The sequence below is a fragment of the Eschrichtius robustus genome, chromosome 15 (assembly GCF_028021215.1).
Source record: "Eschrichtius robustus isolate mEscRob2 chromosome 15, mEscRob2.pri, whole genome shotgun sequence".
Taxonomy (NCBI): Eukaryota; Metazoa; Chordata; class Mammalia; order Artiodactyla; family Eschrichtiidae; genus Eschrichtius; species Eschrichtius robustus.
In genome coordinates, this window is record NC_090838.1 from 93,319,722 (window position 1) to 93,462,177 (window position 142,456).

The 142,456-nt window shown below is 49.6% G+C and overlaps 3 protein-coding genes across 6 annotated transcripts; 1 reads left to right on the forward strand and 2 right to left on the reverse strand.

Annotated features, from left to right (window-relative positions):
- Window positions 1-5,552: 5,552 nt before the first annotated feature.
- On the reverse strand, window positions 5,553-53,610 carry TGFBRAP1 (transforming growth factor beta receptor associated protein 1). Its single transcript, XM_068565120.1, has 12 exons — window positions 53,538-53,610; window positions 38,352-39,052; window positions 30,424-30,618; window positions 28,258-28,412; window positions 20,396-20,478; window positions 18,647-18,988; window positions 16,901-16,958; window positions 14,310-14,453; window positions 12,282-12,425; window positions 11,561-11,720; window positions 9,905-10,338; window positions 5,553-8,059 (listed from the first exon to the last, which is right to left on the reverse strand). Exons 2-12 carry the CDS (start codon window positions 39,037-39,039, stop codon window positions 7,883-7,885), a joined length of 2,580 nt encoding a protein of 859 aa, XP_068421221.1. The 5' UTR covers window positions 39,040-39,052; window positions 53,538-53,610; the 3' UTR covers window positions 5,553-7,882.
- Window positions 53,611-58,143: 4,533 nt separating this feature from the next.
- Window positions 58,144-69,238, forward strand: C15H2orf49 (chromosome 15 C2orf49 homolog). Its single transcript, XM_068564943.1, has 4 exons — window positions 58,144-58,409; window positions 60,576-60,742; window positions 63,490-63,871; window positions 66,346-69,238. The coding sequence occupies exons 1-4, from the start codon at window positions 58,308-58,310 to the stop codon at window positions 66,400-66,402; spliced, it is 708 nt and encodes a 235-aa protein (XP_068421044.1). The 5' UTR covers window positions 58,144-58,307; the 3' UTR covers window positions 66,403-69,238.
- A 6,657-nt stretch (window positions 69,239-75,895) lies between these two features.
- On the reverse strand, window positions 75,896-100,507 carry FHL2 (four and a half LIM domains 2). Of its 4 annotated transcripts, none has more exons than XM_068565123.1 (6): window positions 100,426-100,507; window positions 90,133-90,309; window positions 82,391-82,565; window positions 79,064-79,233; window positions 78,136-78,322; window positions 75,896-76,140 (listed from the first exon to the last, which is right to left on the reverse strand). In XM_068565123.1, exons 2-6 carry the CDS (start codon window positions 90,286-90,288, stop codon window positions 75,989-75,991), a joined length of 840 nt encoding a protein of 279 aa, XP_068421224.1. In that variant the 5' UTR covers window positions 90,289-90,309; window positions 100,426-100,507; the 3' UTR covers window positions 75,896-75,988. The 4 variants fall into 4 exon arrangements, with proteins under 4 accessions (XP_068421224.1, XP_068421225.1, XP_068421226.1 ...); XM_068565124.1 differs by lacking the exon at window positions 100,426-100,507 and adding an exon at window positions 100,102-100,204; XM_068565125.1 differs by lacking the exon at window positions 100,426-100,507 and adding an exon at window positions 98,160-98,178.
- Window positions 100,508-142,456: the final 41,949 nt, after the last annotated feature.

Consider the following 142,456-nt stretch of genomic DNA (forward strand, 5'->3'; position numbering starts at 1 on the left):
GCCATGATAAAATTGTTTTTTCGGAAAGGTCATGGCAAGTTATTCTCTAGCCAGCTGTGCTTGAAAGTTACCAAAAACTTGGGAAACTCTTAAGGTAGGTTGTGAAGCTCTTCTCAGCAGTCACCAACGGGTCGTCCGCCAACAGGCTGGGCCAAGGTTGGATTATGAATTGGGACATGAAGGAGCCCGGGAGAGAAAGCACACAGCCGTTTGACGGAGGAGACAGTAATTATTCAAGAGCTTGACAGTGCTGCAAAGGCTTTGGCCAATTAATATATATTCACTGATTATATATATAAAAGCATGAAAAACTATATTTTAATGTTCTCCTCTTTTTAATTGAAGTATAGTTGATTTACAATATCATGTTAGTTTCAGGTGTACAGCACAGCGATTCAGTTATATTCAGAATATATATATATATTATACATTCTTCTTTGGATTCCCTTCCCTTATAGGTTATTACAAAATATTGAGTATTGTTCCCTGTGCTCTACACTAGCTATACAGAGAAATAACTATTAAAGGCATCTTACACCTCTCCTGAAACCAATCTGGGTTGAAAGTCTTATTCACGGCAAGTATAAGCCAACTTGAGTCACTCAGGCTCGAGAAACCCTTTGACCACAACACACGTCTGGCAGGCGGGGCCTGGGAAGGGTTTCCAGACCATCCTCTTTCCTGTTCTCACCCTGTGCTACTCTGAGCAGCCTTTCCTACCTTGCTGTTAGAAGTACGTTAAACTTGTCACGTTCAGTTCTCTGTCCTGGGAAGCAGAGTACAATGTGGCCACCCCAGTGGTTTAATCGAAAATCTGTATTAACCACGTTTTTGATTTTCTGTATTCTAATGCTTTGACATCTGGGCCCTGGCTGACCCTGGAGAGGTTGCCGCTCCCAGGACTGGCTAGCTCCTGGAGACAGTAAACAACTCGCCTGCGAGCGCCCCTTCAAATACAAACCAGCCCAACCAGCGCCCACACCCCACCGCCTCCCCTGTTGGCGCTCACACCCCGAGCTGCTATCCGCCTGCTCTCATCCCCCGGGGCCAGGGCCAGACAGCCAGGGACAGCCCCTGGGCCCAGAGCCCATGGAAATCATTCCAACTAGCCAGCCCCAAGCCTGCCCAGCCGCCTCAGCCCCTCCTTCCCTTGAAACCACAATAAAGGCTCCTGCCCACGTTCCCCGACCTGCCCGGTGACTCCTGCCTGGCCCTGGTGCTTCCCCATGTGGTTGGTGTGCCCCCTCCCCTGTGAGGAGGGTCTCCGGGATCCGTGAGCATAAAAACTATCTTTTCAGTGGCAATTGTCTCCTGATCTGTTGGCCTTACTATACCTGCAATTTTTTATCCATGTACTATATTTTATTTTATTTTTTAACATTTTTTAAAATTTTTATTTATTTAATTAATTTATTTTATTTTTGGCTGCACTGGATCTCCATTGCTGCGCACAGGCTTTCTCTAATGGCGAGCAGGGGCTACTCTTCGTTGCAGTGCGCGGGCTCCTCATTGCGGTGGCTTCTCTTGTTGCGGAGCACGGGCTCTAGGCGTGCGAGCTTCAGTAGTTGTGGCACGTGGGCTCAGTAGTTGTGGCTTGCGGGCTCTAGAGCGCAGGCTCGGTAGTTGTGGCGCACGGGCCCAGTTGCTCCGCGGCATGTGGGATCTTCCCGGACCAGGGCTCGAGTCCGTGTCCCCTGCATTGGCAGGCGGATTCTCAACCACTGCGCCACCAGGGAAGCCCTCCATGTACTATATTATTAATACAAAGGATTCTCCAAATAAACTGGCCACAACATTCTGTTTCTTTCTGGGGGGGCGGGAGTCCTTTCCCATATAATTAAAAACCATGTAAAGACCAAGATGTATGGACCCAATACCAGATGGACACGTTGGCTGAGGCTGCCCCTGGTGGGGGGGAACTGCTGGTCTCTCTACAGCACAGACACCCGTGTTTCTCTTCCGCCCAGAACTGGGATGAAGCCTCGGCCTCCAGCCTCATCTGTCACTGTCCCCTGCCGCCTTCCCGGGCTGCAGAGTCATTGGATCCTCTTTCTCTCCATCCCCACGGGGCTATAAGCCCGCTCACCCCCCACCCTGACTGCAGCACTCCCCCTCCAACTCCGTGCATCTGGTCCACCGGCACTGCGTCCTCCGGCATTTGTCCCCCGGGGCTGTCATTACCTCCAGCAGGGCTGAGACCAGATGTGTCTCTCACCAGTTTTTCTGCAGAGTGGAGCACGATGTCTGGCACGGAGTCTCTTCCAATATGTACTTGTGGAATGAATGAACGAACGAATATACGAATGAATGAATGCACGGATTGCAAAAGGAAAACCGCCCCCTTAGCACCTTGCGTACAGCTCTTGGTAAGGTGAGTCTTCTGGCCCCTCAGCTCCTGGCCCGGTGGGTGTGCACCCTGGCACGGCCGAGGCGGGTTGGGAATGGCTGAGCTTCTCTGTCAGCTGCTAAAAAGCAGCGTATTTTCTAGTATTTGTACAAACACCAGATACCTGGAAATTACACCAGTAAATTACACCGAGCACAAACAGGAGGGTGGCACAGCCCCTGCATGTTTCCAGCACGCGGTTGCATGAAATTACGGTCAGAGGAGGGGAGGTGATGCTGGGTGACGGGGGCTCACACGTGCCACGTGCCGGGACAGCCAGCTGCCCACCTGCAATTAGGGAACCCTTGCTGCAGGTGACCCGCCACACAGGTCTGAGTGCAGGTGTGGGAACAGCACCCGACTCCGCCCAGCAGCAGACAAAGAAGCCGGGCGGGAGGAAACAGGGGCTGGTCTAACTCCCTGCTTCCCTGATTAGCATGCTGGAAGAAGTGGTGGACGGCAGTCCTCACCATCCCAGACCCACACACACGTGCACATATGCACGCACACACACACACACACACACACACATCCACACGCTTGCACATACACGCAGGCACACACACACACACATCCACATGCTTGCACATACACGCAGGCACACACACACACACATCCACATGCTTGCACATACACGCAGGCACACACACGCCCACACATGCACGTACACACACACACACACGCACACGCTATGTGACCTACCTGAAGGCAGGAACTGAGCCATAATAGCAGGACCAATCACCTAAGCAGGGGCAGGACCAGGGCCCTGGGGACGGGCATATCTCCTTCCCTCCCTGAAAGATGTTAGAGGTTTGTGTAAAGAGAGGTTCAAAACCCACAGGGAACTCTGCTCGGTGCTCTGCGGTGACCTGAATGGGAAGGCAATCCAAAAGAGGGGATATATGTATACGTAGGGCTGATTCACTTTGCTGGACAGCAGAAACTAACACAGCAGTGTAGAGCAACTATACGCCGATAAAAATCAATTATAAAGCAAGAAGAGAAGAGAAAAGGGCAGCCGCAGACCAGCTCCTCCCACGGCTGCAGGCACAGCTCTGGAGGCAGGGGCGTGGGCCGCACAGAGGGACCTTCTTGCCGATTGCAGCAACGCAATGAGATTCTGGCAGCTGATACCCCGGGCGCTCAGACACACCCGTGGGGCCGCTGCAGAGGAGCTCCTGTGCGTCCCCGAGACCCGAGATCCCGGAGAGCGAGCGGCACTTGGTATCCGAGGCTGGACCATCCCACTGCCGTGTCCTGATTTCCTGGCTTGGGACTAAGGCCCAACACCCAGAGGGCCCTCGGCCACCACCCAGGTCCACCTCAGGCTATGGATGACACCACGGCCGAGGCGAGGTGGCCTGCCAGGGCCACAGCGGAGGGTGCCAGAGCCCAGTGACACCCTAGTGGTAGCGTTTTACTTCCCAAGTCACACATGGCCTGCGGAGTTGGGTGTGTTGCTTTCTAATTCCTTCTTACCACGTGTCTTGTTGCACTAATTTACGACTCTGGATTGCAGGCTGACTTGTAACTGTTTCCCTTCCCCAGCTGCAAGCTGCAGAGAGCGGGCGTCACCGACCCCAGTGCTTGTCTCTGAACGAGGTATTAACGTGCTTGTAGGCGGTGCTCTAGCCGGTTAGCTTTTTGGCGGCGAAAGGGCCTTCTGTCCGTATGGCCTAGTTTCCCGTACATCCTCGTTCACACGCTAAGGGTGACAGACCCACTCAGAGCAAACGGGGTGTGAGCTACTATCTAATCACTCCCAACACGCGTCACAGCCCGTTCATCGGAGTCGGGTGCGGGGCTTCACCTCCATCAGGACACCAAGCCACGCTCCTGTTCTCTCTCAGCCACTCGGCCCTGTCGTATTCTCACAGGCAGTGAATCCACAGCCTTTTCCCTTCCAGTCAGGTTTGCCTGCCTAAGCCCCCCTTTTAATTCCTAATATGCTAACGACCCTAAATAGCAATAGTGCAGGAAGGAGAAAAGGAGTGTAGTTGTTGCTTTGGGACTTCGCGCTTGAACAGTCACCGCAGGCTGGCTTCTGGTTTTCTCTTTTGTTCGTGGTCGGTGAAGCACAGGTGGGGACCACGGCTCTGAGTCGGTGCGACTCAAACTCCAAGAAAACCACCCCAACCATCTGCACCCCGGCTTCTTCAGCCTGGAATCCAGAAGACTCACGACAGCTCACGGCTCCCATCACCCACACACACGTGGAGCTGACCAGCCCGACCGACATGGAGCAGAGGCTAAGAATAGTCAGGGGTGCTCAGCTGTGCACACACCCCATCCTCGGGCTAGTGCAGGACCCACAAGGAAAGAAAGAACACGAAAGAGGGCTATGACATTCACCTGACAGGATTTCTCAAAGGCCTGCTGTGAACGGGGTTCTAAGGGATGAATTAACATTTAAAAGGTGAGATTTAAACAAAGTTCTATTCCCTGAATATATTCGGGGCTAGAAATCCAAGGGCAGCAGGCTTCCTTGGGAGCATGTGGCTAAAAGGTGAAATATCGGAGAAGTAACCGGAGATCTCCTTTGTTAAACTCCGCAGAGCAGGATTAATCTGAAGGCCACAAACATCCAGGAGCACCTTAAGATTATGCAGGAGGTAGTCAGAAGTGCATTGTTTAAAATGTAGTGAAGCAACACCAAAGGATTTGAGGAGCGACCAATGCAAGTCCTTGCAGGAGCGGGAAGGCACCACCAGGGCAGATGACTAAGTTCTATGGCCCCTTGGGCTAGGTGCCCTGCCAGCGGAAACCATCACGTCACCAAGATAACTTTTATTTAAAAAACAATTACAAGGGGCTTCCCCGGTGGCACAGTGGTTGAGAATCTGCCTGCCAATGCAGGGGACACGGGTTCGAGCCCTGGGCTGGGAAGATCCCACATGCCACGGAGCAACTAAGCCCGTGTGCCACAACTACTGAGCCTGCGCGTCTGGAGCCTGTGCTCCGCGACAAGAGAGGCCGCGATAGTGAGAGGCCCGCGCACCGCGATGAAGGGTGGCCCCCGCTTGCCGCAACTAGAGAGAGCCCTCGCACAGAAACGAAGGCCCAACACAGCCAAAAATAAATAAATAAATAAAGTGAAATTCCTAAAAAAAAAAAAACAATTACAGGAGGGACAAAGAATTAAAAGAACTTCAATAAAATCAACAAGTTTACATTTGTACATCTTGTGTATTTGGGATCCAACCAGGGGCAGAGGGTAAAGTTGAAAGGACCAGGTTTCCATAGGCGGGCGAGGGGGAAGCCCAGGTTACCCCGGCTGTGTGACAGGCAGTGACTCAAAGGTAGTACCCAGGGCCCCTGGAGCCCCACCACAAGCACATCCGGGGCTCAGGCCCAGGGCCTTCCAGCTCTGAGCGCGGGCTCAAGGCTCCATAGCCCACGTGCCACTCCCACATGGATACCTGATAAGCAACAGCAGAAAACCAGCTCATAAAATTGAAGAGTCTTGCCCAGAGAATACTAATGTCAGCGGAGTCCAGTTCATGCTATTTTAACTAGGATGGTGACACTGAACTGACCCAGGGGGACAAGGGCCAAGTGATGGTTCCAATTCCTCTAACCAATGGCACAATCCCGAGAGAGCAGGTCTTTAGAAAGAACCACTATTTCTTTTAAAAATATGATTTGAGAAAAGGGCCTTGTGGGAGTTAGAGAAAGGCAAGGTTTTTAACAATCCTGCACAGGGTCAGAGAATTCTGCTGCATTAGCGGATTCTAGAGTAGAGATAGAAAACTGCTCGACTTCAGTTCCCATTATTCTAAAGGCTAACAAACATTTCAAAATACTGATCAGTGTTCAGAGCAAAGAGAGACCAGTGCCCCCAAGTGAGAAAGGAACAATCCGAAGGCTTTTCCAGGATTGTACCCATCTCGTGGAGAGAAACAGTGCTTTTACAGGTGCAGTTTTCTGTGTCCTAGCCACTTGTTCTCTGAGGGATGACCCCAAACTCACGAGTCGTGATGGTAACGTCCCCAGGCACACGGCCGTTCCTTCACAGCCATCCGCAGGGTGAGGACTCGTGACTGGGCATTCATTCACACCAGCTTACACAGCACACGGCTGAGCTGCAAGAACTCCTTCATCATTTATTCTTTAGAAATCGAGACACCGTAGGGAAGAGTTTCTGGACCCCCTTGGAATCACAAGAGGAGAGAGAACAGTGACCGTGATAGTACAGAAAGCGTTTTCACAGCAGGGAGGACGAGCTCTCCACCCCGTCTGTTAAGGCCTGGGCTGAAGGAGAGGGGCCGGGTCCCGGGGTCCCCTCGTCACACGCACGAGCCGACGCACGTTTGCCAGGCGTCACGGCATCTTTCTTCTTAGTCCCTGATAGAGTCGATAATCACCGGGAAGAAATTCAGGAGAGGGCAGTGAAGTAACGACAGCGTCAACTCCTCCGCGATGCTGGGCAGAGACGCGGAATGGACGCGGGGTCTGTGATGCGGGAGGTGTCCGTCCCGTGTGTCCAGGAAGCCGCAGGGCAGGCGTGTAAAGTGCTAGAGGTAAGGCAGCCTGCCTGGACTTCCTCTGGGGGCGGCGCTCCCTCGGGAGGGGTGACACCCCCATCGCGCAGGGCAGCCGTCACCCACGGCCCGCCCTGGCCAGCGTGGAGGTGACCACCAGCCGCCCCGGAAAACACGCTTGGCTTGTGCTCACGACCTTTCCCTTTTCATTTCTCGAGGAATCAACGGGGGGGGGGGGGGGGGTAACAAAGAAAAACATCCCTAATGAACATGACGGAGGTGAATTTCCAAAAGAGAGAAAAATCACAGAGAGGATATAACACCAAATTAAAAGTCCTAATTGAACACGTTAATCATGGAGTTACAGACCGGCGGGCGATGCGCCGTATGCCCCTGCCCCCGCCGCCGGCTCCAGACCTGCGAGCGGCTCCTCCTGGCACGTCCACAGCTTCTCGGGGCCTTTACTTGCGAGGCAGCCAGAAGCGAATGCATTTACCCCGAAGGGAGGGCCTGGGTACCCAGGCAGATCTTTAGGGGTTGGAAGCCAGATAGGAAGTGGGAAGGAACAAAGATACCTCCCTGAGGTCAGCTGTCCCTCAGGGCAAAGGCAGAGCCCGCAGGGTGACCGGTGGCCAGGCGGGGAGGATGGAGAGCTCTGCGCCCTGGCCGCTCGCCCGCCAGGACACGGTCCCCACCGTGCCACCGGAGCAAATGTTCCCAGTGCAAATACGTGTCTACAGATCGGGGCTCGGGGTGCGGGGTCCGGTTTGTCCGGGTGGCACAGGAAGGCTTATTTCCTTTCAGAGCAGACATCTGTTTTGGGTGGCGATGTCCCTGGACGGGTGAATCTGGCATGTCTCTATATTGGGGATTATCCATTTCCATCCGATGCAGGGGGTTGGCCGCATCCCATTTCCCACGGACCGAAGCCCCCCCCAGCACCAGATGACGGCTGACGCGGCCTCCTGCTCTGTGCACCCGGCCGGCTTGGTAAGGAGCCCTCGGCCCAGCCTCTTCAAGTCCGAGCCCCGGGGCTGGGGGAGCTGGGGTTCGTGTGCCTGCTGGCCGCACAGTGGGTGTGGACGAGACCACCGTTCGGATACCTAACAAACACGGGCTCGCAAAAGGGGTTTTGGCACATCTGGCAAAGCTTTTTGTCTGAGAGCTGAACTGAGCTTCCTTTCAGCTTCATCTGCAAAAAGAAACAAAGGCAGGGACGCCTGTGACATAAGTGACACCGGTTTTCAGAGCTGACACGCATTACCCCATGGGTTGTTATTATCACTGGTGAGGACAGCTTTAATATCAATTTCTCGAAACAGAGTATCAGCGGTGAAAATAAACAAACACATCCTCGGAACTGGACAAGTCAAAAAAGCTACGAAACCGCCTTCTTATTTTACAAAAGTAATTGCTGCTTGTCTGGCGGAGGAATTTCTCACCAAGATCTTCTTTCAAACATTCTCTGAGCTCTGATCTATTCAAGCAAGGCCTATTACAGAATCATGGGCTGACAAGCCCATGAAAGCTATCTAATCCCCTGCTCCCCTCGTTTGCAAACAAGAAAAGTTAAGGCCCAAATAAGAGACTGGGTCAAAGCCATGGGGTCGATCCGTGGCACGTTCCTGACCGGCCCCAGGAAATGTCATTTCCTTTCTTTAAAGGTAACTAACAAAACTAACAAAACTTTATTCTTTCTTGTCTGATCAACAGGACTTGAGTTCTGCAAGCTAAAAGCCTTTCTGCACAATTCACGTGAATCAGCCCAGCAAGTCAGCCTAGTGGCAGGACGGAGTGACGGCTTAGTGAATTCGCCCTACTCATTAGTATCTTTAGTCATTCAACAAACATTCAATGCCTTCAAGATGCCAGGTTGGCTCAGGAGTACCGAGATAAGTAAAGGAAGTTCCTGCCCTCAGAGAACCCAAAGCCTCACAGGGGAGGGGACAGCTACGGATGCAGCACGTGAGTCGGCCCACGGGGCGCCCGTCTGCTTAGAGGGATGGGACGGTTTCACAAAGGAAAGACTTAGGCGGGGTTTCCAGTAGGCGTTCCCCAGGCACAAAAGGAAGAGGTGAGCCGTCTCAGGCAGAGGCAACGGTGGCTTCAAGGCCGTACGTACGAAACGGCAAGTCCACTGGGAGGTTCTGAGCACCCTGGGACGGGCAGGGACGGGCCAGAGGAGGGAGGCTGAATCTTCCCGGCCTCGGCTTCTCCACTGGGGAGTCAATGCAGGCTTCCCAGCGGGAGGAACACAGCGGATTCCCGCCCTGGAAGGACACCCTGCTGGCTGCGGGGCGTCTGGGCCTCACCAGAGAGAAGCCTCCTCCGGATGAGCTTGGGGGTGTTATGGACCGAATGCCCGTCTCTCTCAGCAAATGTCGAGGCCCTGACCCCCAGTGGGATGGTGTTTGGAGGCGGGGCCCCCCAGGACGGCCTCAGGGCCCTTATGGAGGAGGAAGAGACCAGCGCTGGCTCCCGGCCCCGCGAGCTCAGTCAGAAGGGGACCTCACGGGGCCCCGAATCTGTCGGCACCCGGATCTCGGGCTCCCAACCCCCAGACGGTGAGCACTGGATGCGTGTCGTCTGAGCCCCCGGCCTGTGGGATTTGTTATCATTAGGCACAGCAAGCCCAGGAGACAGAGATGGGGACCTGGAACGTGGAGCTCTGAACCGGCCTGCAGTCCACATCCGGGCTCCTCTGTGTCCTGCGTCACCTCCCGGTGCCCCTGCCCTCCTTCTGTGACGGGGAGGCAATTCTGCCCGGAAGCGCGGTGCGGATGCAGTGACACCGTGACGTGCAGCACGGACCAGGGCCCGGAGCGCGGCTCTCGGGACCGTCAGTGTCTAAAAGGGGCGGGAAGCTGCCCCAACCGTACACCTGCCGCCCCGGCTCCCGCCTGGGCTCACACACCTGTGTCTGTGTGAAGAAATCACGTGTGTTGAAGTTACGGAGAAAAAACGGCCAAGGGGTATTTTTCCGCAGGTAAAACCGACCTCAAATCACACGTCTCGCCCGAGAGGGCTGGGCTCTCACCTTGTCGTATTTGTAGATCAAGTTTTCGGACTTGGCCAGGCCCACAGCCACCTGAGTGGTCCTCCGGGCGTGGACGCTGTCCCTCACGGCCCCCGTCAGGAACGGGCAGAGCAGCTGCACCGACCACGTGCCCGGCAGCAGCTGCAGGACCCGGGCCGCGTCGAACTCGGCGGCATGGCGGTTCAGGAGGTCCACGGCGGCCACGGCCAGCTCGGGCGCAGAGGGGCCGGGGCCCAGGTACATGGCCAGCAGCAGGTGGAAGAGCCGCTGGCGGGCGGGCGGGTCGCGGCCCTCGGAGCGCCACAGGCAGTAGTCCTCCGCCGCCGGGAAGTCGGCCAGCTCGTGGACCAGGATGTGCAGGGCCTCCTCGTGCCGCTCCAGCTTCCCGTGCAGGATGGCGCTCTCCATGGGGAGCCCGGCGCCCTGGATCCTGTCTGTGAGGCGGGACCGCTGGTTAGAGACGGCAGGCCCGCGCCAGGCGGTGCCAATCCAACGCCGCAACTGCATGGGCCATGCGCTTAAGAATGGGCAGAGCAAGCCTGGCTGCCTGGACACCCCTGAACTCTGCCACCCAGGCTGCCTGGACGCCCCTGAACTCTGCCACCCAGGCTGCCTGGACGCCCCTGAACTCTGCCACCCAGGCTGCCTGGACGCCCCTGAACTCTGCCACCCAGGCTACCTGGACGCCCCTGAACTCTGCCACCCAGGCTGCCTGGACACCCTGGCCTGGGTGGCAGAGTTTAGGGGTGCCCACGTAGCCTCCCAGGAGGGCTGCCACGTGCCTTAGGACAAAGTACATGTGTCACACGAGCATCATTCAGGCCTGAGTCATGTGCTGCTGGCCACGAGCTCAGTGTCATCAAATCAACAACATACATTAAATAAGGTGTCTTTAAACAGAAACACACATAAACAAGGTTACATATTGATCGGTTGGTGAAAATGATGTGACCAGAGGTTCTCAGGAGCCTGACCCTGCATCCCTCCAGGTCTGATGGCTCAGTGTCTGTGAACTCAGGGGTGGAGACTCTACAGGACACAACTACCGCGAACAATGAGAATGGGTGTAGTTAATGGTCAGAGAGTGCTGTTAAAAGCTGCTAAAGAGAAATGTATTAACCCAGTAAGGACACCTGGAAATTCCACGGTGCCCGAAACGGCAAGGGACAAGTTCAGTGTGCCAGGTGCTGCTCTGAGGCTCGTACACAACAGGGACGCTGAGGTTTCTGCCCTGGAGGAAATGAAACCCAGACCCCCTCCAGGACCCCCGCCTTCCTCCAAGCCTGGGGCAGCCGAGTGGGCTGCTGGGGGCAGTGCCAGCCTCAAAGCCGTGACCAGAGCTGGAGCACCAGAAGGAACTGACCCGAGGGCGTCAAAGCCGAATAAGCAAGTTCAAAGCAGCTTGGCTCAGCAGACGTGCAGACCTCCCAACGCCCAGGGCAGCCTTCGCGTCATCAGCTAAGCGGCCCTGTCCGTTCCCAGACGGTGGAGGACGGACAAGGAGCCTCGCCTGCCCTCCAGGAGGCTGACTTTGTGCCACAGAGGCTCATGAACCCCCCCTCCCCCCGAATAGAGACGAAGAGATGCCAAGGCCTCCGTCCCTGCCCCCACCCCCCCACCCCCGCCGGTGACGTTTATCCAGCGAGATCCACTCACCCAGCAGGAAGTGGACTCGGTACAGATCGGATTTCTGGAGCAGGCGTCGCAGCTTCGCCTGCGTCTCGGTCACTTCTGCATCCTTGCCATTGGCGCCGGGCCTCTGCTGCAGCACCTCATCCAGGTAGAGGACGGCTAAGTGCGTGTGGTACTCCTCCTTCTGCAGGACAGGGGGACAGGCAGACAGACAGCATTTGCTAGGGGAGCCCAGAGAACGCCCCCCAACCAACCAGCCAGCAGGTGCCCGAGACGGGACGTGCAAGGTGAGCGGGGGCTACAGGACAGCCCCAGAACACGCGTACTGGGGCAAAAGCTTTCAGAAACGACGACACAGAGAAGCTGAATCTAAAACCTATGGGAAAATATCTCATTTTGAGAAGTGAGGGCCACGGGATTTAGGTGTTCTCCAAAAAAGGGACAGCTTTCCTCATTTCCTTTAAGAATAACAACAAGAAAAAAAAAAAGACTCTAAGAAAAAAAAGAATAACAAGGAAGGAAAAGAGAAGAAAATATAAGCGGAGGGGACAAGAGATGGAGGGTGAGAAAAAAGCTACTTAGGCCGCCGGTCTCTTTCACAAACATCCGGCTCCCTCCCTGACCTCCCACGCGTACAGACTGAGCGCCAGGAACACGAGACATTACGTTAGACCCGTGGGCCAAGTTCAGGTCCTGGTGATGCCACCGCAGCCCACGCAGCTCAGCCTGTGCTCTGGGGCCTCACCTGCAGTCTCCTGTCCGTGACCAGATGTTCTAGGTACTTAACCAGGGCTTGCGGGTATTTCTTAAGGCAACTGATGATATCATCTGGGTTAAATCTACTCTGCTGTTCGTCTACAGGTCTCTTGGTGAAAACTTGAACTCCGACCTGAAAGAAGAATAGCAATTTATTTATTTGCAAACACCTCATCTTATCTTCATTCTGAGCACTGTACGCTTTGGGTAAAATCATTGTTAAAAACGTGATGATTTGCGGGACTTCACTGGTGGTCCACTGGTTAAGACTTCGCCTTCCAATGCTGGGGGTGCAGGTTCGATCCCTGGTCGGGGAACTAAGATCCCATATGCCTCGTGGCCAAAAAACCAAAACATAAAACAGAAGCAATATTGTAACAAATTCAATAAAGACTCTGAAAATGGTCCACGTGAAAAAAAAAACAAACAAAAAAACATGATGATTCGGAAAAACAGTGCAGATGAAGCACTGACAGAGATAGGAAATGCCGCAGAGCTCCAGCTGAAATTCCTTCTAAAAGGGTCAGAAACTAAGGAACCAAACATTTATTGGTGGTAGGTTTTGACAATCCATGAAGCAACAACTCTGTAACATTTAGATCATCCGAAACAAGGACGGTCACTTGCTGGATCATAAGTGAAAGAAGATACAAGCGGCTGAAGATTCAGTGAACTCGATTCTCCAAACGCCCATACCCACCGTGTGCATTACCCACATGGGACCCAAGCCCACACACAGCAACGAAGACCCAACACAGCCAAAAATAAATAAATAAATGAATAAATAAATTTATCAAAAAAAATACTAGAAAAAACCCCTTTCATTTATTATTGCCAAGTAATATTGCATTTTGTGCATATACATTTTATTCATCTATTCATCAAGTGATGGACACGGTGTTCTCTTTCTTTTGGCTGTCGTGAACAGTACTGCCATAAATATTCATGTACAAGTTTTTATGTGAATAAAGGTTTTCATTTTTCTTGGATGCACACCTAGGAGTGAAATCGCTGGCTCATATGATAACTCTGTTTAACCATCTGTAGAACTGCCAGACTGTCTTTCAAAATGACTGTACTGTTTTACTTTCCCACCAACAATGAATGTGAGTTCTAATTTCTCTGCATCTTTGCCAACATGTACTATTGTTGTCTTTTAAGCTTTAGCCATCCTAATGGGTGTGAAATGGTTTTGATTTACATTTCCCTTAAGGATTAATAAAATGACTGATTAAAACAAACAAACAAAAAAAGGGCCCTTCTATGTCCCCAACCCACCCCCCCCAAAGGGGGTTGGGGACATAGAAGCAAGGGCGACGGTTTGCCTGGTGTGGCCCAGGCCCGGCTCCACGCCCTGCAGGGCAACAGCCTGGTCCTGCTCCAGCCCACAGAGAACGAGGGACCAGATGCTGTTAGGAGCGGGGGTCAACACACAGGTGTTTAAGAAGATGCTAAGACCTGACCTGTGGTGCTTTCTGCTTTCCTACACAGTGGCCTGCCCCCGACACAGGTGTGCAGAAGCACTGAAATGCAGAAATTCCTCGAGAGCTGGGATTCAGATGGCTCAAGCCATGTATTAAAAGGGGGGGAAGGGCTTCCCTGGTGGTGCAGTGGTTGAGAATCCACCTGCCAATACAGGGGACACGGGTTCGAGCCCTGGTCTGGGAAGATCCCACATGCCGCGGAGCAACTGGGCCCGTGAGTCACAACTACTGAGCCTGCGCGTCTGGAGCCTGTGCTCCGCAAGAAGAGAGGCCGCGACGGTGAGAGGCCCGCGCACCGCGATGAAGAGCGGCCCCCGCTTGCCGCAACTAGAGAGAGCCCTGGCACAGAAACGAAGACCCAGCGCAGCCAAAAATAAATTAATTAATTAATTAAAAAAAAAAAAAAAGGGGGGGGGGGAAGCGGAGAGAAGGGTTAAAGTGTAGCTTGTTTTCCCACCTAGAATCAAGTTTTCTGTCCATTTTCACCAGCCCCACTGCCGCCCTTGAACGAATAGCGTTTACGAAGCACAAACCTCCGGATTTTTCTGCAAGACCCAGTCAGCATAGTGCCACACGAGGTCCGGGTCGAGGCTGTAGGTGAGGAAATCCACGATGTACTCGTACAGGTCTGAGCGCGTGGAGTCGTGAATGTCCCCGTTCACGATGCTGACCCACAGCTGGAGAGGAACAAAAAAGAAGGCAGGGAAGGTTACACACCGCTTAGAATTAGCTCAGAAAGGGCAAGTGTTTGTTCGTTTGGCCTTTCAATATTTCAAAGTGGCAGGAGAAACTTCAGAGGCTTAAATCCATTTTAATTGTTTCACACACACGAAAAAAAAAAAGAGGGGACATGGTCCAGGAAATCAGGAACATAAAGCACCAAGTTCTTTTTCTTTCCTTTTTAATGAGATCGCAGTAATACAAATAGTAAATATAGTGTATGAGGAGACTTGGATGCATTAAAAAATGTCTCTTCCTGAAATAAAATCATCACTGACAATGTTTGGACACAGAAGAAATTCACTTACATCCATCAGCCGGGCTGTTTCAGCCTTCTCCGTCACAGGAATTTCTGATTTCGAAGACCTTTTGGGACTGTCTGAGTCTGATGTGCTTTCAAAACCTCTGGTGACCCTGTGCCCTGGTGTTCCTACTGCCTTTTGCATGGGGGCTCAGGGTAGATTTTAATAATAAAGTCCTTTGCTATTTCATCCAGACACTTCCCTGCCGTGTAAACTGAATCTTTTTTTTTTTTTTTTTAATGCTCCACTGTGCATATGTACTATTTTTATTTTTTTTAATTTTTATTTATTTTTGGCTGCGTTGGGTCTTCATTGCTACGCGCAGGCTTCCTCTAGTTGTGGCAAGCAGGGGCTACTCTTCATTGCGGTGTGCAGGCTTCTCATTGCGGTGGATTCTCTTGTTGCAGAGCACGGGCTCTAGGTGTGCGGGCTCAGTAGTTGTGGCCCGTGGGCTCTAGAGCCCAGGCTCAGTAGTTGTGGCGCACGGGCTTAAGCTGCTTCGTGGCATGTGGGATCTTCCTGGACCAGGGCTTGAACCTGTGTCCCCTGCATTGGCAGGCGGATTCTTAACCACTGCGCCACCGGGGAAGTCCCTGTAAACTGAATCTTACTTTCAGAGCCTCAGAATGAAGTGGCATCACAAGGTGTGGCAGAGATGGGGGCTGCCTGAGAGCCCCCTGCACCATCGTCTGTGCCGTGGACCTCACCCACGTGTCCACACTGACTTCTGAACCACACCACACCAGCAGGCAGCCCAGGAAACAGGCAGGCAGTGTAAACGCCGTAATTCTGGTAGCAGCGCACCAATGTTTTTTGTTACTAGTTTCTTCAGCGCTGAATTCCCCAAATCAAACAAACTATTCACACGGCCATTGAAATGTGTCATTAAAACAATTCTGCCATATATGGAGATTTATTCCGTATTATTTCAATTTTGTAAACTCCTGTCTATATAGCTTTGCTAATGTTATTAACACTTATATATAACAAACTGTAATTCTCAGAACATGGTGTTTTAAAAAAATAAAAATTTTAGCTTTGACACCCAAATCTGCTCTTAGCCATGGGGTGTATGTTGATGGGAACATTTTTTTTTTTTTTTTTTTTAACCTATTCCACAATCATGTTACCATGGTAATTTCTCAAAGCAACCAGATATGCTTGGTGAGTTTGGTGAGCACTGCTGATGACCTTGGCCGCTCACAGAAGATGCAAGACAAGAGACAAGATGAGAAATTTGGGCGCAAGAGCCCCTGCCAGGGCCCTGAGCACTGGCTCAGTCCCCAGCTCTCCTGCTGACCAGGGGTGCCACCCGGGCAAGTGACTGGCCTTGATCAGCTTTAGTTTTGTCACAGATGACATGACAACCCAGCTCTCTGGCAAGACTTATTGTCATTAACAGCAGAAATTACAACCTGTTACTCACAGCCTTAATTTTTGATAAGGCAGTGGAGTCACAGGCCTTGTGGCTCAGTAAGAAATCCTATTTTTCTTACATTTTAAACAACTCAGTCTTGACAATGTTCTTTAAAGAGATGGAAAGATGAAGAAAAGAAAACTCTTGGGGTTTCCCTGGTGGTGCAGTGGTTAAGAATCCACCTGCCAATGCAGGGAACACGGGTTCGAGCCCTGGTCTGGGAAGATCCCACATGCCGCGGAGCAACTAAGCCCGTGTGCCACAACTACTGAGCCTGCGCTCTAGAGCCCGCAAGCCACAACTACTGAAGCCCGCGTGCCTACAGCCCATGCTCTGCAACAAGAGAAGCCACCGCAATGAGAAGCCTGCGCACAGCAACTAGAGAAAGCCTGTGCACAGCAATGAAGACCCAATGCAGCCAAAAATAAATAAAGAAAGAAAAGAAAAGAAAAGAAAAAAAAGAAAATCCTTGGCCAACATTTCTCAAGGATTCGCTTTCTAAAACAGTACTATTTTTGTTTTGTAAAAAAGGCTGTAGATCAGGCAAGACTGGTCTCTATCAATTTGTGATTTTTTTTCAAACAGGCTCAGTAGTTGTGGCGCACGGGCTTAGTTGCTTAGCAACTTCGTTGCTAAGTTAAATGGTGGTGATTTTTAAAGAGTGCTGAGATGCCTTTGAACTCACCTGAACGGCAGCAGCGTCTTGGTGGTTGTAATGATAGAGCAGCCCCAGTGCAAAGTACCTGCAAGAAAACCCGGGGTAAGTGCACTCTCTCCCGACCAACCACTGCGGGCAGTACCCCCATAGCAACGCCCCCGGCCCTGGGCCCCCAGCCCCACATGTGCTATTCAACTCAGTTCAACAACAAATTTCAAGCACCAGAAAGATCCTCCTTTCTGTTTATTTACTTATGGTCTGAAAATGTATTCCCTATCAATTTCCAGAAAGGACCATACTCACATCTAAGATGAGCTGAAAAATAAAACTATAATGATACTATGGAAAATCACACTTGGAATTGCTTTACAACTTGCTTCAAATACTAGTATGATTTGCCATCTCTTCAGTTAATCATTATTAACTTATCACGAGGTATTAAAACTGCTTGGAAGGGATGCTGTCTGAGCCATTCTGGGGTAAGGATTTTGAACGGCAATAAATGCCAACAGTATGCAGGCATTGCAGAGGACAGAAGGTCAGGGAGAGTCGGGTTGGGGGGACCCAGAGTTCCAGGCCCTGACTTTCAATCCAGGCTTCGTTACTTAGGGACTGTGTGACCTTGAGCAAGTAGGTTACCTTCCTTGGCCCTTGCTTCCTCATTTATAAGCAGACAGGATCAGTGATGACACGGGCATCGCCCGGGCCGTGAGCTGTTGCCACCCTCCCACGGTCACAGGTATGTCCTCTCCTGGTCCTCTTCCCCAGCAGGTGACCGGACCAAGCTGCCCCAGGGGGCCATCGGATTTCTTCCCTCAAAGAGCAACCTCTCAAGATACTGAACTATTCCCTAAAACCCTTCTCTTCTCCCGAAAGCTTTTAGAAAGTTACACTGACTCCGCCAGACCCTGCCATCCCAAGTCACTGCCATGAGCTATCAGTGCATTTTCTGGTTCCTAAATAAACCACTCCATTCCACAGGGCCTTCGGGAGACGGCTGAACGAGCCACTTCCCGCGTGGAGGTCAGTCACCAGCCCATGACGTCCTGCATCTGAACAGGGTCTGGATCGTGAGCCTGGGTCTCCGTGGAATTTCACCAGCACCTCCGCCATGTCAAACGCATACCAAAAGTCACACACAAAGAATCTTACAGGGAGCACTCAACCCCCCCCAGGCCTAGAGGGGTTAGACCACCGCCTGCCCCCAGGATGAAGAAGCTGCCAGATCTAATCACGTCATCACTGCAGACGGGCCCCCATCGTACCCGGTGGCCGGTCGGCAAGGGGATGGGTGCCGACCAGCTCACGTCTGTAATGAAGGAGTTTGACCCCGTAACCTTTTATCCACGAGATCCAGAAGCCTCCCTTTCTATCTGTTTATCCAGATGCCCACCTGTCCATTCAGTCTGGCCATCAGTGGTTGAAGTGCACTATCATTTTACCGACACGCGTGTGGCATCTCGCACAGCTGAGTCCCACCCAGATGGAAACTGAACAAGCACACCATTGACTAACAAGGCCTGTGACTGTATGATCTGTCGTGAAGGAGCTGGCACGAGAGTTGGTGCCCTCTAAGACCCCTGTGGTGGATCTGCAGACCGTGATGAGGCTGATAGATCCCGAGGGTGCCGGGTGGTCCCTTGATGAACGCCTGGGGCTCAGAAGTCACGCTGGTGCCTCAGTGCACGACAGCTTCCCGTGGGTGGGGACGGGGAAGGGCCAGGCAGGGAGCCCTGGGTTTGGGGGGAGCGTCGGGGGGACAGAAACACTCACTTTTTGTGCTTCTCCAGCCAGGCGGCGCTGTCGGTGAGCAGACAGAAGTTCTCGGTGACCAGGAGGTCCAGCAGGCTGTCGTGGTCAGCCTCCGTGTACAGCTTGAGCAGGGCTGTGTCGATGTCCTCCTTGTAGCCGTTGGCCACCTCCGTGCTGCGGACTTCGTTCAGGTAGCTCATGAGGAAGCGCTTGCACTTGGCCACCTTCTCCTGGTCGCCCTGGGTCAGCTGGTTGAGGTCTGCAAACTCGTGCAGAGGAGGGTGGGACCGGGTGAACGAGGAGGACGTGGGCAGCAGGAAGGGGTACAGCGAGATCAGCTCCCGCACGTCGAGCTGGCCGCTTCTGCAATTACAGTGTCAAACTAAATGAAGCAAAAAGAGAGAGAGAGTGCACGTAGGCACACAAGACGACACTGGACGGGCGCGCTGCCTGCACGCTGTCCGCAGCTGCACGGGCTGCAAAGCACCACGAGCCAGGCACCGCCCACCCCCAGACCCCACGACAGAGCAGAGGGCTTGGCGGCCGCAGACGCGGCCCCTCCAGTGCTGCGGTGGTGGGACGTGGGTCCCCGCAAACCCAGGTGGGGGGGGGGTGCGGACAGCAGGAGGCACAGCAGCTCTGATCAAAGGCAGACTCGGAGGAGGCCCCGTGTACACCTCCTCCTTCACGGCTCTGAGTCGTGCAGAACCTGTTCTACGTGGACATTTGGAAAACTTCTCCTACAGGCGATGCCTTCGTGGGACACTGAAGGGCAATCACAGCGGGTTTAAGTTCATCTTCTGAGCGAGCGTGAAGAGCCACTGCTTCCCAGGGCGCACCTGACCCCCAGCCCAGAGGAAGGGCTGCTGGAGGGGGGAGGGGCTGAGACAGGCCTGGGCTGGGGAGGGAGAGGGGTGCGGTGGGTGCTGGTGAAGGGGGCGGCCCACGTGTGCAGGATCTATGTCACGCGGAAGGGACCTCAGCTTCCTAAGACGGTGGACCAGGAGCATGCCGTTTACAATGTCCTCAGAAGAAGGACAGTTTTTCAAGTCTTCCCAGAAGCACCTGCTCTTTCTCTAAACTCAGAGCTTTCGGTAAAATCTCTGGAGGAAAGGGAAAGTGAGCCATCGTGTTTTCCTAGGAATCCTTCACAGGGCATCGAACACGCTCTTTAGAACTGCCTTCTCGGGCTTCCCTGGTGGCGCAGTGGTTAAGAATCCGCCTGCCAACGCAGGGGACAGGGGTTCGAGCCCTGGTCCGGGAAGATCCCACATGCCGCGGAGCACCTAAGCCCGTGCGCCACAACTACTGAGCCTGCGCTCTAGAGCCCGCGAGCCACAACTACTGAAGCCTGTGTGCCTAGAGCCCGTGCTCTGCAACAAGAGAAGCCACCGCCATGAGAAGCCCGCTCGCCGCAACTAGAGAAAGCCCGCTCGCAGCAACAAAGACCCAACACAGCCAAAATCAATAAATCAATAAATAAAATAATAAATTAAAAATAAAAATTCCACATTCTTTATTAAAAAAAAAAAAGAATTGCCTTTTCCTCTTAGAGGACCACTCTGTATGCCCCTTATCTGCCCCACCTTCAAGACACAGGACAGTGACCCTCGGGCTAGGGGGGCAGGGGGCGCGAGGGGTGTACGCACGACGGCCTCGCTACTTCTCCCCGGAGCACAGCACCCACGGCGGCCTTTCCCATCACAGCCACAGCGGAGGTCTGACCGCGGAGGGACGCTTGCAAGGCTGGCTACCGACACCTCAGATTACCTGAAGAGTTCTTTAGCCTCCAGGAACTGAAGCTGCGCAAACTGTATGAAGCCCGCCTGCTGCAGAATCCGCCGGTACATGACCTGCAGGGAAAGACACGTTTCATCGCTCTGACCTGCCCTGGAACCGCGACAGGAGGAGGAACCAGGCTAACTGTTAACTGTTACATGGAAACCTGAAGTTACAAGGTAAGGAGAAAACGAGGCTTATACGAAATGATTTTCAACGTATACACGTCTACATGTCAATCAGCCCCTCATTCCTGAGACCAAGTGGTTCTCTGTCTAAGCATAGTTCTTTCTTCTCCGTGGATTTCCCATCCATCCCGACCCGTGTTCCTCCTCCCACACTCCCTGGCTTTCTCGATTGCTTCCACCTCTGGTGCTCGGACGGATGTGAACGTCGCCGGCGTCCCTGGGAGCCCGGAAGCTGCCCATCCTTCTTCACTCTCGTGGAACTGACTCTTCACACCAGCACTTCTGAGCACGCCCCCAGAGCACAAGGCCCATCCCATTTAACGATAAACAGATAAATACGCAGGCTTTCCTGCCGAAGCTTGGGAGACTGCGTTCTGTCCCCTCCCCGCACCGGTGACACACAGCCCCATCCACACCGCAGCCCGAGGATTCCTGCAATAAAAGTGCCGTTGATCCATGTCTAATCCAGTCCTACCCAAATTTCCCGGACCACAGAGCCCATTGTTCTGGTAACTTCCAGAAATAGCAACGCACTTAAGGAAGATGCCCTGGGGTGTCTGTATTTCCACCCCGTCCCCGTCGCTATCCAGCCGGTCAGCTCCAAGCTTTGTCCACCTTTGTCTGAAAGGCCTTGTGGACCCGTCTCTGCTCTGTCCTCACTGGCTCCATCACCTCAGCCCGGGCCCTCACCACCTCACAACTAAAGACTCTAACTGTGCTTAAGACCCCAGGACTTCAATTCCTCCCCTTTCCATCCATCCCGCCGTTTGATACGCCATAAATTCCTTGAAGGCATGTACATGATTCATCTCAGCATCCCCGCACCCTGGCAGAGTACCTGCCGTTTAAGTAATCACCTATTGACCTGATCAGTTTTTATGAAACTCCACTTTGTCACTCGCTGAGCCCATTTTACAGATAGGAACATCCTGTTCAGAGATGCTAAGTTTTTAGCCCAGAGTTACTAACGTGTAAGTGGTTGAGCCAGGGTTGAAACCCGGACCTTCCTGCTTCTAGAGCCCAGTTCTTCCCGCTCACTGGCTCGCCCAGGTACACAGCAGGCGGCTAACACTGTTAACCCCTGCAGAAACGAGGGAGGTGGAGACACCTAAAGGCTGTTCCTTCCGATCAGCTTTCAGAGGGGCTTGTTCTCCAAAGCACAGCGGCATCTCCTCCCGCCCCTGCAGAGCAATTCCTGCAGAGACGGCAGGAAAGGCAGCTGCTTTTTCATGACTCTCTTCCCCGATACCAGCTACGTCTGACGGGGAAAACTGGCCTCTGTATGCCGCCAGCAATGAGTAGACAGGAGCGAGGCCAGGTTCTGTTGTGAGGGAATACCAGTTCCGTCTCTGAAAGGAGAAGCAACAAAGGCCAACCACTTAGCAAGAAGGATAGAAAGGACCCGTCAGCTGCGGCAGAAGAATTCTCATTCACACCCAGGCTTGCTGATGAGAAATCCGCTGAATGACAAATTTTTCCTCGTGGCTGCAGGATTCAAATGTCACCCACTCTTCCCCTTCCTAAAGGGAAGCAAAAACTACTTTTGCTAACACTCCTGACTTCCAAGAGTGTGGGGGTCGCTCTCTATAGTCTAGTCCGGGGATTCTACGTAGACTTGGAAGAAGCCCAGAGAGATTCCTTCATCCTGGATGCTGAAGCCGTGCCGCTGCGGCGAGAACACCACTGAATCAGAACCTGTACCCAGCGCCGCCAACTCCTGGGTCTCTGAAAGGGACGGCCTCCTTCCCAGAGCGTCCCGTGACTGACACCTCCTCCTGGTCCTGCTCAGGTGATGCTGAACTACAAGACCTGGGGCCAGGGAGGCCGGCAGGAGGAGGAGGAGAGGGGTGAGCACGTGGGGGTGTGTGGGGAAGAGAACCAGAAAGTCTGTCGAGACCCCTAACATCAGAGCTAACTCACGACGGGATCAGCTGTCCTTTTCACTTACGAGTTTGTCGTCAGTGTAAGGTGGCTGCCGAAACTCTCAGGTGAAGAGGGAAAACGAACAAAACAGACCTCTACGTAGCGCCACTCCGCACCTGCTCCGTGCAAGGCTGTGGGCCTGATGCCAGCCAGGTGTAAAGGGCGCCTGCATTCTGGAAGCGAGGTGAGGCTGAAGTCACACCGACGTTCCTAGTGTTTTATTTCTGGATTGACATTTCTACTGTCTGTGATTCGGGGAACTGGAAAGTTGGTGAAACAGAAGATTCTATTCTAGAGATTTCTGAACCTGCTTTCAAGGTTGTACTAAGTTAAATATCACACAAGAGCTTCTGGAGAGAACAGTTTTTCTGGCACCAGATTCAAAGTGTACCTCATCTTCTGGCCCCTCCTTAATATGCACTGCCGAGGTGAAATACAAACTTCTCAACTCCCGCAAATTATTCCCCTTTGAAAAGGAAGGACAGGCTGACACCTGCTACGACATGATGACCCTGGAGGACATCACGCTGAGTGACATAAGCCAGACACAAAAAGACAAATAGTGTACAATTCCACTCATGCGAGGTCCCCAGAAGAGTCAGATCCACAGAGAGTAGGAGGGTGGGTGCCAGGGGTAGGGTGAAGGGGAACGGGGAGTCACTGTTTAATGGGGACAGAGTTTCAGTTTTGCAAGATGAGAAGGGTTTTGGAGATGGATGGTGGGGATGGCTGCACAACAATATGAATGTACTTAATGCCACTCAACTGTAGACTGAAACATGGTTAAGATGGTAAATTTTATGTTAAGTGTATTTTATCACGAGTTTAAAAAACAAAACAAAACAATTGAGATAGAAAATCACAAGCTCACTGACACCATTTATAACAACAAGGCCTGCCCACAAACCCACAGTACGAGCCACTGGGACAAGCCACCACTAGTTACAGGACCTGGGTGGGGTCAGAAACTGTGGGAGAGACTGGGAAGAAGAGAAAGAGGCCGTGGGTCCCCAGGTCCCCCCCAGGAGACACTGGGCAGCTTGGGGGCCCCTCGAGACACAGTGGGGAGTGAAAAGGACTGCCCAGGCCCCATCTGCTGGGAAGGGCCAGCACTGAGATACCGGACTCTAAAGACAAAGAAAAGATCCTTGGATTCAAGCAAAAGACTAAGTCGCCACACGGGACAGAAATTCAGGTTGTCAACAGATTTTCAACTGCAGATGCTTTATGCCAAAAGAAAATGATGGGGGGCTTCCCTGGTGGCGCAGTGGTTAAGAATCTGCCTGCCAACGCAGGGGACACGGGTTCAAGTCCTGGTCTGGGAAGATCCCACATGCCGCGGAGCAACTAAGCCCGTGCGCCACAACTACTGAGCCTGCGCTCTAGAGCCCGCAAGTCACAACTACTGAGCCCACATGCCGCAACTACTGAAGCCCGCGTGCCTAGAGCCCGTGCTCCGCAACAAGAGAAGCCACTGCAATGAGAAGCCTGTGCACCGCAACGAAGAGTAGCCCCCACTCGCTGCAACTAGAGAAAGCCTGCATGCAGCAACAAAGACCCAGGGCAGCCAAAATAAATAAATAAAATAAATAAATTTATTAAAGAAGAAAGAAAGATAATGGTGGAACTTATTTAAGTTTCTCATTGAAAGATGACAGGAGTCCAAGATTTTCTATCCAGCCCAACTGTCCTTCAAGGCTGTACAAAGGCTTCAGAGGAGCCGTAATCAACATGCAAACACACGGGAAGTATGTCCCCAGGTGCCCGTCCTGACTGAAGCCTGGGCTGCTTCAGAAACCAGCGACTGCAGCGCTGTCAACAGGAGAGGTGCCGGTGAGCATTCAACGCGCGTGCGCCTGGAGAAGCAGGACTGATAGGTACAAGGGGGACGGCACAGTGTGGGCGTCCATGCGCTCTGAGTCGGGGAGACAGCAGAACCCCCAAGGTTAGGGGAGGATGGGGAGATCGCACGGAAAGCACACTATGCTTGCCGGCTGCCTGCCAGGTATTAACTGGGATAGAGGGGTGTTACATCAGCGCAGATGCTGGGGGAAAGATGAGGAAGAGGCTACTAGCCAATTCCAAATACGGCTCGAAGTGGGGAAACAACAGACAATAGGAGCTCCACCTCCACCCCCTGCAAAAAAAAAAAAAAACCCAGAAAACCAAAGGGCTTTTACAAAGCTAATACTGTTAGGGTAACCATGAGAACAAAACACCGACCCTCACACCAAAGGCAGACAGACAGATGGCGAGGAGGAAAGAGTCAGGGAGGGCAAAGACATTGGATGAAGGGGGAGAGAATATAGACTTCTTTGAATATACTGTGTCTTGTTGATTTGACTTCTGAATTATGTACCTATTTAACATATTTATAAAATGAAATTAGATTTTAAAAAGCAATCCCTATAAAACAAATTCAAATGAAAACAAAAGTCATATGTTGGTGGCAGAACCACTCAGAGAAGAACTGGCCCACGTGACTCTGAAACAGAGAAATCTCACCATACAGCCCTAGCGGGTTTTCCCCCAAGGATAAAAAGGACGTAAGACACAAACATTCACAGGATGACTGGGGAAATGTGGGCAGATGGGACACCCCAATCTAGGAAGGAATTAGTGTTGATTTTGGAGACTTATGTGATGGTTACATTTCAAAGGGGGCTTTCTTGTCTTTGGAACATACATAGTGAAATCTTTTTTAGATGAACTAGAAAAAAAAAACAGGTATCAGAGCTCAAACTTAAACATGATACCATCCACACTACATGATACAAACCAAGCAAACCTTTTGTTTGACCCAAACCTGTGTCTGTAAATGTGTCCTTACTGCCTCTTTCTGTATGGCATCCCAAACCTTAATATGGTTTAAGCTCAGCTTCCTTAAAGATCTAAGCTCTCTCGCCCTTTGGATGTACGGAAGGGATATTCCTTTAATCCAAGTTCCACAGTTAAACTTCTTGATAAATCCCTCCCTGGTTCAGAACTCAGTGAAGCAAAACTGATGCTCACTTTAATGGAGAGAAAGGTGACCTGTGAAAAGCCAGTCCCCTGAACTTCTGGTCCCTTTCTCTCTCCCTTTCTGGTTTTTCTGAGCCCAGGGTCTAGCATTTGGTCGCAAGCCTCCTGAAGTTAAAATAAGTAATGTACTTAATCATTGTAAGAGTCGCATGCAACCCTTGAAAATGCATACACATGCATGAAAAATGACCTCTGAACGTTTTTGTCAATATTGTCTTCTTTTCCTCTCATGCTTCTATTTTAAACAAAACCCTCCTGCTCCCGGATTCAGAGCCCAGCTGTCTGAAGACCAGTTCAAAGCTCTGAATCGCCCATCCAGCGTCCTTCGTGGTCCAGCCCCCGGCACAAGCAGAGTGCGAGGGAAAAAAGAGGGAGGCGTCTGCCCAGGACCTCGGGGAGGGATGAGCAGAAGCTGAGAAGAAAAGGGCCCTGGGTTACAGGTTAACACGTGTAATTGTGCGAGCACAGAGCAAGCAGTCAGGGATGGGGGGGGATTCAGAGAGAAGGGCATATTTGAGCAAGGTATCGAAACCTGTACTTGGTGGAGTTTAGACGTTCACTCCACTGATAGAAAATAGCACAAATAACAAGTAAAGGAAACAGGGAGGGCGGGGAGGTGGGTGAAAGCACGGGGCGCTGATGGGGCCAGCAAGGCTGGCCTGGCTTTACCCAGGGATGCCCAAAGGCCAGCCATCTCTGCAGTGGGTCTTTGGATGGTGGCACTGGCTATTCTTGACTTGTTTTCAGGATTAGAAGTGTTTTAGGATGGCTCCCGGAGTTGCCTGCACAGTGCAGGGCTCAGGCGGTGGGCAGCTCAGGCCCGGGTCACGGGGGAAAGGAGGCAGCGGGGGGCCGGGGAAGTGGGCAGGGCCTGGCCGTGAAGGCCACCTGCTGCAGACTTGACTGTGGGCAGGGAGGCGCCCGCGGAAGGATCTCCAGCTAAGGGCTTGGTGGACACATCAGAGAGCACCTTCCTCAGGGCCGTGGAGGACGGACTGCAGACACGCAGGCAAGGGGGCTGTGAAAATAATTCAGGCACAACGGGAGAAGGGTCCCCGGCAGCCACACAGGCATGAGAACGAGAGCCAAGTTCAAGGCCACTGGGGGTGCACGTCTGGGGCGCATACAACAGGGGGAAGGCGGGGAGCGTGCTGGGTGGACAAACCCCAACTGGGAAGTCAGACAGCAGAGCGAGACAAGCACTAACGCCATCCACTATCCACTGCGCAGCTGCTTTCAGGAAAACGGGGGGAGAAAAGCAAAAATCCAAGAACACGGGCAGCCTCTCTAAGAAAATGGGACACACTTGAGGTGTGCCCATGGGTGTGTGCAAGGAGGGGGCACCCGACACGTGCCCGTCCAGACGCCCATGAGCTCCCGGGGCCCGCTCTCGGGACGGAGAGGAGCTGAGAGCAGCAGAGCAGAGGCCAAGGCCACCTCAGCACCCGCCCCCCCACGTGGATGCACAAGGAAAACGCGGCAGAAACAGGCGCTCTCAGCCCAGAAACATGCCCTGAACTGACGGGTTTCTTCCTTGCGCTTTTGCTGCCCCCTGCTGAATGCTCACAGATCATCTCACTAAAAAATGAGGAATACGGTGGGCGAGGGAAGGACTGGGAGTGGGGGCTTAGCAGATACAAAATATTCTCCGTAGGACGGATGAACAACGAGGTCCTACCGCAGAGCACAGGGAACTACAGTCAACAGCCTGGGATAAACCATAATGGAGAAGAATGTGAGAAAGAATATATATGTATAACTGAGTCACTCTGCTGTACGGCAGAGATTAACACAACGTTGTAAATCAACTATACTTTAATAAAATTTTTTTTAAAAATGAGGAGTAAAGATGGAAAGTTTATCAATATTTATCCGGTGACCATAAATGACACGTCCTGACTTCCACCTTCGGAATCTACCCTCTGCAGCATAAAGCCACGGAGGCCAGAAAGCACAGCTACATCCCACAAACCACAGCGTCCTGAAAACCTGGCCAACAGAAACAAGAAGGGGATCGCTATGAACTCACTAGAACTTTTAATGATGGACTTAGGTGTTCACATGAAGCGTGCACACACCAATATTACGCTTTATTATTCTCAAATACATAGAGTTACCCGAACTCACCTTGCAACTGATCAGGGAGCAATTTTTAGGAAACCTGATTTCATCAGACATGAGAATAATTTGTGTTTGTTTCATCAATTGTATTGATCATACCAAAGATATTAAAGTTAGCGTTTCTTAAATGCACTAAAAGTCTTCTCCTAAGGAAATGAATTAGATGGATTCCGAGAACATTAAATGTACGGTTCACAAAGCTTTTTCTGTAGATAACATAAACCTAAACTCTACAAACTCAACCCCATCCCAACAAATATAAATTCTGAACTGGGAGACAAATTAACCTGAGCTTCCTCTTTTCGTCTGTAACAACTGTGCCCTGAGTCTCCTCTGGAAGAAGGACGCTGATTAGAAATACAACTTGGTGTATTAGGCACGGGAATTATGTCAGAGGCTCAGATCCCGACTTGGCCTCTGCCGGCAGCGTGACTTCATCCAGCTGTTGGTCAGGCTGCTCTGCAACCTGCTTCCTTATCTGTGCAACGTGGAGACGCAGAGAAACTTGAATGACAGACAGGGAGCGGTCTGCGGGGGCCTGGCGCACTTAGATCCTAACGTTTTCTAAGCCGGCAGCCTGGGGGCCCGCTGATTACAAACCTGAAATTTTTCCTTTGGAATGTTCCTCCGGGCGCCTTTTGCTAGAATCAGAGCCTCCTCCACTCTCCGGCTTGCTAGAAGATCCTGTATTTGTTTTTCCAGAGGTAACGGAACCAAGACGTAAACTCCTTTACTCGTGGCGACGATCACTCTTCCTGGGAAGAAGTGGAACACGGTTGGAAAGGGGAAGAACACAGTGCTGGCAAGAAAACACACTGCCTCGCCCAAAGCGGGGCACGGGCAGATGTCTGACCCACGTCATCACGGTGCCCCAACCCCGAGTTCCCACAGCAACCAGAAACGAACGCTTCTCTTTCCTTCTTCCCACCATCAGAAAAGCGTGAACTCTTAACACTACATTTCCGAAGTATGGGATGTTAAAATGTTTGGCCTTTTTTTATTCTGAAGTGCTGACAAATTTAAAACCAGTTGAACAAATCCATAATGAGGCTATAGAGCTCAGTCCTGGAAAATAAGCAGTAAGAATTATGCTATCCCTCGTATAAAACTTTTGAAAAATTCTTTTCTCTCCAGGGTAGTCAGTTTACAGGAAACTAAGATTACAACGCAACATTCTGAACCATAAGATAACATTTCACACTCGCCCGTCATCCAGAATCACCCGATCTCGGCGTTACCTTCTCCCTTCCCCCACTGCCCCATGGCACCATGATGCCTGGCACGGTCCACTGGGGAGTCGGACCTGCCACCCAAGACAGGTCCTCCTGCCAAGCTTTGAGAGCGATTTCTGCTCTCTCTGGAGACACGCCTTAAGCTAAACTATCACCTGTTCCCAGGAAGCAGTGGAGCGACCTTGTCTGTCTGTCTGAAGGTCGTTCAGGGTCAGCCGAGCCTTTTCTTCTCCCTCTGCTCCTCCCTCCTTGGGAATCACCGTGTCCATCCCAGTCCCACGGCCTGGTCTCTCCCCGCCTGGATCTCCCCTTCCTGGCCTCCCTGCCCGGCTCTCTGTCTGCGTCATCTGTCCTGCATGTCAACCTACGTCACCGTCCTCACACTCAGATGAGGTTCTGCCCTGCTCTGCACTGGTGTCCCTCCTTCTGGGAAGTCTCCCCATGTTCCCGCCGGGGGTGGGTTATGTCGCCAGCCTCTGCGTGCCCGCAACCGATCCCCTGTGCCCACCTCCGCCCCTCAGTGCGCACAGCACGTAACACTGGCATGAATAAGCTCTCCCAGCACGCGTGTCAGGGCCCCAGTCAAGCACTAACACGCTTCACGTGGGACCTCGAGACTCAGCAGGTCTGCGTCCCCAGCATCTAACACAGGAAGGGCAATGTCTGGGGAGCCCCAATCCCGACACGGCAAGGGCAATGCACAGATCTAGATTAGCTCCTGGTTTGAAGAGAATATCATCAAGGGCATTCTTAGGAAGCCGGGGAAATCTGACCACAGGCAGGGGCTGAGAGCACATTTCTGGGGTGTGAAAAGGGCTTTGTGGTCAGGCGGGAAAACGCCTGCTGAAGGATTCCGGATTAAGTGCCATGGTCTCCTCCACTTACTTCCAAACTGCTCAGCAGAATGTGAACCAGTACGAAATCTAGGTGAATGGGGGGCAGGGATTCACTTTGTTTTTCTTTCAACTTTTCAGTACGTTGGAAGATACTCATAAAAAAATTTAGGAAAAGTAAAATAAATCCCTCCCTCCCTGGCTGCCCTGGTCCGCTGCGGCCTCACCCAGGCCAGCCCTCCTCATACAACAGGCACCACAGTCCCGGTGAATCACTTGCGTGGCCTGGAGCCCAGAGTTCCCTCTTGTGCAGATTTGCACGTGCCTTTCTCTCTGCCTGAAGGTTCTTTCACACCACGTCTACTTGGCAGATTCCTACTCATCCTTAAAGGTTTGGCTCAAATAATACCTCCTACAGGAAGCCCTCCCTGATACTTCTAGGAAATACTTCCTCCTCTGCTCTCCCAATTGGCCTTATTTTGTTGCTATCAAGTTCTCAAACTGCTGTGGCTATTTGTTTCACTATCTCCCTTTAACCTCGGTGCCCCTGAAGCACAGAGACTGTATTACCATTGCCTGTGGATCTTCCATGCTCAGCAAGAGGCCAAGTTCCCAATGGACCCTTAATAGCATTTAGTGAAGAAATACAAGCATAAAAGATTGACAGCTAAATGTTGTTAAGATTCCGTGGAAACCAGTACCTTCAAAATCCTGGAGGATGTGACCTTCCTTAAAGGGCAGGGTCTGCTTTTGCTGCTGGTCCAGCATGCTGTGAACGGTGATGAACTCGCTGTCGAGGGCAATGACGTATGGGAAGCAGACGGCCGCTCCAACCACGTTCTCCGACCAGCGCACGGGCGCGCGCTGAGATATCCCGGCCACCGTGGCAAACATGCCTGGGAAAACAGGAAGGGTCAGGGGGGCTTCAAAGAGCTGGGCTTTGCTTGTTTGTTTTCTGTAGATGTGTCTGAACGCAGAATACCTGCCCCTTCATTACATTTCGAGCTGGGAAAGATAATATAACAGTGGCGTGTGCAAAGGACCCTCCACGATTATTCTCGTGAAGAGAACCGCTTTCCTCAGGATGTCTACATCAGTATTTCCTTCCAATTAAACATGACGTTAAAAACGTGTACATGTACCCACATGAAGGTATGTACAGCTCATGTCCTCACATGTGGGGAAAAGTGACTTTCACACAATTTAAGAAGCTTCACAAGCTTGCTTCCATATCCGGTCCTCCAACAGGTTTGCATTTCTAAGTGCCAGCTCTTCCCTATACATCCACTCAACACTGAACGCATTCATTCAGATACTTATTGAGCACCTACTGTGTGCCGGGCACTCTACAAGGCTTCCTATCCAGAACTGTCTCTGTTCAGAGTTCAAGTCTAATTCTGGATACACGTTCTCTCTGATGCAGGGATACAACCAATCTTGCAACTGAAAACAGAGAGCTGTTAAGTGTTTGTCAATGATAACTTCCATAGTCAACCACGGTTCATCTATTTTGTATATAAAGCACTAAATGACATTTCCAAATGAGCTGGATAGAGTCCATAGATACTGGGGTTTATGAAAATTCACATTCACCCAGTGAAGTCAATCCATTTTAAGTCAGTTTTCAAAGAGCTTGACATAAAACACCTTTAAAAACATGGTATGTAAATCAACTATACTTCAATAAAAACAAAAAACAGCATGCTATTGCCTGCAAATGATTAGATATTCCTACAGTAGAAAAACGGTTTCTATTACACAACAGAGAAGTGGGGAGAGGGAGAGAGACAGAGAAATACAAACAGTACTTTAAAACAATGGAAAGTATCTCAAATGTATGATAGGAGCAAAATCCCTAAGCCTATGAAATCACTGACCCTCCTAAATTTTCCATGGTTACAAAGAGTGAAATGTATTGCACTTAATCAAGTACAAACATAGCTCTTTTCCTCTAAAGTAGGCTGTTCTTGAAAATGGGTATCAGGGGCTTCCCTGGTGGCGCAGTGGTTAAGAATCCGCCTGCCAATGCAGTGGGCACGGGTTCGAGCCCTGGTCCAGGAAGATCCCACATGCCGCGGAGCAACTAAGCCCATGCGCCACAACTACTGAGCCTGCACTCTAGAGCCCGCGAGCCACAACTACTGAGCCCGCGTGCTACAGATACTGAAGCCCGCGCACCTAGAGCCCGTGCTCTGCAACAAGAGAAGCCACTGCAATGAGAAGCCCGCGCACCACCATGAAGAGTAGCCCCCGCTCACCGCAACTAGAGAAAGACCATGTGCAGCAACGAAAACCCAATGCAGCCAAAAAAATAAAATAAAATAAATAAATTTATAAAAAGAGAAAATGGGTATCAGGTGGGATCACACATGCGTGTCCACGCTGTGCTCTTGCCTGACACAATCTGGGGCACCTCCTGCAGGGGCCACTTGTACGTACAACACTTGTTTGGTTCTGCTTCACACTTAAAATATTGGCTCTAGTCACGTAAGTAGCACCAACCAAAACCCTGTCAAGATGACAGAGAAGTGAGCCTTAGAGAGAGAGTGAGAGAGTGTGTGTGTGTGTGTGTGTGTGTGTGTGTGTGTGTGTGAGACAGTGCATCTCCTACTAAGGAAACACATTCCTTCCCCTTCAGTATTTCCCTTCCACCCTTAAAAGTCTCTTAAAATCATTCCGAAAAAGACTAACTCAAGAGAAAAACAAAGGATATGCATCAGTAATTCACAGAAAACAAAACGCAAATAGCTAATAAATTCCTGAAGAGGTTCCCATATTCCTTAGTAACCAGGGGAACAGAAATTCACAAAAAAAAAAAAAAAAAAGTAAAAAACCAACTTATACCCATCAGATTGGCCAAAGGTTACAGACTAACAGCACCAAGTGTTGGTTTGGTATGAGGAACACTTTTGGAGAATAATTCTTTATCAAAACTGAATATACACTGACATGTTAATCTGGTGATTCTACTTTTAAATCGATGGCCAACTGACAAGCACAACGGTCACAGGGGTGTTTTTAAGAATAGTGTAAAATTGAGAATAATGCACCGAAAGAGTACGTGAGTTCGGGTGAACCCACCACGAACAGAAAAGAAAGCTCATCTATTAGATGAGAACAAACAAGAAGAGCTGTAAGTCAGCACGCTGAGCGTCAGCTTAAAGCGACAGCAGACCTGAGCCGCGCCCAGGAGCTCCCCGGCGGTGAAGGGGTTCAGGGAGATGCATTGGTAACCACCTCCCAGATAAAAAGCAGACACAGGAGGACGACAGGAGGCCCGTGGGGCCCCCGCAGCAAGAAGCACGAGGGTCCCCGGGATGCAGGGAAGTGGGCACGTGGCCCCGGAAGAGAGCAAACCCTGCCTGGGATGCTGAGGGTCAGAAAGTCAAGTTCAAGTTCGGGGCAGACCAGGAAACGCTGATCAGGAAAGTCAGGCTGAACTTGTTACAGGGTCACAGGGGCCTGAGGAAGGCTGGCCTGGCAGGAGCCTGGAAGGAGGGACAGACCCAAACTTGGGGGAGGCTAGGCGGCCGCCAGCCACCAGGAAGGAGGCCTGAGTCAGGCCAGCCGGGGGCTCTGACCGAGGAGGGGTAACTTCCGGGGCGAATCAGGGAACTGGGCACCTGACTTAGAGGGAGCGAGAGTCAAGGCCACTGTGCGCCATCAGAATCAGCACCAACATGATCGGGCGAGTCTGAGGCCAAGCCGGGGTCAGGATACAGGGCTGGCAGGGCGTGGACCTCTGGGAGGGGCGCCTGGAGCGCCAGTGCATCCTCAGGGGTGAGGGTACCCTTCCTGCAGCAGGAGAGCCAGGCGAGGCCAGGCCATGGGCAGAGGAGGTTCCCCTGAGGCTGGCGAGGGCTCCTCCTTACTTCTTCCCAGAGCAGACCAGGAGGCAAGGAGCTCGGTGGAAATGTGGAAAACGCCGGAAAGCTCAGCGCCAGCGGGTAAGAGGGGCCGACAGGGCAGTGGGTTCTGCACCAGGGGTGGAGAGGGCACAAGAGTGAACGCACGACTTTGGCATCTCTGATACTGTACAGTCACCGAGAGGACATAACTAAGGTCTGAATTACCCCACGACTGTATCTCCAAAGTATTCAAAGAGCATGAAACATGCGGAGGGAGAGAAACTCGAGGTGCAAAGCTTGAGCTTTGCAGGAGGAAATGAGGTTCGCGCTCTCTAGAATTTTCCGAGCATTTAGAACCAGCCAGCGAAAGAGCCTGAAGGGAGAGAAAAGCACACCATCTGCACCCAGACGTTTGGCAAATGTAACCTGGTGACGGGACAAGCATACAGCAACCCCAAGGAGCCTGTGAATTTCAGGTCAAATAACCGTGTTCTGGATAGCACAGCTCTCATGGGAGCACGGACACCAAAACGCTGTCCAGCCTCGCCCTGGAATCAGCGTCGCCGCACTTACCCGCGAAGGCCGGGCATCACCCGACCAGGGACTGTGCAGCAGAGGCCCAGACATGAGTGTTCTTGCAATGCAAAGGGCAGAAACCAGAGATCAAGAACAGAGGCTTCCACACAAAAAGAAAAGCAGAGGATTTCACTGGAATAAAAGAGCAGATCAGTAACTGGCAACCAGGGGTCCAGGTCAGGTAGAGTTAAGGTGCCACAGGTCCACTCAGGAACAGGGGCACCGTTGTTGACACCCACCCACTGATTCTATGCTTGAAAGCAGGTGACACGCGCTATTGTTTCCATATTGTCAAAGGCACACAAGTGCTGTCAACCTGCAAATGTACCACGTTTGTAAATGGTACACCTTTAAAAACCATTGTTTTCCACTGGGTTATTTTTCCACTTAGAGGGTTTCTACCCTCTAAATATCAGTGGACCCCCTTATCTGAGCTGGGAGGGGGAAGGGGGCCATGAGGGGTAAGGAGTAGCTGAAGTATCTGCATTCTTCAAGAAGCATTATCCAAGGATAGAGTTTAAAGTCACAATAATCAATTGTATTATGAAATTTTCAACAAAGCACTGCTTAAAATAGTACCATTTAAACGAAAGCAGGGAGTTCCCTGGTGGTCTCGTGGTTAGGATTCTGGGCTTTCACTGCCGGGGCTCAGGTTCAATCCCTGGTCGGGGAACTGAGATCCTACAAGCTGCGTGGCCTCGGCAAAAAAAAAAAAAACAAAAAACAACAAAAAAAAAACTAAGGCAAAAAGTTAAGAGCAATTTCTCATGACAGGGTAGTGGGCACATGTGATCTTCAGGGGGGAAGGCAGTGGGCAAAATGAAAACACACGGCGTTCATATGTCTGATGGTGCATATGCATTCATTATAGTAATTTGCTTGAACTTAATTTCTGAAGCGTTTTAATGATGGCGGTGATTACTGTGCTGTACACACAGCCTGCATAGAGTGATGTATTACAGAGCTTACAGGGGATCGCCAATGTGCTTATAATCACACCTATTACAAGCAGAACAACAATTAGGAAGGTTGGTTCATTTACCATGATGTCCAGGTAGTTGAGACAGATTAAGTTTGAGGAAAAATGAGGCCTGAACATGACTGACTACCATTTCCCTTCAATCTGAACACTAAAACCAACACAGGATACTGGAGTCAAATGTTTTCACAGCAAAGCCTTTACAGCTAAAGCAGGCTCCTGGCTCATCAATAAGCAATCGGACTGACGGAACGAAACAGGAAACCCATTACACGAGGCCCAACGGCATAAGGAAACTGACGGTACCGGCGAGGCAGCCACTGCCACCAGCGAGGAAAGACAGACTCCTGAATCAGGTGTGGGGAGAACAGACAACCATACAGATAAAGATGAAATCGAATTCGCTCCTCACTATAAGAAATGAAACCATAAAAGTACCAGCAGAAAATGTGGGTGAATCTGTCTACAACCTGGGAGAGGGGGAAACATCCCTAATAATTATGACTCAAAAAAGAAGCAATAAAGTACAAAGGTTAATACATTTGATTATATAGAAACGTGTAAGAAACGCTTTTTCAGGGTAAAAACTGGAGATATTTGAAACATGTCTCAGAGAAGTTGGTATCTCAAATATATAACAAATGCTAAAGTCAACAGCTAGCGAGAAGGGATAATTCCCATCAAAAGAAAGGCAAATGGCTCTTAAATTCTTGACAAATGTTCCATCTTGCTCGTAAGAGGAGAAATGTGATTAACACCACTGAGATACCGTTCCTCATGTGCCAGACGGGCAAAACCACGAAAGTCTGACAATATATCGACGCTGCTGGCAAAGCTGAGGGGAAACAGGCGCCGGGGGAAGAAAAAATGGTACCTACCACCTTTGTCGGGGTGGGGGGGGGGATTGGCAGTGTCCCCCTCCAGATTCACATCCGTTTACATGTGGACTCAGCAACCCAATCTTTAGAAAGATTTCCCACAGATACACTGGAAAAATCCAAACAGATAAGCTCCTACTAATACCATGGACTGGAAAAAAACCCAAATGCCCACCACTGGGGCCTGACTGATGCACGGTGGTCCCTCCACAGAGGAGAGACAGCCTGCGACTCTGAAGGAGGGAGATACACATATCTACATATTCATTTATAATTTTTGTTTGAAAATGAAAGGACAAACACTCATAAAGGTTACCTCTGGAGGAAGGAGAGAGTAGGTGAATGTACCTTGCTGTGTGGATCTGACGTGGAAACTTGTACATATTTACAGAAGAAAACAATAAGAGAAAGCAATTTCTAGAAATGGAAAGTGAAACGAAACACTTCCGTCTAACTGTATATCCCATTGTTGGCATAGCCACACGGATGGGAACTATTCCCAGTGACCTTAAACGCAGAAATGTGACTGCACGTTCCTAGTGGGTTACACGGCCCCCACCCTGAGGACAAAAAGAACTACAATTGAACGTTTTCTGGTGATTACACGGCGGGCGCAGTGGTGTCGGTCCTGTCCTTCAGCTCTGTGTCCTGTGGGGCAGATCAAAGGAACAACCATGTCACGGTGGGAATTTACTAGGATCTGGGGGTGGGTGGGAGGAGACACAGGCACGCAGACAGACAGGGTCAGGGCCCGGTAGCCCCAAACTTGTTCCATCGATACGCTCTCAACGATGGGTTTTATCTTTAAATAATGCAAACTTCCCAGCTCTGTCCACCCAAGAGGCCTAGAAACAACGGACCCCAAGCACCTCCAGCACCCAGACTGTGGTCTCTAAACATCAGGGGTCCTTGGAGAAATGGCGGAAACCAGATCTAGGGCAGGAAACGTACGGAGGGACCCCGGACACCTTGTCACAGCCGAAGGCAAGGAAGATACCAAAGCTCCAGGGGCGCGGGGAAGGGGCTTGCAGTCGACCTGAATAAACCACCCCCAAGGGCAGATGGACTGAAACACCACAAACATTTACGCCCATGATTCATGGTGACACTTCACTTAGGGAAGACAGAAGGGTCATCTTTGCGAAAACCTCCTTCTCCTGCCTTTCTTATACGATGACCCTGGGGGCAAACCAAGTTAATGAGAGGCTTCTCTTGCGGAACGTTCCAGTCGACAGGAAGGAGGAATGGACAGCAACAGAATGCTGCCCTTTGGCAGCCCCTCGTGACTTAAAGGATCCAGGCACTACTCATCCAGCCATGGACATCACAAAGTTGTAAGAGGACAGGAAGACAGGTTAAAGACTATGGGTGTTAAGGGAGACACTCATCTCAGCACCTGCTTGTCCCAGACACACACACTGTGAACCATCCACGACCATGACCACAGATGACACTGCCAGCTCTGATTCTTAGGAGGCCGTGCAGAGAATGAGAAAGGCCACACCAAACAGCTAAAGCCCTTTTAAGGAGCTAGCTGCTAGATGCTTTTTGGTGGGACGAAACTGCAGTCAGTAAGAGAAAATCAGGGGGGCTTCCCTGGTGGCGCAGTGGTTGAGAATCTGCCTGCCAATGCAGGGGACACGGGTTCGAGCCCTGGTCTGGGAAGATCCCGCATGCCGCGGAGGAACTAGGCCCGTGAGCCACAACTACTGAGCCTGCGTGTCTGGAGCCTGTGCTCCGCAACAAGAGAGGCCGCGATAGTGAGAGGCCTGCGCGCCGCGATGAAGAGGGGCCCCCACTTGCCGCAACTGGAGAGAGCCCTCGCACAGAAACGAAGACCCAACACAGCCAAAAATAAAAAATAAATAAATTAATTAATTAAAAAAAAAAAAAAAAAAAGAGAAAATCAGGGACACACCCTTGGAGCCTCCACCTTTGAAATCATCTGTTAAGTGACCTCCCTCAGCTCCTTTCAGAATGGAGAATAAAAACAATCCGCTAGGAAACCCACCCACAGGAGAAAATCTTATAGAGAAGTCTTACAGATTCTTCTTTGTGTACTTATCCCCTTAGTGGGATTCTCTCCCCAGAGCCACCTTCAGGCTCTACTTTAGCACAAAGGAAATGTGATTCTAAGAGCGGTCTATTTTTCTTCCATTAAACCCACACTCACAAAACAATCTAATCAAAACTGCGCAAGCACCGGGCGTGCAGTTCTGTTTGCACGAGTGTCTAGCTTTCAGAACCACAACCTCCCTCTCCGATCTCAGCATGAATTCAAGGACGGAACGCAGGGAGAGCGGGCAGAGGTCGGCGAGGTGAGCCGAGGCACCGGGCATCCTGCTCACCCAATCCGCCGGGGCCCGCCAGGAGGAACTCCTGCCTCCCTATCCTCTTGACGATGGGCCGCTTCTCCTCGCTGCAGAAGGGAAACAGGTCCTGGGCGATGCCCGTGCTATAGTTGAGGATGATGTACTGGGTGGTGAGGGCCAGGCACAGGAAGTAGCCGTCCACCGCCACCGCCAGGGGCTGCTCCGGAGTGGACACCTCCCTGACGATCTGCACGCGGTCCTCGTACACCAGGAACACCTGGATGGTTCTGCGCTTGACGGAGATGATGCAGACCTCCACGCAGAAGGGGTCTCCGCTCACCGGGTTCTCGTTCAAGGCGAAGGCCGTGGCCCCCTTGATGCGGGCACCCGAAGGCACGGGCTCCAGGCTCAGCATGTGGACCAGGGTGATGGAGCCGTCACACAGCACCAGCAGGCGGTGGAGGGCCGACGCCGCCCGCAGCTCATTCACCGGCTTCTTGAAACCCAGGTGTCTGTGCAGCTGCTTGGTGGCCGTGAACGTGGCCGACCCGCCGGGCACGGTCTTCTCCTCCAGCAGGAAGCGGTACACGAAGCAGTCGCTGGTGCCCACGTACAGGTTCCGGCCGCAGCACTCCACGCACTCCAGGGACACCCGCTCCCTGTCGCCCATCAGCTGCTCCCGCTCGACGGCGGGGACCAGGGTGAAGGCCTTGGTGCTCATCATGTCCGCAGCTGATCTGCGGGAGAGGGAAAGAAAGGTAAGTTAGAGGAACAAGGACCAAGCAGAACCATTTCCGGTCACGATAAACACACGCTGATTCCCAGCTCTGATTTCAGTGAAAGGAAATCATTCGACACTGTTGGAAAAAAGTGAAGGAAAGAAAACGTTTCCCACTTGGTCTCCTCCCACCAGGCAAGCAGAGACCCTGGCAGGACAGCACACGCGTGTTTCTAATGAAGTGCCACCCTGCTCCTTCTCAAAGGAGCTGAGACTTACAGGGAGTCTCCTGTTCCTGGGAAACACACCTGTGGGTAGAAGACAAGCACACCTATTCCCCAGAGACAACGCAACAAAAACACTTCAGAAAAAGGCAAAAGCGATTCTCGTTGATGTTCCCCTGAGCCGCACCAGCCACTTGACTCGGTGTCTAAGTGAATGGTGAGGAGCAACCTCTATTGTGCGGTTCATTCCTGCCCCTCAGATCTCGTAGGAGACACAGAGGCAGGGATCACACCCCAAATTCCCTTGCATTTTTCCCACTAAGGTACGCACGTTGCCTCAGCACCATATTTGGCTCCCAGAGGAAACCTGTTCGTGTGGAGCAGTAAAGACGTGCCTCGGGACTTCCCTGGTGGTCCAGTGGTTAAGACTCCATGCTTCCACTGCAGGGGATGTGGGTTCGATCCCTGGTTGGGGAACTAAGACCCCACATGCTGCACGGCGTGGCCAAAAAGAAAAAAAGAAAAGATGTGCTGCAAATCTCCAAGTCTTGCAGGTGGTGAGTTGAGGTACGTAGCGGATTTGTGAGGTTACGGACAGGTCAGTTAATGGATTACTTCCACCAGAAGACAGACTGCCCCACACTCTAACGCTGGGCTTTCTACTTCTTCCTCCGGAAAGGACTCTGGTTTCACACTCCACAAAGTTAGAGGCAGCAGAAATGAGCAAGACGGCTTTCCCCTGATGTCTCCGCTGGCCAGAAAGCAGACTCACGCCCAGTAGTCCCTGATAGCCCCAAGCAGGAGAGGGGGATTATGCAGCTCTAAAGAGAACTGCAGGGCCTGATGAAGTCAGAGGGAGGCTGGCTGGACTTCTTCTCACTTCCCGTATCCAAAAGCGTTGCCTCATAAGAGACCAAACCCCTAATCCTTTGATGCGTTCCAGCAAAGGCTGGAAGTGAAAGACCCGTACAATGAAAACTACAAGATGTTGATGAAAGAAACTGAAGAGGACACAAATGGAAGGATACCTATTGAATATGTTCATGGATTGGAAGAATTAACATTGTTAAAAGGTACTTACTACCCAAAAGCATCTATAGATTCAAGGCAATCCCTATCAAAATTCCAGTGGCATTTTTTATAGAAATAGAAAAAATAATCCTAAAATTTGTATGGAATCACAAAAGACCCAAATAGCCAAAGCAATCATGAAAAAGAAGAACACAACTGGAGGCATCAAACTTCCTGGTTTCAAACTATACTACAAAGCTATAGTAATTTAAACAGTATGGTACTGGCATAAAAATAGACACATAGATCAATGAAACAGAATAGAGAGTGCAGAAATAATCCTCCACTTATACAATCACCTAATATTTGACAAGGGACCCAAGAATACTAAATGGGGAAAGGACAGTTTCTTCAACAAATGGTGCTGGAAAAACTGGATAACCACGTGCAGAAAAATGAAATTGGACCCCATCTCACATCACTCACAAAAATTAAATCAAAATGGATTAAAGACTTAAACATAAGACCTGATACCATAAAACTGAAACAAAACATAGGGAGGAAGCTCCTTGACTTTGGACTGGCAATAATTTTTTGAATATGACACCAAAAGCACAAGCAACAAGCACAAGCAAAAACCAACAAGTGGGGCTACATCAAACTAAAAAGCTTCTGCACAGCAAAAGAAATAATCAACAAAATGAAAAGGCAACCTACAGAACGGGAGAAAATATTTGCAAACCATATATCAGATAAGGGATTAATACCCAAAATATATAAAGAACTCATACAAATCAATAATAATAACAACAGTAACAACCAAACAATCCAATAAAAAAATGTGTCTATTTAGAGGAACTAAATAGACGTTTTTTTCAAAGAAGACATCCAAATGGCCAACAGGTACACAATAAGGTGCTCAACATCACTAATCATCAGCGAAATGCAAATCAAAACCCCCATGAGACATCACCTCACATGTGTTAGAATGGCTATGATCAAGAAGACAACAAGTATTGATGAGGATGTGAAGATAAGAGAACACTTGTATACTGTCGGTGGAAAACTGGTGTAGCCCCTATGGAAAACAGTGTGGAGGCTCCTCAAAAAATTAACAATAGAAATGCCATATGATCCAGCAATTTCATTTCTCAGTATATATCCAAAGGAAATGAAAAAAGAAGTTCGAAGAGATCTCTGCACTCCCATGTTTACTGCAGCATTATTCACGATACCCAAGATATGGAAACAACCTAAGTGTCTGTCAATGGATGAATGGATAAAGAAGATGTGAGATATATGGACACACATACACGCACACATACATACATATACGTCTATACAAGGGAGTATTATTCAGCCATGAGAAAAAGGAAATACTGCCATCTACAACAGCATGCGTGGACCTTGAAGGCGTTATGCTAAGTGAGATAAGGCAGAGAAAGACAAACACTGACTGATCTCACTTATATGTGGAGTCTAAAAAAGCTGAACTCCTGAAAACAGAGAGTAGAATGGTGGTTCCCAGGTGCTGGGGGCATGTTGGGGAGATTTTGTTTAAGGGTGCAAGTGTGTATCTAGTGCTAGATAAGTCCTGGAGAGCCAATTCACAGCACGAAGGTCAACGATAGTGTATTATAAACTCCAAAGTTGCTAAAACAGAATTACATGGAGGTAAATGAAAGCTGACACTAAACATTCTGATACTTAAAAATGATTTATTCCTTTAAGCAGCAGGAAAATTTCCTCCATGATCTAGTCACATGATAAATTTACTTGGATAAAATAATGAATCACAGAAAGATAAACTTTAGGCTGTACCTCCCTATATTAAGTCCAACTTACTGGGGTCTGAATTCAGAGAGGTTTTAACATGGTAATAAGATTAAAAATTTCTCTAAAGTGTACAATTCATACTTTATCGTGTGATCGCAAACTGATCTGATATTTAAACTAACTTTTTCTTAGAACTGCACCTTAAAAGCATGGCTGTAATTTAAAAGATCAATATTTCAGTTTTCTCAAAATTGCAAAATATATACCTAGAGAAAAAAAATGGAAAAATATTAATACACTCATGGACAATAAAAAAAGATAACATTACATATGCAACAAGCACCTGTATGTGTGCAAAAAAAGTTACAAGACACTGTGCCTTTCCCAAGAGTCTCCCTATCTCATTAAGGACATAATAGAAAACTACACAAGTAACAGTATAAAGCAACGTGTGTGCTAAGGGCCAAAATTTAAATATTAGTGATTACTTTCCACCGAATTAAGAACATACACACCACCACTAGTGATAATCAGAATCTGAGTGTCTTTGAAAATGTTAATGTACAAATATTAGTTTTCAAAAAAAAAAAATACTAGTTTTCTTCTACAGATGTACACAGTATCTTTTAGTTACACCTGAAGACACTGTCAAAAGAACCTGTTGCTTTGGCAACTTCCTAGGTCCCTTTAGGTTTCCTAGGAAACCTCAGTTCAGTAAGTCCCTTCTTGCTGCTACACAGAGAGCTGGGCAGCAGAATTTGAGATTACCCATAAGCTTCAAAAACGTTTTTCTGTGTTCTTTACTTGAAGAACTGTTACAACAGCCGTATAGGCTTCTAGAGGCCCTACTTCTCTTCGTAGGACTTGGCCGAGCCTGGGAGAGCTGATGCATTTACACAATGCTAGACCTCGGACTATATTCTGATTTCATGGACACTGTCCCATAAAATAAGCACCAGGTCCAGATGGATCTCCTAACAGTTCTACCAGACCTTTGGCAATTGCATAATTCCAATTTCACACAACACATTTTCCTGAGAATAAAAAAGAAGGAACGTATCCTACTTCATTTTATAAAGCCAGTGTAAAGTATAACTTTGATATCCAAACCAGATAAGGATATAGGAAAAAGGAAAATCATAGATCAGTCTTATAAATAAACATGCAAAAGTATTAAATGTTAGCACACTGAATCAAGCAATACATGTATATGTGTGTGTGTGTGTGTGTGTGTGTGTGTGTGTATGAACACAATATGAATAAGCTGGCATGCAATATTGGTTTAAGGTAATAAAATCTGCCAGTTTAACTGAGCACATTTAAAGATTAAAAGAGAAAACACATAAAAGAAGGAACAAGACCATTATCATCTCTTGTGGGTTGAATTATAGCTCCTCAAATATGTTAAAAAGTCCTAACTCCCATTACCAGTGAATATAACCTTATATGGAAATAGGGTCCCTACAGATGATCAAGTTAAGATGAGGTCATTAGGGTGGACCCTAATCCAATATGAGTGGTATCCTTATAAAGAGGGGAAATTTGGACTCAAGACAGACATACGTAGAGGACAGACACGTGGAGACACAGGGAGAAGATGGCTATCTACAAGCCAGGGAACACCCAAGGCTGTGAGGACCTCGGGGAGAGGCCTAGAATAGATTCTCCCTCAGAGTCCTTAGGAGGGACCACCTCCGCCAGCACCCTGATCTCAGACTTCTATACTCCAGCCTGTGGGACAACAAAAATTTATGTTATTTAAGCTACCCAGTTTAGGGTACTTTGTTACAGCAGCCCTAGCAAACTAATACACCATCTGTAGTCAACATTGTAATGGAAGTCTTCGCCAGTTGAAAAAGAATAGTTACAAAGAACTGAAGACACAGACATAAAACTATAATTGTTTACAGGTGATAGTACCGTTTGCGTGGAAACTCACAAATAATCTATTAGAATTAATAAAAGGTTAGAAATATCCTTTAATCAAAAAAATCAGTATACCAAAATAATCTGCATTTCTACACACAAACAACAATTAGAAATTTTAATCTTGAATAAAGGACACTTACAGTAGTATAAAAAAATTAAGGTATGAAGAAATTGTCTAGCGAAGACGTGTAAGAACTTCAAGGAGAAAATCATAAAATCTTATTGCTAGATATTAAGGAAGACCTGATTTTTAATCTCAGCATACATTTCTGCAGAAATTGACAAGCTGGTTTTAAAATTTAAATGGTAATCCAAGTACCTAGAATAGTCAAAACAATCTTGAAAACAAAGAACAAAGTTGAAGGACCTACACTGATTTCAGCAATTGCTATAAAATTGGAGTAATTAAGATATCTAGATAGGCAAATAGATCAATGGAACAGGAGAGAAAGTCCAAAATTAGACCCACACATATGTATTCAATTGGTTCTTGACAAAGGCACCAATGAAATTCAGTGGGGAAAGTAAAGTCATTTCCATCAATGGCACTGGAACATGTGGATAACCTTAAATGGGGTTAAGAATTAACCTCAATTATCCCTACCTCATACCATGTACAGAAATTAATCTGAGATGCATCAAATTATTTTAAAACCAAAAGCTAAAACTATAAATCTTCTAGAAGAAAAGGCAGAAGAATATCTTTGGGGCCTTGGGGTATATAAAGATTTCTTAGGATACAAAAAGCACTAACCAGAAAAGAAAAAAAGGTGATAAACTGGATTTTATAAAAATTTAAAATGTGTATCCATTGAAAGACACAATTAGGGAAATGAATAGGCAAGCTCCAGACTGGGAGAAAAACTTGTGATATACACATCAGGCAAAGGGCTCATTTCCAGAATATATAAGAACTCCCACCAACCAATAATAAAAAGACAACTCTAGTTGTTAAATGGAAAAAGATTCAAAAGTGAAGGTATGTGAATGACCAATAAGAACATGAAAAGATGTTCACCATTATTAGTCATCAGAGAAATCTATTTTAAGCCATGAGATACCATTTCACACCTATTAGAATGGCGACAATTAAAAAGACTGACAACACTAAATGTTAATGAGGACAAAAGACAACTAGAAACCTCATACTTTGTTGGAAGGAGGATAAAATGGTACTGTTGCCTTGGAAATCTGGTGGTCTTTTACAAAGTTAAACATGCATATATCCTGTCACCCCGCAGTTCCGCTCTTAATGTTTCCATTTCTCCGGAGTACATGACAACACCCACAGTAAGACTTGTACAAGAATGTGCGTAGCAGCCTGATTCATAATAGCCCAAAACAGGAAACAGCTCAGTTTTACCCATTCGTACCCATACGTGGAGTATTCACAAAGCAGAATACAACTTGGAAATAAGGATAAACCACCGCTAAAGCCAACAGCATGGATGAATCTCAAAAACACTGAATGAAAGAACACAAATAAACAAATGGGACCTAATGAAACTTAAAAGCTTTTGCACAGCAAAGAAAACCATAAACAAGACCAAAAGACAACCATCAGAATGGGAGAAAATATTTGCAAATGAAGCAACTGACAAAGGATTAATCTCCAAGATTTACAAGCAGCTCATGCAGCTCAATAACAAAAAAACGAACAACCCAATCCAAAAATGGGCAGAAGACCTAAATAGACATTTCTCCAAAGAAGATATACAGATGGCCTACAGCCACATGAAAGAATGCTCAACATCATTAATCATTAGAGAAATGCAAATCAAAACTACAATGAGATATCATCTCACACTGGTCAGAATGGCCATCATCAAAAAATCTAGAAACAATAAATGCTGGAGAGGGTGTGGAGGAAAGGGAACCCTCTTGCACTGTTGGTGGGAATGTAAATTGATACAGCCACTATGGAGAACAGTATGGAGGTTCCTTAAAAAACTACAAATAGAACTACCATACGACCCAGCAATCCCACTACTGGGCATATACCCTGAGAAAACCATAGGTCAAAAAGAGTCATGTACCAAAATGTTCATTGCAGCTCTATTTACAATAGCCAGGACATGGAAGCAACCTAAATGTCCATCGACAGATGAATGGATAAAGAAGATGTGGCACATATATACAATGGAATATTACTCAGCCATAAAAAGAAATGAAATGGAGGTATTTGTAATGAGGTGGATGGAGTTGGAGTCTGTCATACAGAGGGAAGTAAGTCAGAAAGAGAAAAACAAATACAGTATGCTAACACATATATACGGAATCTAAGGAAAAAAAAAAAAAAAAAGGCCATGAAGAACCTAGTGGCAAGACGGGAATAAAGACACAGACCTACTAGAGAATGGACTTGAGGATATGGGGAGGGGGTGGGGTGAGATGTGACAGGGTAAGAGAGTGTCATGGACATATATACACTACCAAATGAAAAATAGATAGCTACTGGGAAGCAGCCGCATAGCACAGGGAGATCAGCTCGGTGCTTTGTGACCACCTAGAGGGGTGGGATGGGGAGGGTGGGAGGGAGGGAGATGCAAGAGGGAAGAGAAATGGGAACATATTGTATATGTATAACTGATTCACTTTGTTATAAAGCAGAAGCTAACACACCATTGTAAGGCAATTATACTTCAATAAAGATGTTTAAAAAAAAAAAACACTGAATGAAAGAAACCATACACATATGTGTGTCTGCATGTATATGAAGTTCAAAAGCAGGCGACACTCATCTATAGTGATAGAAGTCAGAACAGTGGTTACTTTGGAAAGAAAGGGGTGACACAAGGGAACTTTCTGGGGTGACACAAATATCCTACATCTTGTTTGAGGTATTGGTTGCACAGGTGTATGGCTTTGTCAAAATTCACTGAACTGTGCACTTAAGTTCGGTGTATTTTACTGTATGCAAATTTTGCTTCCATAAAAAAGCAAACTTGCCCCTAAAAGACCCAGAGAAAAAAATGCAATTCCAATAAAATTGTAACAGGTATATATGTGTGTATCTGTGTGTGTGTGTGTATAACTCAACAAGAAGACTATAAAATTCATATGCGGAGAAGGACCAAAAAAAGCAAGACATTTCTGAAAAAGGTAAGGTAAGGGGACTTGACTCAACAGATAAGATGAAATATAAAGTGATGGCTATTAGGATAATGTGGTGCTGGTACAGGACGAACCCAAGAGAACATACCCGAGGGCTCAGAAACAGACCATGCATATACGGAACCTAAGAATACGACAGAGGTGGCACTGTATATCACGGGGTGTATACAGAGAACGCACATGCTCAATAAACAGTGCTGGGCAACTGGATATCCACACAGAAGAAAAAAGATAAACTAGAGTCCTACATTATACCATACATCAGAATTATTCCAGATGGATGAAGATTCTTAAGTATGGAAGGCATAACTTTAAAACTTTGAGAAGAAAATAGGGGAATATATGTTAATGACCTTAAGGTAGGGAAGAACTTCTAAAATAAGATAAAAAAGCACAAACCCTAGGGAGAAAGATAAATTTATTCACGTTAAAATGTAAAACCTATGTTCTTCAAAAGATACCATCAAGAAAGTGAAAAGTTAAGATGAAGAAACATGAGGATGGGGGAGAAGACGCTGACCTCACACGTCTGACGAAAAGACGCCTGGATGGTCCAGGGAACTCGCACAGGAAGAAAATAACACGAATCTCACAGAAGAACGGGCAAAAGGCGATCCGGCTTCTCATAGAAGCGGAGACGTGAATGGCCAGCAGCCGTGGAGGAGTGATCAACCTGCAGAACCATCTGGAATTGCAAACTGCAGCTACAAGGAGACTTCGCTGCATATCCATCAAGCGGACAACACCTCTGAAGTCCTATGACACTGGGGATTTTCAAGAACCTGGAGCAATGGAAATGCTCCACGCTGCGGGTAAAAGTCACAGCAGAAAGAATAAACATGGAATAAAGGCAATGTTTGAAGTAGAAAGATTATCTAGACTCAGAAAGACACTCGTAGACCCAAGGTTACAAGATTAAACAAAGAAAAAAATATATATATACATATAGACTCCCGATCTGAGCCAGAAATAAATATATCCTGCTAAAAGAATGCTATGACAAAGTGCTGTTTATTATGATGGGATCCTCGCCAATAATTACTTTTCTTGAACCAAAGGACACTGTTACCTCCTGTCACAGAACGTTCACATAATATGAGAACAGCCTTAAGATGGGCATGGCATCCTGTGTGTCTGCAAAGAATCACACATTTGAGGATTACATCGACACTTCAAAATAAAACAAACTCTATAGATCCCTACGCAGCATATGTGCATCAGAGATATATCACTTTAGAGGTAAAAAACCCATCAATGGGTATCACAGCCCTATGACAGGAGGTGCTTCCCTATGGACCAGCTAAAGATTAATTCTTACCTACTTAAAAAGGACACTTTACCTAAAGGCAGATTTGCTATTGTCCCAGTTTACATTTTTTTTAAATTTTCTGATAGTCCTTTATAAGTGAATAGAGATCAAACGGTCATTCTAATGTTTGGACCAGAGCCAGGCCTGATTCTAAGCCAACACAGGAAGATAGGCAGGACCATGGACCTCACATCTCAAACACCACGTCATCACCCCCCTCAAAGCGCTTCGGAAAGTGTGCCACTGCCTAAAAGATAAACTCCAAACTGATCACAAGATGCGAAGCCGTTAAAAATGTAAACTTGGCCAATCTTTCCTCTTAATTATAAACTACAGTCATTAACCTAATCATATTATTCCACATCAGTCACTTGTTTTATTAGCTACATTCAGTTCTGAATCCTTGAATTCCTCAGGCACTTGAGCTGGAAAGCCATGTCTGCATCTGCAAGCATGTGAGGGGCTCTACAAACCCACCAGTTGTCAAAAGGGATCGGGAGCAAAAACCACTCCCTGGGCACCGTTTCAAGGGACGGAAACCATTCATCAGAAAGTAGATTTCACTGGTGGTCCAGTGGTTAAGACTCCACGCTTCCACCGCAGGGGGCACGGGTTTGATCCCTGGTTGGGGAACTAAGATCCTGCATGCCGCAGGGTGCGGCCAAGAAATTAAAAAAGAAAGAAAGAAAGACTCTGACTGGGGGTCAGAGTCTCAGAAGTGGGCCCAGGGAGCATGGCAGAGACCCTCCGAGAGCCCGCCACTGGTCAGAGGAGCTCAGGCGTTAGCTGTAAGAGAGCTTGCATTCCTTGAATCTGCCTGTCATTTACAGTATTTCTACAAATGCAACTTTAAAAAAATTTTTATTTTGCCATTTTAACAACAGACTTTCATAGAAAAAAGTTTCGTAAGAAGTTTCTCGATTAACCTGGGTAAATGCATTTATAAAGACCTGAGATACCAATACTCTAGAAGGGGGAGATCTTTGGGAAAACTGAAAATAGCAGTTCTACTGAAATCAGGTCTGAAAATATCAAACCTACAAGGGAATTAAAGTTGTCACACATTCTCACGTTCCAGGAAAGGGCCGGGGGGAGATACACAGCCTCCCAAGTTTCATCGGCTGTTTTCAACCCCACATCAACAGGTTATCACGTTGGTCCCATAAGATCAGGAGAGACAGCTGAGGCCCAGAGGACGGAGCTGAGCGGAGGGGCCGGAAGGGAGGTCTCACAACACCGCAGGTCACCTGGCCTCACTCCCGTGGAGGCTGGAGCAAGCTCGGGGCCAGTTTCTCGTGGAAGGAGGAAGACTGAGCAGACGCTGGACCAGGGGAGCCACGAACGTCTGGGATGGACTCAGGTGGACAGAGGGTGTGTTCCCGGCAAGTCACTTAAAGCCTCTGGGCCTGTCCCCTCCTTGAATCTGGTGGATGACACACTGTCTCTGGGCTATTCTCTGGCTCCTGTGGAGGACAGGGTAGTGACAACAGTATCCTAGGGAAGCCATAACCCTTGGGATGCTCCTCACGTGCCAGGCTCCGGATCAAGTGGGCTCTTCCACCTCACGGCGGTGGCCGACCAGGCCAGCACTCTCGTCACTCCACTCCGCAGGGGGAGATGGAGCTCTCACAGGCTGAAGGACCACGGAGAGCGGGGCCCTAACCACTGCGCCACACTGCCCACCCCGGGGTCAAGGCCGCTCTGAGTCTGGATGAAGGATGGGCACCAGCTGACTGCGGCCCTGGGCCCCGGGTTTGGACGGATGCTTTGCTCCGAGAGGCGGGTGTCACTGGACACAGAGGCTACACAGCCGCAGGTGAAGAAACTGGGACTTCACCCCCGTTTGTTTCTGACTCCAAGGCCACGTTCTTCCTACTGCATTGACCAAAGGGGGCGAGTGTGACTTCGGATCCCCGAAGAGAACTCAGACAACCCCAGACACGGGGGGCACCGTGGTGTGAGGCCCACAGGTGGGGTCGTCCTGCGGCTCCTCCCGAGGGACCCTCAGCAGTAGGTCCTCGCTTTCCATCCCGAGGCTAGAAGAGGGCCCCCAGGACCCGCCTCACCCTCCCTTCTTACGTTTCTCTGTGGCCAAACGCCTCCCCCCCTCCCCACGCCCCCTAAACAAGCTGTGTCACAAATAAACGCTTCTTCCCAAATGGAGTGCAGTCAGCACTGCCTTGCTCAACCTCAGATACAGAGTGACACGCGGACACGTCTCTCCGCCAGCCCGGTAATCTCATCTAAACGGGACACACGTTTCTGTGGCGTCAAATGTTCTGAGGGACGGCAGCCCATGCTGCCCCTGTGCTTCTCTCAGCTCTCACAGCCGGATGCTCAGTGACCCGGTCCTGAAATCCGCCAGGAATCGACAACACATTTACTGACCTGCACCAAAGACAACTTTTCCCCCTTTTGAAAATCAGGACACCACTGGATGACCGTTTAATGTTCTCTTTTGCACTCATGTGACAGAGCTATTATAAGACTAGTTACATCACAATAAACCTGTTTCAATGACCTGAAAGAGTATCTTAAAACAGAAGAAGAAAAAAGATACAGCTAAGGCCGAACAACTAACTTGTCATCTTGATCTTTTCCCAGTACATACCTATATGTAACTATTCATAGTTGGGACCCTTTTCCTGGGCAATACTAATCAGAAATATTTAAATACGTATATATGTAAATATACACACACAAGTGTATGTACACATACATATATACACATACCACATATATGCATTTGTGTGTCTCTGTGTATACATATCATATGCGTCCTGTAACAGCAACACCAGCAGTTATAACTGAAGCAGGGATTTGCGAAGGGCAGGGCAGGGGAGGCAGACAAGCTGCAGAGGAGGAGTATGGCTCTCCAGGGCATTTTCTCTGTAACATCTTCCTCAGTACTGGACCTTCAAACCGTCATAAGAATGATTGAGGGCCTACTGGATGCTAGGCAATTGTCCTCTTTCACAGGTTATTTTTCCTGAATCTTTAATCTACCCAACAGCAGCTACTTGACCATCAAAAGATCTTGATCTCAAATCACCTGCACGATTTCACAACACGCTCAGTGACCACTCCTGCCCTTCTGCATGGAGCTCTCCAGCTCACTCGGGGTAGCCCCAAATTAGCTTGTTACTTCTACGCTCACTTTGTAGTACGGTATTGTTTAAGAAAGAAAAACGGGTCAGGTTTGCCACAGAGGAGATGAGTTATAAAGGCCAAATTGTTAGGCGGTATCCAAACACCTGGCTGCCACAAATGATTAATGTATTTCTAATGAGAACTGAGACCAAGATGAAGATGCTTAACTCGTTACGTCAAATTTCCTCGAGTTTTCTTAAAGGATCACAAAATTTTAATATTAGCGTGAAGGAATAAACCATAATAACCAGTTTTTTTTTTTTTTTATGAACAGAAATGCTAGCTGCAAATCAGGCCTGGAAATTTCACGTTTTTTAAACAGTGAGCTCGGTGCTTTTAAAGCTTGTCAACTGGAGCTGCCTGAGGGAAGAACAGGCTCCTGACAAAAAGCCCTGTCACTGGAGGGTCAGGCAGAGGCTGGAGCGTCCTGGGAGCCCGCAGTGGACGGCAACTTGCCTCCACCCGTAGGACCCAAGGACTGCTGTTCACCGTCTGAGTGGAAGAGAAAAGGCAGAGGACGTACCTGAAGGCGAGGGCTAGCACCACACCTGTCCCCCGCGTCTTTGTAAAATGTTCACAGCAAATTGGAGTTCAGAGCCCCCGGGGAGCCTCACCCCAGAGGAGAGCCCTCACTGGGTTAACAGTTACTCAGAGCCAAGACCACCGCCTTCAAAACTGAGACAGCCACCACGCCACATCCTCATTTCTATTTAGTAACAATAATTCATCGAGCACCTACTAAGTGCCAGGCTCTGTGCCCAATGCACATTTTCTTCCTGGAATGCATGTATCTTTTCTCATATTCCCCCTATTTTGATTGAAGAAATTGAGGCTCAGGACGTCCAGTGAATGCCCTGGGCTCCCAGTTAGGAAGTGGCAGCGTCAGGGTTTGAACCTGCAGCTCCACGCCCACCACCGCCATGGAACAGCACTGCCCCTCTGCACAAAGGAACGGGGCCTGCGAAGGCTAGTGGTAGACGGCCTCTAGGGCCACACACCAAAGAGGCCGCTTCAGTGACCACTGAGGCTGCGTGCCTGTCAGAAATGGAAGGAAAAAGAAAAGGAAGCAGCTGGCCAGATGTTCCTTCCTACCTGACCATAGGGCTGGAGTTTCCGGCTGACCAACAGAGAAGCGCGGCCAGAGGAGGGGTAGTGGGCTCGGGGGGCGCCTCCAGCCGTGAGCTCTGGGCCGGGGTCTGCCAGCTCACACCGCAGCGGACCCTCCTCACACATTCTCCCCGGGTCTTCGCCTGCCACCACTGTCCCCGCGGCTGCCTGCCCTCCCCAAGCGCTTCCTCAAGGATGGAACCCTGATCCGACAGGTTGGGACCCCAGCACCCAGTACAGTCCGTGTGCATTAAGAGGCGCTGGGTGAACCCCCATGTCCAGCGGCCAGGCAGGGCCTGGGGGGGTGATGGTCACCCAGCAGCCCGTGACGGAAGCAATGGCAGGTGCGGGAAATTGCAGGCGGGAGCTTGTGTCTTGAAAGCCACCCCCTAAAACACAGGAGGCGAGAAGCGGAGAACTCAACTTCCTTCCACCCGCACCTCCGTCCCAGGGGAGAACAGGGGCGAGGTCTCCCCTCCTCCCATCGCACCCCTGCCCCGTCTCCCAGTACAGGCCAAACAGGCCCGAATGTGGCCCGGAATCTGCACTCTCAAATCCCACGAGCTCCAGAAAACGTCAACCACAGCGACAAAACCATCGTACGCACGGGTGGAGGGGAGACGGGCGAGGGGCACGGGGTGTTGTCCCGCCGGGCTCCTCCCTCCAGAACAGCGAAAGCCCACCCAAACCGGGACCAAGTCTCGGGTCTTCCCAGCCCCGAGAGCGCGCAGCCGCACAGCCGCCCCCTCCCGGCGCCGCGCGCCCGCCACCCGCGCACCTGCCTGCGCGCACCTGTCCGCGCACCTGCCCGCAGGCCGCCGACCCCCAGCCCCTGCCGACCCCAGCCCCACCCTCCCCGCGCTCCCTGCCCGCCCCGCGCTCACCGGCCCGCGCTCCGGCCGCTCCGGGCCCCGCGCCCCGGGCCGCGCGCTCCTGGGCCCCGGCCCCGGCTCCAGCCCGGCCCCGCCGCTTCCCGTCACGTGGACGGCCGAGGGCGGGAGCGCCAGGCCCCGTCCGGCCTGCGGCCCAGCGTCGCCTACAGACCCCGCCCCGGGCCGGGCTACGGGGAGGGGGGCGCCCCTCCGGCCTCCGGTGCCGGGGGTCTGCAGGGTTCCCGGCGCGCCTGCCTCGGGGGTCCGGGGGGAGACGCGCCGATCCCCGCGGGCGCTCGAGCGGAGCCTGCCGGGCGCAGGGCGGGGTCGGTAACGCGGCGAGGCTGCCGCTGCCGGGGCCGCGCTTTCTCCTCCCCCGCGGCCTGCCGGACTCGCTCGCCGCCCTGCTTCTAGCACCGCGACGGCGCTGGGCAGTGCACCTGCTGAAGGAATGAATGAATCCATCCACCCATCCATCACTCCTGGGAAAGGCTGGATGGCGCTGCCACCTGACGAAGTCGGGCTGGAGGAGTGGACGGCTGCCGGTGGCCCCCCTGGAACCGAAATGTACTGCTGGGCATGAGCCGCCCGCTTCCGGCCCACCGCTAGACCCGAGCCCCAGGGGCAGTGTATTCCAAGGTGTCCTTATTGAAGCAGGGAGTCCTGGGACTATTTTACCCAGTCCTTAAGGAAAGCTCATCAATAGCTATTCCTTTGGGTCAAGCCACAGTGAAGACTCCTAGGTTACGAAGAATCCATGCGCCTCTCTTCAATATATAGTCAAAATCCAGTTTCAGGATGAAAAAATTAGAAAACTCCCTCCAGAGCTGTCAGTGCTCAATGATCAGCATAAATTATAAAAAGCCCAATTTTCTCAATGATTTCCCCTGACTTTAGAGGTCCCCTGTGACCTCAGCTTTCCTCCAGCCCCTGGGGATGACAGAATAAAAACGTCCTCCAGAACCAGGAGTCATACCAGATTCTACTCTGTGGTCTTCTGCTTCAAATGGAGAAAAACAAATGACACCCCCCCCCAAAAAAAAAAGTTAAGTGAAGGAAATAAAGAACCATCAGGAATTACTCTTCTATGGCCTTTTACGCCCTTCCCTTCGGAGTTCGTGGCCACACACGTGCCCCAGCCCCAGGCAGTGCTTCAGCCCTGACCCAGCGGATCCAGCATCACTGGCCCAGCCTCCAGGCGGGGAAGCGGTTTCCCTGAGTGTACAGCTATGTGTGCTTCAAAGACAAGTGGCAATGAACGGACTCCCGCGTCTAGCGCAGCCAGGGAGCTGGAGAACACCGGAGTACGTTCAGCCGTCTCCTCGTTTGGCCCAGGCCTGTGGAGGATATGTGACTGGTCATCAGCTCATCACTGGCCCAGCCGGGCCTAGAGTCCACTCTGCGCTTTTTCATTTCAGCGCTCTACCATGGCCTGGCGTGAGATTAGGTGCAGAGGCGACAGCTACTGACTGCCAGCTGGACATTGGGCTAAGGGGCTTAGGGCAGTGATCTCATCTAAGCCTCGCCATATCCTTATGAGGTAGGCACTATTGATTTCTGCATTGTACACGCGAATTCACAGGTGCAAAGAGAAGTGAAAGGCTTCTCCCAAATTCCATGGAAGAAAAGAGCAAGGATAAGAACCCAGAACTCAATAACACCATAAAATTTTTTATACATAAAATTAAGTTTTGTTGGTTGAATGGTTTATGGAATATTTGTGTTCTGCTTTAAACAATCTAGGAGTGCAAACGTGTTAACAAAAAAGGGGAGTAAAAGGAGGTAATTCAGAAATAATTATTTCCTTTTTGAAAGGATTTGCCATAAGATTCTTAAAATGGCAAACTCCACATGTGCTCATTATTCCATCTAGAAACATTTGTTCTTCCTGAACTTTCTGAGGAGTCTATTTCACATATGTCCGGCAGCTGTATGTAAGTAACTATTCCATAAATGTGCAAAGATCTGCCATCAGGCTAACTCAATATTTCTCATGTTGTTTTGATTGGTCATATTTATGAATGATCAAAGTAATATTTTCAAAGGAATTATTAATTAACTTCATTTATTATATTTATTAAATATCCCTTGGGCCCATACTACACGTTAGAGTATTTTCTAGAGTTTGAAAAAAATGGTCTAATAGATTAAGCGTTGAATAGGTACAACCGAATACTTTAATAGTTGCTATCTACTCCCAAAACTTAACATCCTCACTTACACATAGCAGAACTGTGGTTCTAAATAGCTAAAAACATGGGTCCAAAACGTGAACTGTTTTTTGTTATATTCACTTTGAAGCATTTTATGGATGCTCAGATACAGTTGACAATACATCTGATAAAATATTTATAACATAAGTCTCTTAAATATTACACTGCCAACAAGAGGAATCAACACCCCAGGTTCTCAGTTTATATCTTGTTCACAATTTATTCATTCAGTAGACACTTACTGAGTACCTAAGTACAAGCGCTGCGCATGCTAGGGACCGGGCGGAGATTCCAAGGACACATATGCACCCTGTCCCAGAGGAGCTCATAACCCAGTGAGGTGATGATGCCAGGCAGGGCAGTGTTTGTTGGTTTCCCTCAGCTTTGTTCTTGTCGACTACAGGCACCAAATAAAAATGTTAATGAAACCCTCATGATCTTTGAGTGAAGGGAAAATTCTCATAATAAAACTTAAGCATCGGGCTTCCCTGGTGGCGCAGTGGTTGAGAGTCCGCCTGCCAATGCAGGCGACACGGGTTCGAGCCCTGGTCTGGGAAGATCCCACATGCCGCAGAGCAGCTAGGCCCGTGAGCCACAACTACTGAGCCTGCGCGTCTGGAGCCTGTGCCCCGCAACAAGAGAGGCCACGACGGTGAAAGGCCCGTTCACTGCGATGAAGACTGGCCCCACTTGCCGCAACTAGAGAAAGCCCTCGCACAGAAACGAAGACCCAACACAGCCAAAAATAAATAAATAAATAAAATGCTGGCTTAACTCCTAGAGAGTTTAAAAAAAAAAAAGTTAGATTAAAAAAAAAAAAAACTTAAGCATTTATGGTTACTATATAATACTCATAGATAATACTGTAGCAGGAATAAACTTCAGTCTACAAACTTAAATATGCAACAAATGGAATTTTTTCTGTAACTGAGCTTTATTTCTACTTTAAGCCCCCACTCAGCTACAGTGACAATAATCTTATCAGCGGAGGCCGGCTCCCTCTCTCAGGACTGTGTCTGGTTAGGGAATTTGTGAAGTGCCAGAGATGAGGAGAAGCAGGAGAGGTCAGGTCCTCGCATCCCTGGTCCCCACATAGATTCTGAGATGCTCTTTGGCCACTCTGGGGTTTGGGTTTGTCTTTTGGTTTTGGTGCTGACAGGCCTGGCCCTTCCAATCACGGTAACTGCCTGGCTTGAAGGTCGGGAAACCTGTAGCTTCCTTGTTTCGATGTGACAGGAGTCTCTGTGAGGTGGCCTTTCTGCCTGGACACATTTGAAACATCACCTTAGAACTTGTTAGAAACGCAAATTCTCCCTGCCCTATTTCCTACAACAGAAACTCTGATTAAAACACCGCACACCACATGTTCTCGGAGGCTCCACTCTGCAAGCCTCTGCCCAGGATGGAGCCGGGGCAGGCGTTACCAAAGACATAGTCTCTCCTTCCCTGGAGCAGGGAGCGGTGTTAGAACCGAATTCTACTCCCTCCTCTCTGACTCCTGATTATTTTTTCTTCTGCCCAGGGGACGCTCCCTCTATCCTGAGATGTTTGTTTCAGAGGCACCAAGAGTTATCTTAATGGATTTAGTTTTAAGCAGGGAAGTACTTTTAGCTTTAAACTGGGAAATATCGGGAGAAAAAAAGCGCGCAGATCTCACCTGCCATAAAACATTTTTGCTGATGAAGAGCTTGAGGCTTCAGGTTAAGTCCTGAAAACCACAGGGAGAAAGAACACAGCAAGAACCGGTAACCACATTTTCAGGCTCTTACAAATTCTTTTCCCCCAACCTACTCCACCGTCCTGCCACCTCTCTCCCCTGATGACAGTCAACAGGCTACAACAAATGTCCGGGTAGATAGAGGTAACAGGGAAGGGACTTTCCGTGCTCTGGCTCCAACCTCACAACACTGTGAGGTGGCGTTATCATTCCCATTTCACAGCTGCGGAAGCTAAACAAAAATGCGGCCGTGTCCCCAGCGCTTCTCAGCCGTTATTTTCATGTTTGAGCAGTTTCATCCGAGTATTATTTCAGGGAACAAATACTTGAGTGCCTACTATGTGCCAGGCGGTGGGGTTTCAGGGAATTAAACCCTCTGGCTTTACATCATATTGAAGGAGGATTAAGAAAGAAACAATAAAACGGTTAAAAAGAGAAACCCGAGACGCTACCCACGCCATATTTGGGATAACGTCTATCTGCCTCCCGCGCCGTCTTCCCGCGAGGCCGTCCTGGGGCTCCCATTGGTCTCTGCCCCTGACGTCACAGGAGGCGCGACCGGCCGCGACCAATCAGGGACCGCTCCGTGAACTTCGCCTTTCCGTCTCTTCCCGCCAGACTGGAAACGCCAATCGTTTCCTCGGCAGAAAGACCTTTCACTTCTTTCGCCCCCGGGGATATTCCCCGGCGAGAGCCCATTCGGCACCCCAGCCGACCCTGAGAGGCGGAACGGGACGGGCGGCGCACCCAGAGTGACGACGCACCCGAGACCGCCGCGCCGGCTGGGACGTCACTTCCGGGGCGCTTCCTCGCGGGGCCTTGTGGGTAGCCGGCCGGGGTCTCCTGGCGACGATGATGGCGGGGGATGTGGGCGGTCGCAGCTGCCCCGATTCGGAGCTGCTGCTGCACCCGGAGCTGCTGTCCCAGGAGTTCCTTCTCCTCACCCTGGAGCAGGTGCGGCGCGCCGGGGCGGGCGGGCCTGCTTGAGGGAGGCGCTGGGACTTGAGCTCGCCCCGGGGAGTCCTCGGCGGCGCCGGACACACCCGCCGCCGGCGCGCCTGCCGCCGGGTCGAGCCTCTCTCCGCCCCGCTCGGCCCGGCCGGGTCTCCTCACTACCCTGTCCGGGAGAGAGATGTCCTTAGAATATCAGGAACTCCCGGGAGTTAGGACTTACGTTTTTGGGTCCTGATGGCTCGGAAAGGGGAGTTCAGGCGACCCCCGCGGCCTGGATGTAAGCAAGGGCCTCCGGAGAGAGGGGTAGGTCGTAGAAGAACGGAAATGACGGGTGGTGGTCCCCGACTGCCAGGGCTGGAGGGCATCGGAGAAATCGACTGTTCTCCAGTCTCACCGCGTTCAAAGATGGGGAAACTGAGTCCCAGAGAAGTGGCATTACTTCTGTGAGGTCACACCGTCGGTAGATGGTGCAGACAGGCGAACTGGCTCTCAGTGCAGCGTTTGCTCTTTTTCAGCTGGTGTGGCCTCTGATAGCAGAAGAGAAATAAGACCAAAGAAGTGATGAGTTTTGTTTAAAGTGGTAGAGAATTACTGAAAGCCTTTGGAGGGGTTTAAGTAGCGTGTTTTGTTGTTTTCCTTGTGTTTTTCCCCCTCGGTACTCTTTCTCTGGTTTCCTCAAGCTCCCCTGCTAAGTAGATTATTTTAGGGATGTCAGTTACCTTTCTTACCTGTGGTTCTCAAACTTTTTAGGTAGGTCACAGTCACCCCGGGGCTTGTGAAAACACAGACTGCTGGGCTCCAACTCCAATCTGAGTTTCAGATTCAGTAGTTTGGGGTGTGGCCTGGAAATTGCCATTTTTAACGAGCTCTTGCCGCTGGTCCAGAGACCACAGTTTGCGAACCACTGTCCTGGGGCAGTGCTTCCCTAACTAAGGTGTCTATGGATTCTGTAGGAATGTTGTCCAAGAGAATCCCTAGCGTTTCCCCATTCTTCTGAGTGAGTACAGGTGAAAATTGATAATAAAGAATGGTCCAGAGACATTATAAGAGATAAAAGAAGTAAAGTTTGTGCTTTTAAATCTTGAAGAACAAAAAGAAAGGGGATCAATTTATCAGAGGGCTGATTGGATTTGTTCTGTCAGTTTTAAACACAAATGTTTCCAAGCCTTTCTGAATTGTCGAGCCCACAATCTCCTTTCCATCCTTATTTTCCTTCCTAAATCCAACTCTGTCCGTAACTGCTCCTATGCCTTCTGCCATATGTTTTCTGTTGAGAGTAAGTCGGAAAGTGAGGTGATGCAGAGAGGGATAGTTGGACGATGACCGGGAGCCACTGAAAGGACTGGTGCAGACATGAGGGGCCGCTTGTTCTGGTGTGTGCTGTTACCAGGGCCATCATCAGGAAGGCGAACGCAGCTTCCGTCCATAGGGCCGTTCAAGTCTGGGTGGTGGCCTTCAGTTTAAGAAGCACTATTAGGGAAACGTGGGGAGCAATATACAGGGTGAGGCCTCCAGCCCGCTCGCTAATCTGATCATGATGGTAACCCTCTAGATAACTTTTTGACAGGATGTAGTGATTGTTATCATTGTTTGTTTTCTCGTCTGGTCTCCCCAGAAGGTCCCTCATTTTCACTTTTGTTCGTAGGTTAAGGTGCTGCTCCTGGAAGTGGTCGTTTTTTTTTTTTTTTTTCTTTTTTTCTTTGTTTTTAATTAATTTATTTATTTATTGATGGCCGTGTCGGGTCTTCGTTTCCGCGCGAGGGCTCTCTCCAGTTGCGGCTAGCGGGGGCCGCTCTTCATCGCGGCGCGCGGGCCTCTCACCGTCGCGGCCTCTCTCGTCGCGGGGCACGGGCTCCAGACGCGCAGGCTCAGTAGTCGTGGCTCACGGGCCCAGTCGCTCCGCGGCACGTGGGATCTTCCCGGACCGGGGCTCGAACCCGCGTCCCCTGCGTCGGCAGGCGGACTCTCAACCACTGCGCCACCAGGGAAGCCCTATAATACTGTTTCTTGCAGTATCATATAGAATGTTAGGCATGTGTCTAAACGTGAAAATGGTTTCATACTTGTAATTTAAGCAGTCATGTTTTACCCTGTTAGGTAGGCAGTTGGTTAGTTATTAAAATGAGAGATGTTGTTTTGAAATTACTGTTGTTTCCTTTTCTACAGAAGAACATAACTGTTGAAAATGACACGAGAGTAAACAAAGACAGTCTTACCGATCTTTATGTTCAGCATGCAATACCGCTGCCGCAGAGAGATTTGCCAAAGAATAGATGGGGGAAAGTGATGGAAAAGAAAAGAGAACAACATGAGATAAAAAATGAGACGAAGAGGTACTTTTGCGTCGTTCTGGTTATCATCTTATCTTATATGACTAAACAATTTTGCTTTCCTTTTTTCCCCAGATAGACTTAGGTAAACAGTATTGACTCAGCTACTGTTTATTGAGCACCAGGTACTGTGCTGTAGCATGAATAAAACTGACAGAATTCCTTGCTCATATTTTAATTGGGAGAAACACAATAAAAAAGTTAAGTAAAATACAAGGTATGCTACACTGTGGTAAATGCTAAGGGAAAAGTGAAACAGGGAAAGGGAGGACAATTTTACGTAAAGTGGCCAGGAACAACTTCACTGAAAAGTGACATTTCAGTAGAGAGACCTGTAGAAGGTAGAGGGCAAGCCAGCGTCCCAGGCCGAACCTGAGAACCTGGTCAGGCGTGTGTCCACACGATGTGCCAGGAACAACCCAGAGGCCATCAGGCTGGGCGGGGAGCATCAAAGGCAGAGCAGGGAAGGAGGTGCACACGGGTGAGCGCAGGAGGTTGTCAGTCGTTGTAAGAACCTTGGCTTTGCTCTGAGATGAGAAGCCATTGGAGAATTTTGAGCAGAGTGATGACACCATCTGATGTACATTTTAAGAGGTTTATTTTGGCTGCTGTACTGAGAAATGATTTAAGGTTGGGGGAGGGGAATGGGGAAACCACTTAAGGGGTTGTGCTGTAATCCTAGCAGCAGATGGCAGTGACTTTGACTGAGGTAGTGGACTCGGTAAGAAGCGGTTGGGGTCTGGATGTGTTTTGGAGGCAGAGCCAATAAGATTTGTTGAATTGTCAGAAAAAAGTGGAGTCAGATAAGACTCTGAGGTCTTTGAATGAAACAGAAGTGAAGAGATGGTCGTGTAGCTTCAGGTACACTATTTTAAAGTTTTAAATTCCAGAAAATTTTTCGTAAAACCACAAGCAAGTGAATTTCCTTTTATAAAGAAAGTTACATTTAACTAATCAGTGTAGTTGGTTAGTGAGGACCAAGTATCCTAAGATCCCTAAATGGGCTAATTATTTCTTTTCTTGTGTCTGTTTATCGCAAGTGGGTGCTCTTGATTAATTGCTGAATTTCTTTTTAGAGCCTTACCGTCACAGGCAGTGCACTAGAGAAAGTGGGAGGAGATGGAGTGAGAGGGCTGCGTGAGGAGAATGCCAGCTCTGAGTTAGTGGCTTTACTCTCCAGGTACAAAGAAGAATTCATGACTGATAGGGAGGTTGTTCCCCAAGTCCGAGAATAGCTGAAGAACGTGACGTGTGTGCTCATCTGTGTATAGTCTTCTGGAGAATAGATATGGGTACAGTCTCACTGTTGACCAGGAACACATTCAGCTCAGGGTGAGCAGCATTTTAACTCTGTGGTTACAGGCCGTGTATGAGTGTTAACTGTGGTAAATCTGTGGATTATGATGCCGTGTATACCTTTAACTTATTTTTGGTGACTCTTATTAAGAAAGTACTTTCTTCTTGACCTGCACATTCAGGCACGTTGTCGTAAGCAAAGCTTTCAGTACTGTTATGTTTTACTTCCTATGGTAATCCCTCTTAATTCCTCTATATCATTTTGGAAAGGACCTTTGACTGTTTGTAAACATCACAGTTTGGCTCTCAAATCAGAGCATTAAAGCTGGAAGGATCTAAGAGACCATCAGGCCTTTTTTAATTGCTTGTGACTTTCCCCGGAGGAGCTGAGCTCCAGAGGTGCTGTGATGTCCCCCAGGGCACACCACGCCAGGCCCGGCTCTCTGGTGCAGTGCTTCTCAAACTTCAGCGTGCTCCTGAGTCAGGCTGACCTCTCCCCAGCTGGAGAGTCCTGCCCTCAGTCCTGCTGTCTGTTGCCCTCGGAGGTGGCGGTGGGCGGACGGTGAGCTTGTTTTTCATCTTCTACCAAATGGTGTTCACTGGTGGCCTAAGAATTGGTGAGTTTGGCCAGTCACCTAGGGTCTGGCTAAAGTGCAGACTCTCAGTCAGTACAGATCACAGCCCCAGCTGCTGCGATTCTTTCGAGCTCCCGAGATGGCGCTGGTGCTGCTGGCCCCTGAGCGGCGAAGCCCAAGTGTCCTTCCTGACGACTCAAGTCCTTTTAACGTGTTTATTTTAAATAAACAAATCTATGTTTCATTTGAGGTATAATTAATAATGAACAAATGAATGCTTTTATTATTAATCTTTATGATTAAGAGTGGCAGTTAGGTTTTCGGAAGCTAAATGTGAAGACTTGCCAAGTTATAAACTTAAAATTATACAGATGTTACAGTTAGTTTCGAAGATGCCGTGGCTTTAAAGACCTTTAATGAATGGAGTAGAATGTCCTGTCCCATTGTCTGTAGACTGCCATTATGGTAGTTTAGTATAGTTCTATAGTCTATTTCCTTTCTAAATAATCATTGATACGTGGGCAAGATAACCCTATCAATAGGATGGTGATTTTTAAAAATTAAAAAAAAAAATTTTTTTGTGACTAGGAAATCCTGTTTTAAGTTTTGGGGTTAGTTGGTGGATTGATGCTTTAAAAATAACTGTGTATACATGAAAGGTAACTGTAAATTTTTGTCAATAAATATTTTAAACTTAAAAGCACTGGAAAATTATCATTTCACTTAAAGTAAACATAGAAAACTGCATTTCTGGTAGCCCTACTTCCAGTAGTCCTACTTATCAATAAATCTTTTTCGGTCATTGTTTTACCTTTGAGTCCCAGGGAACTGGTTTGCTGTCCAGAGGGTATTTTTCATGACACATCTCTCCGATTTCAGGAGTAGCACCGCAGACGGGTTTCGGAAAAGACCCCTCATCGTGTTTGACGGGAGTTCAACAAGTACAAGCATAAAAGTGAAGAAGAGCGAGAACGGAGACAATGACCGACTCAAGTCCCGGCCTCAGGCCGGCGCTACCAGTAATGCCTTTCGAAAATTGTCAGATTCCTCTTCAGGTGTTTCACCCCTAATTTTGTCTTCCAATTTGCCTACGAACAATAGAATGGAACACAATAATAATGACACTAAACAGAACCATGACTTAATGCATAGGAAAAGTCCTTCCGGCCCCGTGAAGTCGCCGCCTTTGTCGCCTGTAGGAACTACTCCGGTGAAGTTAAAGCGAGCCGCTCCCAAGGAGGAGGCCGAGGCCGAGGCCGCGGTGAGTGTGGACAGGAGATGTGATCGTTCTCCAGCCCGTCAGTGATCCGTCTCACTTGTACATCTCATTTCTCGTGTGTTTGAGCCCTGGAATCCATGATGATAAGCTAATGTTTCTTAAAGTGCACTCAGTTTATTTCTGCTTAAAATGTGTAAAGAGAGTGTCTCTTAGGCCCTTTTCCTAGATTTTCCTCACTTAGATCCTTTCACTATCTTGGAACTAAAAGAGAGAAATAGTCCCTTGTTAGCAAGGCTTAGAATGTTAACTCAGTTGTCCAGGGTCACGCATTTATGAAGTAGCATTTTAGAGCTTGACCTTAAGTCTGTTTTGGACTTACCTTAAAATCACACCAGAATCTCTAGGATTTACCCCTTGCCTCCCCTACCCCTCACATGTACCTATCTTTAGAAGGATGGAGTCTCCTCCGTTACGCTCTACTAGACTTACCATTTGGATGCTTGGATTTCGTACAGCAGATTTCTATAGATAACATGGTTGATTTTGAGTTTAATTATGAGATTTTACATATCTATATATATTTGATCTTCCCATAGTCTTCTCAGAAAAGTGATTTCACTTTTAAACATCCAGCAGTTTTATAGCTTTTATTCCTTATTTTAGTTCATTCAGGCTGGTATAACAAAAAATACCATTGACTGGGTGGCTCAAACAATAAACATTTACTTCCTATGGTTCTGGAGGCTGGAAGTCCAAAATCAAGGCGCTGGCAGATTCAGTGTCTGGTGAGGGCCCACTTGCTGGTTCAGAGTCAGCTGCTTTTCACTGTGTCCTCACATGGCAGAAGGGGCAAGGGAGCTCCCTGGGGTCCCTTATGGGGGCACTAATCCCCTTCATGAGGCTTCACCCTCATGACATAAGCGCCTCCCAAAGGCCCCACCTCCAGGTACCATCACATCGGAGATTAGGTTTCAACACAAGAATTTTGAGGGGACACAAACATTCCATGTAAGTATACTTTGGCTTTATTATCATCTTCAAGTTGTGTGTCAAAGGCAGCAAAACTCTGAGTGGTTCAGACCTTCTAAAATAGCAGATCCGGGGCTTCCCTGGTGGCACAGTGGTTAAGAATCCGCCTGCCGATGCAGGTGACACGGATTCAAGCCCTGGTCCGGGAAGATCCCACGTGCCGCGGAGCAACTAAGCCCGTGCGCCACAACTACCGAGCCTGTGGGCTAGAGCCCGCGTGCCACAACTACTGAGCCTGCGCTCTACAGCCCACGAGCCACAACTACTGAGCCTGTGGGCTAGAGCCCGCGTGCCACAACTACTGAGCCTGCGAGCCACAACTGCTGAGCCCACGTGCCTAGAGCCTGTGCTCCACAACTACTGAGCCTGCGCTCTAGAGCCCGTGAGCATTAACCACTGAAGCCCGTGCGCCTAGAGCCCGTGCTCCACAACAAGAGAAGCCACTGCAATGAGAAGCCCGCGCACCGCAACGAAGAGTAGCCCCCACTTGCCGCAACTAGAGAAAGCCCGCACACAGCAACGAAGACCCAACACAGCCAAAAATTAAATTAATTAATTAAAAAAAAAAAAAAAAAAAAAAAAACTAAAATAGTAGACCCTGGAAAAAGAAAGCTGCTCTGTATCTGAGCCGCCCAAAGTTCTTGTGTTAGTTCTTCATTGACTCCTTTCAGCAACCCTGTGAAGGAGGTACAATAGCTTTTCCCATTTCACAGATGAGGGGAAAGAAGCTTAAATAATTTAAATAACCTTGTCCAGGTTCCAGAGTCAGTAAGTGGCCGGCCCACAGTTTGAATCCAGGTCTGTGTGGCCTCAGCGGACGCACTTCTGACGGCACCACGCTGCCTCTGCCCTCATTCTATCACTCCTATGGGACCAGGAGGGGGTGTCGGAAACGAGCGGGAAGAGCAGTCCAGACCTTGAATATTGGGATAAGAGTGAGCTTTGAGGATTTTTTTTTTCCCCCCAGTCTCTTGGAAAGCATTTTTCTACTCAGAAAGCTTTTACTGTTTCAGAGGTGTGATTTTTTTCTCTTTTAAATCTTGTATTAAGGTCTTAGATTGTGAGGTTGGGAGGAGATGGGCTCGGCAGGGAGGAAGCAGGTCTGGAGCAGTCAGTGGTTCTCAACTCCGAATGTGCCTGAGGTCACCTCGAGGGGCTTCCAGAAAACCTGGCCCGAGTCGGAGCCTTGTCCCAGCCACCTCCCGTGGGTGCTGACTGAGTTGGTTCTGCGATAGGGCCCAGGCCTGGGCATGTTGGTCAGTTGGTCAACTTTACCGTGGGTGAGTCTGCAGGGTAAACATCTGAGAACCACAGCTGGCAAAACGGGAGCCCGGGGCTCGCCTTCTTTCCTCACCTTCCCCACCAGATGGCAGCAGTGCCCCACCGTTTCTGCATCAGTGGTCAGGCTTGGTGGTTTAAAACGTGCCTTTTGGGTATTCTCTGACATTTCTGCAAGTGTAAACTGACTTCTTCTCATGTCTTTTCAGAATAACCTGAAGCCCCCAGAAGCAAAGAGGAAGATACAGCATGTTACATGGCCGTGAAGGAAAGTTTCGAAAAATGTAAATATAACTGTAACTGTAGTTTTTCAAACAAGTTCACATTTACTGACAGTATTTACAGAGATCCTGATTATTGTGGAATTTTCTTAAGAGGTTTAAATTAGGTTCAAAATAATAAAGTCCTTTCCTTTCCTTTTTCCCTCCTTTTCCTTCCTTTGGGGGGAACAAATCTTGCCTTTCATGCTCCTATTAGGAAAGAGTTTCTTTTTAAACAAATGGTTTAGTATAAGTCATTTATATTGGCCCTACTCAAATAATTAGCTGCAAGTCTGGTATAAAGCATTTGATGAATTTTAGGAATTATTCGCATTAGTCTCTTTTGGTCTTTGGGGAAATTTGAGGTTTTTTTAAACTCGGATATTTTAGAAGTTCACAATTTTCATTTCTTTTCCCAAGCAAAAGAAAATAACAGTTCATTGCAATATTCTAGTGAATTCTGCCAAACTCCTCCTCAAGGTTCCCCATGGAAAGCATATTAGTAGTGCTGCCAATAAACTGTTCGGAATATACAGATGAAATTGCTGTTCTTCAAGTGCTCGTGTTGCCTCTTTCCATAAACTCGAAAGGGAAACCGGCGCTTGCTATTGCTCCTTCCCTTTTATTGTGAATTGATTTCTTGTGAGTAGACCGGCCCACCCCTTGGACGCTCCTGTCACGTGGCAGCCCTGCTCCTCTTCTCACGGTGGCTCTGACCTCCCTCTCAGCTCTGGTTTCACTGTCTCCTGGGAGCTTAATCTTTTCCAAATGAGGCCGACTTCAAACTCTGCAGGGGAAGTAATCACTTTAGAGGTGGTACCTGATGGCAGAAAGCTTACAGGATAGGAAGGGTGGGTAGAATTCTAGAACCTGAGAATCCAGGAAGCCTGGCAGTGAGGGGAACTCGGCGCGACGTGCATTCGGCAGAAGGGGGGTTGCTGAGTCGGAGGTCACGAGAGAGCAGCACGGGGGCAGGGGCCCGTCACCCGCGGAGGCACCGCCGAGGTTTCGTTGGTGTTAAGTGGTGTCGCTCCAGTTGTGTAGCAGAAGTCAGCGGGGAGATAGGGTAGCCCTCACGTTCACGGGTTCTGGTGTCCACTTCCTGCTGTGTATTTCTAACCAAAGCCAAGGGTACTTTATACTCTTCCCTTGTACGACTGATCTTCGAATGGGGTTTGCCTTTCAACACTTTTTAGAGCAATCCATTGCTTTTTTGATATGTTAAAACAAGCATTTTAGTTCAGCTATTGAATAGCCTTACAAAAAATTAATTCAGCCTTGCAGGTAAGTACTGTACTAAAACTTTAAGCCTGCAGTGTTCAGCCTTTCTGCCTTTATCCAGACTATAAATCCATACCCGTAAGACGAAACTGAAAGACACTGAGTGTGGCATAAGTTGTTAATGTTATGCTAAATTGTTAAATGTTTGGTTGCCTGCAGGGCTGATATTTGGAATATTGTTGCAGGACAGCCATAATCCTATACACAACTGTGTGTTAAGGGAGATTTTAAAAATGCAGATTTCAGGGTAGAATGACAAATTATATTCTACATTCTGTTGTCTCTTCTGCTTCCATCTGCATTTCTCTCTTAGTTAAGAGAGATTTAGCCATTTGACAGTTTTAAGTCAGTGGAAACTTGTCTTTAGTTACTCAATAAAATTAATTTTTAATTTGTGTATTTAACTTACAGAGTAGGTTGGTAATAACAGCTGAACTGTGTAACATTGTTGCTTCAAATTGAAGTTTATATTATGAACATTCAGAATCAGTGCTCATATAGCAGCATATTATTGCGCTATCTTGAGTTTGAAAAGTGGGGAAGCCTCAACCCTGTGCTGTGTGTCACGTACACTGACATCCGAGCGCTAGGCCTCCTTGCGGTGCGTGGACACAGCTCCATGGGCGGTGGTAGGGCTCCGAGGTGGTGCTTCGTGGGCTTGAGAGCTCCCAAGGCCTTGATGTGAACGGCGCACACCTGGACTACCCCTCGCCCCCTAACGTGGGCTGATCTGGTTGCTTGGATTCCTTCCTGGGGTCAGCGAAGGGCAGTCGGTCGAGTCAGGCGGCTCCCGGGGAATAGGCATGTGTCCACTTCCTGCCCTTAGCAGGTGGTCTCGTTCTTTTCTTCCTCCTCCTCTTTGTTCCCTGTTTTCCTTTTTCTTACTCTCCCCTCCCACAGTGCACTTGCTCTGCCCCTTCTCCGTCACCCTGTAGATCCTGAGGTCCAGGCTTAGGTTTACAAGTCGCATTGCTCGGCCCGCTTGTCGGCTGGGGCTGGAGCTAGGCGAGCCCCGTGCTTCTTGAGGACCACAGACGCTGCCGCGGGGGTCTGCGAGTCTCAAGGCCCTGCAGCACCGGGCGCTGAGTTGCCGCAGTGGCTCTGGAGGCAGGGCGGTTTACCAGGGCCCACTCACTGATCTGGGCGGCTGCCAGGCACTCTGCAAGGCTGGCTCAACTACTGCTGTGAGGCTGTAATATTTCTGCTAGTATTAAAATTCTTCAGGATTGCAGTTATCGTTTGAAAGAGTGTTTTGGTTAACTTAAGTTTTGAGAGGTGATTCTAAAACTGATCTAGAGACTCACTTAATAGCAACAACCTGTTAAAAACTTACATTAAGTGAAACTGCCAGTGGATTAAATCATATGTATGTAAGAGCTTCCTTTGTTTACTACTGTGGGACCTCAGTAATTGTGAGGCTCCAAAATGGTCAAAACGTTCTTAAGTGTGCTCTTTTATTAAATGCTCGTGCAGGTTTTGTAATTCGGTACAGAAAGTTTAACCTTGTAATGTACATTTTTGTATGTAAAAAGTCTTTTAAGGAGCCTTATCCTTATTTAAATAAAAGGAATAAAATTATTGAGTAGGTTTCTCATTCACAAAAAAAAATAAAATGGAAACGCACTCTGTAGTGATTTGATCTCTTTCTGTTTCACTAAACTATGTCAAAAAGTGTTACTTATTCTTTATGTACAGCCTCCTGTACCCAGATCAGCTGGGCTCCGCCCTGGTGCCAACAGTCCGGCCACGTCTTGGGCCTGCGGGAGGTGCTGGGTCGCCAGGGCGGCCTGCTGTACGGCTGACTCGCTGGCGGCCACTGCACTTCGTGGGATGGAGACGCCGTCCGTCCCCCGAACCTGTCCTGTGGAAGCTTTCCTGCCCGGGGTGGTGGGGTGGGGGGGGGGACTGACCAGAGATTCGGTCGAGGGGTTGTTTGTGTTTGGAGTGATCTTGAAGAAGTTAATGTTTTTTACTGGTATCTTACTGTTGGAGACTGAAGCTCTAAATTAACTAATTAACTTGGAAAAGCCTCAGGTAACTTTCTACCTTGAACTTGAAAGTAGATCTTTCATTTTTTGTCTGGACAGAAGAGACGACAAAATCTCATTTCCATTTAGATGGTTTTTTACGGAAGTGCCCTCTGCTGGCTCACGTGCTCTGTGCTGTCGGTGCTGACCTTGGTTGTCTTTCCTATTGTGGCAGAAAAGCTAAAGACGTGAGTTAGTAAGTTCCTGCTCAGCGAATGATGGATAATCGTAATGACGGGAAGAAAATCAGTCATCAAACAGCTGAGGGAAGGGGGGAGGGTGAGGAGTGGTTAGGGAAGGCGGTTTGGGAAAGCTTTCGGGAAGAGCGTCCTGTTCGCGGTGGGTTTTAAAGGGCTGCGTGGTCTTTATTGCTCCTGCCATCAAAGGCGGGATCCGCGTCCCACCGCTGGGTGTGGGCTGGCCTGGTAGTTTGCCTTGATCAAACCACTGCTTTTCGCTCTTGGAGCCCTGCGGCAGCCGTGGGAAAAGCCTGCCGGAGAAACGTGTCCCAGCCCGCAGCCAGCACTAACCCCCAGACCTGGGACTGCTTGTCACCCTTCCCCACTTGCTGCCAGGTGAGACCAGCCCAGGCAGCTGACTCAGAGTCATGAGGGGGCAGAGTGAGGGGTGTACGAAGCCACTAGGTGTTGGGGTGCTTTGCTCCTAGCCCTGGATAACTCAGATGCCAGCCAGGGGCAGAGTGGAGCCCTGAGGCTGGACAGGATTTCATGGCAGAAAGGCTGGTGTGGCTAGGGTCAGTGAGAGAGTGGGGAGGCTAGTGTGAAATGACCCCAAAGCAGGGGGGCAGGAGCCAGACCACACAGGACTTAAACGGGCCGTGTAAGGACTTTGGATTTGATTCTAAGAGCAATTGGAAGCTCTTTGTTAACTGTGTTCAGACTTAACCAAGCGTTCAGTTTAATGAGAAGACTGAAATAAGACTAGTTCAATAAGTATATATAATAGACCTAAACATTTTTTTATCTAATAAAATTATCTAAGTTTTTGTTTTTGTTTTAGCATATTTGAATTAAAATATTCATTTAGAAAATATGGCTAATAATTAAGTCTTAGGAGAGACTAAAATACCAGTTAAGGTAAAAGATAGTTTTCATAAATATAAAAACACCATCATCTAGCTAAGCCTTCTGTTAATATCTATTCTGCCTTGCTATATAATTTTTTTAAATAAACCTTTTATTTTAGGTAAGTTTTAGATTTATGGAAAAATCACCAAGATAGTACAGAGAGTTGCCATATACTACACACCCAGTTTCCCATGTTACTGCTATACGTTAGTGTGGTATATGTGTTGAAATCCATCAGCATTGATACATTATTATGGACTGAAGTCCATAGATTTATTCAGATGTCCTTAGTTTTGTTTTGTTTTCTCATTTGTTTATTTATTTATTTATTTTTGGCTGCGTTGGGTCTTCACTGCTGTGCACGGGCTTTTCTCTAGTTGTGGCGAGCAGGGGCTACTCTTCTTTGCGGCGCACGGGGCTTCTCACTGTGGTGGCTTCTCGTTGCAGAGCACAGGCTCTAGGCGCATGGGCTTCAGTAGTTGTGGCGCACGGGCTCAGTAGCTGTGGCTCGCAGGCTCTAGAGCACAGGCTCAGTAGTTGTGGCGCACGGGCTTAGTTGCTCCGCGGCATGTGGGATCTTCCCGGACCAGGGCTCGAACCCGTGTCTCCTGCATTGGCAGGAGGATTTTTAACCACCGCGCCACCAGAGAAGCCCAGGATTTTTCCTTTTATCTTTGGCTTTCAGCATTTTGACTGTGATGTGTCTGGGTGTGGATGCCTTTGCATTTTTCCTACTTTGAGTTTGTCATGCTTCTTGGATGTGTGTTTTTATTTTTTTATTTTATATTTTTGGCTGTTCCCCAACCAGGGATCTTACAGCATGCCGGATCTTAGTCCCCCAACCAGGGATCGAACCCGTGCCCCCTGCAGTGGAAGTGCAGAGTCCCGACCACTGGACCACTGGGGAAGTCCTGGATGTGTATTTTTAGATGAATGTTTTTCATTGAACCCGGGGGAGGTTTTTGGCCATTAATTCTTAAATATTTTTTTCCGTCCCTTTTCTCTCTTCTCCCTGGTGCTCCCATTACGCGTATGTTGATTCACTTAGTGATGTCCACATTTCTCTGTTCGTTTTCCTTTATTCTTCTCTGTTTTTCAGTTTCATAATCTTTGTTGATCCATCTTGAAGTTCACTGGTGTTTTATCTTCTCCCAACTCAAATCTACTATTGACCCCTCTAGTGAATTTCTTCATTCTGGCTAATATACTTTTCCACTACTGAATTTCCACTTGATTCTTTTTTATCATGTTTATCTCCTTTTTGGTTATTCTTTGTCTGATGAGTGATTGTTCTCACACATATTCCTTCAGTTCTGTAAATGTGGTTTCCTTTAGTTCTTTGAGCATGTTTTTTGGGGGTTTTTTTGGTTTTTTTGTTTTTTTGTCTGCGTTGGGTCTTCATTGCTGTGCAAGGGCTTTCTCCAGTTGCGGCGAGCAGGGGCTACTCTTCATCGCGGTGCGCGGGCTTCTCATTGTGGTGGCTTCTCTTGTTGCAGAGCACAGGCTCTAGGCATGCGGGCTTCCGTAGTTGTGGCACGAGGGCTCGGTAGTTGTGGCTCGTGGGCTCTAGAGCACAGGCTCAGTAGTTGTGGCACACAGGATTAGTTACTCTGCAGCATGTGGGATCTTCTTGGACCAGGGATCGAACCCGTGTCCCCTGCATCAGCAGGCGGATTCTTAACCACTGTGCCGTCAGGGAAGTCCCTCTTTGAACGTGTTTATAACACACGTTCAGCAGTGTGTGGTTGGAGGGTCTGTGTAAGCACCTTGAGCTAGTAGGACCTCTGCCCTTTGCTGAGGAGCTGGTGTGGCTTGGAGAATGCTTCCAAGTCTGTTCACGTCCCACTCTGGCTGCTCTTGAGTGGGTGGGCGCAGCCCAGCGCATGCCCACAGCCTCCTGGCCCCCAGGGCTAAGTGGGATCCCAGGACCGCTCTCCTCAACTCTTTCCCCAGTTCTTTCAGTTACACTCGAGACCTGCCTGCCGTTTTGCTTTTCGCTATTAGTATCATGGAGCCACCAGCCCCCTCTTGACTGCTTGCCACCAAGATCTCTGTTGTTTTTGACAGTCCCCTCCGGCAGATTTCTCCATTCTTGGTACGAGATAGTGCCCTCCTGCAGAGGTTCACAGAGCCTGCCTCCCCCCCCCTGGGGCTGGACAGTGTTGGCTTCTCCTAGAGTGAACACTCCTTCTCCCAGGTGGGTGCTGGGGAAGTGGGGGGGTAGCCCCTGGTCTTCTCAGACTGCCCCTCTGAATGTGGAACCTTCACCCCATGAGAGGTTGGAGCCCCGGAATTCTCAGCCTATCACCCCTGGGGCAGCGCCCTCGACCACAGGAGCCCTTCCCTTCCGGGCAGCACCAACCTGGAGCAGAGCTTCTGCCACGTGACACTGGGGAGTGGGGGTAGGGTGGGATCAGCTGGGGCTCAAATGCCACAGACTTCACTGGTCTCGTTAACATGCAGTCGACTTTCCTGAATAAATGTTTCTCCATGTGCTGTATGCCTCTAGGGACATTTTCAGAGACTTTACGTTATTTAGTTTGTATACAGTTTCCCCAGCTAAAGGGTTGTTTCACTGGGCAGAGGGTCAGCTGAGCCCAGCTGACCTGGGCTGATGGTGGTGCACACCACCATCCAAAGTTCCTTCTCGAAGAAGTCAGTTCTTTGAGGCTTGGCTGGGCTGCTTGGAGTCCGGTGGTTCAGCCAGAGATTTGTAGGGATTTCACGCACATAACTTGGGGCTCTCTTTTCTAGAATTTTCCATCTCACTTTCCAGAGGCTGTTGGTCCCAAACCCTGGCCTCTGCTTCTTCAAGCCGGTGAGACCGCAGGTTTTCTAACAGAGCTGTAGCTGCCCTGTGGGGCCTGCCCTGACCTAAAAGCCGTAAGAATGGGAAACCTGCCGGCTGCCCTCTTTTTCCAGGGCCCACGCCCCTCCAGAGTCCTCCCGCTGTGGGTCAGGCTCCAGTGTTCTCAGATTTTTAAAAATATTCTGTGCAGAGTGGTTGTTACTTGTGGGAGGATTATTCCAATAGGAGCTACTTCCTAGACATGGAACTCCCCTAACCGTTCATTTAAGGTTGGGTAAGTTAACGCTGGCTGTGTGTAGTGGCCCGTGGTTATCACGAGGGGCAGGTGAGAGGCTCCATCACAAGATTTAGGAAGCTTTTACTGTCCTAAAACATTTTGCTATTTTTATTTAAAAAAGCTCATCTGCAAGAATGCTTTTACTTTTGTATCATAAAGTAGAAGAAGCCGGCAAAACAACTCACAAGGGATGGGGGGCATTATTCGTTTTAAGCAAAGCCTCCAGCTGACTGTCCATCCAGAGGCCTGTCTCAGACGTGATCAAGGGTTTCCCGCACCGACCAGCGCTCAGGTCAAGAAACTGACTTCACACATGCTCCGCACAGACGGGACTTGATTTCTACCAGATGTTTCTGTTGCAGAGCCTATCATTTTATCATATTGCATTGTCTTAGAAAACTGAGGACAAAAAGTCACAACTGTTAGTATAAACAGAGAAGCATGCAATGCCCTACCTCATAAATTGGCTCAGTGCTTCCCAACTGTAAACTGCTCTTTCCAAGACGAGTTTACAGACTACTGCCAGGCTAGGGGCTCTAAGTGTTAAATCTTTTTTTTTTTTTTTTTTTTTACTTTTATTGGCATTTATTTCTTACGGCATTTATTCCCGGGCCATACGCTTTTGTTGCTTCAGTTTCTCCTGGGATACCTTTTTCTCCTGTGCAGCCGCCTCTTCTGGTTTGGGACAGTCTGCTCTTTTTCAGTGAGGATCATCCACTGTGGCAGGGAGAGCTCATGTACGGGTTGATCCCACCGTGAGCTCTGTATGTCCTGCGCCACATCTTGGGGGCTTTGTTCACCTGGATGTGCTCAGTGACCAGACAATCTACATCCAAGCTCTTAATAAGTTCGGCATTACTTTCTGCATTTTTGAGCGAGTGCAGTAAAAATTCAGCACTCTTTTTGGGCCACCGACCTTGCATCCAGCCCCACCGTTTGGCCTGGGCACACCTACCAACTCCACCATTCTGACGACGGAATGGCACACATTGCTTCCGTCAAGTGACATCCTTCAGATATTTTGGTGGCTTTTTGGATATGCATACCCTTAACGGCCTGGGCAGTTTCACGCGTGTTCTTAAAGTGAACACAAAGATTTGAACCTCTTGATTTGCACAATTTTACGGGGTTTTCTGGGTCAAGTGAGTAGCGAACCATTTTTAGAGGTTTACCGGAAAAGAGTGTTATCCTGATAGCAGCGATTCTCTCTCTCTTTACTGTCTTTCTTTTCAGTAACACTCACTGAAGTCTCCCGGGATGCCCTCAGTTGCTCGGGTGCTGATAACTACACGGGAGACCAAGATGTCATTTCTGGCCTCCAGGTGCCTGTGTCCCACTTACAGAGGAGAAGGCAGGCCACTGTCAGGTCCGGACCCATGATGATGGGAGGGCGCCGAGCTCTGTCCAGAAGAGTGACCCCATGCTGCCTGCGAGGCCATTAGCCCATGTGCGGGGCCTGTGTCACTGCATCAGAGGCGGAGCACTGAATTCCAAGAGAAAGAAATTCCAACTGACTTTCTCTTAAATAAAAGGTGTGACGCCGTTTCAGTTGACACCCACCCAGCCCCCCAGAGTGATCAGTGGCACCCGTGGTAAAGTGTTATTCGTACTCAGAACCTGAACGCTGCCTCACCACTTCACACACCGCGCCTGGCAAAAGATTTTGCTCTGGGTAACTTTATTGTAAGCCATATAATCTTGCTTTGGGCCCCGCCGGACAGGAAGTTACACTGTTGCAAATACCAACTCTTCGTTACCTTACTTAGCTTGGACATGTTCAACTTCGTGACACATTCATTGCACTTAAAAGTTAAATATGCAGTGAAAGAAAAGCGTTTATAAAGGTATCGCTCAAAAGGATTTTTACACTTTGATTGGCCTCGCCTGATTACAAACACTCAAAACCCTCTTCCCGCCTCAGGCTTCCATGGCTTTCCTCCTCCTCTAACAGAACGAGCACAACGGGTAGATGAAGGGTGTAAACAGACGTGAGTGCCGCTGAGCAGCGCGGAGGCGAGTCCCCGGGTGGCTGGTGGAGCCAGGTGCAGCGCGAGCAGGGGCTTGGGGGGCTGCGGGGGGGGGGGGGGCGGGGGGGGCGTCGGGGAGCGGCTCAGATGTCCTTCCCGCAGTCGGGGCACAGGATGTCGTCCCTCTCCGTGAGGAAGCCTCGCCCCACCAGCGACAGTGAGCACTTCTTGCAGTTAAAGCAGTCGTTGTGCCACTGCCGCTCCTCGAAGGAGATGTACTTGGTGCCGCCCAGTCCTGTGGACAGAGGAAAAGGACATGGGTGAGGACGGGGCGGGGGGGGAGAAGAGTCCTGCGTGGACGCATTCAAAACCCGGCTGGTGCCATGTGATCAGCGCTGGGCTCCACGTTTAAGTCCCATCCTGTGCTCAGGTCGGGGAGCTCCCGAACCGCAGGAGAAAGAGAGACAGACGGGCTCCACAGCTACGTGACAATCGCCGTAATTATAAGAAGCCTGCGGGGGGGTGGGGGGGGGGTGTGTCCCTCCCACCCGAGTGAAACGCCTGAGTCACGGAGCCGATTTCTCCCACCCCTTCCTTCCCTGGGTGACTCAGGTCTGGTGCTCAAAAATTTGGCGATTTAATGAATGAGGCGCCAAAGGGAGCACAGACGAGGAAGATGTGAACCGTCTCTGGAACTGCCCAGAACGGCCTCACGAAAGAGACGCTACGTGGGCGGGGGGCAGAGGGATGGGCACGCCTGCTGCAGGAACAAGCCTCAGCCATGCACGAGACTCGGAGGTCTAGTGAGGGTGGTGGAACGTGAGAGCAGGTTAGGAGGACGTGTGGGCAGTGGAGAAAGCCATCCTTCACCGAAACAACGGAAGCAGGAACTCATTTCAGTTGGGGTGTCTGACTCTGTCTGATGTCTACTTCTTATCAAATGTTTAAGGTACGTTGGCCACCTGTTACAACACAGGTGGTCTGTCCGGCCACCAAGGCCCCTGAAACAAAATGGAATCAGACACACGGGGTAATCCTTGGTGAAAGGATTGGATCATGACTCGCGATTACAAACTCTTTCCAGAAATAACGGCTCAATCTGCCATGTTAAGAACAAGTAACAACACTGGCTAATAGTTGGAGGTCTCAGAGGGGCAGGAGAAGTCTGTCATTCACCCAGCAGTTAGCTCCTTTTGTAATTTAACTGCCTGATGTCTGGCATTACATCCATTCACACGTGGGCGGCCTCAGGCTAATCCCCTGGGCTAGTGAGTGACAGGACGGGGTGAACCCAGGTCTCCAAGGCTAGTTCTCTTTTTTTTTTTTTAATCTGAAACCTAGGTAGGGACTTTTCTTTTTTCTAATTTAACTTTTTTTTTTTTTTTTTACTGAAGTGTGGGATTAGCAGATGTAAACTATTATATATAGGATAGCTAAACAAGGTCCTACCCTAGAGCACAGGGAACTCTATTCAATATCCTGTGATAAACCATAATGGAAAAGAATATCCAAAAAGGAATCTGTATGTGTATAACTGAGGCCAGTTTTCTGATACCACACGCCCTCTGCTACTGATGGCGCTGCACCAGCAAAGCTTTTCACCTCTTCCCCTAAACATCTTAAACCGCCTTTACCCATCCTAGGCCCACAGTGACTACGAGAGACCCGCAGATCGCACAGCCCGGGCCCTGGCCCTGAGGCAGAACCAAACCAGTGATTCAGGCCAGAGTCTCAGGAGTTTCTGCATATATGAATTATCTGAGCAGCTTCTAAAAATTCTAACACCCAGGTCGTCCCCCAGAGTAGTTAAGTCATGACCAGGCAGCAGACGTGTGTAGAGTTCCCCAGAGGTGTTTGAAGTGGGAGCATTTCCAGGACCGGAGCCCCGCCAGCCATCTGGTCTCCGCTCTGAATTTGGGGCACACCCTGTAGTCGCCCAGATTCGGGCTCTTGCTCCACCGAGCGCCTGGCGGGTGGGAAGGGACGACCCAGAGCGCGCCCCCCGCAGAGGCCGGGGAGCATGTGCACAGCCCAGCTGCTTTTCTGCGCCTGTGCGGGGATGTCAGAGACCCACAGCCTGCGGTCTGGAGAGAACCCAGCCGAAAGCAGAAATAACGCCGCCGTGGAGAAGAGGCCACGGGGATCGGGGGGAGGCAGGGAAGCGCGCCCAGCGTGTGGGGGAGGGCAGCGCGGCGGCCCAGAGTCCGCACACGTGAACAGATCCACAAGCCAAAGCCTGGCAGCCACACGAGGGGCAGCGGGTGGTGCAGGCCAGGGACCGGACACTCACCGCTGATGGGGCTGGCGCAGCCCGCGCACTTCTTGGCGTACAGGTCGCAGAAGCAGCCCAGGCAGTAGGCGAACTCGTCGCGGGACGTGAAGCGCTGGCCCGACAGCGGCTTCTTGCAGGCGGTGCACACGAAGCACTCGCGGTGCCAGGGCTGCTCCCGGTACGTGACGCCCCCGCTGGTGATGGGCTGCGGGCAGAAGGGCGTCAGCTCCCGCGGGGGCCTGTGCCTGGCGCCCTTGTCCCGGCCCTCGCCTCTGGAGGACGCGCGGTCCTCGCCCAGGACACGCCGCACCGGCGTCCGGGTCCCAGCGGTGCTGTCCTCCGGACGGCAAGGTCACCCCGCCGCCCCTTCCCCAAGCTGCCAGGCCCCCGCTGCAGGCCCCGGATCCCCGTTCGTGACGTGGGTTCCGGGGTGTCTGCCGGGACAGCACTGCCTCCTGGCCGGCAGGAGGGCGAAGCAGGGAGACCGCAGCGCAGGGGCCGGGATCTGATGGCACGCAGCCCCTCCTGAGCACCCCCCGCGGGCAGATCCCTGTGAGCATCTCTCCAGCACCAGGTGCACCTGCTCCGACAGCCGCCTCAGCTACTCGGGTGGAAGAAGGAAGAGGCTTAACAGACACCGTGGGGCTGGCTTCCTGGGTGGAAAAAATGAGCCCAGAGCCTGCCTTCCCACCCTGTCTGTGGTCTTAGGACGCTTTTCTTTCTTTAACCTGACGCAGCCCTGGAGTGTGACGAGGGATCTGCCCCCACCCCAGGGACAGGCCTTTCCAGTTTCCTTTTCCCCTCCCCGCCCCCCCCCCCCCCCACTAGGTCTAGGGCTGTTTCTTGTTTGTTCAAGGAGGGCGATGAACAAAGACACCTTAGGGATAGGTGGACGCTCTTTCGGAAAGGACAACAGGTGTGCAAGGGCCGGGGGAATAAGAGGTACCTTTTTGCACTGAACGCATTGCAGAGCATACTGCCTTTCGTAGCAGGGAACGCAGAAGTTCTGGCCATCCTTCGGGATGAAGCTCTTGGTTCCGATGGGCTGCTGGCAGCGATGGCAGACGAAGCAGGTCTCGTGCCAGCTGCTACCCTTGTATTCCATCTTACGGGTGCCTGTCAGGGGTCGGGGAGAAAGGAGGACCATCGTGATTCTCACTAAAGGCCCCAGGCCAGACCACGCGTGCCTTCTGCACGTTCTGAAGGACAGTCCTCTGTCCACCCCAGAGCTCGGGGTACTGTCCCGTCCCAGGTCCGTGGGAGGGCGCCCGCCGGCACCCGGCAGCCCCAGGGGGTTGGGTGCAGACCGTGTGGTCCTTGTGCAGCATCGCCAGCAGAGGGCGGCAAAGCTCCTTCTCACGGGCTGCGGATGAGGCCGCGCCTCGGACAGAGTCTACCGCCTGGTGGAAGGGGTGTCATTTTCTGATTCAAAGGAGCAAGTGAGGAACCCGGTGAAGGCCTGGTGACAGCGTGACCCTGCCCGGAGGCCGTGGTGCACCTGCTAGGTGGGGCTCAGCCTCCCTGGGTGGGGACAGAGCCGTGCACCGCGGTTGGTGACTTGCAGGTGTGGGCAGGCGGGCAAGCTTTGCACTGGGCGGGGGCCGCTTTCCTCTTTATCTGATTTCGGTGCAGAAGCCACACTGACGGTCTGCACTGCTTTCACCTTGAGTTGGTTGTAGCACTTTCTAAAATCAAACCAAGGAAGAAAGCTAGCGCTCAGGTCTAGGTTGGTTTTTTTGGTTTTTTAAAAAAAGTATCTAGTGCTTGCATTTTTTTTTTTTTTTTTTTTTTCCACACACCAGGCCTTTTCCAGACACCCTGCCTCTGGTGCCCGGTCCGTTTCCTATCCTGACTTCTCCATCTGTTAAAATCAGCTTGACCTTCAAGACTGCTCAAAGGTGACGGCCCCAAGGCTCCCTTTCCTGGCTGCCCTTCTCTGGGCTTGTTCCTCTGTCACAGGAGGTACCAGCCAGGCTTCTCCACCGTTTCTACCTAAAACCCCCTACAGCAGAGACGGTGAGATGCGCATCCCTGGGGAGGAGGAGGGCATCGTCTTGAGACCAGCCTGCCAGAATCAAGAAAAATCCACCTTCTACTCTAAGATAGACATATATTTGTCCTTGTCAAAGCGGCAGTTAATATCTTTCTTCGCAATCTGGAATTTGCAGGCTGTTACCCTGGGAAGCTGTGCCCTTCCCCAAACGCGTGGCCCACAGCTCGGGTCCAGGCAGCTGGGCATCCTCACCGCTCAGTCTCCCCGCGGAGTCAGGAGTCTGACTCTAAATTACCCCTGTAGCCTTGATTCTCTTCACGTGTCAGTGTGACCCCAGCCGCTGTGCAGACTAGGAGGACTCAGCAGGGCACCTTGGTTTCTACAAAGGGACATTCATTCTATTGAAGCTGAAAATTCAAAACCCTCAGTTGAAGTTCATCCTGCACATCTTTATCCTGCATTCATGAATACAGAGAATTTTAAAAATTACTTTTAAGGTGCATTTCTTTGTGTTCAGTTCCATTCACCAATGTAGTGAAATGAACTCCTTTAAAAGGACACTTGAAAATGTAATGTATTTGACATGCCTTTTAAGGACCTCAACTAGCAAACCAAGCCTCAACTAGCACACCAGACCTCAAGTTGTTCCTCTTTTTTTTTTTTAAAGTAACCCCTATTTTTCTTTTCTTTTACTTATTTTAAGTAAGTAACTAAGTAAGTAAGTAACTAAGACAGCAAGCAGGTCTTAGTTGCGGCATTCAGGATCTTTTGTTGGTGCACTCGGGCTTCTCTCTAGCTGTGGCACACGGGCTCCAGGGCGAGTGGGCTCTGTAGTCTGCGGCACTCGAGCTCTCTTGTTGAGGCGCTCAGGCTCAGTAGTTACAGCGCGCGGACTTAGTTGCCCTGGGGCATGTGGGATCTTAGTTCCTCAACCAGGGATCGAACCCTCATCCGCTGCATTGGAGGGCGGATTCTTTACCACTGGACCGCCAGGGAAGTCCCTCAAGTTCTTAAGGAATTATTGTTGAAATGAATTAAACTTATAAATATGATGAATCCTAAAATATCTTAAGCGTCAAAACCATTTACAAATTAAGAAAATTCCAGTGTAAAACCACAAGCCTAAATCACTTACTTGATTGCACACTTTCAGTCAGCATCATAAGGTTAATTTACTCTTTAGACGAAATTTTTTCTACACTTCACCCACACTTTACCAGATTATTTAACACACTATTATTGCTCTGGGTTGGACTCTCTTTATATGTGTGCCCTTAATTCTAAACTTTCCCAGGACTAAAGGAAACGTATCTACCAAAGAAGCTGTCTTGAGGACAGATGCCTTCCAGGGCAATTTGAGGGCTCCCTGCGCAGCTGTATCGAGCTTCCTAAGAGCTGGGGGTCCCGGCCTGTGACCCTGACCCCCACTCCCCCAGCCTGAGCCTGATTCGGGGGCCACATTCCCAAAGATGGTCAATGGACGGAGTCCTCTCCCGGTTTTAGGTGGCTCTCTGGTAGGGATGCCAGATTACCGAGGTCCCAGGTGGGATTAGCTGAAATTCCGATTTGTCTGGGAGTCCTGTATTTTATTTGCTAAATCTCGCAAGGCTATACCGTCCAGCCACCCCTTACTGGTCACACAGAGGACGTCACTGACCCTAAGTAGCCGATGAACCATCCAAGGTCCAAATCTCAGGCTCTTCTCGCCCGCACTGTGTGCGTGTCTAACAAGATTCGTTTTTTAAATTCTGTATTGAAAAATTCCATAAAGTATTTTTGTCCACTCTGTTCTTTAAAATGAAAGATTCCTCTCTGCCATAAAACAAAGAAACTAAAGTTCCCCCAAAGAGCAAGGGACACAGTCCCACCCTCCCCCACCAACAGACAGGTCACCCATCACTGGCCTTGGCACTGGACGCAGCTGCCGCCGAGCCTGCCGGGAAGGTAACCTGCATGAGGGCACAGCGCCCAGCTCTCGGCCCAGGACCCATTTCCGGCAGTAACCAACGGGGCAGGAATTCCGCGCGTGCGCAGAGAGCGCGGAGTGGGCGGGGGGGGGGGACGCGCGCGCACACGCACACTCACGCACGCGCACGCACTCACGCGTGCCCTTGCGCGCACGCTCTGCGGGGGTGGGCGGGACGGAGGCAGAGGGGGCGGGGGAAGCGCGCACACGCACATCCACACGCACGCGCACGGACACACACACACTCTCTCTCTCTCTCTCTCTCTCTCTCTCTGCGGGGGCAGGCGGGCGGGAGGCAGCGGCTTGGTGCCCACCTGGCATGATGCTCTTCTTGCACTCCTGGCAGCGGGACGAGTACTCCTGCGAGTAGCAGTCGGTGCAGAGCAGCTGGTCCTCCTTGGCAGCGAACGGCTTGTCCACAAGGGACCCCCTGCACCGCGAGCAGTGGAAACAGGCCTCGTGCCAGTGCCGGTCCTTGTAGGACAAGTCCTGCAGGCCCAGAGCACACGAGACGTGAGACGTGAGAGGGGCCGGGGGCGTGGGCTCTGCTGGACCCACAGCGAGGGGGGCAAATGGGCAACGAGGGGCTGGAATGAGTCAGGTAGGATGCTTCCCTTGCTGTTCTTGGGGCCACTGTTTAGACGGGGGTGTGTGCGAGATGCGTCTGAAAAACGAGTGCCTTTCCCTTGGGGACTGTAAGAAAGAGAAACGGCACATGAAACTCGTCAGCGCTTCTCCTGGACACACAGACCCCGGGAGTCCTCTGGCCGCGAGGACGCTGGGCAAACCCAACTGTGCTGGATGATGGCTGTGATCCCCGCGGGAGGGAGCCCGGGCTGCTGGGAAGCTCAGAGGCAGAGCCTGAGGATGGGGCCCTGGGTCAACCTGGTGGAAAGCAGGTCAGGAGAGATCCAGTAGGTGCCATCAGCTGAGCGTCGAAGACCCGAGGATACAGTGAGCTGGACAGAGAAAGGGCACAGACCAGGAGGGCAAGACAGAGGGGCGCCGGGCGGAGCTGTGCCACGGCTCCAGGCAGCCAGCTGGGAGAGTTCCCGCCGGGCTGGACCAAGGAGGCCAAATGAATGAATGCAATTCAGCACTGTCTTTGTTGAGACTTTGAAAGTCCAACAAACCATTTAAAGTCCCGTCCGCTGGGAATTCCCTGGTGGTCCAGTGGTTAAGACTCCGTGCTTCCCTGCAGGGGGCACAGGTTCAATTCCCGCTCGGGGAACTAATATCCCACATGATACAAGCGTCGTGGCCAAAAAATTTAAATAATTAAATAAATAATGCCCTGTCAACTAAGAACAGTAATCAGCCTAATTTAAGAAGAGTAGGAGTTTTTGATCATGGGATCACTGTTATAACACTGATTATAGAATAAATGCATTTAACAGTTTCTTGTATGGAAAACAGTATGGCAGTTCCTCAAAAAATTAAAAAGAGAATTACCATATGATCCAGCAATTCCAATTCTGGGTATATGCCCCAAAGAACCAAAAGAAGGAATCTGCAGACCCACATTCACAGCAGCCAAAAGGTGGAAGCCACCCCAGTGTCCATCCACAGATGATGGATAAACATGGACTATTACTCCGCCTCACAAGGGAAACAAATTCTGACACACTCTACAACATGGATGAACTCTGAGGACATGCTAAGTGAAATAAGTCAGTCAGAAAAAGACAAATACTGAATCATTCCACTTATATGAGGTCCTGGAGGAGGTAAGTTCAGAGACAGGAAGCAGCAGGGTGGGTACCCAGGGCTGGGGCAGTGCGGGTATTAGTGGGGACAGAGCTTCAGTTTTACAAGATGAAATGGTTCTGGAGGTGGATGGTCGCACAACAGAGTGTAGGTACTTAGCACCACTGAACTGTACACTTCCAAACAGTTAAGATGGCACATTTTATGTTACGTGTATTTTACCACAATTAAAAAATAAGTTTTGATTATCACGTGGCATGTGGAAAGCACCCTTCCAGAAGTTCAGCGGGTCCCCTCCGTGAGCCCCACCCCGCTGAGCTGCGAGCCCGGGAGGGCGGGGCAGGAGACAGCGAGGCTGCGAGTGAACGGGGAAGAAAGGAAGCCAAGTCCAAGGACATCTGCCTTTGGGGCCTGACCTTCAACACAGCCCAGGGGGGGACCCTCCACGGACGACATCGTGAGAGCGAAGCCACCAGCTGTCACCAGTTGCCCTGGTTAGCGAGTCCCACAGGAGGACAGCGCCGCGCATCGTTAGGTGACTGGACGGTCAGGGGAAAGCTCATTTAAAACGATCTCGTGGCTCAAAAGCACTGCAGAAATCCACTTGCCTACGGTGAACATTTCCGGCATGAAAACACATCAGCTAGGTTGACAAGAGCTCATGTGTTGACAGACATCTGACACTAGAAAGTTCCCTCGAAATCTGGGTACCACCGCCCTGTCCTGACGAGACCCTGAGCACCCAGGCAGGACTTCTAGACCTTCTGGAGGCCCAGCTCCACCCTCCCGAGGCTGCTGGTCACTTGGTCACTTCCAGTCCTGCGTCCCGCGTCCTGTATTCGAGGGAAGGACTGCTCACGCCCTGGCTTCTGCCTAGCCCTCCAGGCTGGTTAACAGCAGCCACATGGAAACATCCCCCCTTCCTGGTCCCACCCCCATCCCGCCCCAGGGAGCTAGTCTCTGTCCTTCCCGGATGCCGGCGCAGCTGAGTTACCAGCCGTCCCTTCCCTGGAGCACCGTGACCCTCACACAGCTGCTCCCTTGTCTGCCCCTCTCAGGCGCGCGCGCGCGCGCACGCACACACGCACACACACGTGTTTCTGCATTAACACTCCACAGCCCTGAAATGTGCATTCAGGGGCATTTGATAATTCTCAAACCTTCTGATGAAATGTTTCTCCTCGAGACAAATACCAACCCACGCTCCTGCTCTCAGAAGCCTCGGTGAGTCACGAACGGTCTCTGAACAAGCTAGCGTCACTGTCGAGGGTGGGGCCGTGGGGAACTGGAACCATCCACCCCTGTTCCAGCTGCAGCCAGCGGTGACTGCCCTCCGGGCACCGCCCTGCACACCTGCTGTGCCACCAGTGCCCTCGGGGACCCAGGAGCACAGTGTCTGAAACGCCTGATGTATTTCATCCCAGCGCTTAAAGCGGACGGCTCCAGACTCAAACCCTGGCTCTGCCACGTACGTACCTGCCGTGGGGCTGGGGGTGCGTCACCTGACCTCTCCCAGCCTCAGATCCGCCCAGGGAAACAGGGATGATGGTGAAGCACTGACAACGGTCCTGGCACATTGTAACGGCTCGATTAATGTCGGTCTTAGATGCCAGCTCGTGGTGACAGCAGGTGCCCCGAAGCGTCACTTGCTGAGATCACATTTACCCGTGAAGACGGGGATGGAACGGACGCCCTCACCTAAGCTCCGAGCTCCTGGCTCAGTCACTGCTCTGTACAGTGCTTTCAGCCTCCGCAGCCCTTCTGATTCTAAAACTCTTAGTCTCCTCTTCCTTGATTTCAGCCGCACAGTAACCCCACGGAATAAGGTTTATTCCCATTTGATAGGTGAGCAAGTTTAACGTAACAATGCCAAGACGCCGTGAACCCCGTTTCTTGCATCCCTCCTGCTGACGTGCGGCCCGGGAGCATCTCTGCAAGCAGGTCTCAGCACGCTCGCCCAGCCTCACCCTCTGCCCCAGTCTCCTCTCTCACCCCGTGCCCGTGCCTGACCTCGGGAGGCCCGCCCCTCCGCCCCCTCGGCTGTGAGGCCCCGCGCGGGCACCAGCCGCTCCGTGACCCCTGCGTGGCCATGAGTGATCCTGGCCCCGCAGGACGCTGTGCCCCTGGTGCCACCCCCGCGGGCACCCCCGGAAAAGCCCACGTCATGCAGCTCGTTCAGGACCACACACGGAAGCCCTCATCTGCTGCTGTGCTGTCGGGTTTCCTGGTAATCCTCCTTCTCTTGTGGGGTCCTGAAAAGCGAGTCTGAGTCAAGTTGATAATTCACGTCACCACCCCCTCCTGAACTCACTTCCGCAGAGTCCATGCCCTGTGGGCGCGGAGGTGGGAAATGCCACTGGCTTTGGGGGCTCGGGGCTCGGGGGGATGGACCGGAAAACGGCACAGAAAGGCCAAGGCTCCAGGTTAGGTGAGGTTGATTCGACCCGGTGCCTGAACCGAAATGCACGGCTGCTCTGAATGCTCGTCTGTAAGACTGGGTTCCTAGCGGCTCTTTCCACCTCTGGTGTTCACGGCTCCAAACAGAGTTTTAGTTTTGGTTTTTAGTACCGAGCTAGTCTCGTCTCACTTAATTCTGTTATGTGTCGAGTATGCCAGATGGTCCCCAAAGATACCATTTAGATGCTGGAGGTTCAAGGCTAAGACATATGGACGCACTGACTGACTTTCAAGAACTTGGAAATGTCCTAGAAATACCCTGGTTTTCAGGTTCTGTAGAGAGAGAGCATGAAGGGGAGAAACAACAAAAAGGAAGAAAAAAAATCTTTGACACATCCCAGAAAAAAGACCAATACTAATCTTATGCACGCAGAATGTCATAAATTGCAGTAAAATGTCTGATACACAAGGTAAGATAAGGCCCAAGCACTTCCTTTCAGAATTTATATTTTTCCATTTCAGAAATATTCCTAATATGGGAAGCGCCTGTGGCTTTGCTCCCAATGTGCCCTCGTTGAGACCTCAGCTGAGCCGCAGTGGGGGGTCAGCGGCCTGGAGCACCCCCTCGCCCACCAGTTAACGAGGGCAGCTGCGGGCAGGGGGGGTCCCTCACCCTCCTTTACACCCTGTCTATCCCTCCTGGGCTGGGGGAAGCTCAGATGCTGATTCCCAAACTAGCCGGTCCTCAAATCCACGGGATTTCACCTCATCGGTGGATCTGCCGTGTCATTCGTGCTCAGCGCTTTGAAAAGGTGTTCTGCACTCTGAGACTGTCAGGCTACCATGTCCCCAACTGCACATCCTTTCAAATCCTTGAAGAACGACGCTGTGCAGGCCTGTCCCAGGTGTGCCCTCAAGGGGACCTGTTTACTTGTTTTTTAAATTTATTTTTACTATTTATTTATTTTTAACTTTTGGCTGCGTTGCGTCTTCGTTGCTGCACGCAGGCTTTCTCTAGTTGTGGTGAGCGGGGGCTACTCTTCGTTGCGGTGTGCAGGCTTCTCATTGCGGTGGCTTCTCTTGTTGCGGAGCACAGGCTCTAGGCGCGCGGGCTTCAGTAGTTGTGGCACGTGGGCTCAGTAGTTGCGGCTCGTGGGCTCTAGAGCGCAGGCTCAGTAGTTGTGGCACACAGGCTTAGTTGCTTCGCGGCATGTGGGATCTTCCTGGACCAGGGCTCGAACCCATGTCCCCTGCATTGGCAGGCGGATTCTTAACCACTGCACCACCAGGGAAGCCCCCAATGCTGGTTTTAGACCTGCAGAAGGTCCTTTCACTGTTATCACCTCTTCCTCTTCGCGGCCCCCTCCAGGCACGCGGGTGGGTGGGTTTGGAGGCCCGTCTGACTTTATGGCGCTGCTCGCAGAGACACGGAAAACCCAAAGTCTGAGCCAGGTTTGCGGCCCAGAGTTTGCTAAAGGCACCAATTTGCTGATGCGAGGGACCAGCAGCCACCTCTGAGTACTGGCCCAGCTTATCTTTTCTTTGGTTTCTTGACTTTTTGAAGCCCGGGACTTAGGTAGACCTATCCCCCGAAAAACATCTGTAATCAGGCAAAAAAATTTATATTTTGCTGGTATCCACAGGTGTCCAGGAAAAATTTCCGGAAGAGCATAAGGTCAGAGGATCATACATTTTTATTTGTATTACCTGTTGTCAACTATTCCCCTGGCCATAAAAATGAATGATTTTTACCCCTGGAGATGACAGCATTTCCTCAGAGTTAACTAAGCAGAAAGAAAGAACAGAAAGAGAGTCTGCATAGAAATGATGCTCAAACACAGGTAAGCTACCTATGGAAGCAGGTCATCCTGAAGTCCTGCCTACCTCATTTGAAAGTCAGTCAATACCCACAACATCAGCCTAATCCCCGGTGGCTTGCAGTATTTTAAGTTATACACCCATGTCCTTCGGAGGGAGACCCAAGTGGGGCTTGTGGCGCCCCTGCTATTTTCAGACAAGAGAAGGGCCACCAGACCCGCCAGCCCGGCAGCTCTGCCCAGCACCCCGCCTGCCAGGCTGGGGCTTCTCTTCCCCAAGTGCAGGCACATTTTTCCTGCCATCACTTCCTCCACAAAACCAACTGCGTAATTACGTCTGAAAGCCAAGAAAACCATTCCAAATATTCAGAAGCCCCAAGTGGCAAGGTCTAACTGCAAGTTCACATCTTTTCCCTTCCCACATGCGCAGAATCACGTGGCGTAACTCCAGAGAGTGAACCGTTATCTGGGTTGAAAAGTTCAGCGTGACTGACGCCTGACTCTGCAGCAGTCTTGTTGATTTTGGCCCCATTTGGGGAATTCTTGTTTATCTGCTCCTAAAGCATGTGCTGAAGGATAACTAGTTTCAAGGGTCTGCCCACTAAATCATACTGAAGAAATGATCAGTGACTTCGCTTTTGTTTTTACTTTAGCCCCCAGGGCAAGGACGATGAGCCCTAAATCTCCAAAATGTCTCCTTTAAACCACAGTTGTTTGTCAGAATGATATCTGAACCTCTCACCTACTTATGTCTTTTCCAGGTAAAGCCTTTATAAAATAATAATTGTTTTCTCTGCTTCTTAGTTCTTCCTCAAAGCGGACATTTTTATTGATGTTTCTCTAGTGAAAACTGATAAAGAGACAGGGTGAAGCTTCGAGAGGCAGGGGGAGGGAGCAAGTTGCAGGGAAGCAGTCGGAAGAGAAGAGGGGGTTGGAGTTTTCCACACCATCAGCTGCTCCTTAGGGCACTGATTGCGTGATAGCTACACACCACGAGAACCCATGACGCAGGCTCCCTTGTTGTAGCTCCCTTTTATAAACGTGCAGACGGGCACAGAGGGGTCAAGCCACGGGCCCGCAATCACACGGCCAGTGAGACGCAGAGCCAGGATGGAACGGGGCAGCGTGGTGTCTGAGCTCTTGTGCTTGGCCTGGAGATGAACGCAGAGGGACTTGGACACACATCACACAGAGCTGGAGGTCGGAGGGCAGGCGGCTTTCAGACAAGCAGGACCGGCTACTTTTGCTCGTGGTCGTAGCCAAGGCTCTGGATGCTTTAAGGCTTCCACGGGACAGGTGCCGAGTCTCGTGTCCCTTCCGCTTCACGTGCCACTGCTCTGTGGAGCCACGACACGTAGCTGCAGCTCGGGCTCAAGTGGGGGCATCCCACACCCTTTGTCTCTGCTCAGGGCAAAGGCTTCTTCCCCGTAAGACGGGAATTATCCCTCAACTGTCACTGAACGCCTAGCGCCAGTAAGCCGGCTGCTTACTGACCGTCATGGGAAGGATGGATGCGACAGAAATAGGGCAGACACGCGCTGAACCACTCCGGATCGCCCCCAGCAGAGCCAGCCCTACCTGCTCAGCCGGCAGCCACACATCCTGACCCTCCCCACGAAGAAGACAAGCTCCCCCGACGCCCCAGTGCAGGCAGGGCCTCTCAGCCCCTCCAGCCGGGGGTGGGTGCCGGCTCTCCCACGTGCACACTCACTGCGCCAACACTGACCGCCTGCACCTGCCCCACGAGTCAGCCCAGGAGGGAGAGCGCTGCCCTCGGGGGAGCACGGGATTGGGCGGCAGGTGGCTGGTTAGATAAGGATGCGGACCACGGGGCCATCACAGGTGGACCTGGGATGCTCGGCGCACACGTCCTGGAAAAGCCCCGACCAGGGGCAGCGGGACTGGGACGGGCAGAGACCACGCCCGTGGGGAGGCGGCTGGGAAGGGCCGGTGGAGGGTCCGAGCCCAGCAGAGGGGCCTGCAGAGTGTCCAGGCTGATGAGGACCAGGACGTGAGCACAACCGTGCTGAGAAGCGTGTGGTTCTCGGGGAGTCCAGTGCGGGTGTCCAGGGGGGCTGGGAGGCCTGAGGGAGGGCGGGGGGCACGGGGCTGGGGGACGTCCAGGGCCCGGGTACCTTGCAGTCGCAGCCGATCAGCTTCCCGCACTCCTCGCACGTGCTGGCGAAGAGGGCCTCGAAGCAGGCCACGCAGTAGGGCCGCTCCTCCCGCAGGACGTACTTCCTGCCGAAGAGGGAGTCCTCGCAGTGGCGGCAGTCGAAGCGCTCGGTCATCCTGGCACCAGATTTCTGCACCTACCAGGGAGGAGACAAAGGACAGGCTCGGTGAGCGTGCTCGATGGCCCGTGTCCAGGGAGGAGACAAAGGACAGGCTCGGTGAGCGTGCTCGATGGCCCGTGTCCAGGGAGGAGACAAAGGACAGGCTCGGTGAGGGTCACCCTTCCCGTCACCTTTCCCATCGGTGGCTACATCCTCCGCGTGAGCAATCGACACTCACCCTTGAAGCGGGTGTTAATTTTCAATGATACTTTTAAGAACTTTGCTGGGGGCAGTTCTGTGTCTGAGTGCATTCCACTTCTTTTAAAAGTCCCAATTCTGGGTGACCGTGTCAGAAAACGTGATCTCAGTTTTGGACCCAAGAAAGAGCTGGCATCAGAGCCCTCATCCCCTGGAAAGGAGTGCCTGCTTCAAACGTGGGACGCAACCTCACATCTTCCCATTCTCCCTGCCCCCAAAATAGCACAGCAGGGATAGAAAACAATATGCTCATTGCTATAAAAAGACTTTCCATGAGCTCCCCTTTATGATTCATGCATTTGAATAAGAAGAAACCACAGAAGCCAAGGGAGGGGTGTCAGAGCATCACCTCGACCCGGCTTCACTGGGAAGCACGCCCAGCCCCTGCCCAAGAGGAGCCGCCCCGGGGGCCTCATTCCTCCCAGATGACAAGACTATCCTCTCCCAGCCCAGGTATCCAGGGAGCAGGAGAAAGGGAAAGGCTGGCTTCCAAGGACAGGGATTATCACGGTGGGAAACACAGTGACGGCGGCAGTCAACGGCCACTCCAGGCGACACCTCGAGCTGCATTTTTCCAGGATGAGTGTGGTGTGTGTCTGAGCAGAAAGGACAGGGTAGGGGCAGAGGAAGGCGGGAGGTCTCCCCCTCCCCCCCCTCCCCATGTGGTTCCTGCACAAACATGTCAGCACTACCCCAGAAAGAGCCGGTCTACCCTGGGAAGACTAGGGGTGGAGAAACGCCTCCGAGCCATTAGAAACACGGTCCAACTTCTTTAGAAATATCTTCTCAAGTGGCAATATTTGATTCGCTACAAGTGAAAAAGCTTTATAAATTATTAAATATGGAGACAGGTCGACTGTGTAACTCTGAGCGATGTTTCACAAACTCTGATTAAACTTGATTCCATTTTCAGTCATTTCCACCCACTTCAGAGTGAAATTCCAAAATAATACCCCAGGATGCAAATGAAATATTGCTGCCTGGTTTATGAGATAATAGCGAATTTGATAGTGTTTATTTATTTTGTACTTTTGTGTATATAAGATCCTGACAACTGTAAGCAAAGAAATGGACAGCTTTCAAGCATCCATACTTGGTTACTTATGTGTTTATTAGGACAGTTTTTTCCCAAAAGTATGAAGCATGCAGCTGGACACATGTGGCGAGAGCCAGCCCTCTGAATTGTTTTTCCTGGGGTTAAAGAAAACATTGTCTGGACATTCTTGCAATAACATCACAAGATGAGGCTCCTGAGCGTTTGAATTTTTGTTCTGAAACACAACATGTAAATATCCTTTGTCCTAAGGCCACCGTCAGGTTGCAGCGGCTATGTTGGCAGAAGATGCAATGCTTTCCTGTAATTCCTCAGTTACTGGCCTTGAAAGTGGCCATCGTTTAGCTCATCGCAGTTAAGCGCCGTCCCTCCAACATGCAGATTTTTCGAATAAAGGCTGCCATTTACCTGTGGAAGCTTATTTGCCTATTCTGGTCACACAAATTAAAGAATAATGACTTGAGGATTTGAAATAAGAACAAGGAAAGGAGATAGGGCTATAGATCATAAAATTTTTTAATCTGGAAACAATTTGGGAGATTATCTATGACTACCTCATTTTATGGATGGAAAAACTGGAGGCCAGGAATATTAATGAAAACAGAAGATTCATATGAGCATTCCCAAACAGCCATCTCACTTAGAAAAAAGAAACTCCCGATCTAAATGGAAAGGTGGTTGGTTCCATGTGGGTTTGGACAAGCGCAGGCCCTACAGGGGAAAGGAGACGACAGACCATAGACTGCACCAACCCCACTGGGCACCGTTCCTGTGCTCTGGAGCCATCAAAGTGGGGAACTGTTTTCGTCCCAGGTGAGGCCCTGGTGGTGCTCAGACCTGGGATGTGCTTTCTACCTCCTCCAACTCTGCAGGACTGGGACAGAAGTCACCTGACAGAGTAAACTGTGAGAACACACAGGGCTCCATGTCAGCTGAAGGGGACCGAGGTGACCCCGAGACAACGCCCCCATCACTGAAACCAACTCCCAGGAGGACCCGCGTGGCCGCGACCTGCCCGGAGGGTCCGACAGCCCCCGTTTCTGCAGAACTGTCTTGGACGCTGGTGGATCTCTCTCTCATCTTGTTCCTTATCTCCTCTGAGAAGTCACTCCAGTTTTATTGGCTAGGACAGCACTTCTGCTTAAACCAACAAGTTGGGGTGGAAAGTGAGACCATCACTAACGAGGGGCAGAGCAGAGGGACACAAATCTGGCCGCATTTCCGGCAAAGTTACAAGAAGCACAAACCCTGAGCGTCAGAATCAGTAGCCCACGAGCTACTGAGGAGACTAAGAGCGTCCCCTCCACCACAAAGTGTTTAAAACCAATTCTTCTTTAATCAAATGCTACCAAATAGAAAATTATTATACAAAATTGTGTATTTAAAGTTATACGATCCATCTTAAGCCTCTTTTTAATGGCAAAAACTTAGCTATAGCCTTGCATTAGACGCCTCCTATAACTCCATTTTTTAATCTTATAAAATGCCTGGTTGGGCTTCCCTGGTGGCGCAGTGGTTAAGAATCCACCTGCCAACGCAGGGGACACGGGTTCGAGCCCCGGTCCGGGAAGATCCCACATGCCGCGGAGCAACTAAGCCCGTGCGCCACAGCTACTGAGCCTGCGCTCTAGAGCCCGCGAGCCACAGCTACTGAACCCATGTGCCACAACTACCGAGCCTGTGCACTAGAGCCAATGTGCCACTACTGAGCCCGTGCGCCACAACTACTGAAGCCTGCACCCCTAGAGCCCGTGCTCCACAAGAGAAGCCACCGCAATGAGAAGCCCGCGCACCGCAACGAAGAGTAGCCCCCGCTCGCCGCAACTAGAGAAAGCCCGCGTGCAGCAACAAAGACCCAACGCCGCCAAAAATAGTTAATTAAAAAAAAAAACAGAACATCTTGGGGTTCTTTTTTTAACCTAATTGTGCACAATCTGCTTACCCTCTCTCAACTGCCGTATCCCTCCCCGCGGGTTACCTGTCACTCCTGCCCATCACCTGGTGCACAGGTGCTGAGAATATGAAGCAGCAGCAAGCGAGGAGACATCTGGACCGCCGGTGTGACTGCTGACTTGTTATTCATGAACCAAACCCAAATCCCAGCGTCGGGGGAGTTCTCACCCCTCCCCCGGGGTTAAGTCATCCTCTGATGTCATCCCCCTCGGCTCTGAACAAGCACCCGGATCTTAGGGGGCAAGTTTACAGCTGTGGCCACAGGCCCAGCCACCGACCACAGTGCTGGGAGAGCAAAGTCCCAGGGTGAGGGGTGGGTGCGGACAGGCCTGGGGTGGCGGGACAGGGAGAGCTTTGATCTCCGATTAAAACCCATTCTCCACCTGCGCTGAGTCAGAGGCAAGGACACGGGTTCAGAGCGCGCTGGGCAGCAACGCGCAGGGCTCCCCCATGGAAAATAATGACTATCTGCAAGGTCCACAGGCTTATACGTGTGGGCTATTTTTATCTTCTCAGGTTGAAGAACCATCAGTGTCTGGAGTTGCGGGCTGGTTGGGGGGGAGGGAAGAGAGAAGAGAAACAAGAAGAAAAGGGAGGAGGAGAGGAAGTGGAGAGGTGGGGAAAGGAGAGAAAGCAAGGAGGAGGGAGATGGAAGGAGGGCGTTTAGAGCCCAGGAAGCACGTGCATTTTTTTTTTTTTTAACCGAAAACACTTCTTGGGAATCAAGGGAGGGGCAGAGTTTCAGGTGTTTCCTGAACAGGAGGCCCTTTGGGCCGCACGAGTGTCCGTGGAGCGCCCTCTTCAGTGCTCCCTTTCCTCAACTACGTACTTTAATCTGACCCCAAAGATGCCATTTGCCTCCTGCCCCTCGAAACCCACACGTCTTTCTCTATCCACGCTGCTCCAGGAGACTGCCCTAACATCCTCGATTCCTCCAGAGAAATCTGCGAACACTCCCAAAGCCTTCCCACAAGCAGGAAGCAGCCTCAGTAAGTCAGTGCCGAAGAAGCCATGCCCAGCTTTAAATGCCACCCGGGGTCCCAGGTGGGAAACGCCATGGCTTACCAACATCCAGGGCTTTTCAGAGAGAATTAAGAAAATTGGTCTGTTGCACGCGGGCTCGCTCTTTTGAAGAATGTATTGGAAAATGCAGTGTTTTCAGGACACCACAGGATGCTGACTGCCCGTGCAACCTCCCAGCCCCCAACCATAAGCCCCGCAAAGGTGGGCCCTAGGATCACTGGGGCCACGCCAGGTGACAAACACGGGTCAGGCGCTTCATAAACACCTGGGGAATGAATGAACGGACACACGGATGGGCGGCAGGTGAACACAAATATCCCAGAGCACAAACATGTAGGCAACATCCAGAGTGGAAACGAGGAATGTTTTATGTGAACAACCCACTGTGCATAGCAAACCCCAGATGTAATGGGGCTTGGCGTCCGATGCTGGTACAATTTCTAATGCAACAGATCCTGAGCTGCATTCTTTCTCCTCCGCCTCTGGCCTCTTCCCCCTTCCAGATACACTGCTGCTTCCACAGCGGGTGGAGCTGTTCTTACTGTGTTTGGATCCAAACCCATGTGAACACACAGCTGCACAGCCCCGGATGAGGCCTGGTCAGGCCAAGAAGCGCAAGCCTCACCAAGAGATGTTCCCGACATCTCTGCGCGGAACTGCCAGCTCCCCTGACCCAGGCTCCAGGTACCAGTGGGGCCCCGGGTGTCCTACCCGGGCGCAGCGGCCTATAAATCAGAGGTCCTCTGTCCAAAGGCAGGGGCTCTCACACCAGAAGGGAAGCCAGAGAACACTTTGCGCCAGTTTGTTTTTCTATGGACAGAAGGATCAACACACGAACCAGCTCTGCTACCCCGACACTCTTTCCATTAGTCCAGCAGAACTGTTTCTCTTAAATAAAAATTCTGGTGAAAGGCAGAGGAACACCAGCTTGAGGGATGTTGCTATTTTTAAAAACATGTTATGATGTATTTAAAATTCATTTGAAATCCATTTTGGGATTCTTCTGAGAATGACTATGCCTACTGCTGTATATTTATGGCTTCATTTACTGAGCCTTTTCTGACTATATAGGCAGGGATCAGGGAGGTATTATACCTTGATATATAAACTGGTAACTTTCAAAAACGTTTAACAAGCTTGATTTGTCTATGCTCATGTTAAGAAATGTTTTGTGTGAGAGACAAGGCTTGAGTAAGGTGAACTGCTGTCTTTGGAATTATCTTTTGGATACTGAAAATGGGAAATTACAAATGTCAGATTTCTGACCTTAAGACCATAAACTAAGAATAGTGACACTTGTTTTGATGTCCTGCGGACTTTTAAATCCAGTCAAGGATATATTAAGTAACCTCTCTTTTCTAGGTACCGTCTTAGGCCCTGGGAGACTGAGATAAAACACACAGTCTCCAGAAGAGTTTAGTTCCAGCTCCAAAGCGTTTAAATCACCTTTAAGATACTATCTGGATATTTAATCTCGAAACGTGTCAGTTCTGTCTGCGCAGGACAAGCATCATTATGCGAGCTAGGACGGCGATCGGCCTCAGGTCCGTAACTAGCACGTGTGTGTGTGTGTGTGTGTGGTGTGTTGTGTGTGTATAGTGCGTGTGGTATGTGTGTGTGGTGTGTTGTGTGTGTGTGGTGTGTTGTGTGTGTGGGGTGTGTGTATGGTGTGTGTGGGGTATGTGTGTGGTGTGTTGTGTGTGTGGTGTGTGTATGGGTGTGTGTCTGTGTGTGTGGTGTGGTGTGTGTGTATGGTGTGTGTGTATGTTGTGTGTGTGTGGTGTGTGTGTGGTGTGTGTGTGTGTGGTGTGTGGGTGTGTGTGTGTGTGGCGGGGGGGGGGGGCGTGCACCCCACCCTCTCTCCCTCTGCTTCCTGGGAACGTGTGGTCCAGTTATCCATGTCTGTTTGCACAAGAACAAAAGGAAAAACCCTCACTGCCCTTCACGCGTCTCCTCCCGCCTCCAAAAGGCGCCTCCAAAAGGCAGCTCCGGTTTGCTCTCATCTGCCTGGCCTTCCATCTGCAATGACCCCAACATCCAGGAAAGGCTGGCCCCTCACTGTCCTCGAAACCCTGCTCCTCGTGGTGTTTCTCTAGCACCACCATCAGGGCCCTGGCACGACAGGCGTGCACACCTCCTGCTGCTTCCTTCGCTTGCTGCCTAAGTTGGCTAATTCTTATTTGTTCCAAAAGTTGTACCACCAAACATAGACCTATTTTCTTGAAACCTAAATGTTTACAGGCTTCAAGGATGCTCTTTTACACTGGTTTTATTTACCCATAAAAACAGGGCAGACGGACTTCCCTGGTGGTGCAGTGGTTAAGAATCTGCCTGCCAATGCAGGGGACACGGGTTCGATTCCTGGTCCGGGAAGATCCCACATGTCGTGGAGCAACTAAGCCCGTGCGCCACAACTACTGAGCCTGCGCTCTAGAGCCGGTGAGCCACAACTACTGAAGCCCACACGTGCTCCACAACAAGAGAAGCCACCGCAATAAGAAGCCCGCGCACCGCAACGAAGAGTAGCCCCCGCTCTCAGCAACTAGATAAAGCCCACACGCAGCAACCAAGACCCAATGCAGCAATAAATAAATAAATTTATTTTATTAAAAACAAAAACAAAAACGGGCAGCCACTTCTCCTGTGGGCACAGACACTTAGAAACACCTAAAGGAGATCTGTAAGTCACAGACTAAATCAGGGCTGGCAACGTGTGGCTGACAAAGGCCAAGGATGAGTAGGGTGACATGTGATGTCCAAACTCAGTGTGTGAGAATCACCCATGAGAAGTGGACTAAAGATGCACAGACCAGAGGCTGCCCTGAACCTCTCATCAGAGACCCAAGAGGGTGGGCAAGCACATTTTACAGCGAAAGGAAAGTGAGGACCACCAGTAGCAAAGGGGTGATGGAATCTTAAAAAAAAACAAGACTGAGAGCTGGTGGGGAGAACTGGGAAGCAAAGTTACTGGGGAACGGTAGTAGTCAGGGTTCTCCCGAGAAACAGAACCAAGGGGATATATATATATATATATATATATATATATATATATATATATATATATATATATATATATATATATAAAATATGAAGAGGTTTATTATTGATATTAGGAATTGGCTTATATCATTATGGAGGCTGGAAGTCCCAAGCGGCTGACGAGCTGGAGACACAGCAGAGCTACTGGGTGGTTCTAGTCTGAGTCTGAAGGCCTGAGAAAACAGGGCGCCAGAGGTTTAAGTTCTAGCTCAAAAGCCGTCAGGCTCAATTCCCAAGAAGAGCTGATGCTTCAGTCTGAGACCAGAGCCTGGAAAGGACGGAGTCCCAGCTGCACAGTAGGGCAGGGGCAGTCCCCTCCTGCTCAGCCTTTTATTCTATTCAGGTCTCCAGCTGATTGGATGAGGCCACTTGGGAAGAGCACTCAGGCTACAGATTAAAATGTTAACCACACCGAGAAACAACCTCACAGACACACCCAGAAATAACATTTGTGTCTCGGCGCCTGGTGGCCCAGTCAGGTCGACACAAAATTAACCATCACAAGAGCTAACGCCGAAATCCACCAGTCAGGACAAGAGAGGCCGGTCCATTAACTCACCCCAAACTCACGATGCCAGCCTGGACTCCGGAAGACTGGGCTCTCAGTCACTAGAGAAGGGCTTGTGCGTTCAGTTCAAGTTGGTCATCTTCAGGAAGTGACCACTCAGTAAATAAGTCCACGGGACCAATGTGGCTCTGATAAAACTGTCCTGAGAAAACCACCCAGGAAGTATCCAATGTATCCAATGAACTGGGTATCTCCTGGCGCTGAGTCAGAGCAGCTTAGGTAAGTTACCTGCCTACTCCAGCCCCCTGCTGATAACGAGGCAGCCTAAGCTCCGGAGGCTGGGGAACCGGCCCTCGGTGCCGGCCAGGAAGAGAACCCAGACCTCTTGAGCCCAGTCTGATTTTTTTCAATATCCTGCTGGGTGGGCCCTTTTGTCTACAATTTAGAGTCATTTCAGTACTGGAAGTGGTTTAACAACAACCTTGGGTGAAAGTATGCAGACTAAGGCCTCACCGAAATGTTCGGGTGCATCCGCCATAGCTTAGTGGTTAGAACTCAGGCTCTCAAGTTAAGAGCTACCTGAGGTCACCTCTCAGGGTCACCATTTCTAGGCTGGAAAGCCTTGAGAAAAGTTACCTTGATCTCTCTGTGCTTCAGTGTATCTGTAAAAACGAGGGTAATAGCCAATTTGTATACACTGCTTCTGACATGCAGGCTTTATAGCAACCCTGCAAGCCACCATCTCATCTGTGTTTTCCAGCTGTTGAAACTGAGGCACCATGAGATTAGGTGACTTGGCCAAGACTGCACCGCTCGGGGCTGATGGACAGGAACGTAAGCTCAGGCAGCCTAGCTCCAGCCCAAGCACACGGGCTACCTGCCACACCTGCCTCGTGGCACGTTCGTACCTGAGCCTACCCCACTGTGCCTGGCACTGCCTGGCCTGTGGTAAGCCAACACAGCCCTCTGAACATGCAGCTGTGCAGAAGCACTGAGGCACGCCAGGATAACAAACACTGAAGAAACCCCATTCTATATATTAACTGATAAGCCTTAAAAATTCAGGATGAAAAACACTGTGAAAAAATTCATATACATGCACAATAAAATGTTCTTCACTGTTTGCTTTTATAGGAGTTTAACAGGCAGCCTAGGAATTCCTGTACTTCTCAGACTTGCCCCAAATGTTTTTTAGTCGAAATCACATTCAGGATACCAAAGCCTCTCCCTCTAACGTATTATTACAAAACACACATAAGCGGGGGTTAGCGCCAAAGGGCTGGGAAGTATTTGGCATTGGTTCTGAACAGAGTTCTCCGGCTGTGAGCCCCAGCTGTGATTTATTGTGATTTAAGTGCCCCAGTGCAGCTCATTTAACCTGGTTAGACTGGTGGGAACGGAAACCCAAATGGGTATCAGAAAGTAAAGAGAACTCTCTTCATTTGTCGATAAAACATTTAACACTCTCTTCCTGCAATTTTAGGTATGCTAAGGTATCACACGAGTACAGTTTAAGATTACCACTGTGTTCGTCTAAAACAAGCCTTTTTTTTTTTTTTTTTTTAACCCTGGTGGTTCAGTAGTTCAGTTTCCCCACGGGTCGATGCCTGAGGTCACCGACAAGCTCCACTCCTTCCTACCGCAGGGAAAAGCCTGGGCGCCCAGCCCTCTGGGACCACTGGCTTCGTGACCCTCCTCTCCAGGAGGACGGCTGCCTTCCTCCCTCCGGGATGGGGCGGGGTCCCTCCCACCCAAGGTGCCCCCGGGGTGTCCCCGTGGCCCAGCTCCCCTGTCCCCATGTCCCCCCACTGCCCAGCACCCCCTCCCCAGATGTCCCCACCCCAGATGTCCCCATCGCCCCCGGTTCCCCTGCCCCGGAGTCCCCCTCCGCCCAGGCTCCCCTGTCCCCCAGGTCTTCCTCCGCCCCCGGCCCCCCCGGCCCCCGTCCCCCACTGCCGGCCCCCTGGCCCTGGCCCGGCTGGAGCGCACTCACCGCGCGGCGTCTCGCGGACGGCGGATGGCAGCGGAGGTCCGGGCGGCTGGGCCCGGGGAGAGGCGCGCCCCGCCCGGAGAACCCCGCGTGTCATTTGACCAAATAAGGAGACGCTCGCCGGGCGGCGCGGGCGGCGCTGCCGGGCGGGCGAGCGCCCCTGGGCTCCGGGGCGGCGCTGGGGACCCCGGCCCTTTGTTTGCCGCGGGCGTTTCCTCCGTCCTGCGGCGTCGCGGGCGCCGGCTCCGGGGCTCCCGCCGGGTCCCGAGCGCGCGGCGGCCCGGCCGGGGAGGTGCGGGGACGCGCGGCGGAGGGGCGGCCACTTACCGGGTCCGGAGGAGCGGGAGGCGCGCCGAGGACGGGGGTTGCGGAGGGGGGGCGTCTCTCCGCGGCCCCCGCGGCCCCTCTGCCACCAAGTGAGCCGGCCGATGGCAGGAAGAATGGGGAAGGCCGGGTCTTTGTCCCGCTGGGGAGGGGAGGGGAAGGACCAGTCGCCCACACTCCAGGCCGAGGGCTCCTCGGACGCTCTGTGGCCCCCTCCGGGCCGGGAAGACCTAGCAGAGGAGGAGAAAGCGCCTCCCACACCAGAGCCCAGGCCCCCGAGCCCGGCCGGGGGGCCGGTCAGAGGCGGAGAGCTCACGGCGGCCGGGATGGAAACGTCCTCCGCGTGCAGCCGGGGCGCAAGGTGGGCAGAAGGACCGTGGGCAGGCGTGTCGCGTTTAGCATCAGTGGGCCTCAGAGAAGAAGGGAAGCTCTGATTGCTTTCCCTTCTTTGATGCTCTGTGTCCCGTGATGTTTTAGCGGCCCCCATGGGCCTCCATCACGGAATCACGGAACCTGAGCGCCATCCTATTAGCTACCACCTACTGAGATCTAGCTCTACCGGGCATCTCATTGGATTCTCGCCCCTTAAAAGTTAGGGGTTAATAATACCCCCGTTTTATGATGAAGAAATTTCAGCTCAGAGAGGTTTGCTCAAGGCCTGCTGAGCAATAATTATGGCAGCTGCCATCTGACCTGGAGTCTGTCAAGGCCAAGCCCTGTTATCTCGCAGGAGAGGAGGTACCCCTAGTCCCATCAGTCACTCCAGGGCCCCTAGGGGCTGAGACTCGCCCCAGACCTGAGCCCCCAGAACTCTGCCTCGCCTGCTTCCTGCCTGAACCTTGCAGCTTCTCACCAAGAACGGAAGTGTGGGCTCCGGACCTGATTTCCCACTGACAGTCAAAGCAGGCCCTATCTTGAAATCCAGGGCAAACTGTGTAGAAAAGCCTTTCCCTCTGACAGTTGCCGAGGTATGTTGTCTATTTAGTTGCAAATTACAAAATGATCTCCTAGTTCTCAAATGATGAGCCTAAAGTTTCAGTTTGTAAAAACAAGTTGAAAAAATAATGAAACATTCATTTCTGCATTTATCTTCTTTTCGATCTCTTTTGGCTTACTTGATTTTATTTTACTTTTTCTTTTAGCTTTCTGAGTTGAATGTTTGATTCATTTATTTTAATTTTTTAATTGATAGTTATTTGGTTCTATAAATTTTCTTCTAATAACTACTTTAGTTATGCCACACAGACTCTGATATGTTGTTTTCTTATTATTTTAAGAAATTCTACAGTTTAATTTTGTATATTTCCTTTGACCTAAAGGATAGCGGAACATATTAAATGACCCTATTGGGATGTAATCAGCAAAATGGAGACTCTGGAAGCAAATTCACTCAGTTTCTACAGTAATATCACTCAGGAAAAAAAAAAAGAAGAAGACAGAAAGAAAGGAGAGAGATGGAGGAGGAAACCAATAGATTAAAAAAAGACTTAACCAACTGCAGTGAATGGATGGACCTTACTTAGATTCTGCATCAAAGAACAAACTATTGGAAAAATAAGTTTTCTTGAGACAATCTTGGGAAGTGTAACACTAACACATGGTGACATTAATAAATTAATATTAATTTATTTTAGGCATGATAATGAAATAATACACACACACACACATTTTTAAAGCCCTTACTTTTCAGAAATAATACCGAAATGTTTACCAATGAAAAAACATTATGTCTGGGGTTGTTTCAAAATAATTTGGGCTGAAGGGTATATATACATATGAAATAGTATCAGCCACAGATTAATGGTAACCATTGAAAGGTGGTAGAAGTTCATGATACTGGTCTCTTTCTTTACTGAATGCTTGAAATATTCAGTAATGAAAAAAATTTTAATTACAAATGCACATATCATTTGCCCTTAACCCAGCATTTCCTCTTAAAGGAAATTAACTTACAGGTAGACTTGCTCATGCGTAAGTTCATATACATACATGAGTAGTTATTGTAGAATTGTTTGTAATAGCAAAATATTGGACCATGTTATATGTTCATCAACTGGGCCTAATTAAATATCACATGGTACATTTTAGAATTATTTCTATATGCAGCTGTTAAAAAGAACGAGGTAAGTATATTTATTAATTTGGCAATAGTAACCAACCATTTGTGTTAATAAGGAAAGGAAGGGGGAAGACAATATATACATATAATAGTGGTTGCCTCTGGGGAGTTCTGGGTGGCTGGGGGTCAGGAGTACAAGGAAGACTGATTTTTACTGTAAATCCTTTGTTTTTCTTGAAATTTTGAGCTATACGTATGTATTGTCCCTTCAAAAATAAAAGTATTTTAAAAGTTAAAGCAACACATGCTCCTTCTTTAAGAAAAATAGGAAACAAATTTGTTAAACTGAGTTTTTAGGAAGTCAAAAGTGGTTTGCTAGAAAGCAAATAGAGGAAGGCGGAATGCCTTCTGAGCTTCATGACATATGTACTTTTCTGAACAATTTTTTAACCAAAGGACAAACTACTAAAAAAATAGTTCACTAGACGTTCTGGGAAAATATATTGTGTAAAGTTCTATCTTGTACATCACTGTACAGTTGTCTCTTTGTATCCGAGGTGTATTGGTTCCAGGACCCCTGAGGATACCAAAATCCAAGGATGTTCAAGTCCCTTACATAAAATGGAGTAGTATTTGCATATTACCTCCTGTATACTTTAAATCATCTCAGATTACTTATAATACATAAACTATGTAAACAGTTGTAAATGCTATGTAACTAACTGCCAGTCTGGCAAGTTCGAGTTTCGCTTTTGGGAACTTTATGGAAATTTTTTTTTTTTTTTTTTTTTCAATATTTTCCATCTGAGGTTGGTTGAATTTTCAGATGCAGAACCCACTGATATAGAAGGCCAACTGTATTCTCAGGACCTAACTATAGGGCATGGCACATAGTATGCGCTTATTAAATACAGAATTTGAATGAATGGTTGGATCACAGAAGAATTGTTTAATAACGTGATGTCTCTCATTTTGTAATGGGTTATTTCATAGTATAGCAGATGGAATACTATAGAAAATATAAGTATCTGCAGCAATAGAGCTGATCTCTGGAATCAGGCCCAGATTTGAATCCTTGTCCTACCTGTGACTAGCTCTGTGGCCCTGGGCAACCACAAAACCTCCCTAACCCTCAGTTTGCTCATATGTAAAATGGGCCAATGACATATCGTTTGCAAAATTGTTGGGAAGATCCTTTGACACGCTGCATATACACCGCTTACCACTAGTACACACTTGGTACCTAGTAGGCCCTCAGTAAGTATTAGCTTTTATTCTGTGGGTAAAGGAGAGATGAATCTGAATAAGAAGGAAATGTGAAGGTGGTTACACAGTACAAACTTCTTTTTCAGTTATAAGTCCTGGGGATCTAATGTACAGCGTGGTGACTAGTTAACAATACTGTATGGTATACTTGAATGTTGTAACAGAGCAGATCTTAATAGTTTATTTCAATTCTCCTGAAATTCCTGCACCAGCCAACACCGCCCTAGTGGCTCCTTCCCCTCTTGTTGGGGGTTTCAGGGAGAGGTTCAGGGAGAACAGGAAAGAAAGGGAAGGCTCTGTGGGGTAGGCCAGTGTTTCTCCAAGTGACCTGGAACCAGAAGTATTAGCATCGCCCGAAACGTGGCAGGAGAAAACGTTCTCAGGCCGGCTCTGTGTATGCACAAAGCGCTCCAGGTAATGCGGATGACTGATCGTGCTTTGAGGTGAAATACCCGCCAGGGACTCCCTCTCTGGACTCAATAATTTACCAGAAGCTTCTATGGGGGCGGGAACGGGGATAGACTAATCACAGAGCAGGCCCAGGGACTCAGATCCAACTGCAAGTGTCACTTAGGCTGTCGGACACTTGTTGGGAGGGAGGCACAAGGTAGAAACCTTACAGGGCAAGAAGTTCCAGACGCCTCTCAGTGATACAAACGCTGAAACTGAACTCTTTCTTCCCGGCCCTGAGAGGAGGGCCAGCTGCCCAGAGGGTGGGCCTGCTGCAGACCCCTGTGGCGGGTACCCACGGGTACCCGGGCCCTGACCACCGCCAGGAGGAGAGGGTTGGTTACCCTACCCCGCCATCTCAGCGGAGATCTTCAGAACACTTCTCTCCCATTGCAGAGAGGATTTCTCACAGGCAGTTCGTTCCGCCCACTCCAACCCTGGGCAGGAAGCCGGTGGATGATTTGACCCTGATTCAGAGGTAATCATCCATAGTTGCCTCGTGATTGGAGAGGGAGGGAATGTCTCAGATCACAAGGCCGGCGGGGCTCCCGGGAGGGGAGGGGAGGGGAGGGGGCTCAGGACACCTGCACTCCCTCTTACTGAAAGCGCAGGAGACCGTGTGGGAGCCGGCCGGCAGGCAGGGTGTTCACAGAGCACACAGAAAGATCTGGGTCTGGTTACAATGGCTCGATCGCTCTCTCCTGAAGGACCCAAGTGTTGTTCCTGTGCCTGGTGGACGTTCAGGAAAAGCTCAGCCCTCACAAAAGACAAACCCTGCCCCTGCCCCTGCCCCTCACGCTCTGGTTTGGAGGGAAGATGCTTGGTTCCTCCTCAAGATGCAGAGTTTCCACATCCCGTTTCTTCGTGCTCCTTTCCATAAACTTTGACTTACTGGGTGCAAACAGTGTGTAAAACCTCCAAAACATATCTGACTTGGAGTCAAATCCACAAGCAGCTCTGCGATCCCGGACTTTCCCATCGTTGGTTCCTGCATATTTGAGTATCTGACACAAGTTTCCAGGGTGCCTTTGCTAAGTCAGTAGGAACGGTTCTGTCCGGTGGCTTAACGTCCAATGAAAGGCAGCCGTTCCCACCGCAGCTCCTTTGGGTCTGTTTCAGATCAGGAAACGCTGGGCTGTTTCAGATGAAACTATTTCTACTGTGGGCCCAGAAAAACTCTGCCTCTTGCTTTTTCTTTGGGATCGTTTGGTCTCTGATTCCAGTCCTTTTCTGTAGCAGTCAATTCACTTCTCTGCTTGCCAGCAGTTTTTTGTGTTTTTTCTCCCTGTCAGTTAGTCCAAAATCCATTTAAAGGACACATAAATGTCCCAGGTCTGTGCAAACCTGGCAAAATCCTGTTTTAAAGGAACCATGTTTGGGTCTTCTGACAGTCCTTCCTGGCATCCTTGATAAAGGAGATTTTCATGCTTCACTTATTTCTCAGAATGTTGATTTTAAACCACACTGAAATCGCAGTTACTCTTTGTGAAGTAACCTTATAAGTCAACCCTGTAACTTTAAAATCCCAACATCTCTCTTCCTGGTCACCAAAGTCCTTTTGTACTATTTCCCCCTAAATCAGGGTCATTAACAGAAAACCTGGTGGTCCAGCCAGGAAGAGTGGATGGTTCTTTACCATGGTGTGGATTTGAGTGTGATGAAGAACTGTATTTTAAATTGATTTACGTTCCTCTAAAAAACAAGTTAAGGACTATCTTCCACCTATTTCAGAAAGTGCTTTGACACCGGACCCGAGAGTCATGGCAGAGCTTTCTGGAACAGTCAAGCTTCTTTCTACATCATTGCAACAGTGGACTGTTCAAAAACCAGGAAAAGATTTTCTAAATCGTCTGACCTTCAGCCTCTGCTGGCAGTACTTTGCCCCTCAAAACGTCTTTTAAAATTCTGGGCCATCCTCACTGCACAAATATTTTTTGGAAACTTCTGCACAGTTAGATGCTGAGCAATTACTCTATAACTGCACCAGATTATTCATGCGCCTCCTGCAGGGATGGACCAGGGGCAAGTTAACCGCCAGATGTCCAAAACGTTCATCTAGCTGCCCTGGCATTCAGGTGCTTTCCCCTTCCCCCCTCCCCCCTCCCTCCTCCCTTTCCCCCTCCCCCTCCCCCTCCCTCCCTCCCTTCCTTTCCTTCTTCCTTCCCTCTTTTCTTTCTTTCCCCTTCTTTTCAGCAGTTTGCAATTCTCTTTTTACATGGCAGGTGGCCTCACCATAACCGGGCACCCCAACCTTGTTAACCTTCTGTGGACTCAGCTCTCTCTCCCACCCTTTTTTGTGGCGTGTCTGTTTCCCTACATCGATATTGGTCCCTTGAGTCCCCAGGACTTGCTAAAATCAGTTGAAGGAAACGCTTGAGAGGTAAGAACGTGTATGGAAAGTTATCGGGTCAGGAGCGTGGGGAATGAGAACCTTGGCGAGCCAGTCTCGAGGCCCCGCCCACAGGTCCCCCTGCAGCCTGGGAGCAAGATGCCTTTCATCCTGTGACCTGCCGCAACTCCTCTCCTCACTCTGCTCTGCCCGGCAAACTCCAGTATACCCTGTATAACCCAGATAAAGCACCTGGCCTAGGGAGGCTGTGTGGGGTGCCATCAGTAGCCTCATTTTCATCATTCCACACTGCCTCATCTTTCGTTCGTTTATGACAACAGAGGATAGAGTGTGAGCTTCTGATGGGCCAGGATTGGGACATTTGTTTCTATACTTCAATATTTGCTGAATTCACATCAGGTTTCCTGAAAATGCCCAAAATAATAAAAGGCCGCCATACACAGGCTCACATGGGCCTCTTTGCAGCAAACAAATCAGGCCCGTGGTCCCTTTGGGCGGCTCAGTTACCAGGGCTCTGTGCTGAGATGCAACTTGCAGACAGCTTGAATTAAGCAAAGCAGAAGGGCCTGCCCTTCCAGATGGCCACACGAGGACTTGTAATCACGCTTCCTGCATTACCCGGAGGAAGCCCAGGGGTGTAGCATCTGCAGGTACGGACGCTGAAAAGGAGGCTACAGGGGTCAGCGTGGCCGCTCTGGGGATGGTATTCCTGCTCTTCCCCAGGGGCGGAGGGGGGTCCCTCCTGACCCGCTCCTGCCCTCACCCCCTACTGGCCTTATTCGTGTCTTTAAATAACACTTGGGGCATTTTGATTTCCTATTAAACGCTTTCAGCAAACTCCATCTACACAAATGGGAACATACAAAACAAATTCTCCCTCCCACAGAAATCAGCCAGGTTCCCTCCTCCATAACTGTCCGAGCCTGGGTTGCAGACCGTCTATGGGAGCGTCTTCTTGAAATCAGTGGCCTATTTACCAACAGCGACTCTGCTGGAGCTTTGAAGAGGGGCCCCGACCCTGGAGGAGCGCCTTTGACGAGCAGGCCCGGGACACGGCCCAGAGAGGAGCAAACCGCTCACCTCCATCCGCCAGACTGTTTTCAGGCGGAACCACTCAGAAGGAAAAGCGCTGTATTCTCTTCCTTCACTTGTAACAGGGAAGAGCTAAATGGGACTCCACCTTGGATCTGTTTCTTTGGCTTTAACCTTTGCTTTAACCTTTGCTTTTCGTTGCTTTTGTTATTATAATCATACATAATAGGCTGCCTCAGGGAACCCAGCCCTCCTGTGAATGGTTGCAGAAAAGAAGACATTAACACATCCCCTCCCTGAGGCTGGTCATTCCTGGAGGTGTTTTGCAAGACTTATGGCCCTTTTACTTTACTTCCTCACTGCCTCCCCCTCGCTGATTCTATAAAAGAAACTGGCATCCAGACCCCGATAAGATGGTTTATCGGAGACACTAGTCTGCGATCTTCTCGGTCTGCCGACTTTCTGAATAAAGTCGTATTCCTGGCCTCAGCACCTCGTCTCCGATTCATGGGCCTGTCCTGCGGCTCATCTTACTGATGTATAAACATTCCCAAAGGTGGACCAGAGTGATAAACGGGTACTTCCCTTGACCGTGGCCAGCCACACCTGGCCAGAGGCGACCATGGGGGCCCAGCAGGTGGTCTGAGAGCCCTTCCTGACTGGGATTGGGACCAGCACCATTCACTGGCAGAGTGACAGCCTGTGCTTACGAGACGGACACCCTCCACAGCCAGCTGGGGCTGCAGAGAGAAGTAGTGGCTTATTTTGGACAGATCTCTCTTGTTCACAGGCACGGGGCGCACACAGAGGACACGTCTCTTTGCTGGAGCAGAGCTGATCAGGCGGAGGGTCGATGGACGTCAACTTGACATCCCTGATTCATCATCACCGTTACAACAAATATTTTTGTTTGTTTGTTTGTTTTTGACTGCTGATGTGGCGGAATGTTTTGTAGAGAAAGGTGAGGTGGGTGTGGATTTGATACGGAGCAGGTGTGGGCTCCTGGGCACGAAAGCCTTTCCATGTCCCCCATTTCTTGATTACAGGAAATAGGCTTCATTCAGCCTCCAGGACCTTCCTTGAGTTCCAATGGGCAGGTTCAAACAGTTACTAATCAGGGAAGGGAGGGGACGCAGAGACAATAGAGGAGCAGTCAGGAAACAATAATGCAGCCTTGGGCCAGGGTCCTGGTTCCCCTCAAGGGATGCACACAACAGTATCTTTGAGCTGTTTTGCAGACACTGAAGCCCCCACCAGGTGGGAGAAGTTAACTGTCTGCTGCTCACAAGCACGGAGACCCCAGACCAGTTGGAACCAGAGGGTTGTTGATGCCCACTCCCGATTACCTCACCACCAGCCAATCAGAAGAGTGTCCATGAGCTGACCACGCCTTCTTTGAACCATTACTATGAAACTCCTCACCACTCCCTCCAGGGGGGGGACACACAATTTTGAGGGCATTAGCCCGCTGTGGCCCCTTTTGCCTGGCAAAGCAATAAAGCTACTTTTTACTACTTCACTCAAAACTCTGTCTCCAAAAATTAATTCGGTGTCAGGATACAGAGGCCGGATTCGGCTTGAGATTCAGACTCGGTCTGTGCAGATTCCTGGCTTCCCCTCTCCCCCTGAAACCCCAGGAGGAGAGGCGGTGTGAGGTGGGCTCTGCATCCACGGTGGGGCGGGGGGAGCAGAGCGCGGGTGGGAGCCCGCGGCAGCCGCCGTCACGGGGGGGCCCCTCCCGATGGGGCCAGAAAACAGCTGGAGATGGTGGCAGGAAAGGTCTTGGGACATAGTGAAGGGGCCGCAGGGGCCTCCTGGGAAGGATGCACGGAGGGACAGTGTTGGCAGGAAAGACAGAGAGATGGAAGTGAGGGAAGGAAGGAGGGAAGGTGGTGAGAACAGGTGACAGGGAGCTTCCGCTGGGGAAGCTGGAGGTGGCTGCTTTGGCTGCTTAATTGACGCTGGCAAATAAGGCCACTGTTCACCAGTGACGCCTGGCAGTTGGGATGGTTTCTGGGGAAGAAGCTGAAGTTACCCCCAAATCTCCCTACCCCTTAGCTTCACACTCAGCTCCAGCCATTCCAAGCGAGGCCAGGACACTAAGCCCAGCAAGACAGCAGCCGAGGGAAGGGGAAGGGGAAGGGGACCGAGACTTGGCAGTTTGGATCGGCCGCAAGTTCTTGGTGAACTTTGCATCTCTGTTGAATGGAGTGGTTAGCGCAGCTGTGTGCGGGACTAACCAGGTTTGATGGCCCTTGGTCCGCGCTTACAGACGCCTGCTCAGGACGCTAGCAAATCATGTGATATTATTGTTTAACACCTATCAAGGCTCTTTGTCTCAGAAAGAGGAGGCAGAGCGGGGATAAAAAACCCACCCTGCAGGGCTTCCCTGGTGGCGCAGTGGTTGGGAGTCTGCCTGCCAATGCAGGGGATGCCGGTTCGAGCCCTGGTCTGGGAGGATCCCACGTGCCGCGGAGCAACTAGGCCTGTGAGCCACAATTACTGAGCCTGCGCGTCTGGAGCCTGTGCTCCGCGGCAAGAGAGGACGCGATAGTGAGAGGCCCGCGTACCGCGATGAAGAGTGGCCCCCACTTGCCGCAACTAGAGAAAGCCCTCGCACAGAAACGAAGACCCAACACAGCCATAAATAAATAAATAATTACCATTTAAAAAAAAAAAAAAAAGATTAAAAAAAAAAAATCCACCCTGCAGCATCTCAGGTCTGTTCTGGCCTCCCCTGGAGTCTGGAGCCGCCTAGAAGAGCCCGGGCTGCGCTTTTCCCTGGAGCAGATTACTCAGCTAGGCTCGCGGGGCCTCCCCAGCAGCTCTGCCAGGAGGACAAGCCTTCTCCTGCCTGGTCCCTGCCACGGGGCCCAAGGCCAAGTTAACCCAGGGGAAGGCACATTCCAGGGGGAGAGGAACACCAGGAGCCTGGCGGTTCCCAGGCTGGGAGGTAGCGGATGGACCCCAGACTACGCTCTACCCCCAGCGAAGCTGAAAGCAAAGTCTGTGATTTGGGGGCGGAGAGGCCGGACCAGCAAGGACAGGCGAGCAGGAGGGCTTTGTGCCCCCGTGGAAGCAGCTTGTCAGCTGGAAGGAGACCCGGGGTAGCTTTATGGCGAACCCTTCACCTTCTAGCATCCTGGCCTGTCGACCCCCTTCCACGGTACTCGTGATAAGCAGGCACCTGCCCCAGGAAGGGAAATAACCCCAAATAACTGCAGGGTGAATGATTTTCTCCTCTTGGCATCTGGAGAGTCCAGGGCCGGTCTCGACAGATGGAGAGGAGAGGGTTAAGCTGAATGTTAGACTGCGTGAATCCACGGCAGGGCCACGGCCACTTTAATGGAACGTGGCTGGCAGGCCAGTCCTCAGCAGACACTGCTCTGAATGGCAGTCAACTACCTGGCAGCAGATGTAGGAGGGCAAGGCCTTTTGAAGTCTGTTCTCACTGCTCACCTCTGGGACATGTCATGCATTACCCTGCGAGTTGATGCTGGTGTCTGAAACCAGCACTTTGGATGGTCTTACTAAGACCAGGAGGCTTTCTTGGCACCGGGAGCCCGAGGGCGGCGTGTGGGATGCACATCTTCTTGTATCGGCTTGTGCTTCTGTGATGCTGGCATCCACACAGGTGGAAAGAAATGCTGAGAGGCTTAGGTGAGGAGCAGTGAAATGAGTGATCCTTTTAGACAAAAGTTAACAGCGCTACAGAGCTGAAGGCAGGAGGTGAGCATTTAGAAAATTTAGGTGATGAATATGCTTGCGTTATCTCAGGAAGCGACATGCTGCATGTTTATTTATTTATTTATTTATTTATTTTTGGCTGTGTTGGGTCTTCGTTGCTGCGTGGGCTTTCTCTAGTTGTGGCGAGCAGGGGCTACTCTTCGTTGCGGTGCACGGGCTTCTCACTGCGGTGACTTCTCTTGTTGGGGAGCACGGGCTCTAGGTGCGTGGGCTTCAGTAGTTGCGGCACGTGGGCTCAGTAGTTGTGGCTCGCAGGCTCTAGAGCACAGGCTCAGTAGTTGTGGTGCACGGGCTTAATTGTCCCGCGGCATGTGGGATCTTCCCAGACCAGGGATCAAACCCGTGTCCCCTGCACTGGCAGGCGGATTCCCAACCACTGCGACACCAGGGAAGCCCTGACACGCTGCATGTTAAACCAGCCTCAGGTAAGATGTCACGGGACCAGTACATAGAAGGATTTTATTTTAATATTTCCAAGTTCCGTTTCATCATTTACAAAACGTTCACCATTTTGGCCCTGAACCCATGGCTTGTTTATTAAATCCTCATGAAATGTAAAGGGCAGGGCAGGCTGGGGGGCAAGCAGTAATGTGAACCAACATAAAAGAATTCCAAATGGGCCTCTAGGGGGACAAACATGCACATTAATATCATCACTTTAGATATTTAAACTCATTCACTTCAGTCAGTAAAACTGATCCTAAAATTAAGGCAGTCTGACACCCAATATATCTTAAACTGTAGACAAAATTAAAGGACATTAGCATAATTTCCTGGTATTACCTTTGAGGTAAAGTTTAAAAGGGTAACTTTTAAAAATAAACACAAATTATCACTCTAGAAAGAGTATTATCAAAGATCAATGCTGTCACATTTAGAGCAAGTTTTCAAAGAAAACTAAGTGTCACGTGTAACATTGCTTTCTCAAGACTCGTTTGGAGCACAACTTAATAGCCCTTGTCTCTTACTGCTGGCTTGAGTTACAATCTTTTTTCCCTAATCACCCAGAATTCTAATCTTTGAAATGAAAAAGTTGTGCCTGGAACTTGGCACTGTTTTGATATTAAAAGCTCAGATGACATCCTTCTCAGAGCTATTGGATTGAAGAGGATGTGCAAGAGGAAGTTATCAGGCAGGAACTTGCTGTTTGCTGAGTGAGTCATCCTCACCAAGCCACTGAGATGAATAGAGCTCAGGCCATTAGCTCCCAGAGCCTAAAGTCTAGCACGACCGGAAGGGAGGTTGCCAGCTTGGTAGAGATGACATCCCAATACCATAGGGTCAGGGTTAAGATATAGAAAGTGTATCCCACCCCTGGGTATATATTCATAAGAGGTGAAAGCAGAGTCACAAAGAAACATTTGCACTTGCATGTTTATAGCAAAGTAATTCACAACAGCCAAGAGATGGCAGCAGCCCAAGTATTCATCAGTGGAGGAGTAGATAAACAAAACATGGTCGATACAAATGGCAGAAGATTATTCAGTCTTAAAAAGGAAGGGAATCCTGTTCATCACAGGATCCAACACGGATGAACCTTGAGGACATTATGCTGAGTGAAATAAGCCAGTCACAAAAGGACAAATACTGCATGATTCCATTTATATGAGGGACCTAGAGGAGTCAAATTTATAGAGACAGAAAGTAGAAGGGTGGGTGCTGGGGGCTGAGAAGAGAAGGGAGCAGGGAGTTGTTGTTTAATGGGTATAGAGTTTCAGTTGTGCAAGAAGAAAATGTTCTGGAGATCTGTTGTACAACAGTGAATATACTTAACACTACTGAACTGTACACTTATAAACAAAGATGGTTAAAAAAAAATTACGGAAAAGTGCAAGTGTAGAAAGTGATGGGAAGACAAGAAAAGCACTTAGGCCAACCTGAGGGTCTCTAATGATTAATTTTGTGTGTCAAGTTGGCAGGGCCACAGGGTACCCAGATATTTGGTTAAACATTATTCTGGGGACTTTTGTGAAGGTGTTTTTGGGTGTGATTAGCATGTGAATCTGTAGAGTAAAGCAGATTGCCCTCCCTAATGGGGGTAGATCCCACCCAAGCCACTGAAGGTCTGCAGAGAACAAAAAGGCTGACCCTGCCCTGCGTAAGAGAGAATTCTTTTTGCGTGATGACCTTCAAGCTGGGACATCGGTATTTTTCCTGCGTTTGGACTAGAACTGAAGCACAGGCTCTCCTGGGGGTCTAGCTTGTCGACTCACCCTGCAGAGCTTGGGACTTCTTGGTCTCCAAAATCACACGAGCCAATTTTTTATAATAAATCTCTGGAGATTTATTTCTGGAGAACACTGACTGACTGACTGACTGAGATAGGGTCCTGGGAAGGCTTCTGGAAGGGATGTCATTGGATCTGAGCCTTGACAGACAGGCACGAGGTGGCCAGTTGGCCGACATGAATGGGCCACCGAGGCCCCTGTGGCAGGTCAAGCATTAGCAGAGCCAGGGATGAGGGTGTGGAGGTGTGGCCAGGCCATGGAGAACCTCGTGTGCCCCGTCAGGGAGCTTTATCCTGTGGGCTAGCATCTCCCACGAGGTCTGCAGACGGCAGTGTGTAACAGGGCCTCACACAAGACACCAGCGAGCTAGCGTGCAAGGCCGAGGTCAGAGAAGGTGGGTCATTCCCAGGTTAAGCAAGGTTCATAGGCTTCTTTACTGCAGGATGTTTCAGAGCCTTTAATGAGCCGGTGTGCCGCGCGCACGTTCAGGAGGGGATGTTGGATTTTAACACGAGTCCTCCCCTTGTCTACTTCTGATTCCTATTAAGATGGGGAAGGAAGCCTGTTCCCAGAGGGTGCTGCTGGGACACTGGAGGCCTCTGAAAAGGCTGAAGTGGCGCCTGCCCTGCTCAGCTCTTTGATTGGCACCATCAGCGGTCCCCAACCTTTTTGGCACCAGGGACCAGTTTTGTGAAAGACGATTTTTCCATGGACCAGGGGGTTGGGGGTGGGGGATGGTTTCAGGATGATTCAAGTGCATGATATTTATTGTGCACTTTATTTCTATTATTATGACATTGTAATATATAATGAAATAATTATACAACTCACCATAATGCTGACAGGAGGTGGAGCTCAGGTGGTAACGCAAGAGATGGGGAGCGGCTGTAAATACAGAAGAAGCTTGGCTCGCTCGCCTGCCACTCACCTCCTGCTGTGCGGCCCGGTGGGCTGCAGACAGGATGGGGACCCCTGGGCCACACGACTCTGGCTCAGGTGTAGAAGTCTACCAGTGGCTCATCTAGCAGGTGCAGGAGACCCTCTGCTCGGACCCCCTGGGGTCCCTTTGGATCCCTTTTAGTGCTTCTGTGTGGATTCCCCAGAGTGGGGGGGGTGTGGAAGCCCAGCCCCCTCCTGCAAGTCTGGTAACCAGAGGCAAAGTCTACACTCAAGAGCATCCCTGCGGGATCAGGCTGAGGCTGGGACTTGACCTGAAACTACGTCCTGGCTCGGCCCTCCCCTTCCCTGTCCTGTTTCCCCACTTCCTGTGGAGGGGGGGCACTTCCTCACAAAGCCCACACTCTGCTCCTGGGAAACCCAACCTGCGACAGGTGGCGGCCGCTCGGTAGAAGGTGTGCGATGAGCAAGGGTGGGAGTAACTGGGGGGGGAGGGTGTCAGCTTCAAGAATTTTAAACATGTCGACTCAGTAGAAATGCTAATACTGAGGATGAGTCTAAGATAATTTCTTTGGCTTGGAAAACTGGAAGGTACCAGTATCAGGAAAATAGGAAATACAAGTTTTGGTTGGGGATGAATGCAGTTTTGACCTATTGATTTTTTTTTTTTTTTTTTTTTTTGGCCTTGTGGCTTGCAGGATCTTAGTTCCCTCACCAGGGATTGAACCCGAGCCCTCAGCAGTGAAAGCGGGGAGTCCTAACCACTGGACCGCCAGGGAATTCCTGGGTTTTAACCTATTGAAGCTGAAGCACTTTGGGGACAGCCATCCAAATAGAAATATTTTCCAAATTTGTATGAACGCTTGGGGGAGGTGAAAGCTAGTGATGTGGATGGGAGGCTAAATGGCAGTTAAAAAACACAGTAAGTCACCCAAGAGAGGGTGTGGGTTGTGAGGAGTGGATCAAAGGTCAAGTTCCAGGAGGCTCCAGGGTTTGCGGGGCAGGCAGAGGAGGAAGCACAGGACTGAGGAGGGCTGTCCAGCAGCAATGGGGGACCAGGAGAGAGGGCGGTACACCAGTGACTGACATATCCCTGAGAGTCGTGGCCGGGAGTGATGGTGGGCTGTGGCCGCGTGGAGATGGTTGGCGGCTTCTGAAATGTATTTCAGGGGGACAGAGGCCAAGCCTCAGTAGGCTGAAGTCAATGCAACTGAGGATGTGGCGATGGCGGTATGAGAAGTGTGATAGTGAGACAGGCTGGGACCTGGGACCCTTTGCTGCGGTGCTGCAGTGCTTGCACATGGACACACCTCTCCTTGACCAACAAAATACAAAGAAACTGTATGGAACTAAAAATAACTGCGTGCATGCGCAGTCCGGGCAAATTCTGGACCCAAAAGATACAAAGAGACCAAAAAACCCCAACTGCCACTTTTGAAGAGCCGGGATCAAAAACGGCGTCAGGACCAAAAGCAGGTACTGCGCATGCGCCCTGCACACAACACCACCTAAGGGGTGGGCAGAACACCTAAGCCACCCCTCTGGCCCGACCCCTGGACCCACCCCTACCCTCACCAGCTCGTCCCCATCTCAGGGAGGGAGCAAGCAGGGGAACCTGTTGTTTGCTCTCACTCCACCCCCCCCCCCCCCCCCCCCGCCCCGTGCTGCAGCAGGGGCCCCAATAAAGCCTTGCCTGAGTTTCCTGTCTGGCCTCTCGTCAATTTCTATTGATTAAGGAGGCCAAGAATCCGGGTTAGTAACGATGGGAATAAACAGAAGCAGCAGCGGTGGTCACCCAGGTAGGAACCAAGGCCCGAGGGTCAGTGATGTGCCCAACATCGGAGGTCATGGTGTGGACAGGACTCAGACCAGGGGAGGTTGACTCCACGGCCTGTGGTCCTCCAGCCGCGTTGTGCTGCCTCCTGGGGCGGCTCACCTCCTCTCCTCACAGCTCTTCCTTCGCAACCAGCACAGGAATCAACCCTCCAAGAGAAAGGCAAAGCCTCTCCCGTCCCTTTTCTCTCCAAGGCTCCTCTCTCCCTTCACCCTCCTGGCAAAAACGGACAGAAACTTTCCAAGATCAAGAAGCATAAAACCTGATTTCTCTTCCTAGTCAGAGAAGGAAACTTTCCACGCTCTATTTTTTTTTTCCTTTCCACTGTGTTTTTAAAGGGAAGACCACCTCCTGTCCCCAGAGCTGCGCTGACAGTGACTAAGCTAAGAGCTACTTGCCCTGCAGCTCCTTACCAATCGCTCTCGGGACCCAGGACATCACCTTCTGCGATACACTGTAGTTTAGGGATGTCATATGACAGGCCCTGTGCTGTACTTGTATATATTTATTATACACAAACACACGTGTACAGAGACATTAAAGCCTTGTTTACGGTAGCAAAAGATGGGAAACCATCTAAATGCTGATAGGCAGGGGAGAGTCAAATAAATCACTCATCCTGACTGTGGGATCCGACAGCTGTAAGGAGTGAGGCAGACTCGCTGCATATGGAGCATGTGAGCTCAGAACAATCTCCAAGTGGGGTGTGAGAGAAAAGAGCGCAGTGCAAATCACTGCAGAGCACGCCACCCCATGTGCGTAAGGAAAGGACCCGTGCCCACCAGACACGTCTAGACTATCTCTAGTTGGCAATCACAGCTGCCTCTGTGGAGGAGAGGGAGCATGGAGGTCGGGGGAGGGACCACTTTTCATCATTTCTCCTTTTGTACCTTTCGAATTTTGCACCGTGTGCATTGATGATCTACTAAATAAAATAGAATAATAAAATGTGGTATCTCCTATTAGAGCAAAGACAGTTTAAATAATGTCTTTAAATAATAAAATTCAATAATGCTGGGCTTCCCTGGTGGCGCAGTGGTTAAGAATCCGCCTGCCAATGCAGGGGACACGGGTTCGAGCCCTGGTCCGGGAAGATCCCACATGCCACGGAGCAACTAAGCCCGTGCACCACAACTACTGAGCCTGCGCTCTAGACCCCGCGAGCCACACTACTGAGCCCGTGTGCCGCAACTACTGAAGCCCGTGCACCTAGAGCCTGTGCTCTGCAACAGGAGAAGCCACCGCAGTGAGAAGCCCACGCACCACAACGAAGAGTGGCCCCCACTCGCCGCAACTAGAGAAAGCCCGCGCACAACAACGAAGACTCAATGCAGCCAAAACCAGAAAAAATAAATAAATTTATTAAAAAAAAATTCAATAATGCTTTTAAAGAGAGAAGGAAAATGGCTTCACAACAGGCAGTGGGATAATCCGTTTGCAAGAACAAAAACTGTGTCTCTGGAAACTGCACTAGCCTGTGTTGGGAAAATAAGCCCAATGAAAATTTGTACCTAAAATAGATCAACAACAAAAAAATAGTCACTGAAGCAAATTTCTTAGAAGCACAAGCGATTCGGGCACCTCTGAAAGATTTCTCTGCGGCCTTAACCCCAAATTAAGCAGCAGGGGTCGATGGAAATGAAGGAGACAGCATGTACAGTACAATCATCTAGGTTATTTAAGCCAAAAAATAGTCTGTGACTCAGTGTTTCATACGACGGGGTAGGTGAGGAACATTAAGGGAATTGAAACTCTGTGTGTGGAATCATATTCAATCAATCTCAAGTTTAATTAAACCAGCTATTCTCAACCTTTTTGTTCTCAGAACCCCTTCACTCTCTTTAATATTATTCAGGATCCCAAAGGGCTTTTGTTTCTGTGAGTTACACCTATAGATTTTTTACTACATTAAAAATTAAAAACATATTGTATAATATCGCTTATATGTGGAATCTAGAAAAATGGTAGAGATGAACATATTTGCAAAGCAGAAACAGAGTCACCGATGTAGAGAACAAACTTATGGTTACCAAGGGGGGAAGGGGTGTGGGATAAATTGGGGGATTGGGATTGACATATACACTACTATGTATAAAATAGATAACTAATGAGAACCTACTGTACAGCACAAGGAGCTCTACTCAGTGCTCTGTGGTGACCTAAATGGGAAGCAAATCTAAAAAAGAGTGGATATATGTATACGTATGACTGATTCACTTTGCTGTACAGTTGAAACTAACACAACATTGTAAAGCAACTATACTCCAATAAAAATTTAAAAATTAAAATGGAGAAAACAAAAAATTAATTCTTTGAAAAATCACAATAATCAGCTCATTACATGTTAACTTATATTTCTTTTCATGAAAAATGACTCTTTTCCAAGAACAAAGCAAATAGTGAGAGGGTGGCTTTTTTTTTTTTTTTAACATATTTGCAAATCTCTTTCATGTCTGTCTTAATTGAAGACAGCTGGGTAGCTGGGGTCACATATTTGCTTCTACACTTTGTCTTTTGAGGTATGTGTTTTTATTTGAAGTGTAGATGCAGCCTCACACAGATATGTTGTTAGAAAAGAGAGGCGTTTCATAGCCATTTCAGGTAACTGTCAAGGTATATATTTTTACTACCAAACCAAAGCTTGGCCAATGGTAGTTTCTTAAAGATTACTTCCAATGTGCAATCTGAAACCACATCAATAAACTTTTCATATTCTTTTCCACTAAAACCCATTTGGTCTGTCTTGAACTTTAAGTGGATCTTTTACTTACTGGTTATTTTGTAATATTTAGAAATACTGGTTCTGTCGCTCTTCCAAATCACATCCATTGGTACCACCACACATCTTGTCAGTTAAAGCCCTTCTGTGTTGGGGAGCTGCCAAAGCCCACCCCAGCAGGGCTCAGTTTCCCGGTGTCACCACTTGTCATGGGCTGGAAGGATGGCCTGCTCCCTGTGGAGCACCATGGACAGAGTCCTGATTAGGCACAAGTGACCTGGGGCTCCGCCATGGGGTCCTGCCCTGCTCAGGGTCACAGGCCAGGGTGACCCTGGGGAAGGAGCGCTGGTCACAGGATGCTGGCTGGGTGTTGGGTTGGAGGGTTCACAACTGCCCCAAAGAAAGCCCAGTGCCTGAGGTCAGAAAGCAAACGCATTCTAAGCAGCAAGACGCAGGCATCCCTTGGCATGACCTTGATGTCTGCTGTGAGGTCAACGCATCTCCCCTGCAGAGGGCTCGGCCCTGTGCCAGCCTTGCAAACGACAGTCCTGCCATCGGGACTCAGCCCTCTCAGATCTGGTTTTCCAGATTTGTTTCTTTGATTTAATAGGAACGACATTTCTAGTTCCTCACCACGCTATTTTTATATTTAGAGCATGTTCAATACTGCACCTTTTCGTCCCCATCAGCTCTTTGCCTCCCTTGGGGTCCTGCCTGTGGCTGAGTGGAGGGTCAGCCCGGAGGACTTGCCCAGGAAAGAATGAGTGGCCAGCTGCCCACGAGCGGGTCGCCCAGCATGAGGCTTGCTCAGCAGCGATCTAGGCCACGATGAGATCAGAAAGGAAAAGTCATAGTGAGAAGAACCTGTTTTGGTTTAAAGACGTGTTGTTTTGCTTGTGTTTGTAACTTGTTTGCTTTTTTGGTTTGGGATTTTAAAATGGTGTCATTGGTAAGAATAACAGACCATAACTAATTCCTGGCTTTCCCAAGTGGGTGGCAAGATGGACGTGGAGATGAATGTCATGTGTGGACACATGAGGGAATGGCCAGGGCCAGTAGACGGATAGTTGCAGCTTCTCAGAGAAGACAAAGCCACTGAAGAAGCAGAACTGTGATGGAACAATGGGTCACAGACAAGGACAGACTATTTTTTTTTTTTTTTTTTTTGGTTTACAGTTTCCTCATGGTTTGATTTACTTTTTCATCACAGGATTAAAGCTCTAGATTAGACATGAATCTACAAACTGAACCACCAGCCATTTAAATACATCAAGACTATTAAAATAAATTTTCTGCCAATATTTTTTTTGTCCAAACAGATGGTGACTTATCTCTGACAACAAAATGCCCCAGATGAAAGAAATCTCAGCGACACTGAACACGGACTGCAGTTTAATACAGCCACCAAATTATGTCTCTGGGGGTGATTTTTGTGTCCTCTTTATTTGATGATTGATTGATTGGTTGAGAAAACAATTGTCTGGATCAGTTATACTATGGGTTACATTGGTCAAGATACCAAAATCTTTGCAGTGTTACTGTTTTTCATTCTGATTTCTCCACTCAGTAGACACTGTGTCCCTAAGATGGCTAGGGAACCATGGTGAGGACTTCGGTATCAGAGTGTTCATTTTCTCTGTCTCTTGTTTCTTGCCTTTTCCTGCAGCTCAGATGGGCCTGACTCAGGGAGTGGTGTCCCTGGGGCCCCTCTTCCCTCCCCATCTCTGATCTCTGCCCCCAGAGGAGTGAGGATACTTCTGCATTTTGCCACAGAACTAGGGAGTTCCTGATACTCAGATGCTAGGAATGGTCAAGAGAGCGGCAGGGCTCCAGCACAGGCCACGGGGCAGCTCACTGAAGACTGGAAATTGTAGCTCAACTTTCAATGATTCAGAAGCCACTTGAAGATTTCAAAAGCGTATTTCATGACAACGACCCTTGACAAACATAATTATCTGCATCTTAGAGGAGAAGTGAGGAAGTGCTTGCAGGAGCCCTGGGATGGGTCCGCCATGTCTCTGCAGCGGGAAGGCTGTTTATCTCTACTACGTCCTGCTCCTCTGGGGAAAAGAGCTGCTTCCTCTGGCAGAAGGGCCGCAGCGTCGCATCGTCGATCTCTTCCATGCGGATGCAGTGTTTTACCCTCTGCATTTGTCAAAGTCCCCTGGGCTCTTGGAAACATACGCTCTCTAGTCCCCTGAGGGAGAGGGAAAAGAGAAATTCCCTGCCTTCTGAAAGCTGATATGCTCTCTGTCTCAGCCACTTCCCACCACCCCCAGCACCGCACCCCCCCAAAAGTCAGTATTCATTTTTGAGATAGAAAAGCAATTGCATCTAAGTTGCCTGAACCAAGAGACAGAACTCCATAATTCAAGTCAAAAGTAACCAAAATCAGAATGAAAAACACATGGGCCAAGAATGGAAACGGCATGTCTATTAAAATACCTTTGCAGTTTGCTTTCTCTCTCCTTCCAGACGTCCTGCTCCCTTCTGCTCTGCACGGGGGCCCCTCTTCTCCCTTCCCCTGGCCAGCAGTCACCAAAGGCAGCCTTTGATGTGGGAACCAGTGAGCACCAATCCCCCCCCCCAGCCCTTCTGCCAAATTACAGGAAGAGGCTGCATGGCTGCAGAGACCATGAAACAATGCGGAAGGGGCTGGTCCCTCAGGCTGTGGTGTTGTTACTTATTTCGGGCCCTAGAAGGGAGGTGAATTAGAGCAGCACACACACTCATGCACCTCCACGCCAGGCGCAAGTGGTGCTGCAGGGGAGATGCTGCGGGTTGGGGGGGAGGGTTGTCTAGCCTTTCCCCCAGAGCTCTGCTCACACGGCTGTCTCCCTCTTGGATGAATGGCACAGGTGGTTGTGTTTTGATCTTTTGTTTCCCTTTTCCTTTTTCCATGAAGACTCACATTTGTAGAGCTGATCAAGTAGGAAAGCATTTCATTGGCTCCTGCCTTAAGGAGGGCAAAGCCATCTGCAGAGAGAGAGGAGTATCCGAGGGGGGCTCATAGGCGTCAAGAGGACCCAGGAGAAAGGGAACCTGCACATGTTGACAGCAGTGCTTCCAAGTCTTTGACAGCAACGCAAACTAGGAAGTACAGTTTTACATCCCCACGGCTTCCCCCAGCCCCACGTGCAATGCTGGGAGAGATCGTCATGAAATAATTCTTACCCTTACTATGCTTTTTGTTCTTTTTTATTCTATCTTTTCCGTACTCTAGTCTTTTACATTTTATTCTTCAAAACGTGAAATGGTGAAGGTGATCAAAATGTACAAACTTCCAGTTGTAAAGGAGACCTGGAGATGTAATATAGATCATGGCGACCACAGTTAACAATACTCTATTATATATTGGAAGTCGCTAAGAGAGTATATCTTAAAAGCTCTCATCATATACAAAAAAATGTGTAACTGCGAGGTGACGTATGTGCACTAAACTTATCATGGTAATGATTTTACAATATAAACACATTTCAGATTAAAAAAAAAAAGTGCGGGTCTCCACCCACTAGATGGATTTCGTGACTCACTAAGACCTATGATGTTGACCTGCAGTTTGAAAAGTTTGCATTTGGGGGAGAGTCAGGCAAAGGAGAACTTCTTGTGAACGTGTGGTTCCCTCACAAATGTGTGGGGAGACAGCAGAGAAAAAAAGCAACCGATTCAGGAAAACGTCACAGAAGAAACCTCAGAACTCTCAAATGTGTCAGTTGTCTGTTGGAGAAAGGACACCTGCCTTTAACACGGTGGCCAGTGTAAGGGTCATATCCCAGATGTTCCTTGTATGAAGCTTGGCCTGTGGCTTCTTATCTTCCTTGTGAAAGGAACAGAAATGTCTGAGGCTGCAAGAAGCCTACAGGGTTTGAAAACCCCTCTGAATGATCATGTTTCCAGGCAAGGTGGCTCCATCCGGGGTCTTGGTGCCCGTGAATGAGGTCTGGGACCCAGAGCCTGGTCCCTGCCCGGCAGTGCCACCAGGCCGGTCCGTTTACACTGCTGACCTGGGCACTAATGAAAAGCGTCCTCTTTGCCTCTCATGTGGCCCCCCCCAGCCTGCCAGGTGCCGCCCAAGTGTTCATGCCACAGCTCCTGCCGCTTGCTCTCTTATGGGGGCGGGGGGTGTCCCGGCTCTGGGTCTTCGGCAGCTGCTCCGCACCCTGCGTCCAGGCACCCCCTCTACCCCGACCCCCATGGGCGGTGCGGCATGGCCTGTCTCCAAGCAGGGCTTTCATTCCCACTCTGCAACCGACTTTTATGGAGTGTCTGTGGTTTCTTTTTTTTTTTTTTAATAAATTTATTTATTTATTTTTGGCCTCGGGTCTTCGTTGCTTGCTGCGTGCAGGCTTTCTCTAGTTGCGGCAAGCAGGGGCTATTCTTCATTGCAGTGCGCAGGCTTCTCATTGCGGTGGCTTCTCTTGTTGCTGAGCACGGGCTCTAGGTGCGCGGGCTCAGTAGTTGTGGCACATGGGCTCAGTAGTTGTGGCACGCGGGCTCAATAGTGTGGCACACGGGCTCAGTAGTTGTGGCACACAGGCTCAGTAGTTGTGGCACATGGGCTGTAGAGCGCAGGCTCAGTAGTTGTGGCTCCCGGGCTCTAGAGCGCAGGCTCAGTAGTTGTGGCGCATGGGCTTAGTTGCTCCGCGGCATGTGGGATCTTCCCGGACCAGGGATCGAACCCATGTCCCTGCATTGGCAGGCAGATTTTTAACCACTGCACCACCAGGGAAGTCCCTGTCTGTGGTTTCTTGAAAGTCAATGCTATGTTTGAGGTTGAAGTGAGACTGATTATTTAAAACTGGCCTCGATGAGATAAAGTGACTTTTAGAGTCAGCCGTGCTGCTCTGGCACCCACAGCCGGTGAGCAGGGCAGAGGGGATGAATCGTCTTGTTCAATGTTGAAGACAAAAACCCGAATCTGAGATGCAAGTTTTCCACCCCGCCTTCGTTACTCCCAGGGCTTTGCGTGTCCTTCTGTAGCGCAGCCGTCAAGAGACCAGCCGGATGCCAACCCCAGTTCTGTCTCTTAGTAACTGGTAGGCAGGATAACGGCTTCCCAGCACCGTTCATGTCCTAATCTCCAGAATTTGTGAAGGGCCTTTGCAGGTGTGATTAGATTAAGGCTCTTGATACGGGGAGATGACCCTGGGTTATCCAGGTGGCCCAATGTCATCACAAGGGTCCGTAATGTGGGAAAAGGAGGCAGGAGAGTCAGAATCAGAGAGATTTGAAGACGTGACCGTGCTGGCTTTGCAGGTGGGGGAGGGCCCACGAGCCAAGGAGCACAGGCGCCTCTAGAAGCTGGAAAAGGCCAGGAAACAGATTCCTTCCTGGAGCCGCCAGAAGGAACACAGCTTTGCCCACACTTTGGTTTTAGCCCACGGAGACCCCCTGCAGACTTCTGACCTCCTGAACTATAAGGTAATAAATTTGTGTTGCTTTCAGACAATAGTTTTGGGGTAATTTGTTACAAAAGCAACAAGAAACTAATATAGTAACTATGTCTAAGATACTTTTCTGGATTTCAGTTTGTCCTCATCTGTCAATTACCCATAGCTATTATTATTGTTGTGGCTGTTGCCTTGTTGAATCCTCCCATGTATTTAAGAGGTTATTGTTATTGTTATCTCCTTTTTAAAGACAAGATTCTGGGAGGTTGAGGTCTTGCCCTGCTGTAAATGGCAGAGCTGGGGACAAAACGCAGGCAGCCTGATCCCCCAGCTCCCACTTCTCTCCCTGAACAAACTCCAAGTGCAGCGGACATTTTTTAAATGAGGTTTAAGTTGTGGACAGGGAAGCCTGAGACTGGACCCTGATAAGGGTACTTTGTAAGGGTATTGATATATGAATGACACTGGAAAAGCCTCTAAGAATTCAAATGAAATTTATGAAAGTGGATTGTTGGAGCCTTCGTCTCTCACGGATACTCATTCAGCGCCTACACACCCCTTTGTGGGTGTGCATGTGTGAGATAAGTGATTTGAAGAAAAGTATATCAGGGCAAGGAGCTAGGGAGCAGCAGAGGGTGTGATTTCAGATGGAACCCTCGGGGCTGGCTCTCACATGTGGTGTGATTGAAGGATTGAAGGCGGGAGGGAGGCGTGTGATTTCCTCGGGGGAGAGCCTGACCGGCTAGCGCACCAGCAGGTGCAAAGGCCCTGGTGCAGGGCCATGTGTGGCACAGTTGGGGTAGGGCGGTGTGACGGGAGCATCCTAGGTGGAGAGGGAGGAAGGAAGGAGATGAAGGCAGGTTCTGGGGCCTGGATCCTGTAGGACTCTGGAGGCTATGTAGCACTGGACTTTATTTTGACTTGGGAAGCCATTGGAGAGTTTTGAGCAGAAGAGAGACCGGTCTGATATAAGTTGGAATATGAGAGCGAAATTTAAAGAGAGACGTGAGGTTCAATGGAGCTCACGTGGGCTTCTGGAGCTACCCGGCTGCTCCTGCCTGAGGCTGGCTGAGGTTTGCTGACACTTCCCAGGAGATAGAGAAGTGTGTCCTGGCAAAGTAGAAACAGCTCAGGGCGGGCTCCAGGATCCTGCCAGAGCTCATCCCCCGCCAGGCTGGAGGGTTCGTGCTACTGCTGCTCAGAAACGGTGGCCGAAGGGCTTATCATTCTTCTGTCCAAACTGCGTTATTCAAATGATGTTGAACTTGCCGGTATGAATTCCGACTTGTAGAGAACTCTATCTTAATTAGAAGGTGCTCCCTCAGCCTTCCTTGCTGCCTTGAGAGTTTTTCCATCCGATAGTATTTTAGACGTGGGATTGTGGTCGTAAGTATTTCTTCCCTCACTCGGACGGTTGTTCATGCAGCTTAATGTGATGCCAACAAGTTTGCACCTGCTGATAGTGTTTTTGCATGTTCAATTTGCAGGAGTAGAGAGAGGTGCCTAAAAGGAGTTTGTCTCATGCACTTTCAAAACCTCTGAGCTTTCTTTGTGTTGCACACACATGATTATTTTTTCATGGAACCTAACTGATTTGGAAGTCTTGTGGGCCTCTGTCTTGATTTAGGGGTTGGAAGGACATAATAGCTGGTCTATAATTCACTGTAATTAAAATTGGGGTTTTGAAATAAGGGGACTCCTCTCTCACCTGCTCTTTCGTCTCTTGAACTATATTTGAAGGGAGCAAAATGTTGTTGTTTCCTAATAAATTAAGCGATTCTTAACAAAATTGGAGAGTTTTTTAAAAAGGAAGCTTACGGCATTTAACATTTTTCATCTCCACCCTCTTTCCCTTCCCCCGGCACACAAACACACAGCACACACACAGACACCACACCTCCCCACACTGTACACACATACGGCACACACTGCCCCATACATACACAACACCCCACACCACACACTCGCACACACGCCCAGACAACACACACACACACACACACACACACACACACACACACACACACAGAGCATCTCTGCTTCCCGAGGGCCCCGCCCTACACCTGGCAGGACAACCTGCCCCCCTTTCAGAATTCCTTACTTCCTGTCTCCACACCACAGTGTATGCAGCCTCTACCCAAGTACTCCCTTCCTGCTCCAAGTAACGTTCCTCAGGAGTACCAGCCCCCATTCCTGTAACATTCCCGCAGGCCTTCAGCGTGCTCCTGTGCTTCTAACACCAGCTGGATCCCAGGCCCTGTCTTTCACTGGGTTGCACTTTCTGCACTGATAACACTTTTCTAAGCCTGCCTCCGTGTCTGAACGTAGGAATAATAACAATAACAACAACGATAATAATACCCACGTGTAGGCTGCTTGTACGTTAGATGAGCCAATACATAGTTCCTGGACATGGTAACCACTCAGTAAATTTTACCTCCTGTTTCAAGAGGCTGATCATTCTGATAGGTTATTTACAGTTTTTATAATTGGTGGCAATAATTAGAATCCTTTACATTTGCGTGGAATTTTGCCATAAAAAACTTTCATGATTAGTCTCCGTGTAGAAAACGTAGCAAACTATTTAAAATGTGGAGAGAATATAAACTCACTACTAATCTTATCCCTCAAAAACAATAATTGTGTATATTTTGGTATATTTTTTCAGTGTTTATATATTATATAGGTTAAGATTATTAATTATAAGAATACAGCTTTGTATTCTGATTTTTTAAATTAAAAATTCTGTGCAAACGTTATTTTTGATGATTGTACATCATCCATACCTTGGCTATATCATAATTTATTTAACCATACTTGGCTTTTGAGCAATCTCACTGTTGACCATTTTAGTTATTACATATAATATGTTGTCATATAACTATTTGTGCCTTCATATTACCCATTTTATCTTCCTACAAAGGCTACGAATTAGAGAGAAGTAGAATAATCAACACCATTTACTTTTCTATTTTGCATTCATGCTAAATCCTGGTCAGGATTTGTCAGCACAGACCTGAACCCAGGCAGGAAGTGCTCTGGTGACCTCAACTTCCATGAAGACAGTCGGTCCCCCTGCCCCTTCAGGTGCCCTCCATGCTGAGCAGGCAGGTCCCAGGCAGAAAAAGAGGGCTCACTTCTTAAAAACCAAACGAAAACTCTTTCTCTTTCCCCCTAAAACCTAATTATGCAGCCTTCTTTTTTTCTTTTTTTAAAAAATTTATTTATTTATTTTTGGCTGCATTGGGTCTTCATTGTTGCGTTCGGGCTTTCTCTAGTTGTGGTGACTCTGTGTTGCGGTGCGCGGGCTTCTCATTGCGGTGGCTTCTCTTGTGGAGCACAGGCTCTAGGCACGCGGGCTTCAGTAGTTGTAGCACACAGCCTCAGTAGTTGTGGCTCGCGGGCTCTAGAGTGCAGGCTCAGTAGTTGTGGCTCACGGGCCCAGTTGCTCCGCGGCATGTGGGATCTTCCCGGACCAGGGCTCGAACCCGTGTTCCCTTGCATTGGTAGGCGGATTCTTAACCACTGTGCCACCAGGGAAGTCCCTGCAGCCTTCTTAATAAAACACCTGGAGCATATTTTATGTGTTTTTGGCTGGATAGGGTTTTACTTCAGTTTAACTTTTCAGTATTACAGTTTAACTGTAACAAAGTCTTCTGTTAAAATAAATTTTTATCTGTCTTCTATCTAAAATTTCTCTTTTAGATTTAAACAAAGCCCCAAGTTGTAAAAATGTCCTCAAAGTTAAAACTGATTTTATTTTTATAGGCTTACACTTAAAAACATTTAATGATATTTATGAAATATATCTGTTAAATATCATATTGCTCAGAACTTATGTTTCTTTCTGTTTTTCAACCTTACGTTGGTATATTGGAGACTAAGTATGAAGACTGACAAATCAAGGATAATGAAAAAAATCAATAAAACAAAACTGAGGGGGGAATAAAGATCCAGGTCCTAGACGGCTGAGTTGTTTCTCTTATTCAGTAGGTAGCATTAATAGTGTAGAAATCAGCAGATCATACTTCGAAACAAGTTATATGTTGATAAAAATTATTTATCTAAATCTCATTTTATGATTTTTTTATGTCCCACTTATCCAGCTATTATGGATATTTTAATATTCTGGCTAAATGAAAATGTCATAATTTAGTATATAAAAACATTGGAAACCAATTTTCAAAGAATTAGAACTTGAATGCACAGTAAAAGTACACTGACTATACATGGGACAAAAAGTAGATTACCAAATAACCTGATCATATATGTATTTTTCCTTAATTACAATTTATATTTTCCCCCCAATTTATTGTTTTTGGATTCGTCTTAATCTGTATAACATAGGGGGAAATTTTCCCCTCTCTTTTAAAGCTAGCATTAAATTAATGGTTGATGTTACAATCAAAGACCTCTTAGAATCAAGAAATAGTTAAGATTCACAATGCAATGCTAAGAGTTATCTTTGAGTAGTAAGACTGCACATCATTTTCCATTTTCTTCTCTCTGCTGGTTTGTACTTCCTGTGGTGAACATATATGTGTACAGTAAGAAAAAACAAAAGAAAATACAGACACTATGAATATAATTTCACCTCTTTCTTTTGTGGTGTTAAAAACAAGACAACAGGGCTTCCGTGGTGGCGCAGTGGTTGAGAATCTGCCTGCCAATGCAGGGGACACGGGTTCCAGCCCTGGTCCGGGAAGATCCCACATGCCGCGGAGCAACTGGGCCCGTGAGCCACAACTACTGAGCCTGCGCGTCTGGAGCCTGTGCCCCGCAACAAGAGAGGCCGCGACGGTGAGAGGCCCACGCACCGCGATGAAGAGTGGCCCCCGCTTGCCACAACTAGAGAAAGCCCTTGCACAGAAACGAAGACCCAACAGAGCCAAAAATAAATAAATAAATAAAGTAAATAAATAAATAAGTCAGGAGCTCTTTAAAAAAAGAAAACAAAAAAAAAACCAAGACAACAGGCCCCAAATGGAGTCACCTATTGTAAGCCCCATGTCACCAAACTGAGACTTCATTACAGTTTCGGCTCTTCCAGAAATGGAATCTTAACCCAGTCAATCAGGAATGGCTTGACCAGGACTGGTGTGGTCACCTGCCTGATAGACCCCTGCCGTTCCCTAAAGGAAAGTAACCTTTCAATAACCAACTTGCTTTTTTGCCGAGGACAACTTCCTTGTTGCCATTCCCTTCTGCCAGGAAAAGTCTTTCATTTTGCCCAGCTCCTCAGACCTTCTTTCTACCTGCTGGATGGGACGCTGCTTGATTCATGAATCATTGAATAAAGCCAATAAGATCTTTAAAAATTTACTTAGTTGAATGCTTTTTAACAGATGCGGAGAAGAGAATTTAAAATCAGTGTTTCTCGGCCATCTATCCTTAAATATGAAGTGTTTTAGGACACACAGTAGGAGGTGTGTAGGTGCCTGTGTTGGAGCTGAGGGATGCAGAGAGAACGGCGTGGCCCAGCCTCAGGGACCCCAAATCAACGGAAGCACTAAGAAGATGATGAAATCTAAAGGTGCAAAATGTTCTCGAAGACAGGCGAGATGGGGGGTGGGGGGTGAGCGGTCAGGGTACACTTTATGGGAAAATATGCAGCTTTTCATGGAAGTGATACAATAATATTTCCTTAATATTAGAAAAAGCCTTCAAAATGTAATCATCTGAGTAGATTAAGTTGGCTACTCCATTAAAAACAAAAACTTTTTTTTACAGTAGAATGGATCCCAAAATGTAATAGACTATTAAAGCACATTTTGTTGTTATAAACCCAGCAATAAAGCAAGATTCAAATAACATTCCTCAAGAAACAAAACAATAAATCTAAATAGAGCAAATACGTGATAAAGTAGCATTAGCCTGTAACACAGCCATTAATCTATCTTTTGACCTCAGAATTATTTTTAAAAAACTGATGTCACAATTTTTTTTCCTTTTAGATTGGACCTGATAAAATGCCTTGCTTGAGGTCTGGCTAGAGGATGTTTATACCTATGATACCTATTATCACATATGTGTCATTCTATCAGTACTAACATTATTACGCGGCTGGCCGAGCATTAGAACATTCCTCAGTACTTCGTCTTTCGCACATATCCTGCTCTAGAAATTAGTAAAATATTAATGCATTTCCTTTGTAAAGCACACAACAGTGATCTGTACTTTCAAACCATCAGCCGTAACAAGTCTTCTTGTATAAACACACTTCCCCAGCATAATCAGACTTATCCGTAACTTGCCTTTTTACCCCAGGCCATCCGGAAATTCTGTCAGGGAGAAGCAGCTCAAGGGCACTGTGGTTTTTCCCCCTTCCAGTGTTGATTTTATCATTTTTTTTCTTTTTCTTTCCTCTTTTTTTAAAAAAAACTTTCCGGTGTCAAAACTCAATGCAGATTCCTGATTCCCACTGAGAGAGAGTAAGATAAACTAGGGTTCCTCCAAGTTCTTTTTTTTTTTTTTTTTTTTAACATCTTTATTGGAGTATAATTGCTTTACAATGGTGTGTTAGTTTCTGCTTTATAACAAAGTGAATCAGTTATACATATACATATGTACCCATATCTCTTCCCTCTTGCGTCTCCCTCCCTCCCACCTCCAAGTTCTTAAGGTCCCGGTGGGTACCTGCTGCAGCTTTGGGGGCAGCAGGAGCTTAGCTGCTGGAAGAGCCAGCTGTCCCTGCCCCCTGGGTCCTACTTGGGTCTGCGGTCCACAGTGCCAGAGAGCTCCCTCCCAGGGCTGGACACTCCCTCTGCACAGCTGGGGTACAAAGCTGTGCAGACACAAGAGGAAGGATGGCACGGGAAGGGAAAGAGAAGAGAAACTGGAGCCTTACCTGTCTGCTTTCTGCCCTCCAGCCCAACCAGGGGGGACAGCGGCTGGAGGTCAACCGCCCTGTGGGTTCACCCCAACGTACAAGCAGCTGCTGGCCAGCTGGGCTATAAATAAGGCCCCTCCAGAGCACAGGAGATAAGAACCCAGCCCCTCGCTCCTGCAAGCCTTTTAAGGTATGCAAATTAAAGGAGCCTCAGCCCCCAGAGGGGAAGGGGCTGCCAGCTCCCCATCTGGCCTGCCGGCCTCAAGGACATCCCAGGTCTGGCACGTATTCCTGCAGCGGGAGGGGAGGGGAGAGCCAGGGCGCCAGGGAGGGATCTCGCTTTGTCGGACAAGTGGCAGAGCCTCCGAGGCCCCATGCAGCAAGCCCCTCAGGTTAGGGGGTTGGCACTGAGGCACAGAAGGGGGAAGAAACTTCCCCAGGACACACAGCCCTCTGTGGTCTGAGTGGAGTTTCAGCTGACCACCACCTTCCCCCACAAGCCCCCCCTAACCCCACCCCGGCTTCAGGGACGTTTGTTTGGGTGGAGATTCTGGGAAGACCAGGGATCAGTCTAATCACCACTGGGCCTCCGGGAAGCTAGGAGTGAACGCATTTACAGAAAGTCCTGGTTGCCACCCTCCCCGCCCCAGCCTGATGGTGAGGGTTTCTGGAACCTCAAGTCACCTTCTTGAAAGAAAATGCAATCTTCCTAGAGCCTTTTCAAATCATTTGTTGGGAGACAAGGGAGAAGACTAATTTGGGGGAGTGACTGTTTCTGATTCATCCCTAAATTTCTCACTCATTAAATTTCTTCTGAAAGGCATTTCATCCGAGGACCGCTGTCTGTGTTACGGCAGTGATTCCAGGTGTGGGGATTTATTCTAAGGAGAGAACCATGGATGTGGACAGAGATGCAGCTACAGGGACATTTCTTGCAGCTCTTTTCATAATTGGGAATAGCTGGAAACCACCTGAGTGGCTAAAAACAGAGGCCTGGTTAAACGAGGACAAGTACGTCCATAAAGGAAACACCCTGCAACCTTAAATGCCATGGCAGAGGGTTTAATGATTTAGAAACAGTACTATGATAATTGGTACTAAGAAAGCAGCCACTTTAAGGGGAAGATGGGGTATTTGCAGTAAGTGACCACACGCAGTCCCCAACCCCCAGACCCTCTGAAAGAACACGCCCCCAGTGAGAAAACGAGGCTATGGCTGGATGGTCGAATTATGGCTGATTTCATTTTCTTCTTTGGCTTATCCACAATCTCTAAATTGTTTACAGTGATCTCATTTTGCTTTCATAATAAGAACTGTAATTTCACTTATTTTTAAATTTAACTTTTATTGGAGTACAGTTGATTTATAATGTTGTGTTAGTTTCTGCTGTACAGCAAAGTGAATCAGTTATACACATACCCATTCTTTTTTAGGTTCTTTTCTCATGCAGGTCATTACAGAGTATTGAACAGAGTTCCCTGTGCTCTACAGTAGGTTCTTATTCGTTATCTCTTTTATATATAGTAGTATGTATATATGTCAATCCCAACCTCCCAGTTTATCCCTCCCCCCTTTAATTTCATTTAAAATCGAAGTTTCTGAGAATCAGAAGAGAGCGCTCTGTGTCCCTGCATTAATGAACCCCCATTTATTTTAGGATTACAGAATTCCTCAGAGTCTCCCTGGTCTTTGGAAAGACCTTTACAGCACTCAGCAGCCTTTCTTCATGCCGATACGATCGATGTGATGAAGCCAGGCCAATAGGGTCCCCAAGAGCGCCCGCCAAGGCAAGGTAAGTCAAGAGGAGAGAGAGAGAAAAGAAAAGAAAACACTAAGAGAAAGAGGAGTTAGAAAATAAGAGAGTGTGTGTAATGGGGGTGATAGAGAACACCCACAGCCCCAGATCACCCCATCCAACCTAACATCCCCACTCATGCTCTGACCAGGACATGACAAAGGCACCTCTCTGCCTTTTATTTGTAGGATTTGTACGTTCTGATGACAACTTCCTCTTTTATTGTTTTTGACTTTAGTGATGACTTCCAAACCTGTGTGGTCGAGCACATTTCACTGCTAGGTGTAAGGGGAAGAAGCCTCCCTTCCCACTGGGCTCCCGGGTCGTGGTACAGAGGGGCCCCATCCTCTCACTGCCTCTCTCCTGATGCAGAAACCAGAGGGGGGCGGCCCCCTCTTTGAAGAGGACCTGGTCTAAGGCAGAGAACGGGTAGTTTCAAAGCACTGTGTGGAGTCGCTGTTACAGGATGGGGCCCTGTAACAGACCCCACCCAGGGCCAGAACCTGGAGGCTGAGGAACCCTCCAGACAGTTCTTTGGAGCTTTCAGAGCCCAAGCCCCTCTTGGCTGGTTCCCCTAAAGTCTACCTAACGCCTGCCTCTGACTTCAGTGCTAACTCGTGGCCAGGGGCCGTGGTGAGAAGGGGGGACTCCAGCCGCAGGCCAGTTTCCCAAATGAAACAAGAGGTCAGTGCAGGGTCGGGTTGAATGAGGGCTTCTCTTGGAGGACACAGGCCTGAGGCAGGAACTGGGGTGCCCACGTAACGGGCGGCCTCTGTAAGGGCCGGTTTAAGGACTCTTCCTTGAACTCCAGGAGTGCGCTCAGAGGGATCCTGGTGTGACATTCTCCCTTGCTCTGTGCTGACCCACTCTCCTTCGGGGGGCACACAGTCCTGGAGGTGGGTGGGACGTGATGGACTGTGTCCCCTGGAGCAGACACGTATGGGGGCTGAGGCCCAGGATTCCGGACTGTGGCCAGGACTGCGGGTGCAGGGAGAAGCACTGAATGTGGATGGGGCGCTGCCTCTCTCCCACAGTATCACAGAAAGGCTGACCTGCATTTCTTGGTCCAGTGTCCAAAAACTCGGGGACCAAAACTGACGGACATCGAGGTCTGGGACAAACATTTTGATTTATCCAGCACCTGTGTATTGAGCCCGCACTGGGAACCAGAACCAGGAGACACAAGGGTAGAGAGATGATGGAGACCAGCGGCCCAGGACCTCCGGGACCTTTTTCCCAGCCACCAGCACTGCTACTGTCTCGGCTCTCAGGCCCTCTGCCCAAGAGGTCAGGAAATATCCTTGTTCATCCATCTGTACTATTCATTCTTTTTTAAAAAAAAATTTTTTTTTTAAATTAATTAATTTATTTTTAATTTTGGCTGTGTTGGGTCTTCGTTTCTGTGCGAGGGCTTTCTCCAGTTGCGGCGAGTGGGGGCCACTCTTCATCGCGGTGCGCGGGCCTCTCACTATCGCGGCCTCTCTTGTTGCGGAGCACAGGCTCCAGACGCGCAGGCTCAGTAGTTGTGGCTCATGGGCCCAGTTGCTCCGCAGCATGTGGGATCTTCCCAGACCAGGGCTCGAACCCGTGTCCCCTGCATTGGCAGGCAGACTCTCAACCACTGCACCACCAGGGAAGCCCCATTCTTTTTTTTAAAAATAAATATTCGTTGTGCTTTTTCCACGTGTCAAGCACTGTGATAGATCTGGGAGCGTCAGCCCTGAACAAAATAAAAAAACCTCACCTCAAGGAGCTTACAGTCTCTTGTGAGCTACTGTCGCAGCCTGAGCCTCTCACCTTGAACCTGGAGCATCTTTCTCTCCCGGTCACTGTTGCTGCCATTTCCTGCTGGGCTGCCACTGTCATCTTCTTGTGGATTGCTGCCACCAGGGCTCCCTGCTCTGGGGTGAGCAGCCTTCATCCTTCTGTGGACCTGGCCCTGCTGCTCCTGGAACCTGCCAGGGCTGAGTTTTGTAAGTTGCCGGCGGGGCGCCTCTCCCAGCCGCCTGAGTGCAGCCCTGGGCCCTGCTGCTGAGGCTGGGTGTCACCAGGGCTGTCACCGGGCGATTGCCGCTGGGACAACCTTTTCCTCCTTGCCCTCCCTGAGTGGGAAGGCACAGGGGTTAATGCACCTGCCCCAGTGGGAGGGAGCTAGTCTCTTCTGCCCTGGACAGATTTTCCCTCGTTGGATTAGCAGATTCCATGACAGCGGAAAATGAGCTAACCAGGCAGCCAGAGAAGGACAAGCACAGGCCGGGAGCAGGGGCGCTTAGTGATAAGGCCAGAAGCTGCAGAGAGCAGCTTTTTTGGAGGAGGGGCAGGGAACAGCATCAAGCCCTGCTCCCTTGTGCTGGGAAGCTCTTGGATGCAGAGCCCGCGGGTCGAGGCCATGCGGGGGAGGCTAACGAAGCCCGTCTCCTGCTGACTGTCTACCCACGGAGCCAGGAGGACAAGGCTGGCCTTTGCTGCCGCATCCTTGTCTGCTCCGTGCACTATGACAGAAATCTCTCTATAAACATTCCTTCCGCACTTTCCAGAACAATAAACAGGCAAGAACAGCTGCATAAACGTCCAAGAGTATAAATACGGCTGTGAACAGCTCTGGAAAGTTTCAACCTGAAAAATAGCATCACCATTTCTTGGTGTGAGAGAATCCAGACATCCCTTCTTTTGAACTTGGCTTAGGCTGAGCTAGTTTGGGTGTTGAAATGAACCAGCTTACAGAGTCAGAGAGCTAACTGAGCCATGACTGGGGTCTCAGGGTCCTGATAGCTACCACAGGAAGAAAGCTCATACATGCCCAGCACTGGGCTAAGCTTTCCTCATTTAAGAACCCCTGGATCCGACCCATCCCTCTGCTTCAAGTCACATGCCAAAGGCACACAAAATGTTACCCATAGCGGGAAGTATCATTCCTCAAACTCCACCTACTGTGGACTCTGATATTCTCTCCCCTGAATCCCTATCAGATCTGCTCTTACCATGTTCATCTACACCAATTCACATTGTTGATAACAGCATCGTGATTCTCTAAGGTTATCCTCTGCCTTTGTTCTCTGGCTTTTGGTTGGGTTTGGCCAGTAGACAGTACCAGCGGAGGGCAGAAGACAGGAGAGTGAGGTCAGGCCCTCAGTGCCCCGTCCCCCCTGTGGTTGGCTCTGTCCCTCTAGGGAAGCCCTCTCCGGGCTCTGGTTCCTTCTCCTGAACTCTAAGGGCTGAGGGGGAAATTGTTACTGAGTCCAAGCCCACTCTGCTCACCCCACAACAGGCCAATAAATCGTAGACGAGGTGCTGAGGCAAGGAATAACAACTTTATTCGGAAAGCCGGCAGACGGAGAAGATGGCAGACTAAAGTCTCAAAATAACCATCTTATCAGGGTTTGGATGCCAGTTTCTTTTATAGCACAGAGAGGGGGAGGAGATGAGGAAGTAAAGTAAAATTCAGGCCATAACATTTGCAAATATGCCCTGGAATGGCCAGCCTCGGGGAGGGGATGCGTTCATTTCTTCTTCCTTGCAGCCATCCGCAGGTGGACAGGGTCTGGATGCTTCCCTGAACAAAGGCACTTTGGTTTAACCTTCAGGCAGAGGGGCAGGGTTCCCCAAGGCAGGCCATTGTGTACAGTCTCCTTTCAGTGAACAAAGGCAGTGGAAAGCAGAGGTGAAAGTAAAAGAAACAGAGCCAACATGGAGTCAGATTTGGCTCTTCCCCGTTACACGATGACCTCCACAGTTGCCAACTCAAGGTCCTCACTCTCCCTTACTGGTTTCCCTAACCGCCCACACCTTTGGAGAGAGTACCTTTGGTAAAACTCTCCTCCAGTTACCTAGGTCAGGTGTGGCCTCTCACCTGCCTGGACCCAGACGGATGCAGAGGAGAAAGACCGAGTGTCTTGAGAAGCAGGTAGAGAGTGGCTCCCATGTGCCCCCAGCCCTCGCCCTGCGGGGCTGTGAATGAAGGGAGGGCTGGGGCGTGACCAGGAGATGGTGTCCAGTGATGGGACTGCCTTACCCGCAGTGGGGGTCCACACAGTCCTCCAGATTCTGGACCAGATTCAGGAAGGAACCCAGTACTGCCAGGGGGAGAATTTCCTACTGTGTTGTGCGGGGATGGGTGCCCAAGGTCCTCATTAAATTGCTCTAAGGAAAATAAAGTGATATTTCCTGCATAGCTGTGTTTCTAGACCGAGATGTGCACCTGTTTAATGACAACTCCACCTGCCGTTTATTGAGCCCTTTCGATGTATGAGGCACAGTCGCGGCTCGGCCAGCGCGTGTGGGGCAGGCCTAGAAGGCCGCGACCGCCAGCTGCAGTCGTAACAGGGAAGAGCCAAATCTGACTCCATGTTGGCTCTGTTTCTTCTACTTTCACCTCTGCTTTCCGCTGCCTTTGTTCACTGAAAGGAGACTGTCTGTACACAGTGGCCTGCCTTGGGGAACCCTGCCCCTCTGCCTGAAGGTTAAACCAAAGTGCCTTTGTTCAGGGAAGCATCCGGACCCTATCCACCTGGCGGATGGTGGCAAGAAAGAAGAAATGAACACATCCCCTCCCCGAGGTTGGCCATTCCAGGGGATATTTGCAAATCTTATGGTCTTTTTACTTTACTTCCTCATCTCCTCCCCCTCTCTGGGCTATAAAAGAAACTGGCATCCAAGCTTTGATAAAATGGTTTTTTGGAGACTTTAGTCTGCCATCGTCTCCGTCTGCCAGCTTTCCAAATAAAGTTGTTATTCCTTGCCTCAGCACCTCGTCTCTGATTTATTGGCCTGTCGTGCGGTCGGTAGCACAGTTATGCTGGTAAACACCACGCTGCCTGCCCCTTCCCTTCAAGGGGGGCCTCGAGAAGGAGCTCGGAAGCCTGGGGAAACACCACTGTCCTTACTGTGCAAGCCCTCGGCTCTTCACCTGCCTCTTCTTCTTCCGCCAAAGGGGTGGTGAGGGGACCTCGGAGCTGCAGGAGGCTGAAGGCCTGAGGGCAAACCCAGCTCGGCCCCAAAGAGAGAGGGGGCCTCCACAGCAGGGGGCCGCTGGTTCACAGGGGCCACCCGAGTTCCTGGCAACTTCCCATTTGCTTGATGCCACCTGCTGTCCTCGAGGGGCTGACATTTGAAGCCAGACCAATATAAAGATGGAGAGAAAGCACACCTTTCGCAGGTGGACACTCCCTCCCACCTCCTCAGATCTACCCGTCAGCTCTGCTAACTCCCGCATTCATAAAAGCTGGAAGAGAAAAACAAATATCATATCATATTGCTCATATGTGGAATCCAGAAAAATGGTACAGATGAACATATGTGCAAAGCAGAAATAGAGACACGGATGTAGAGAAGAAACTTATGGATACCAAGGGGGGAAGGAGGGGGTTGGGATGAATTGGGAGATAGGGGTTGACACATATACACTATTGATACTGTGTAGAAAATAGATAACTACTGAGAACCTACTGTAGAGCACAGGGAACTCTACTCAGTGCTCTGTGGTGACCTAAATGGGAAGGAAATCCAAAAAAGGGGATATACATATATGTATGGCTGATTCACTTTGCTGTACACCAGAAAGTAATGCAACAGTGTAAAGCAACTATACTCCAATAAAAATCAATTAAAAAATTAAAAAAAATAAAATAGAGAAATTCAAAGAGAAAAAAGAAAAGCTGAAACTGAAGAGCCCAGAGAGGACATAATCACTCACCTTCTGCTTCCTGCATCATCAGAGAGGCACGCCTCATTCCTCTCCCAGGTGACTACAGCATTTACTGATTCTGCTCTGATTACCCCTCCGATAGCTGCCCCATCTGGACGGACCGGGGCAGGCCTGCCTTCCTCAGAACCCAGGATAGCATCCCCTGATTGCCAAAGGCCCATGTCCAGCTGATGTAAGCAAGAGTGTTTCATGAGGGCTTCCCTGGTGGCGCAGTGGTTAGGAATCCGCCTGCCAATGCAGGGGACACGGGTTCGTGCCCCGGTCCGGGAAGATCCCACATGCTGCGGAGTGGCTGGGCCCGTGAGCCACAACTACTGAGCCTGCGCGTCTGGAGCCTGTGCTCCGCAACAAGAGAGGCCGCGATAGTGAGAGGCCCACGCACCGCGATGAAGAGTGGCCCCCGCTTGCCGCAACTAGAGAAAGCCCTCGCACAGAAACGAAGACCCAACACAGCCATAAAAATAAATAAATAAATTAATTAATTAAAAAAAAAAAAAAAGAGTGTTTCATGAGTCACTCAAAGTACAGCCCTCATGACTCACGACGCAGTTGCAAAGTCATTTTAAAACGTCCTAAATGCCCGGACTTACGGATACAAGTTCAGGAGGAAAACCCCAGGTAGATACATTTTTAAATGTGAATATTTTTATTGCAGTAGAATATACATAACATACAAGTGACCATTTTAACCATTTTAAATGGACAGTTCAGTGGCATTAAGTACATTCACGTTGTTGTGCAACTGAAACTGTGCACCTCAGATTGGGACTTGAACCCACTCGGCTAGGATCGAACCCGGCCAAAACTCACAGTCTTCCAACTGAGATCACACACCTGGTTTCAGGACTTATTGAAGCTCAGGTTCTTGATGTCTCATAGCAGAAAGAATTCAGCGAGAGACAAAGTGATAGGTAAGAAGTGGATTTATTTAGAGAGAAACACACCCCACAGACAGAGTGTGGGCCACCTCAGAAGGTGAGAAAGGCTTTGGGAGAAATACACTCCACAGACAGAGTGTGGGCCATCTCAGAAGGTGAGAAAAGCACCAGGGTCTGGAGTTGTCAGTTTTTATAGGGGTGGGTAATTTCATAGGCTAATGAGGGGGAGGAGTATTCCAGTTATTTTAGGAAGGGGTGGGGATTTCCAGGAATTGGGCCACCACCCACTTTTTGACCCTTATGGTCGGCCTTGGAACCGTCATGGCGCCTGTGGGTGTGTCATTTAGCTTGCCGATGTGTTACAGTGAGCATATACTGAGGCTCAAGGTCTAGTGGAAGTCGACTTGTCCGCCATCTTGGACCCATTTGGTTCTAATCAGTTTATGTCATGTCCTCGGGCTATGTCTTTCTTTCAAAGGTGTGCCCTGCCCCCTTCCCTCCTGTTTCACAACCATCACCACCATCCCTCACTGGCACTTTTCGCCTTTCCAAACGGAAACTGCACCTATTAAATATTAATTCCGCATTCTCTCCCCCCCCTCCCCACACCAGCCTCTGGCAACCACCATTCTACTTTCTGTCTCGACAATTTTTATTACTTTAGGTACCTCGTGTAGGTGGAATCATGCAGGATTTGTCCTATTGTGACGGGCTAAAGAGAACAAAACTATTTTTCCTTTATGCTCTCACATTTCACTTCCACACCAAATGCATTTTTTCCCCCACACAAACCAATTCTCCAATCTTCTGTGAACACCACCTGAGTGTCCTACAACTCACGTCAGTCCTGACACTGTCCGGCTGGACATAGCGTCCGATCCCACAGGTGAAGGGCTCAGGCCCACAAGGCTGCCCCCCACTTCAGAAGCCTGTCCCAAGTCTGGGCCTCCCTCTGACCTCTGACAAACTGGCTGTGATCAGAGTTTCCCATGACCACCTCCTTCAGTTCTACAATTTGCTAGAATGGCAAACACTTTTCGTATGTTTTTTACATGTTTAATATGAAGGACATAACTCAAAAGCAGCCAGATAGAAGAGATGCATGGGACAAGGTGTGGGTAGGTGGCACGGAGCTGACCACCCTCCCAGCACCTCCCTGTTCTCCAAACCCCGTCCTTTGGGGTTTTCTGGAGGCTTCATTGCACGGGTGCAATTGTTTACATCATTGGCAGTTAGAGATTAAGTCAACTTCCAGACCCTTTCTCCTCCTCTGAGGTCGGGAGTGGGGCTGAAAATTCCAATCCGCTAATCACATGGTTGGTTCCCTTGGCAACCAGCCACCCCCATCCTTAGGGGCTTTCCAGAAAGTCACGTCACTGATATAAACTCTGGCGTGGTTGAAAGGGGCTTGTGAATAACAGGACACTCTTTTCACCTTTACCCTCTGAAGCTATTTCAGGACCTGGGACAAAACCCAAATATGATAACAAAAGATGCCCCTTTGCTCTTATCACTTAAGGAATTACAAGAGTTTTAGATGCTCTGGCCATAAAGCTGGGGACAATATATATACATGACTGTACATCTCACACCGGGTTACGTCAGGTAGCACAAGGTCTCCAAGGTGCATCCACATTATAGCAGGTATCAGAGTTTCCTTCCTTTCTAAGGCTGAGTAATATCCCATTGTATGTACATACACATTTTGTTTATCTTGTTAGAAAGAGACCACGGTACCCACATGGAGTCATTTGCCTCCGGGACAGCAATCAAGACAACTGCAGGGGCTTCCCTGGTGGCGCAGTGGTTAAGGATCTGCCTGCCAATGCAGGGGACATGGGTTCGAGCCCTGCCAATGCAGGGGACATGGGTTCGAGCCCTGGCCCACGAAGATCCCACATGCCGCGGAGCAGCTAAGCCCATGCGCCGCAACTACTGAGCCTGTGCTCTAGAGCCCGCGAGCCACAACTACTGAGCCCACGTGCCACAACTACTGAGCCCGCACTCTAGAGCCCGTGCTCCGCAACAAGAGAAGCCACCGCAATGAGAAGCCCGCGCACCGCAACGAAGAGTAGCCCCCGCTCTCTGCAACTAGAGAAAGCCCACGTGCAGCAACGAAGACCCAACACAGCCAAAAATAAATAAAATAAATTTATATAAAAAAAGAAAGACAACTGCAGTTTCAATCTCTCCCAGAAATGTGACCTTTAAACAGACAATCTGAAATTTCAGCACTGGGGTGAGGTCATTTGCACAAGAAGACCCCTGCCCTTCCCCCTAGGGGAAGGTGACCTGCCCTGAAACAGCCCTTTCTTTCCTTTCCAGCTAGTAACTTCCTTGTCCCGCCCCCTCCTTCCACCTGTACAAACCTTCCAGTTTTTACGACTCCCAGGAGCACCTTCTACCTACTAGGAGGGGTGCTGCCTGATTCATGAGTCATTGGATAAGGCCAACTAGATCTTCGACTTTACTCGGCTGAATTTTGTTTTCTATCACCCATTTATCGGTTGATGGACACGTGGGTGGCACAGGTAAATATGTGACTTCTTCGTTAAGTCATCTCATACTCTTTAGAATAAATACACATAAACATAATTGAAGAATCCGAAAAGTTTGCCCCTTGTGCCTCAGTTAGGAGAAACGTCCGAAGAGTGGGCGTTTTGTGGATATTTCCCTACCTTGAAGTCCCCAGTACCAGTGAGGGAGCATAAACCAGTTTGTTTAAAAATGCACCTTGAGAGGCTTGACCTCTGAGGCTCTCAGGGGAGGTGAGACGGTTTCTTCTTCAATGTAAGGGCTGTAGAGTCGTCTCCTGCTACCTGCCAGGCTAGAGGGACGAAGGACAGACCCGACTCC

Bases quoted from the DNA above. Each gene is read 5' to 3' on its own strand.
- TGFBRAP1 (XM_068565120.1), bottom strand. From the start codon at position 39,039: ATGATGAGCACCAAGGCCTTCACCCTGGTCCCCGCCGTCGAGCGGGAG. The intron at 16,959-18,646 runs GTGAGTGTTTCT...GTTTTCTTGCAG, and splicing joins TGGCTGGAGAAGCACAAAAA to GTACTTTGCACTGGGGCTGC. The intron at 10,339-11,560 runs GTGAGTGGATCT...CCCGCCTCACAG, and splicing joins CCGAGTCCACTTCCTGCTGG to ACAGGATCCAGGGCGCCGGG.
- FHL2 (XM_068565123.1), bottom strand. From the start codon at position 90,288: ATGACCGAGCGCTTCGACTGCCGCCACTGCGAGGACTCCCTCTTCGGC. The intron at 78,323-79,063 runs GTACCTCTTATT...TTCTGCCCGCAG, and splicing joins AATGCGTTCAGTGCAAAAAG to CCCATCACCAGCGGGGGCGT. The intron at 76,141-78,135 runs GTGAGTGTCCGG...CTCTGTCCACAG, and splicing joins CTGCGCCAGCCCCATCAGCG to GACTGGGCGGCACCAAGTAC.
- C15H2orf49 (XM_068564943.1), top strand. From the start codon at position 58,308: ATGATGGCGGGGGATGTGGGCGGTCGCAGCTGCCCCGATTCGGAGCTG. The intron at 58,410-60,575 runs GTGCGGCGCGCC...CCTTTTCTACAG, and splicing joins TTCTCCTCACCCTGGAGCAG to AAGAACATAACTGTTGAAAA. The intron at 60,743-63,489 runs GTACTTTTGCGT...CTCCGATTTCAG, and splicing joins ATAAAAAATGAGACGAAGAG to GAGTAGCACCGCAGACGGGT.